This window comes from Taudactylus pleione, unplaced genomic scaffold (genome assembly GCF_031769625.1).
Source record: "Taudactylus pleione unplaced genomic scaffold, aTauple2 ptg000451l, whole genome shotgun sequence".
Lineage (NCBI taxonomy): Eukaryota > Metazoa > Chordata > Amphibia > Anura > Myobatrachidae > Taudactylus > Taudactylus pleione.
In genome coordinates this window covers 1175172-1319350 of record NW_028284853.1, presented here as the reverse complement: position 1 = coordinate 1319350, position 144179 = coordinate 1175172, and the positions used below count along the sequence as shown (strand labels likewise).

General features: G+C 43.5%; 1 protein-coding gene across 1 annotated transcript; it reads right to left on the bottom strand.

Moving 5' to 3' along the window:
* Positions 1 to 49604: 49604 nt before the first annotated feature.
* LOC148505499 (uncharacterized) lies at positions 49605 to 142031 on the bottom strand. The gene is made up of 52 exons (XM_088448111.1): positions 141974 to 142031; positions 140030 to 140049; positions 138066 to 138087; positions 137956 to 137986; positions 137321 to 137402; positions 135191 to 135340; positions 134443 to 134651; positions 133836 to 133927; positions 133217 to 133323; positions 131447 to 131796; positions 128630 to 128733; positions 127942 to 128057; positions 127370 to 127555; positions 125694 to 125908; positions 125060 to 125157; positions 122540 to 122637; positions 121898 to 122080; positions 120570 to 120769; positions 118166 to 118254; positions 117823 to 117941; positions 117285 to 117458; positions 116813 to 117015; positions 115736 to 115836; positions 115182 to 115297; positions 110853 to 111029; positions 110146 to 110342; positions 107544 to 107650; positions 107318 to 107433; positions 98439 to 98606; positions 96341 to 96543; positions 93318 to 93421; positions 90180 to 90298; positions 88497 to 88655; positions 86857 to 87056; positions 86424 to 86530; positions 85886 to 86004; positions 85250 to 85411; positions 84869 to 85074; positions 83332 to 83435; positions 81911 to 82026; positions 79992 to 80159; positions 79693 to 79901; positions 74957 to 75069; positions 74727 to 74845; positions 73874 to 74032; positions 73473 to 73681; positions 73258 to 73343; positions 72695 to 72810; positions 63663 to 63827; positions 62016 to 62218; positions 55884 to 55993; positions 49605 to 52774 (listed from the first exon to the last, which is right to left on the bottom strand). Exons 1-52 carry the CDS (start codon positions 142029 to 142031, stop codon positions 52623 to 52625), a joined length of 7296 nt encoding a protein of 2431 aa, XP_088304237.1. The 3' UTR covers positions 49605 to 52622.
* Between the last annotated feature and the right edge of the window lie 2148 nt (positions 142032 to 144179).

Below are 144179 nucleotides of genomic sequence, written 5' to 3'. Positions count from 1 at the left end.
CAAAACTCCTAACAAACAGGGTGCTTACCTTTCCCCAAACTTATACAAGTATTCGGAATCTTTTAGAAAAATTTAAGTTTACGAGTTTATATATTTTTTTAGATATTTTTTATTTGGGAACATAGATTATGTATCTCTTCTAGATATCTGGTGTGCTGTAAGAAAATGTCGATCAGTTATAAGGATGTATAATGTTACATAGGGAGCTGTTTCTAGGAGTAACAGCACCTAATTGATTAATTGCTTATTTTGTGTCTTTCTGATGTTTTTTATGGCTGTTTTATACATTTTTGTAAACATGAAATATTGTTCTTATAGATTTTATATTTGTTATGGATATGATGTAATTTAAATTGATGCATATATATTATTTTAGATATATCTACTTTGTTTTAATATTGTGAAACGGAATTATCCAATCTTTCAATTATTATGTGGAGGAGATGGGTATATAAGGAGTCACAGTTTTGAGGTTAGCCACACCCCCTACGTCATCCGGTATTCCCAGAACCGGCGGTGGTCCGCTGAATTGCCGTCTGCAGCGTGGCCTGTCGATTACACCGGGATCCGGAGGACCGTCCATGGTGGAGTTTAGTGTTTTAAACTTTGATGTACGTGAGCAAATGTTATAAGTAAAATTGTTATTTTTCACATAATCACGAGTGCGCTCTCCTTTCAACTTACTTCTAGAATATATATATATATATATATATATATATATTAGGGGTGAACGGGTTTGGATTTCTGAAATCCAAACCCCTCTGAGCCCCCCCCGATCCGAGTCTTATCCGAGTCAGGCTCGACTTTTCCCACCTGACTCGGATCTGAAATCGAGGCAAAACGTCGTCATCCCGCCTTCCAGATCTCGCAGGTTTTGGATTCTATAAAAGGTACCCGCGTCAGCACCATTTTCTCACTCGGCTGTGGACAGTGAAGAGGGAGGGTGGGAGTGCTGGCTGGGCTGTGTAGTGTAGTGTAGTGCTGTGCTGTGCTGCGCTGTGCTGCTGTTGTCCATAGGGGCTGTGTCCACTCCTCCAAAGTCCATAGGGGCTGGCTGGACTTTGTTGTGCAGTTTGTTGTCTATAGGGGCTGGCTGGGCTGTGTTGTGCAGTCAGTTGTCCATAGGGGCTGTGTCCACTCCAAAGTCTATAGGGGCTGGCTGGGCTGTGTTGTGCAGTGTCCCAGTCCTAAAGGGGTGCTGTAGTGTTGTCCAGGGGGTGCTCTGTCCATCAGGGGTGCTCCCCCCAAGTGCAAAAAAAAATTATATATTTTTCTGTGTTTGTGAATTGTGTGCGCAGTAGCCGCATGTGCATCAACAAAGTAGCGCCAAGCGTGCGCCTGTGTCATAAGTAAAGAACTGGCTGGCTCATCCATTAAAGGGTGCTGTAACCCCCAAAGTGCACTCCAAAAAATATTTTTTTATTCTGTGTTTGTGAATTGTGTGTGCAGTAGCCGCACATGCATCAACAAAGTAGCGCCAAGTGTGCGCCTGTGTCATAAGTAAAGGGCCGGCTGACTCGTCCGTTAAAGGGTGCTAACCCCCAAAGTGCACTCCAAAAAATATATATTTTTTTCTGTGTTTGTGAATTGTGTGCACTATACGTGCATCCTCAAAGCAGCAGCGCCAAGCGTGCATCTGTCCGTTAAAGGGTGGTGTAACCCCCAAAGTGCACTCCAAAAAAATAAAATATTTTCTTCTGTGTTTGTGAATTGTGTGCACTGTACGTGCATCCTCAAAGCAGCAGCGCCAAGCGTGCGTCTTTCTGTTAAAGGGTGGTGTAACCCCAAAGTGCACTCCAACAAAAATTAAACATTTTTTTCTTTGTTTGTGAATTGTGTGCACTGTACGTACATCCTCAAAGCAGCAGCGCCAAGCGTGCGTCTGTCCGTTAAAGGGTGGTGTAACCCCCAAAGTGCACTCCAACAAAAATAAAACATTTTCTTCTGTTTGTGAATTGTGTGCACTGTACGTGCATCCTCAAAGCAGCAGTGCCAAGCGTGCGTCTGTCTGTTAAAGTGCGCTCCACAAAAAATAAACAATTCTTTTTTTGCTGTGTTTGTGTGCGAAATGTATGCGCAGTAACCGCACGTGCATCAACAAAGGAGCAGCGCCAAGCTTGCGCCTGTGTCCCATAAGTCTGTTAAAGGGTGTTGTAACCCCAAAGTGCTCCAAAAAATAAAAAACTTTTTTTTGTGTGTTTGTGACTTGTGTGCGCTATAGCCGCACGTGCATCAACACAGCAGCAGCGCCAAGCGTGCGCCTGTGTCATAAGTCAAGGGCCGGTTTGGACATCTGGTCCGGACTGAAGGACGTGCCAACAATTTCTGACATGTCTACTGTCACTGCATATGATACTGTCACCACTGACAGAATGGTGGAGGATTACATTGGTGACAGCATCCAAGTAGGCATGTCAGACAGTCCGTACCTGTACTGGCAGGAAAAAGAGGCAATTTGGATGCCCCTGTACAAACTGTCTCTATTTTACCTGAGTTGCCCCCCCTCCAGTGTGTACTCCGAACAGGGGTAGATTGGGATGGTAAACCAGCCCGGGAAATTTTTGAAAGCAGCCCTAATGGGGGCGGGCTCTGTTGTAAGGGCAGGGTCTGTTGATGGAATGGGATACTCCCTCCTTATAAGGCCTGATTCTAAATTGGATGAGGTCGCGGCTACTTCTAACCCCTTGTATGGTGCACAGCTGTGTCAGAATGTGCAAGGACTGAGACGCCTACGTTTAGCGTCTATAGATGCCGCAATACCACTTGATGCGCCTTTAGATGCCACCATCGGTTGTACTAGCAATATACAAGTCGCATTTCAACCATCTGTATGGGGGAAAGATTTCTGGACTGCACACCCTGAATATATATATAATGGGAGGTGCTATCTTATGAGACAAATTGCAGGCACAAAAACAGACAAATCTCAGGTGCACAACTCCAAATTATTAATATAATTATAATTAGAATTATTTATAATATATAAATGCAATACAATTTTGCAATCAATAGAGGTTTTTAGCATAATCTTGGCCAAGGTTATGGGCCTACCCACCATATCCAGGTAACCTCTGTAGGGTAGGTCCTGCGCTCTGGATTTGAATCGTAGTATGTTAGGGACCTACCCTACAGAGGTTACCTAGATATGGTGGGTAGGCCCATAACCTTGGCCAAGATTATGCTAAAAACCTCTATTGATTGCAAAATTGTATTGCATTTATATATTATTAATAATTTGGAGTTGTGCACCTGAGATTTGTCTGTTTTTGTGCCAACCATCTGTATGGCCTGAATGTGTATGCAACTATTTTCAGCAAATACTCGCAACCTTCCAATAACATGCCCATACTACGCTACATCTACGTCTGATCAGTAACCACCTCTAGCCACCCAGGATCGCGCAACACATATAAAATATTGATATTGCTTTGCAGAAATAAAGAATTAAACAGCACCTTATTTTATCATAGGGCCTGATTCTGTGTGGGATGCTGCAGCGTCCGTCTGTGCATCCTTTGTCACAGTTGCATCTGTAACCTTATACTAATGTCGCTGCAAACTTCTTGCATGGTGCATAGCCATGCGTCTGAATGTGCAAGGACTGAGACACCCACTTTTAGCGTATACACATGCAGCATTGCATCTTGGGGTGATTTCAGACGCTACCATAATTCAAATTAAACAGTTTTCCTCTTATTCTCTATCTGTATCACCCTATTTTGATGGGGTGATAGATATACCACTGTTGGGTGTGTGGTCGCTCTCTGACATATGCACGTCTTGGGTGGTTGAACGCACCAAGGCATGCGTATATCTATTACAAATATACAGCAGAGTTTTTTTGTGTGGGAAAATTGCTAAATGTCGCCCCTCAGGGGCAGCTGAAGTAACCCACAGACAAAACATTATGATGCAGCTGCAGAAGTCACATCTCACTCTCTATAAACCATACAGACAGCAGCATAGGGAGCATCGCAGCGACCACCACGTAACACAGGAAACATCACAGCTACCAGCATACAATACAGAGAGCATCACAGCTGCCACCACATAATACAGAGAACATCGCAGCGACCACCAAATACAGAGGACATCGCTGCAACAACCATATAATGCAGAGGGAGACATAGTCACCACCAAATAATGCAGAGAGTATTGCAGTGATGTATATAATACAGATATATATATATTATGTCTATATATATATATATATATATATATACATACACACATATATATATAAATAGATTATATATTACTTTTCATATATATAACATATGTGTATATATATATATATATATATATATAATCAGGGGTGAATTGGGCCTATCCACTTGCTATATACTGTATATATATATATATATATATATATACATATATATATATATGAAAAGTAATATATAATCTATTTATATATATATATATATATATATATATATATGAGATAATATATATCTCTCAGACTCAATATATATCACTGTATCTATATATAGGTATCAATATCATATATAGATATAATATATATAATTTATATATATATATATATATATATATATATATATATATAAATCATAAATCTAAAATATCATAAAAACTTACCTTAGGCTATAAAAGAGATTATTTTTCGTCTGGCAACGCAGGACAATTATTTGCTAGCCCAGCCCAGTCGCCAGCTCCTCGCCTACTTTTGTTAAACAGCTGCGTCGGCTGCCTGTGTCCCTGACTCCCTGTGTAAGAGAGGCTGGAGGCGGGTCGCGGAGGGATGGGAGGCGGGGCCGTCAGTATTGACTGACGTCCCCGGGCTCCGCAAAGGCTTATGGGAGGAGCTGCTGCAGTTGGGCATGCACAGCAGCTCCCACGTCTGCCATTTTTTTTTCTTTTTAAAGCCAGTCACACTGGCTTGAAGACTTCTGCAATCTGCAGCTGCCCGACCGGAGCTAAGCTCCGATCGCGGCAGCGGGACGGACGGGGAAGAGGAGACCGTGCGGGAGGTGGGGCCGGCATTAGAATGTTGAAGGGCGATGTGGGAGAGCCAGAGCAAGGTCATTGCGAGGGTGCGGGTTGGGCAGGGCGGCCGCCAGCCACCAAATGGACCGGCCCAGCGGCAACTAGCCCAGCGTCCCGGCGGCCCAATCCGCCGCTGACTCCGAAAGAGTGTTTAGTGCAGCCGGGAACCTTGTCAGCGAAAGGCGTAGGATGTTGCTTCCACAAAATGTGGAGAAGATGATGTTCATAAAAATTAATTATCAACTCTTCCAGGTAGACCAGCCTCCAGAACGTACAGAGGGACCTGTGGTGGTGGATTCCAGCCGGGACGAATTAATACTCTGTGAGGATGAGGATGTACACAACACTGAAGAGGGTGAGGAATCGTGGATGAGGAGGATGAGGACGACATCTTGTCTCCGTAGAGCCAGTTTGTACAGGGACAGATTAATTGCCAGCTTGTTTTGTGGGGGCCCAAACGAACCAATAATTTCAGCCACAGTTGTGTGGCAGACCCTGGTGCTGAAATGATTGGTTTGTTAAAGTGTGCATGTCCTGTGTATACAACATAAGGGTGGGTGGGAGGGCCAAAGGACAATTCCATCTTGCACCTTTTTTTTCTTTGCATTATGTACTGTTTGGGGCCTAGTTTTTCAAACTGCCATCCTGTCTGCCACTGCAGTGTCACTCCTAGATGGGCCACGTGTTTGTGCCGCCCACTCGTGTCGCTTAGCATAGTCATCCAGCTACCTCGGTGCAACATTTTGGACATAAAAACACTATTGTGAGGTGTGAGGTGTTCAGAATAGACTGGAAATGAGTGGAAATTAAGGTTATTGAGGTTAATAATAGCATAGGAGCATAAAAACTCACAAATTCTGTGATTTTAGCTCTTTTTCTGCTTTTTAAAAAAAAATACAGATCCAAAACACAAAACCCAGAACCCAAAACACGGAAGGGTGATTTTGGCAAAACCAATCCAGATCCAAAACACGAAGAAAGATCCAGATCCAAAACCAAAACACAAAACACAAAAAGTGGCCGGTGCACACCCCATATATATATATTGTGATAGGATCACTGGTAAAGTGGTCTGTGGCAGGGACATTTATCCCAGATTCCTGTCCTGTGTGTTTAAAATCCCCAGGAGAAAGTCTGCAGTGTAGCAGGCTTGAGTTTCGGCTTTTTGAAAAGCCGGTTTGGGACCTGGGGGTTGTGGGTGAGAGGAGAGGGAGGGCTCCACCCACGGCCACTCCAGGTTTTGGTTCTCTTAGCCTGGTAACAGGCTTGTTAGTTTTCCACCTGAGAGTGGCCAATATAAGCCTAGTGTGTTGAGGGCTGATTGTCTCACCTGGGAGAGCAGACAGGGAGTTTGCTCAGAGACACTTGGATACCTAACTGTGAATGTTGTGCTGTGCTTTTGTTGCTGGCGAGGGCATTAGGCCCTGCCAGGTTCTGGTAGTGAGGGAACTACCTGTGAAGTTAGTGCCCTGACAGGGCTAGGATTTATATTTATGTTTTATTTATGTTTCTGACATTGTACAATAAAGACTGGTGCCGACCAGCTTGTACTTGCATCCAGACTGGTGTGTTGCTTCCCTGCTGCTGTGTGTGTGTGTAAGGAAGGAGTCCTCTACCCAGGAGAGGGACCCCCTAACCTAACTGTGTCACAATATGGTGGAGAATGCGGGCATCCACACACACTGAAGTTGCAGCGAGAGGAAAACTTTCCATTTAAAAATTAAAGGGACAGACACCCAATTTGTGAGTGTGGAAATAACACTGTGTCCTTGGAGTCCCATAGAGGAGGCATCAGCCAATGCTTAGAGAGGCAAGGTTCAGCTTCCAACCTACCCCACAGGACAAAATGGAGGAAATTATTAAGGCCTTGCTCCAAACTACAGGAGTTCAGCAGGAGACGAACAAAGCTCAGCAGGAATCTACCAGGGCCCAGCAGGAAGCTACAGCAGCTCAGCAGGAATCTACCAGGGCTCAGCAGGAATCCACCAGGGTGCAACTGTTGGCCTGGGAGACAGCCCAGAGGCAACAACAGGTCGCCATCGAGGAAACCCGCCAGGCCTTAGCGGAAAACAGCCAGGCCATAAAAGAGGTGATACAGCACCTGGTCGCCCGGCCCAGAGATGTTAATACTGGTCCTCCCACCACCACTCACTCCGTACGAGCCAGTCACTTCTTCCAAAAGATGACTTCGGGCGATGATGTGGGGGCCTATCTCGCCGCATTTGAAAGAACGGCCGAAAGGGAGATTTGGCCCCAGGAGCAGTGGGCAAGTCTGGTGGCACCTTTTTTGTCTGTGGAGCCACAAAAAGCATATTTCGACTTATGCCTGGCTGATGCCAAGGACTATAAAAAACTAAAACAGGAGATCCTAACTCGCTTGGGAGTCACCACCTTTGTTCATGCCCAACGGGTCGACCGCTGGGAGCTCCATATGGACAAGCCTCCACATTCACAGATGCATGACCTCGTCCATCTGTCCTCAAAATGGCTACAGCCCGAGACGCTGACGGGACCACAGATCGTGGAAAGGGTCGTGATGGACCGGTACCTGCGATCATTACCCGCGACTCTGCGCAAGTGGGTGAGCCATGCAGACCCTAAGACCGCGGACCAGTTGGTCGAGCTAGTGGAGAGGTACGTGGCGGCTGAGGAGCTGAGGAGTATGCCCCACCAAGCCCCGATAGCGCACCGGCGAACTCCCACAGACACTGGTAAGACTGTTCCAGGGGAGAAGGGTGCTGGGCGGTGGGATGTACCTAAGACTGAGGGTGTAGAACCTGGAGACAGGCCTGCCAGGCCAGGAAGGTTCTTGCCCCGTAAACGACTAGACATTAATATGATTCAGTGTTTCCGGTGTGGTGACTTCGGCCATATTTCCGCTAATTGTTCACTTACAACTGAACCTATGCAATGTGATACTGCTCATGTCTACCGCAGGGGGTCTTTCTTTGCACAGACAGCCTGTATGGCTGACCGGCAGGCTGAGACTGATAAGCACATGTGTGTACTCACTGTAGATGGCAACCGAGTAGAGGCACTGTTAGACTCTGGTAGCTTGGTGACACTTATAAAAGCTGAGCTGGTGAACCCCTCGAGGCATAAGGGGAAAACTGTTGATGTGACCTGCATACATGGGGATAATCGATATTATGTTACTGCTGAGGTGAACATCGAGACACCATGTGGCTCTGCTATAGTTTCTGTGGGTTTGGTGCCTGGTCTGATGTACGATGCAATATTGGGGAGAGACTTTGCTCACTTCTGGAAATTGTGGGAAAGACATTTTGTTCCAGAAGTGAACAACCCCGGTCCACTTGAGAAGGTTGTCGATATAGTGGAGGAGGGAGTTTCTTCTGAGTCAGAGTTATTCCCTTTTCCTACTATGGTTGGCGAACTAGAGAATGCGGAGCGTGACGGTGGCCCGCCAACTGATGTGCCTCTCATTGAGGTGGGAAGTGTTGTTGGGCCAGTGGATCATCTGCCTGATTTAGAGGTCAGAAAAGAGGTCTTTGCCGTGGAGCAGTTGAATGACCCTACTTTGGTAAAAGCCAGGGAGAATGTAAAAGTAGTTGATGGTAAACCCGTAGACCCTGATAGTCCTTTGTCCTATCCCCACATGGCATTGTGTCAGGATTGGTTATATCAGGTGACTAAGAAGGGGGAAGATGTTGTGGAACAACTAATAGTTCCCAAAGCCTACAGAAGAACAGTGTTGGATCTGGCCCATGGTCGTATAACGGCAGGTCATCTAGGGGTAGAGAAAACCACTGAGCGAATAATGTAGAGGTTTTTCTGGCCCGGGCTTCATAAAGAGGTATCTGACTTTTGCGCATCCTGCCCTGAGTGTCAGTATCATGCTCCCAGACCACGTTTTAAGGGACCACTAGTTCCATTGCCTATTATAGAGGTGCCGATAGTGAGAGAGCACCTGAAACAGGCTCAACAGGCACAGCAGAGGGTATACAACCGCAATGCTCGGTTACGCAGCTTTGCTCCTGGGGACAGAGTGTTAGTGTTGGTTCCCACTGTGGAAAATAAACTTTTGGCTAAATGGCATGGGCCCTTTGAAATCTTAGAAAGAGTGGGACAGGTCAATTACAAAGTTTACCAGCCGGGGAAAAGAAAGCCGGAACAGATATAACATATAAATCTGTTAAAGCCCTGGAAAGATAGAACGGTACTGTCGGCCGTCCGAGCCCCTCCAGTAAGTCCAGGGCCCTTAGTTCCCGAAGTGACAGTAGCAAAAATCCTGTCGGCAATTCAACAACGAGAGGTCAAGGAGTTTCTGGTTAGAAATAGGGTGCTGTTCTCTGACGTACCTGGGAAAACCTCGGTCATTAAACATGACATCATCACTGACCCAGGGGTTAAAGTTAATCTAAAGCCCTATAGGTTACCAGAAGCACCAAGAGCATCGGTGTCGAAAGAAATTAAAAATATGCTAGAGTTAGGGGTTATTGAAGTATCACATAGTGAATGGTCAAGTCCCATTGTGTTGATTCCAAAGCCCGACGGGAGTGTGCGTTTCTGCAATGACTTCCGAAAGTTGATCAGTGTTTCAAAATTCGATGCCTACCCGGTGCCACAGTGGAGAAGGAGGCGTTGGCCATAAAGTGGGCGTTACAAACTTTTAAATTTTCGGTGGAACACAGGCCAGGGGGCCTGTTGTTTAAAGCAGACGCGTTGTCACGCGTTCATTGTTTGGGGGCTTCAGTTGTTCCGCCCCATAGGTCGAAACAAAGGGGGGGGATATGTGATAGGATCACTAGTAAAGTGGTCTGTGGCAGGGACATTTATCCCAGACTCCTGTCCTATGTGTTTAAAATCCCCAGGAGAAAGTCTGCAGTGTAGCAGGCTTGAGTTTCGGCTTTTTGAAAAGCCGGTTTGGGACCTGGGGGTTGTTGGTGAGAGGAGAGGGAGGGCTCCACCCACGGCCACTCCAGGTTTTGGTTCTCTTAGCCTGGTAACAGGCTTGATATCAAATCAAAAGAGGAGAAACAATGTGAGTCTATTAAGGTGCACACTAAGACACTAGGAAATCGTATATTAACAAAAAATAATAAAACTTAACTTTTATTCTATGTATAAAAAACACATATATTTATATTGACATTAGGTTGTTTCTTTAGAATAAAAAAATATGAGAAAGAAGTGCTGATAGTATGATAGTGTAAGCTAGTTATTGCTACACTGTTGCTTTTGCTCTTTCTAAATTGCGAATAAGATCATATTGTGCCTCTAAAACATCTACAGTGTTGCCATTGCACATCATTGCCCAATTAACAATAGCTAATATATGCTCATTCTATCTGGTGACCACACAGAATCATTTACACATGAGGGCATATATGAAACAATTATCACATGAATGAAATATAAGAGCTGAAAATATTATCCCACTGTGACTCCATGGAACGATCTGACTGATTTTAAAACACTTTTTCATACTATCAGCACTTCTTTCTCATATTTTTTTATTCTAAAGAAACAACCTAATGTCAATATAAATATATGTGTTTTTTATACATAGAATAAAAGTTAAGTTTTATTATTTTTTGTTAATATACGATTTCCTAGTGTCTTAGTGTGCACCTTAATAGACTCACATTGTTTCTCCTCTTTTGATTTGATATCATATTTACTAAGTGAGCAAGGTGGCACCGTTTCCCCCATATTTAAATATGTGAATAATATTTAGATCACATTATTGATGTAATGATTACAATATATTAATAGGGGACTTAAGACTAAAACATTTGAATTTCTGTGCGGGAATTCATAAAACTCTCTTCGGAACCTGGTAACAGGCTTGTTAGTTTTCCACCTGAGAGTGGCCAATATAAGCCTAGTGTGTTGAGGGCTGATTGTCTCACCTGGGAGAGCAGACAGGGAGTTTGCTCAGAGACACTTGGATACCTAACTGTGAGTGTTGTGCTGTGCTTTTGTTGCTGGCGAGGGCATTAGGCCCTGCCAGGTTCTGGTAGTGAGGGAACTACCTGTGAAGTTAGTGCCCCGACAGGACTAGGATTTATATTTATGTTTTCTTTATGTTTCTGACATTGTACAATAAAGACTGGTGCCGACCAGCTTGTACTTGCATCCAGACTGGTGTGCTGCTTCCCTGCTGCTGTGTGTGTGTGTAAGGAAGGAGTCTTCTACCCAGGAGAGGGACCCCCTAACCTAACTGTGTCACAATATATATATATATAATATATATATATAATATATATATATTTATATATATATATATATATATATATATATATCACAGGGGCTCTGAAATCACCATAATAACTAACAATAATAATAATAATAAAATAATAAACAGTGGGGTATCAGACATAAAACTGATAGGAACAGATCCTACCCCTGCTTTATGGTAATGATAAAGAGCGAATCATATATATTGTATACGCGTACCTGCATACAAGAGCAATAGATGATGATAATATTTTAAAAATAGAACATGAGCAATAGTTAGAGCCATGGAAGGAACTGAGCCAAGACCTTGGTTGCGCCCAGGACAAAATTCACTCCAGACATATATATGTTCTAAAGCAGGGCTTAGTATAAAATACAAACATATATACATACATGTGGCTTACCTCCACGCTGGGAGACTGCTCATGTACTGCATGTGGGCGTCATTCTACTATGGCGTAGAGGGCAGGATATTTTAGCAGCATGCTGTCCCAGACTGGTTTAGGTCCTGGGACCCATCTGTCACTGGTGTACTCGCCTTATCAGGTGAGCCACTTGAGCTCCAGTTGAACCCGCTTTTTCAAAGTGGGAATCAAAACTACGACCTCAGTGATGTGAGGCAGCAAAGCCAACCACTACACCGGCAGTAACTAACTTCTTCATGTATGTGCTGCCGGAGGGAGCACATAAGATTAATCTATATTAGTATATGTGTTGGTACATACAGTGCATCCAGAAAGTATTCACAACGCGTAACTATTTTTGTTATGTTACAGCCTTATTCCAAAATGGAATAAATTCATTTTTGTCCTCAAAATTCTACACACAATACCCCATAATGACAATGTGTAAAACATTTTTTTAAGATTTTTGCAAATTTAATAAAAAAAAACACTAAGAAATCACATGTACATAAGTATTCACGGCCTTTGCCATGAAGCTCAAAATTTCGCTCAGGTATTCCTACAGCTTAATGGGAGTCCACCTCTGGTAAATTCAGTTGATTGGACATGATTTTGAAAGGAATACACCTTTCTACATAAGGTCCCACACTTGACAGTGCATGTCAGAGCACAAACCAAGCATGAAGTCCAAGGAATTGTCTGTAGACCTCCGAGACAGGATTGTCTCGAGGCACAAATCTGGGGAAGGGTACAGAAAAATATCTGCTGCTTTGAAAGTCCCAATGAGCACAGTAAATTGAAGAAGTTTGGAACCGTCAGGACTCTTCCTAGAGTTGGCCGGCCGTCTAAACTGAGCTATCGGGGAAGAAGGACCCTAGTCAGGAAGGTGACCAAGAACCCGATGGTCACTCTGTCAGAGCTACAGCATTCCTCTGTGGAGAGAGGAGAACCTTCCAGAAGGACAACCATCTCTGCAACAATCCACCAATCAGGCCTGTATATTAGAGTGGCCAGACGGAAGCCAATCCTTAGTAAAAAGCACATGGCAGCCAACCTGGAGTTTGCCAAAATGCATCTGAAGGACTCTCTGGTCTGATGAGATAAATACTGAAGTCTTTGGCGTGAATGCCAGGCACTATGTTTGGAGCAAACCAGGCACCGCTCATCACCAGGCCAATACCATCCCTACAGTGAAGAATGGTGGTGGCAGCATCATGCTGTGGGAATGTTTTTCAGCGGCAGGAACAAGGAGTCTAGTCAGGATAGAGGGAAAGATGAATGCAGAGACATCCTGGATGAAAACCTGCTCCAGGGCACTCTTGACCTCAGACTGGGGTGACATTTCATCTTTCAGCAGGACAACGACCCTAAGCACACAGCCAAGATATCAAAGGAGTGGCTTCAGGACAACTCTGTGAATGTCCTTGAGTGGCCCAGTCAGAGCCCAGACTTGAATCCGACTGAACATCTCTGTAGAGATATGAAAATGCCTTACCTTAATCCTAAATGCAGCTTAATGCTTAACCCTAACTGCAGCCTTACCCTAAAACCCTAACTGCAGCCTAACCCTAACCATAGCCTAACCCTAAATACAGCCTAACCCTAAATGCAGCCTAACCCTAACCATAGCTTAACCCTAACTGCAGCCTAGCTCTAACCCTAACTGCAGCCTTACCCTAACACTGCAGCCTAACCCTAACACTGCAGCCTAACTCTAACTGCAGTCTTATCTTAATCCTAAATGCAGCTTAACCCTGACTGAAGCCTTACCCTAAAACCCTAACTTCAGCGTAACCATAGCCTAACCCTAACACTAAATGCTGCCTAACCCTAACTGCAGACTAACCCTAAATGCAGCCTAACCCTAACCCTAACTGCAGGCTAACCCTAACCACAGCTTAACCCTAACCCTAACTACAGCCTAACCCTAACCACAGTTTAACCCTAACCCTAACTTCATCCTAACCCTAACCACATCTTAACCCTAACCCTAACTGATCCTAACCCTAAACCTAACCCGAGCACTAGCCCTTACCCTAACCACAGCCTAACCCTAACCCTAACTGCAGTCTAACCTGAACCATAAACCTAACCCTAGCACTAAACCTAACTGAAGCCTAACCCTAAACCTAACTGCAGCCTAACGCTAATCCTAAAAAAAACTGTTAACATTTTGACCCTGTCTACATTCTGAATGATGACTTAGGGCTCTATGTATTAACATTATTTTTACGAAAATAAAGTGAAAAAGGGTGTGTTCACACCCGTTTCACATTATTTTAGTATCACCTATAGTTATTACAGGGCAATTGGAGTAGAATTCGTAAAATTCTTCTCCAACCCCTAAGTATCACTTATATTTAGTAATCAGATCGCATTTCCCATAATTGTAATGGGAAATGTGATCCAACCAAAGTTACTAAAAATAAATTGTAAAAAAATATCGGGGAAAGCCCTGTGATTATAACGCCACCAAAAGGTGGCGTTATCCAGGGTCTCCCTCGGTTACCGGCCTCCTGCCCTGCTCTAACGGAGAGAGCAGAGCTGGGAGTCGGTCCCAGTAATCAGCTGTGTGGTCTAAACAGACCGCAAGCTGATCACTACAAAAAAAAAAAAATTGGTAAAAAAATTATTTACTTACCTGACTCCAGGGACCGGTGATCGGGCCTCTGGGGATGACTCCCCTCCGGTCAGCTGGTCTCCCATAGTGCACTGCTGCCCGGTCATCAGATGATCGGGTCCCAGTGCAGTATGGGAGATCACCTGACCGGAGGAATGGAGAACATCACCGGAGGCACGGAGCATGCAGGTAAGTGTAATTAAGGGAGGGGGGTCACGGGGGGGTCCGCGATCACGGGGGAGGGGCTTAGTGCCGGGGGGCAGGGCTTAGCGCCGGGGGGTAGCAGCGGCGGACCGGTCGGCGCATGCGTGGGCACTTAGTCATGGTATTTTTTGCGAAAATACAGTGATAGGGCTACGAAGGGGATTCGCAGGGACAGAGCTTTATCGCAAGCTCTGTCCCTGCAAGGGATTTGTAGTAATTCCCTGTGATATTGCCTGAATTCGCAATGCGAATTCAGTTGATAATATCACACTACAATCTGCATTCAATATGCGGATTGTAGTAAATAGAGCCCTAAATGACTGCATACCTCTCCAAGTACAAAGTGAACTGCACTTTGTTACATTTCTCAGGCGGCCAGAAAATCCTGTTTATCTAAAGTAGTTTGGAAGCCAAATACCTGCCGGTGGCATAGAAATATATTTCTGCTTCTGTGATCATTGGAGGGTAAAATAACCCAAATACCAAGTACTATAGATAATAGTTAACAAATTCTTGCTGATAACATTAACAACATATGTGCAAAACATTTACACGGATTGGTAGGAAGTGCAGGAAAAATCTGTAGAAAGCCATGAAATTTGGGTTTTGCTTATTATAGAAACAAAGGTAAGTAGTCATCATACCATTCACCCCAAAGGTGTGTTGGAAAGTATTTAAAGTACGGCTTCAACCTGTCTATGAAAACTGCCAGAATGGTGTCCCGGACATTAGCGTTGGGAAGGACGGTCAGGTTGGCCTATAGGCAAAATAACGCAAGATTAAATTGCTCAATACAGTAGATCAGTAGCGGAACGGAAACAGATACAGCAGTGTGTTTGAGGAAACCTAAGATTATCCCTGGTGTGAACATTTAATTCTAGTCAACTATGCAAAATTTTCTAGGAAATGTAAAACATCCTACAGTACATGGACAAGCAAAAAAGCATAAGCTGATGTGATGAGCTGTTCAGTAACATTAAGAGGATCCATCGTTTTCACAGAATAGTGGGAACCAGCTGCCTTGAAGCCACACTAGGCTCAGTCATCTGCTGTCCTCCTCACTCACATCCAAACTCTCTCAAAACCCTGCTACCTTCGCTTTTGAAAATGTTGATAGCATAGACCATTTTCTTACCTAAAGTGCAATCAAAGCTCATCAATTCTCTCTTCATTTCCCACCTCAACTACTACAACCTCCACCTATTTGACATTCTGCTACCAGTCTGTCCCAGCTCCATCCACTCCTTATGTTGCTGCAAAACTGTTGTTTCTGTCTTCCCTTCAATACCGTTACACCACTCCCACAAATCCCAACACTAGTCCCACATGTCTTCCAAAAGTCAACTCAAATTATTCAGCCTCACCTTAGAAAGCCCATAGCGACATCACCGCCTCATACAGTACATCTAAAAAACTCTTCAATGCCTTCAGTGATTCTTCACATTGTAAGGAGCTTTTCGTTATGGACAAAGGAACTAATTCAGACCCAGTCGCTAAGTTGCGCTCGCTCTGAGCGATTTTTCGCCCATCTGCACATGCGTATAATTCGCAGTGCGCGAGCGCAAGCCAGTTTTTGCAATCTGATTTTGGTTGCTCGTAAGCCACTATCAGGTTGCTACTTTGAGTGACAGATAGCGCCGTTTGTGGGTGGTAACAGGGGAAGGTGCTTGTGAACGAAAAACGCAGTTTAAAGGGCGTGCATAATTAGCAAAGTAGCGTCATTGTACACGTCACCTGCATGTATTTCAGGCCGCACTGATCGCAGTGCTTGCGGCGGGGAAAGGCAACCTCAAGGGCTGCGAGCAACTCCGATGGCTCTCGATGTTACCGATTAATCCTACAAAAATCCCGGAGATGACGTGTGTTGCGAGTGGAAAGGAGGCGTCTTTATACACTAGCGTGCGCTCATTGCAGTTGCTCGCTAAGGCATAGAGGGCGTCCTTACGCGACACAGTGCGAGCGCTTAATTTAAATATCAGACCCCTTTTTGCCAGCGAGCAGCTGCATCTTGCGAACGGGTCTGAATCAGTTCCAAAGTGTAAGGACCACCTTCTTCATTACATTTAAACATTTATGTTTTAAAAGCTTCATGATAAATGAAATGTGATAGGATGAAATCCCTGGATCTGTTTTTTTTACAGTACACATGCCATCACTTTCTGCAATGCAAGTTTTGTTTCTGCATGTAGATAAGGGGACCACTGCAGGGGACACTGTATAAGGGGCACTGCATAGGGGATTACTACTGGGGGCCTGAGTAAGGGGGACCACTACTGGGGGCACTGTATAAGGGGCACTACTGGGGACCTGCATAAGGGGAACCACTACTTGGGGCACTGTATAAGGGGAACTAATGAGGGGCTGCATAAGGGGGACTACTACAGGGGGAACTGTATAAGGGGCACTACTGGGGGCCTGTATAAGAGGGACCACTACTGGGGGCATTGCATACTGAGGGTACTGTATAAGGGGCACTGCATAGGGGGGACTACTACTGGGGGCATTGTATAGGGGGACTACTACTGGAGGCACTATATAAGGGGCTTACTACCAGGGCACAAGGGGCACTGCACAGGGGGGACCACTACTGTGGGCACTGAATAGGGAGAACCACTACAGGGGGTACTGCATAGGGGGATCACTACTGGGGGCCTGTATAGGGGACCACTACTGGGGGCACTGTATAAGGGGCACTACTGGGGGCCTGCATAAGGAGACCACTACAGGGGACACTGTATAAGGGGCACTGCATAGGGGGGATCACTACTGGGGGCCTGAATAAGGGGGCCACTACTGGGGGCACTGTATAAGGGGCACTACTGGGGGCCTGCATATGGGGACCACTACTTGGGGCACCGTATAAGGGGAACTAATGAGGGGCTGCATAAGGGGGACTACTACAGGGGGGACTGTATAAGGGGCACTACTGGGGTCTGCATAAGAGGGACCACTACTGAGGGCATTGTATACTGAGGGTACTGTATAAGGGGCACTGCATAGGGGGGAACACTTCTGGGGGCATTGTATAGGGGGACTACTACTGGGGGCACTATATAAGGGGCTTACTACTGGGGGCACAAAGGGCACTGCACAGGGGGGACCATTACTGGGGGCACTGAATAGGGAGGACCACTACAGGGGGCACTGCATAGGGGGGATCACTACTGGGGGCCTGTATAAGGGGGACCACTACTGGGGGCCTGCATAAGGGGACCACTACAGGGGACACTGTATAAGGGGCACTGAATAGGGGGGATCACTACTGGGGGCACTGTATAAGGGGCATTACTGGGGGCCTGCATATGGGGGACCACTACTTAGGGCACCGTATAAGGGGAACTAATGAGGGGCTGCATAAGGGGGACTACTACAGGGGGAACTGTATAAGGGGCACTACTGGGGACCTGCATAAGAGGGACCACTACTGGGGGCCTGCATAAGGGGACCACTACAGGGGACACTGTATAAGGGGCACTGCATAGGGGGGATCACTACTGGGGGCCTGAATAAGGGGGCCACTACTGGGGGCACTGTATAAGGGGCATTACTGGGGGCCTGCATATGGGGGACCACTACTTAGGGCACCGTATAAGGGGAACTAATGAGGGGCTGCATAAGGGGGACTACTACAGGGGGAACTGTATAAGGGGCACTACTGGGGACCTGCATAAGAGGGACCACTACTGGGGGCCTGCATAAGGGGACCACTACAGGGGACACTGTATAAGGGGCACTGCATAGGGGGGATCACTACTGGGGGCCTGAATAAGGGGGCCACTACTGGGGGCACTGTATAAGGGGCACTACTGGAGGCCTGCATAAGGAGACCACTAGAGGGGACACTGTATAAGGTGCACTGCATTGGGGGGATCACTAATGTGGGCCCGAATAAGGGGGACCACTACTGGGGACACTGTATAAGGGGCTCTACTGGGGGTCTGCATAAGGGGGACCACTACTTGGGGCACTGTATAAGGGGAACTAATGGGGGCCTGCATAAGAGGGACCACTACTGGAGGTATTGCAAACTGGGGGTACTGTATAAGGGGCACTGCATAAGTGGGACTGCATTAAAGTGCATATGGAAAGGAAAGGACTGTTCCCAGAGTGATGAGAAAGGTGTGTGTGTCATGTTGACAAGCCCCATTTTTCAGTGACCACACCCATTTTTGCGGCACGTGCGCACATAGGGGGGTTCTCCTTTTTTAAATTTGCCCTGGGCTCCAAATACCCTAGTTATGCCACTGATTTGAAGTTATATTTGAAGTTCTATTTTAAGTTCTATTTGAAGTTCTAAATGTTCTATTTACCCTTATAAGTACCCAAAATAGACACAAAATGATACAAGAGCATACCTTTCAGCCAAAACTTGTCACATGCACTTTATTCATTATCTATATTTTTAGTATTCAATCCGGTTTTACAACTCATTCAGCCAGTGTCCTCTATTTAGTAATTAAATTGCAAGCCCTGGACATTAATAGAATGGATAGTGTAGCGGTAACAACACGGGCTGTGATAATGGTATTAGAATAGAGTGAGTTAGAATCCGAGATCATCATGCATCTGTTTTATTTATTTATTTATTTTAATTTTTAATCTATATTTTTATACATCTGTAACAAAGTAATTATTATTTTTCTATGTATTATCTGGATGTGATAATTAGAGATATTTTTATGGAGAGCAGAACACCAAATTAAGTATAAATGTTGTATCCTGTGGTTCACAGAAACAAGGGGCATGTGATTAATACACCTGCAGAACCATGTAGAAATTAATTGTTTAATGAAATATCCAATTAGGAAAAAGGAGGACCAATATAAAGGAAGAGACTAGGTCAAAATTCATTACACTGTTTGATAAAACTTCATTTACCGGAAGCGAAACGCGTCAGTGGATTGGAGGATTGTTACTACTTTACATCACCGGACTGCGATATTCACTGGAGTCTGTTGTATTGATTTAGGAGAGCCGTCAGCGCGACTACCAACATGCGCTTATAGGACACATTACACCAGGACTGCTGCAGGAGGAGGTGAGGGTGGGCACAAGCTGACTCAATTACAGCCTTGGATTCATGTGTTCACACACCTCTAAGTGAGAGACGCTGTGTGCCAGCAACCTTCCCCATTGATTCCCGAGTGTCCAAGTTGGTTATCAGGAGGATATTCCTTACAAACGGCCCCTATATACAGTACAGTTCAGTGATCACTACAAGTGTTAATACTTCAAGACCCGGAGGTCGGACCAAATGTATTAAGATTCCCAATTATGGACAATATTGTCTGGTGAGATCAGTCTATTTAATGGACAGAGGCCCTGATTCAGAGCCGGACACTCTGACAGAGCACTTGCTCTGAATCAGGGCCGTCCCTCTTAGTTTTTAGAGCGGCCTCCTGCCCGCTCGCATAGCTGTGGGTGACCACCCACAGCTATAGCGAGTGGCCAAAATGATGGTCGCGATGGTCAAGACCATCACGACCATCGGGCTTGCGACGAGACCCTTGCGGTAGGGTCTTGTTGCCGCAAGCCCCGGAGTGCATTTTGGCTCTATCCCATGGGAACGCCTCCATCTGGGCAGCCACGCCCACCAAAGGGGGCGTGCTGTCACTCACCATCGACAGCACGCCCCCTTTGTTGCGAGACCCATAACGACGGCTTGGCCGTCGTTGTTCGGGTCTCGCGCATGCGCACGACAGAGCCGCCTCCGTCGTGCGCATGCGCACTTGGCCAACATCGACCCGCTTGTGAGCGCTCAGTGCTCGCTAGCGGGTCTGAATTAGGCCCAGAGTTTCCTATTTAAATGGATCCCAAATAAGGAACCTTTTTTCATCGTAGCCGATTTTTTAGATTAGTCTGTACAGACTTCTGATAAAGAACTAGTTCGTATTATTATAATTGTTTCATTGTATTGTATTTTATTGTTGATATTAATCTTATATAAAGAGCTATTTCTTATTACATATTTGGTGCTTTGACTCAGTTTTGTGCCATGTCTAGTTAATATCAAATTTATTCTTTCATTCTCTTTAACCGCAACACCTTCACTATTGATTTTCTTTTTGTGATTACCTTGGTAATCTGCTTTTTTAGGGTGTACACAGGCCCTTTTGGTGGATGCAGCTGGATTTTATACATAATAAATTTTTTATTAGCGCCAGGCTGAACCAAACTTTTGTTGTTGTACATGCACTTTATTACCCACAAACACCTTCTTCCCAGTGCTAATTTGCATATATGTTGCCTTTATTTTTAAAAAGTCATTGTGATGCCTTTAAATGGGCAGCACAGACGGTGTAATGGTAGCATTACTGCCTCACAGCACTGAGGTCGTTGGTTCGATACCCACTACGGCCCTAACTGTGTGGAGTTTGTATATTCTCCCTGTGCTTGCGTGGGTTTCCTCCGGGTACTCCGGTTTCCTCCCACACTCCAAAAATATACTGGTAGGTTAATTGGCTCCTAACAAAATTACCCCTAGTGTGTATGTGTGTGTGCATGTGATAGGGAATATAGATTGTAAGCTCCACTGGGGCAGGGACTGATGTGAATGGCCAAATATTCTCTGTAAAAGCGCTGCGGAATATGTGTGCGCTATATAAATAACTGGTAATAAATAAATAAATAAATGCCTGATTTATACCGGCCTGATTTATACAGCCAAAGTGCCCCACATGCTTCTCTCCCATGTATTTTTTTCCACAATAGAGTGTTTTCAGACAATTCTACATGATTTAACATCAAATAGAACTATTTCTGATGGTTCTATTGAAAACTGTAATTTTGTATCGATTTTTGGTTCTATTTTCAAATGTTAGTAAATAAGTATTTTCTACTGATGGCTATGGGGAAGTACAGATGGTCTATTTGAAGTTCTATTTGTGTGTGAAGTTTTATTTCTGGTTATATTTAAGGGGATTTTGAGTTGGTTTTGCTTTTAGTAAATACTGTATCTGATTGTTAAAATCCCCACCAATTCACCTCAAAAGTTGATGCAGCTGGATGGCCACCGCAGAATCAATATACTCTGGGCACTAGAGTGTGTCCAGAGCCTATTGCGCATGCGCAGATCACCGGGGAAATGGCGCGGACACCATTTTCCCAGCGATTTCCTCACAGCGCGTGCGCAAAACATCGGAAAAATTTCCGCGGCTGCCATTCTCCGGCGTTTGAGGAGCGCTGACACCCAACGCGGGACCTCGGAGAGGTAAGTTTTACATAATATGGGTGCGGGTTGAGCGGTGCGGGCCCCCCCTGGACCCGGGGGCTAGTGTGCAACGCACACATTGCACCCTGACTATGGGTCTGATTTAGCACAGATCGCAACTGTGTAATCGCATGCAATGAATCTGCGAAAATATGCTAATGTCTGCCACCACTACTGCCTTCTCACATCCGTACTACCTCGCAGTCCTGCGTATACATCGGTAACATCAGAAAACATCGGCCTCTTATGCACAATTACAGCAGGTCTGACCTGTTTCAGAATTTGCAAGGCTTGTTGCAGTGAGTACTCAGGCTGCGTAGGCAATCGCAGTGGCTAATTTATGCACGCCCATGCAACGACACTCCCCCATCACCACCACCAAATGCTCACGGCCTGTCACTCATTCTGCGATGGATTCCGCAGTGCATCCGTAATCACAGTGCGATCTCCAAACAGGCACAGTGCGGTGCATACACATGCGCAGTATGCAACAATCGGCCAATCTGCGTACATGGTTGCAATTGTGATCCATGCTGAATCAAGCCCTTTGTCTTTACATACAATGTATAGAGATGAACGGAAAGCATTGAGATGCATTTCAACCGGCAAATCATTTTGCAAAAGTCAAAAAGTTTCACAATTTGTAATTTTTTTTTTAATTTTACCACTAAAACAGTGTCATTTTTTTTCAATTAATGTAGCAAAACAAAACTATAGGCTCAAATATCGCACATTGGGCCTGATTCAGAGCCGGACGCTCTTTGAGAGCGCTCGCTCTGAATCAGGGCGTCCCTGTTTTTTATTTAAAGACGGCCTCCTGGCTGCTCGCTAAGCTGTGGGTGACCACCCACAGCTTTAGCGAGCAGCCAGGTGATGGTCGCGATGGTCACGACCATCGCGGCTTGCAACGAGACCCTTGTGGTAGGGACTCGTTCCTGCAAGCCCCAGTGAGCTTCCGGCTCTAATAGAGCCGGAAGCTCACCCACTGACATCACTCGTGATGTCACTGGGGCCGCCCCCAAATGGCAGGCGTTCCTTCGGGAACACCTCTGTTTGGCCAGCCACCCCCCCTACCCGCTTCCAAAATGGGGCAAGCTGTCAATCACAATCGACAGCTGCCCTGCTTTGGTGCGAGACCCGTAGCGACGGAGCGCCTGTCGCTGCTTTGAACTGCTTTATAGAAAATATGTGAATGAAACCTTTCCACACTGCAGAACATGATGGAGAAATCCCTTGAAGTTCAGCAATCTAGAGCATCTTTTTTCGTGTTCTCTGAGGCCTCTCCTGACTGTGAAGAACGATTCTCCACACTGTAGTCTTCCATTGTGACTTTTTAATGGTGATTTCAATTTTGTCCACTGGCTGAGATCCATCTCATCTGAGGGTTGGGTTTTCCCTATGCAAATGAGACATTTCACAACCAACAGGTGACTCATATGTTTAGCCGTGGTGTCAGTGTCTCTTTTGGCAGAATTAGTTTTTTTTTACAAATATAGGCTTTAGTTTTTTAGAGTATATAACTTTTTAGTTGTTAGGATAACATTTCTGCTATGTTTAAGATGAAAAAAAAAACTTTTTGTAACCCAATAACTTAAAAAAAAAGTTTTCATTGCAATATTCATGCAGCCCCTTGACAGACAGCAGCACAGCACCCCTGTGCAGCTATGCCGATGACAGGTGTGGCTGACACGCACACAAAAAAAATTGTTTATTTATTATTTTGGCCAGCAGCCCCTCGACAGAAAGGAGCACAGCACCCCTGCGCACCTACGCCAATGACAGTGACAGCCAGGTGTGGCTGACACGCACACAATAAAAATTGTTTCTTTATTATTTTGGGCAGCAGCCCCTCGACAGACAGGAGCTCAACAGACAGGAGCACAGCACCCCTGCGCACCTACGCCGATGACAGTGACAGCCAGGTGTGGCTGACACGCACACAAAAAAAATTTGACAAAAAAAAGACAATATATTTTTATTTCTTTTCAGCTCCAGAGCTTGGGCCCAGAGCACAGATTGATCATGACTGGAGTCGGGCAGCACTAGGTTGCAACTTGCATTGCTGGTTGGATCTTGTGCGGTTAAGCCTAACACGTACGCATACACAGAAAAATATTACACTTAAGTGTACACTTAAACACAATGGTCGGCCTGGACCAGGGGCCGGGTGTCATCCCCCCCCCATAATCCAGGACAACTATTCCGCTTTGGGGCCGCATGCTGTCTCCAGGACAAGAGGCAGGCAAATCCTTGACTAGATTAAGCAATTTGACTGAACAACAGGACATTGCTCTCCCGCAGATATCATAGCCATGTTCCAGCATGTATTTAAGTGCAGCATCAGGTTACTTAAATAGCCATTTAATCTGACAAAGCAGAAAATGGCGCCAGAGTCGGCACATGCTTTGGTAATAGAGGGTGGCATGGAGATGGCAAGTGGGCCTCACATGTCTTAAACTGCCCCTGGTGATTACTTCACTTGTGTTTTAGGTGTCTTGGGATGAAATTTATCAAACTTTGGAGAGAGAGAGAAAGTGGAGAAGCTGCCCATAGCAACCAATCAGCTCCTAACTGTATTTTACAGATTGTGCTAGATACTGTAAATAATAGCTAGAACCTGATTGGTTGCTATAGGCAACTCCTCTACTTTATATCTCTCAGAGGTTTGATACATCTCCCCCATGCCTCTTATTGGGTTAACTTCAAATAGTTTTATTATTTTAAAACATACTTGTCTACCCTCCGACTCATCAGGGTGCCTCCCAAAAATCGGGAGCCGCTCCCGGCCCCCCGGAAAGGCACGCAAGCCTCCCGGGCCCCAGAGACCTGTCTATCCCCCCTCCACTTACAGTATAAAATACCGGCAGTGGAGGGGCCGGTGACGTGATTTGTGCGGAATCAGCAGCCCTTGGCTGTAAAATTGATCATAAATTAATTTAAAAACAATTCATTGGGTGCAGCCCCTGGCTGTTAAATTGATCATAAATTAATTTAAAAACAATTCATTGGGTGCAGCCCCTTGCTGTTAAATTGATCATAAATTAATTTAAAAACAATTCATTGGGTACAGCCCCTGTCGGTAAAATTGATAATAAATTAATTTAAAAACAATTCATTGGTTCCTAAACCAACCATAACATTAATTTAAAATGTCAGGCAGCAATGCCCCAACCAGCACATAATGGAAAGGAAAAAGGTGCAAGATGGAATAGTCCTTGGGCCCTCCCACCCACCCTTCTGTTGTATACAAAACAGGACAGTTTAACAAACCAATCATTTCAGCGACAAGGACTGCCAATTGTGGCTGAATGATTGGTTTGTTTGGACCCCCATAAAACAAGCTGCCAATGTGCATTGGACGTGGAAATGAAAATGATCCCATACACAAACTGGCTTTACATTACAAGTTGTCCTCGTCCTTGTCATCCCCATCAGTGTGTACATTATCTCATTCACACAATATTAATTCGTCCCCGCTGGAATCCACCATAGGCGCCTCTGTAATTTTTTTATGCAATTGTTGGTAGAGGTCTTCCTCATGGAATTTGTAATTCATTTTAATGAACATCATCTTTTCCACATTTTGAGGAAGTAAGCTCCTACGCCGATCACTGACAAGGTTGCCAGCTGCACTGAAAACTCTGGAGGGTGGGCAACTTAAGTAATGCAAAGCCAGTTTGTGTATGGGACTCCAAATTGCTTTTTTTCCTGCCAGTACTGAAAGGGACTGTCTGACATGTCTATTAGGATGTTATCTCTGAAATAGTCCTCCACCATTCTGTGAACGGAAACCGTATCACACAGTCACGGTAGAAGACATGTCACTAGTAGTCAGTTCTCTCAGGCCTGACCAGATGTAATTTTTTGGTGAATGATCTGCATGACCAGCAGGCATTCTGTAAGGAAAATTTAGTTTTTTCCTGGCAGCTGTTGAAACTGAAGGAGGAGATAATGGCGTTTCACATGCGGCTGCAGCTGACAATTTTTTTTACCAACAGCTCTTTGCATAGTTTTAGATTTTGGTCTGTTGGAAAAAAAACTCACAAGGTAGGACTTAAACCTAGGATCCAGAATGGTCGCCAAAATATATTTTTCACATTTCAATAGATTGACGACTCTTGGATCCTGGTGAAGTGAATCAAGGGCTTGATCCACCAGTCCAACATACTTTGTGCAATCGCTCCATTTCAGCTCCTCCTTCAGTTTCTCCAGCTGTTTTTGCAAAAGTCTGATGAGGGGAATGACCTGACTCAAGCTGGCAGTGTCTGAACTAACTTCACGTGTGGCAAGTTCAAAGGGTTTGAGAACCTTGCACAACACGGAAGTTATTCTCCACTGCACTTCAGTAAGATGCACTCCCCCTCCACGGCCTATGTCATAGTCCATTGTACAGCCCTGGGTGGCCTTTTGCTGTTCCTCCATCCGCTGAAGCATATAGAGGGTAGAATTCCACCGAGCTACTACCTCTTGCTTCAGCTGATGGAAGGGCAAATTTAACTGAACCTGCTGGTCATGCAAGCTTTGACAAGCAGTCGCCGAATGTCTAAAATGTCCGGATATTTTGCTGGCCACCGAGAGCATCTCCTGCACGACCGTGTCACTTTTTAGAAAACGTTGCACCACCAAATTAATTGTGTGAGCAAAACATGGGACGTGTTGGAACTCGCCCACATGTAATGCTCTCACAATATTGGTGGCATTGTCCGAAATCACAAATCCCGAGGAGAGTCCAAGTGGGGTAAGCCATTTAGCAATAATTTCCCTGAGTTTTTCTAAGAGGTTCTCAGTGGTATGTCTCTTAGTGAAACCAGTTATACAAAGAGTAGCCTGCCTCTGTATCAGCTGTCTTTTGGTAGATGTTGCTGCTGCTGTTGCTGCTGTAATCAATACACCTACCCAGTGGGCTGTCACAGTCATGTAATCCTTAGTTTGCCCTGTCCCACTTGTCAACATATCAGTGGTCAAGTTGACAGTGGGTACAACGGCATTTCTGAGGACATTAATAAGGTTTTTTTTAATGTCCTTGTACAGAATTGCTGTTCTAGCGAAGTGGAATCTAGAAGGGATCTGGTAGCGAGGACACAGGACCTTAATTAACTGTTGAAAACCCACTGCAGTAATGGTGAATACTGGATGCACATCTAATACCAGCATAGCTGTTATGGCGTCAGTAATCTGCTGTGCAAATGGGTGATTGCTGTCATACTTGTGTGCCCTTGCAAATGATTGTTTGACAGTTAATTGTTTTTTGGAGGATACGCAACAAGTAGTCTTCTTCCTGGTCCCCTTCTGGGATGAAGATCCACTCACAGCAACAGCAGCAGCAACAGGCGTAGTTATCAAGGATCCTTCTGAGGAATCACGGATAGGAGAGTAAATCATGCTTCGAATACCAACATTGGATGCAGCAGGACTACTTCCGATGACGAATGAGGATGTTGATGATGCAGGTGTTGGTGTTGGAGATCGAAGACGCTTGGATCTCACAGAGAGGGAGCAGGTAGGTGACACTGGACTTGTTACGTTTTGAGTTTTGGAACTTGATGACGTACACTTTTTTGATATTTGATGAATGCGTTCCAAGTGACGTAACAAGGAGGAGGCTCCTAGGTGGTTTAGGTCCCTCCCTCTACTCACTCTTGCATGGCAATGGTCACATGTGGCTTGACAACTGTTGTCTGGATCGTGATGAAGTAGATTTTTTTGTCTTTTGTCCAGACATGACAACAATGGGCTTTGGCTTTTTCAAACCAGGGGCAACAGCTGTTGCCTTACTTACACAAGGGACATCCTCGGCATCAACATCCTCATCACCAACATCTTCATCATCAACATCCTCATCATCCTTAGCGCCTTCAACTACCAAAATATCCTCCTCCTCCATGTGCCATTCCACAGAAGCATCCTCAATAACTAAGTGTGAAAGATGTTCACTGCCCTTCCCCACATTTACAGAGGGCACACAAAAGTTGGACCTTGGAGGATCCTCCAGTACACTAGTATTTAGGTCGGGCTCACACATGGCAACCGTGGACACACTTGCACTCTCCTCGGGGGATTTGTGATTTCGATTTCTCAGGGCACACAGTTTCTGGAGCTGTCTTAACAACTTTCACATTTTTAATTGGACCACCACCACTACTACTACAAGCAGAAGGGCTATCAGAATCAGCAGTCTTCATAAAGAAAGGCCAAGGCCTTATCCTTTCCTTGCCACTTCGTGTAGTGAATGGCATATTGTTTATCTAAAGGCAAATATCATTTACATTTTTTTTTCTTAACTTCAGTAAAACCTGCTTTACCATATCGATGGCGTGACTTAAGCCCTGGGGCATGGGCCTTCATAGAGGACAAGGAAGTTGACGGCCTTGCACTGCTGGTGGCAGCTACAACATGTTTTCCTTGGCCTTTCTCTCCTGTCATGTGACAGGCCTCCATATTTTCTGCAGTCTTGAAGCAGTGTCACAATCATCAATAGTGTAGCCAAGGTGCGGTTACAAAATTCACACACGTGCAGTCGTGCGCACACACAAAAATAATAGAAAAAAGACAAATGATGATTTTTATTTTTTTTCAGCTCCAGAAGAACTTGGCCCCAGAACAACGATTGATCATGACTGGAGTTGGGCAGCACTACGTTGCGTTGCCGATTTGCTAGATCTTGTGCGGCTAAACCTAACACACACAGACACACAGACGATTATTAGAAAAAAAGACAAATGATGATTTTTATTTTTTTTCAGCTGCAGAACTTGGGCCCAGAGCATCGATTGATCACAACTTGCGTTGCTGGCTGGATCTTGTGCGGTACTGCGGTTAAGCCTAACACGCACGCGCACACAGAAAAATATAAAAGACACTTTTGTTGATTTTTTTTTCTTAGCACAACTTGAGTCGGGCAGCACTAGGTTGCAACTTGCGTTGCTGGATCTTGTGCAGTACTGCGGTTACGCCTAACACGCATGCGCACACATACACAGAAAAATATAAAAGACACTTTGATTTTTTTTTAACTATATATATATTTTTTTTAGTCCAGAACTTGGGCCCAGATGGACACAGCACAAGCCCAGATGTATCTGCAGTTCTGCACCAGCCAAGATGGACCCAGCAGACATGAAAAACACCAGCCCAGAATGGATTAACAGCACCAGCCCAGGTCACAACAGACAGCCCAGATGGATCAGCAGACAGCACAGTGACAGCACCATGACCAGACCAGAATGGATCAGCAGCACCAGCCCAGGACACAGCAGATAGCACCAGCACCTCTCCAAGCCCTATACTACCCACCTTCCCTGTTCAGTCTCCACAGCCGGAGTGAAATGGCGTCCATCGCGTGGTCCCTTATATACTGCATTGATCATAGAGACGAAAGCTGGTCAACTGCGAGATTTCCAACTCTATGGTTTTGCCTCGGGTTTGAGATCCGAGTCAGGCGGGAAACTCTGAGCCTGCTTGGATCTGACTCGGTTCTGCTAAATTCAGGTGGGTTTGTATCTCTGGAAACCGAACCCGCTCATCTCTACTTTTTTTTTGCATTTTTCATTTAATTTGTTTGAGATTAAACGAAAACAGTTTGTTTTTTATAATTTTCTCGCATTTAAAAAAATCCCCCCACAAATCAGCCATTTGACACCATATCAAAACCTACATTACCTTCCTAATGCCCAAAAAACAGCCTTCTAAACGGTCCTGCTAACGTAATTATACATTTTGGGGGGTCCAGGATGGTCTCCCCACATTTTCATTCATTTCTCGCAAATCTCATTTGGCAGTCAATTCGCACCCCTCCGCTGCGAGTAGTGTGAATAGGTATTTTTAATTGGATTGGAGAATTCTCAGGAGCGCGCTTCGCTACGAAGTGTGCGAGTTTCAAGAAACAAACTCGCTACTCGCAATTTGCACCTAATAGAATTGAGCCCTATATGTCCTTTCCATGTTTCCTTGGGTTACCTCCCACAGTGTTAATTTATTGCCTTAAATACTTTTACATTTCCAACAATTTGGCTTTAATAGAAATTGTTACGTATCCCTAAGATAACAGATACAGAATGTATACATTACTCAAGAACTTAAACCACTTTGTTGTTTTCTTAAAGGACACCAGTAAAATTATACTGTTCCTATGAAAACTTTCTTTATTCTATATTGTAACCTATTACGAGGAAAGTGAGGTACAGTATACTACATCAGTGGTAGGACTGGAGAAGAGACGGACATTGCCTAACACAGGTCTCACATTAAACTCTTTGCCCCTTCCTATAAATCACTGCTTTCTCCATGACCATGTACTATACTATAATAGTGGAATAAATGAACCTACTATATAAGCTTTGACTTTGAGAGCCTCATTGTACCTCATTTCAGTCATTTTATGTTGGTTTCGCCATGGAAACCTGATGACTTAATTTTGAGGTTGTTGAGATTCCTCAGGCCTGGGGCAGCCATCAGGGCACAGAAGCACCGATTCAGGTTTTTCTTGTAGCTCGGCAATAATAGATCACTAATAATTTAGTGCTAGCTGGTATATCAGGTCAGTCAGCAATAATTAAATATTAGAAGTTATGTATTGCTGCAGGGATGATTACCATTATCCTCACCTTCCCACCCTTCCCCCAACCAAGCTGTAAAAGTAAAAAAAAAAGCTAAACAAAATACTTTCAAAAATGAAAATGTAAACTTAAAAATAGTAATATCTGGTAGATTAGATGTATGAATTCCCATTCCCATCTCTGCAGAACTGTCTCCCTGCTAGAGGCCTTACCTGCAATAATAATAAAAAAAAGACTTCTTGCAGGTGTTTGCTCAGGAACATACCCTCCATAGAAGACTAACCTAATTTGAAGATCCCTCAAAAATGTAATACTGTTTATCTCAATGTAACCAAGTTCTGCTTTATACTGTTTATGCTTGTCTACCGAAATATACTCTGGCCTTACACTGAGAATTAAATATCATGACACTTAAATATATTCATTAGCTAAAGATCTTAACAATGCAGAAAAACCATAGCTGGAAGTCACCGGCAGAGAGCATGACCCTGAGTTTAGAACTGACATATGGTATTTGCATAGAGATTTGACAGGTGGAGGGGAAACAGGTTGTGAAAATAGCAGTATCCAAACAAACTACTCTTACCCCCTTCTCTGCGGAAGATGGGTGGGGCTCATCCTTCGGAGATACTGTAAGACTGCAGAGGACGAGCCCCACTTGTCCTTTGCAGTGACGAACAAAACAAAAATAAAAACTAATTAAGCTCTCCCCTACTGATCTTAATGACTGATGGGGACCCCCACGAGCCACCGGGTCTGTTCGGGGAGTGATGCTGATGCAAGCATGTGCGCCGTCATCACTTTTAAAATAAAAATCTAACTTACAAACCAACCACCTACAAATATGGATGTACCCTCCTATGAAAGAGGGGAGTGCCCTCTTTCAAACTTTGTGCCCACATATAAGAAAATGTCTGATGAGCATACTGATCACAGACATTAACTCCCTTCACTATAGAAAAATATTGTAGTCCAGGGATGGGGAAAAATCCCTCCCAAACTAGCTCCAAATAATTAAGGGGCACCCATTTTAGAAATAGAGGGGTCATCTCTTTCAAATATTGGTGGCCCTTAATACATATATCTTGGTGATCACTTGTAATCACCGGGCAATGTTACTCTACATTACAGAAGCCAAACATTTTCCGTATATGGGGGTAGAACACTATATGCCCTATCACCCAACATAATGACAGATACAACCGAGTGGGCAACTATATTTGTAAGAGGGGAGTTCCCTCTTTCAAACTATGTGGCCCCTTTAGCAGCTATTGTCTGATGATCATCTGTGATCATCAGACAATATCACCCAGCAGGGGCAGAACAATGGGAGACAATGGAGGCGCCTGCCACCGGGTGCCAGCACTGAAGGGGCACCTGCTCCATTGCCCACAATATATTCACTCCACTTAGGGCTATAAATATGTACCTGGAGTGTACCATCACGGCCGTCCAATACATGGCACCTCTTCCTGGCCTAGATAAATAGATAGATAGATATGCACCATATTTAAGACAAAAAAAAAACCTCACAATTGCTTTTAGTTCCCTTTCTTGAAATTTTAATAAAAAACTATTTTTTGGGGCCATTTTGGGTTAATTTTTTTTAAGTGTTAGAATGAGTTCTGAAAACACAAAATCTTCTGAAAATAAAAAGCTGTGTACGGACCCCCGTGTTTTGGTTTTGGTTCTAATTAGAGATGAGCGGTTCGGTTTTACTCGGATATGTTCGGATTTCAAAAACGACATTATATTGGCTATCCGGCTCTCACGTGTTTTGGATAGCCAATGAGATACACCCGAACTACTCTGAAATTGCGATAATTTGGCGTAAAGAACTTGAAAACCGAACCCGTACATCTCTAGTTCTAATTCATCATCGTGTTTTGGTTTTGGCAAACCATCCTCAAGTGTTTTGGTTCGGATTCGGTCTTGGTTCCGTTTTGAATTCCTTAAAAATCGATTCAAAAATTGCTAAAAACAACTGAAATCATGTCATTTGGACCAGTTTACTTGCAATCCAAACTCCGAGTTCAGTTTTTAAATCTGGGTTACGAACTGAGGGCCTGATTCAGAGCTGGACGCTCTTTGAGAGCGCTCGCTTTGAATCAGGGCGTCCTCTTTTTTTAAAAGTCAGCCTCCTGGCCGCTCGCTAAGCTGTGGGTGACCACCCACAGCTTTTGCGAGCGGCCAGGTGATGGTCGGGCTTGCGATGAGACCCTTGTGGTAGGGTCTCGTCTGCCGCAAGCCCCAGTGAGTTTCCTGCTCTAATAGAGCAGGAAGCTCACCACTGACATCACTGGTGATGTCAGTAGGGCCACTCCCAAACGGCAGGTGTTCCTTCGGAAATGCCTCCGTTTGGCCAGCCACCCCCGACCCGCCTACAAAACGGGGCGAGCTGTTGATCAACATCGACAGCCACCCTCATTTTGCTGCGAGCCCCGAGCGAGTGAAGTTCTCGCTCGCTGATGCGTGCGCACTGCCCGGCCATCGACCCGCTTGCGAGCACTATGAACTCGTGAGCGGGTCTGAATCAGGCCCTCAGAGCAGACCCGAGCCGGAACTTTGTTTCACACAGAACCCCAAAGTGATTCCGCACTGGGACTCGGAAACCCCTAAATTTGGGTGTATTCGTATTTCAGGAAAACCGAACCGGACATCTCTATTTCCCCCCTGCTGGATTAGTTTCCATTTGTATCATATCAGTGTTAAAAACAGTAATAAATGAAACCAGAATTATAACTAAAGATTACTATTACAAATAGCAATACTTCTCTGGTGGACTGGAAACCAAATAAATGACAGCTACAGTATCATGTGTTTTATTTTCGCTATTAAAATATGGTCCATATATTTTCCAGTGCATTTAGTCACCATATTTTTAGTAGAGATGAGCAGTTTGGTTTTGGTTCGGATTTTCCCACAAAGTTCAGATCTCAGAGTGGGGCAAAATATCATTTTTTATGGACATGACTCAGATTTGGTTATAGAGAGGCTAATTCAGCATTGCACGCAAGTGCAATGCTGAACGCAGATTCCCATTTATCGGAAAATTATGTAACCGCAAGGTTAATTGAGGTAAACCTTGTGGTTACCATCAAAGAATGCAATGTAGCGGTTCCCACCATAGACTTCAATGGCGGTTTCCCACCATTGATTTCTATAGGAGAGACAGGCTGACTGTGCATAGCCAAACAGCGAGCAGCTCCTATAGAGGCGCCCGCTGATTGGCTGGCGGCTCCTGCAATGGCTGGGCACACGTGGGTCCCGGTCATTCACCCGGATATACTGGATATACTGGATCAGGACTTTTCATTTTTTTTTAACCACCTGCATGCCTACATGGACCAAAGAGGACGTGAACTACGCATAGGAACTAGGAAGAGGTGTGTATGGATATTTTTATTACAGGTATCCGTGGATGCTACATGGACAAGTGGACGCGAATGGCTACAGGGATACTAGGTGAGTATGTGTGATAGTAAGTGTGAATGTGTATGTGAGTGTATGTTTAAATAAAATTGTACTATCACGGTGTGTGTCTTTACATGTTTTTTATTTTCTTTTGTAGTAGAACTACAGGTACCAGTGGGCCTGTAATGCCCTGCATGCTGGTACTTGTGGTTCTCCAAGTACCAGCATGCGGGGGAGGCTTGCTGGGAGCTGTAGTTCACCTGCAAAAGACAATATTATCTCATCTATGTTTTATTCCACACTGCCCAGGGATGTCGGGGATAGCCCCAGGCTATCAGCCAAGGCCAGAGGTGCCCTGGAGAGGGCGACCCCTTTATTGGGGGGGTGCCCACCTCCCCAGGGATCCCCAGTCTGGGCTGACTAGCGGTCAGGGGTAATGCTTTGGCCGGGGAACCCGGTGAAAGGGTTCCCCTGGCTGTGGCATTACTCCCCCCGCTAGAAAGAGCTCAGTGCTGGTTATGGATAATACCGGGGACCCCTACTCATTTTGTCCTCTGTATTTCCACAACCAGGATCGGCTCTGCAAAGCCCTGTGCTGGTTCTTAAAGTAAAGGGGACCCCTACAAATGTTTGCCCTGGATTTTAAGAACCAGGAAAGGCTGTAGAGAGCCCGGGGCTTTTTTTTATTTGAAAGTAACTTTTTTTTTTTACACACAAAAGCCTTCACGGATCTCACTTAACAGTGGAGGCTTCTGTATAACTCGCACCTTTTAATGCTAGTCGCATTAAAAAGTGTGAGTTTACATAGGAAATACTCGCACACATTCGCATAGCGTTGTAGCCTCAAACTCAAAAGTTTGCAGGCTATTACATTTGCAAGTCCTGGCACCAGCTCTCCCCTTCAAAAAACGCGAGAAGGGGTGAGCTGGTTTTTGCTTGAACACTCGCACCCTATAACATTTGCCCCTTGGTCTTTTTTACTCTATTCTCAAATCTGAATCAGGCTCATTGTCAATAGAGAAGAGAAATATTGTTGGCCAAATAAAGATAGCAGATTAGCTAGGCATAAAGCAGGGCCGGTTCTAGACATTGCGGAGCTCAGGACGAAAGTTTCCAGTGGCGCACCCCCCCCCCCCAAAAAAAAAAAAAAATTTAGATGGCGTTCCTCTGTGCGCATGCTTCCGGAGAGAGGGCGTGTCCTTGCGGAACACCCCCAATTCATCACACTGTGGGGCATGCCCAGCACTTACGAAGGTGCTGGGCTTCCCCCAAGCTCTCCCCTCGCGGCGAATAATTACCATGTGCAGTAATGCTCCTTACACAGTAACGCCCTGTATAACACATTATGCCACACGCAGTAATGCCCAGTATAACACATTATGCCACACGCAGTAATGCCCTTTATAACACATTACGCCACAAGCAGTAATGCCCTTTATAACACATTATGCCACATGCAGTAATGCCCTTTATAACACATTATGCCACATGCAGTAATGCCCTTTATAACACATTATGCCACACGCAGTAATGGCCTTTATAACACATTATGCCACATGCAGTAATTCCCTGTATAATACATTATGCCATATGCAGTAATGTCCTGTATAATACATTATGCCACACACAGTAATGCCCTGTATAATACATTATGCCACACACAGTAATGCCCTGTATAATTCATTGTGCCACACACAGTAATTCCCTTTATAATACATTATCCTCAATTCAAGTTACGCCACACAGTAGTCCCTTATTCATGTTATGACACACAGTGGTGCCCCTTTTACACAATGCCCAAATTAGTGACCCTTATACACAGGGCCCACAGTAGTAGTGCCCCTAATACAATGCCCATGGTAGTAGTGCCCCTTATACAATGCCCACAGCAGTGGTGCCCCTTACACAATGGCCCAACAAGTGGTGCCCCCCATACAGTGCCCTCATTAGTAGTGCCAGCAATGGTAATGCCCCCAGTGTTAAGGCCCCCAGTAGTAGTGCCCCCATTGGTAATGTCCCCTATAGTAGTGCTCCCAGTGGTAATGCCCCCAATAGTAGTGCCCACAGTAGTAATGCCTCTATAATAGTGCCCACAGTTGTAATGCCCACATTAGTAGTGCCCCCAGTAGTAATGCCACCCTATAGTAGTGCCCACAGTAGTAATACCTCCATAATAGTGCCCACAGTTGTAATGCCCACATTAGTAGTGCCCCCAGTAATGCCCCCTATAGTAGTGGCCACAGTAAGAATGCCCCCTATAGTAGAGCCCAAAGTAGTAATGCCCACAGTTGTAATGCCCCCATTAGTATTGTCCACTGTAGTTATGACCCCTATAGTAGTGCCTCCAGTAGTAATGCCCCTAATATGAATGCCCCCATTAGTAGTGTCCCCTGTAGTAATGCCCCCTATTGTAGTGCCTCCAGTAGTAATGCCCCCTATATGAATGCCCCCATTAGTAGTGTCCACTGTAGTAATGCCCACTATTGTAGTGCCTCCAGTAGTAATGCCCCCTATATTAATGCCCCCATTTGTAGTGGAGGCGCCCGCTGATTGGCTGGCGGCTCCTGCAATGACTGGGCACACGTGGGTCCCGGCCATTGTTGTAATGCCCCCCTATAGTCGTGCCCCTAGTAGTAATGCCCCCCTATAGCCATGCCCCCAGTAGTAATGCCCCCTATAGAAATCCCCCCTATAGCCATGCCCCCAGTGCTGGTGCTTCTGAAAAAAATAAAAAAATTAAAAAACAAACACAATACTTACCTTAAGCCCTGCTCCTCCGTCCACTGCCGTCCGGTCTGACGGCGGCTCCACCACGGAACTATGGGAGGGACGTCATGACGTCACGACGTCCCTCCCATAGTGCTCTCTGCCGGAAGCCGGAGCTCAGGAGTGAGCTCCGTCTTTCGGCTGCCACTGCAGGGAGGGAGCCGGGTGCCCGCTGATAACAAATATCAGCGGGCGCTCGACAAATGAAGCGGCGGCTAGCGGTGGGGGGGGGGACCAGCACGTTTTTTTTTCTGGAATTTTTTTTCTCTTTCTCCTGGGGACTCAGTGGCGCCCTCAAGGGGCCGGCGCTCCGGGCGACTGCCCTATTAACCTGCCCCTAGAACCGCCACTGGCATAAAGTAATGTCACTGGTTGCTAGGGTACTGATAGGCTGCATTCTCATAAATATTGATAAAAAATGCCTCCACTGGTATAATGGTGTTTTGACAATACTAACTTTTACCACCATTTTAATATGTATTGATTGTTGTTTTTTTTCTCCCAGTGGCTCTGTCTATGCCTGTAAATGCCAGTTTTTCTATGTTGCTTTATATTATTGCTTTGAAGTATTCCTTTTTGTAATGCTTTTGTGATGATACCATATATTTATTTTTTAGATTGCAAGTTTGAATTCAGAATAGCTGTGTTGATATTCAGATATTTCTCTTTCCATGCAAGTCAGGTACAGTAGTATGGTAATTCTATAAAGCAAGGTTTTTTTTGTATAATGTAGTTATGTTTTTGCCTTTTCATATTATATTTTGTTTCATATTATATCCTCTCCTGTGTGTTTTGTTACATCAATTACACAGAAATACAATTTCCTTCATATAAACTATGATAATGATGATAAAAATATATACAAAACTTTCAGGAATTTTTCAGTACTAAATACATCTGAAATAAGAATGTGATTCTATGTAGAATTTATTTTTATTTTTCTATTTGAACAGCAGAGTTCCTCTGTGGACTATTAGAAAATTAGATGATTTTACTACAGTATATTGAAGTTTGTATTTAATATAGAATTATATCTCTTTAGATTTCTGCTCTCCTGTCTGTGGGGGATGCCATAGATGGAAATAATAGATCAAATAAGATTTCCATGAACTAGTGGGTTGCGAACCACCGTGAAACTGACGTGGCCTTTCCATAAATGGGTGCAGCGTCATTAGACCTGGGTATGGTTTTGAGCGGACTTTTCTAAGATGGTGCATTGAGGTGGGGTTACAGCGGATGAAGTAAAAAATTAAGGTATCTGTGTCCTCAATAAACCTATCGGCATGTGATGCAGGCACCTATAGGATGAATGCAACATTTTAGGTACCCAGTCCTAGGTTAGATTACTGGACAATCACGGCAGGGGTGAACTTGGTGACTGACTTGGAGGTCTATGTACTAAGCTTTGGAGATAAATAAAGTGGACGGAGATAAAGTACCAACCAATCAGCTCCTAACTGTCATTTTTCAAACACAGCCTGTAAAATGACAGATAGGAGCTGATTGGTTAGTACTTTATCTCCCTCCACTTTATCTCTGTCTGGGGCAGATGTGAAAAGTGATAAATTGGAAAGTGATAAACTACCAACCAATCAGCTCCTAACTGTCATTTTTTTAAACACAGCCTGTAACATGACAGTTAGGAGCGGATGTGGCTGGTAGTTTATCACTTCTCAGAGCTTAGTACATCTCCCCTGCTGCAAGTCTTAGTAAATAGACCCCTTGAGGATGAAGGTCAGTATAGAAAGAATTCTCTCACTCTCATTCATATATATATATATATATATATATATATATTTTTTTTTTAAATGTTACTATGAGGGCCGGCTACAGGGGCGCCGGGGTCCAGCTGCAGAAGATCCCCGCCCTCCACCCACCTGCTGCCGTTAATATTTTATACCCAAGGGGAGGGCGCAGTGAGGGAAGGGGTGGTGTAACAGCCAAGAAATAATGAGAATAAACAGCTTAAAGCATTGGTCAAACTGATGTTTTAGTACAGGTGCAGTGTCGTATCTATAATGGGTGAGGTGTTGTGCGCTGCACACAGGTCCCTTGGGTCCAGCAGTACAACACTCCTACACCTGCTGCCAGAGGAGATACATTTGGAAAGCTGGCACATGCGCAGGAGATGGTAAGAGCCTGGCACTGTGCCACAGTTTTTTGCGATCTTCTTGCGCCATCTTTTGATAATATAATTCAAAGGATTGCCACTGGCAGCAGGAATAGGGGGGCGGGGCATTGCACAGAGGGCGGAAGGGACCCCTCCAGGCATTTAATACACCTGTGAGCAGATGGCTTTCAGACAGTTAAATATAACAGCATTTACCTTGTGCTCTATAGTGCCGTGGATATAAGTGGAGGTAAGTGAGTAACATTATAAAAGAGACTGGATACAGGTGGGACTTTTAGTATATTGTCTAACTGGATGTATATACTGTTTATCAGAATTGTGTATATACTTCACACAGTGCAAATCTTGACATACTACAGTTTGGCACTTGAGTAAGTGGGAACTAAGGGAAACGTAGTATTATTTATCTCTCTATAAAACAAGTGTATAAATCATACTTGCCTACCCTCCCGATTTGGTGGGGACCCGAAATCGGGTGCCGCTCCCGACCTCCCGGGAAGGCAGGCAATCCTCCCGGCTGCTGCCCACCCCTCTTATCACACCTCGCACTTACCTTAAAAACCCCCGCAGCATCATTTTGGCTCCGCCCCCTGCTTCACAATGCCTGTAATTTCGGCATTGTGTAGGGGGGGTGGGACCAAAATTACGCGATCGAGTAGGCCCCCCCGCTCCGCCCACAAAAATACACATCGTCTGGCTGGCCCCGCCTCCTCACAATGGCCACACACCCCTGTAATGCTCTAATGCTGATCTGGCTGCTCCCTCCCGAAAGGGGCAGCCAGGAAGTCGGCAAGCCTGGTATATAGATGTAGATGAGCAGAGTTGGCAGGGAGTTTTCCATGAATGGAATTTTCACTGGCACAGCTGTAGTCAGGGGTGCAGAGTCCTGGGCATAGCAATCTTTGAGTTCAGATTATCAGGTCTATTTACTAAGCAGTGTTAGGAGACAGAGTGAAAAGTGATAAGGTGCCAGCCAATCAGCTCCCAACTGTCATTTTTCAAACACAGCCGGTGAGATGACAGTTAGGAGCTGATTGGCTGGCACCTTATCACTTTTCACTCTGTCTCCTAACACTGCTTAGTAAATAGACCCCTATGTTTCTAAGTTGTGTTTCGAATGTCCATGGGCTCTATTTACTACAATCCGCATATTGAATGCGGATTGTAGTGTGATATTACCGAGTGAATTCGCATTGCGAATTCAGGTAATATCACAGGGATTTACTATAAATCCCTTGCAGGGACAGAGCTTGCGATAAAGCTCTGTCCCTGCGGATCCCATCCGCACTCTAGTCGCAGTATTTTCGGAAAAAATACCGCGACTAAGAGCCCCCGCATGCGCCGACCGACCACCGCTACTACCCCCCCACCGACACTAAGCCCCGCCCCCCAGCGCTAAGCCCTGCGCCCGCGATCGCGGACCCCCGCGACCCCCCCTTCCTTCATTACACTTACCTGTATCCTCCTGGCCTCCGGTGGTCTTCTCCGGGCTCCCCGATCAGGTGATCTCCCATACTGCACTGGGGCCCGATCACCTGATGACCGGGCCCCAGTGCACTGTGGGAGACCAGCTGACCGGAGAGGAGCCATCACCGGAGGCCCGATCACCGGTCCCTGGATTCAGGTAAGTGAAAAAAAAAATGTTTAATTTTTTTTTTCTTTTTTTTACAGCAATCAGCTTGCTGTCTATTTAGACCACATAGCTGATTACTGGTACCGGCTCCCGCCTCTGCTCTCCCTGTTAGAGCAGAGTGGGAGCCCGGTAACCGGGGAAGACCCTGGATAACGCCACCTCCAGGTGGCGTTATTATCACAGGGCTTCCCCCGGTATTTTTTTACAATTTATTTTTAGTAACTTGCACACAGATCACATTTCCCATTACAATTATGGGAAATGCGATCTGCTTTACTAAAAATAAGTGATACTGGGGGTTGGAGTAGAATTTTACTAATTCTACTCCAATTGCCCTGTAATAAATACAGGTGAAACTAAAATAATGTGAAAAGGGTGTGAAAACACCCTTTTTCACTTTATTTTAGTAAAAATAATGTTAATAAATAGAGCCCTAAGTCTTGTATGGGTCCTAAACTATCCTTCCAAACTACAGCTTAAAAATAAGATGTTTTTGTGTACACATGTATCTCTATAACTGTATTATAGTACCAGTACATTGGATCCTAATTCCCACTGGAAATTACTGACACCCAAATTAAGAGGACTGGCATGACTTTTATGGTATATTTATTTACTAAAGGTTGATTTTAATCAAGTTCACATACTGTAAATCTAAATTGATCAACATCGATGTTCTGTTTCTGGGGCTAAAAAAAACTAATCAAATATTTACTTTTAGTAAATGTGTAATTTAGCCCCAGGAACACAAATATTGATGTTGATCGATTTAGATCAATTTGGAATCGATTAAAATCCATTAAAATTGACCTCTAGTAAATCTTCCCCTTTATCTTTAAATGCTACATACAGGGTGGGATGTACTAAACCCCAAAATGCAGCAAAACCCCCGAAATGCAGTTTTTGGTGGGTTTCACCGCATACCCCATATGTACAAAGCACCAGAATGCATCACATTCGTCCTGGTTGGTAACGCCATCTTCAGGTGGAGTTACCCAATAGTAGCCTATGGGCTTCTTTTCGGGTCGCTCCCTCTGAAAGGGATCCCATCACCCCCCACGGCCAGAGTGACACCAGGGTGTTAAACCCGGATGTCCCTCTATCCTGGGGCATCACAAAGGATGGCTCTTATCGGGAGAGCTGTCCTTTGCGATATTCTAAGTACATACCGCGGTAATCAACCGCAGTATGTACCCGATGAGAGGCGGGATGTACCCCATGGTGGATGCGATGCTTAGTCCATCCCGTCCTATATGTGACGCCTCCTTTAGATGGATGTCTCTCGGTGATGTTGTGTGTATAGAACCACTTCTAGTTTGAGCTAGTAATAGGGTGGCGGGTCCACAGCCTTTAAGTATCCTCTCTGGTGCAGCTCTGGATAAAGCTATCTCAGAAGAAAACTTCCTTTGAGTAAAGAGCCTAATTCAGAGACTTTTACACAGATCGAGCGATTGTTAGCCATTGCGCATACGTGATAGCCACCTTGCGCACAAGCAGAGATTGGTTTGCGATTAGCGCGCACAGAGGATTCACTCGCAAAGTGAATGACATGTAGTCAGCGTTTGGGAGAGGTAATGGGAGGTGGCTAGGTAAACGCAGACGCGTTGGGACTGTTTAAACGCCATTTCATGGGTGTGCGTAAATTAGCCATTGTGACCTCCTACGCAGCATGAGAGCTCTCAGCGTGTCAGGAGAGATGCAGTGTTTGAGACAGGTCAGACTTCACTCAGAAGCTGCGTGGCTGCCCGATCTGCGGCGATGATCCCGATGTTTACCCTTAGGCACGTCATCGGACGGATATGAGAAGGCCGCAATGGGCGTCCCTATGCTCGGCTACGCTTTGGAAGGCATTAGCATATTTTCGCTAATGCAATCCGTAGTTACAATTGCATTAGCGTAAGTCTCGGAATCAGGCCCAAAGACTTTACAGTAAATGTGTATCTAAACCCTTGCATTCAGGACTGCGGGACATACTGTAGCTGTAGTGAGTGATGGATTCGAGAGAGAAAGTCAAAGTTTCCAGGCTCCAGAATGCAACGACCAGCCCACAGGAGCCGGTAATACAGGTACTTCTATCAGTGAGAGCTCGGAGGAGCAGAGAGGTCAGTTGCTGTCAGCATAACTGGTCAGTGAGCTGAAAGTGCTGGAGCCTGGGGGGATATGTATCAAACCTTGGAGAGAGATAAAGTGAAGAGATATAAAGTACCAACTGATCAGCGTCTAAATGTGCGTACACACTGGGCGATTAAAGTGGACGACTGAACAATAACGATATTGTTCAGTCGCCCACTTTATCGTCCATTTTTAACACCAAAACGATGAATGATAATGACGATGCGCGTTCCCGCAGGTCATTCGTCATTATCGTTCATCAGATAAACATGCATGCCAACCTGACGATATTGTCAGGTTGCTGCATGTTGGAGAATGGGGGAGAGAGCCCGGTGCTGAATGATATCGTTCAGCGTGTGTGCTCAATGTCATGAACGACATTGAGCACAGCCTGCCGGGGACAACACTACACGATATTGCTCACGGAGCATATCGTGTAGTGTGTACGCTTCTTAACTGCCATGTTACAGGCTGTGTTTGAAAAATGACAGTTAGGAGCTGATCGGTTGGTGTTTTATCTCTTTCCACTTTATCTCTCTCCAAGCTTTGATACATCACCCCTGAGTGTCTACTACGCGCCGCCACGCCCTACACCGCGCACCATTGCCGCCGCCATGTCCCCTGCAGGGGGCAGCCAGAAAGTTGACATGTATGGGCATCCTGAGAGAGTTAGTATATCAGAAATGAACATTTGACAGAACTGAATGGGGCAAAATACAGAGTATCTGAAGGGGAGAGATATCCTGTAGTAAGGAGAGATCAGAGACCCTGACAGCGATGAAGATGAAAGTGAGCTGCAGAGTGATAATCTCAGGATGAGAGATGTGACAACTTGTGAGTTCCCTTTTCAGGGTGAGATGTATCAAACAGGAGGACAAGTGGAGAAGCTTCACATAGCAATCAGTCACATTCTCCCTATCATTTTATGATATGTACTTGATAAGTGATAGCTAGAAGCTGGTTGCTATGGTCAACTTCCCACTTGTCCTCTTTAGACAGTTTGATACATCTCCCCCTTTAAGCCTGCATATGTGGAGTCACCTTAGCGGTTTCCTAACCCCTGTATATTGTGAGGAGAGGACAGACCTGGCTGACAAGAATGAAGCTCTCTCTCCAAAGGAAGCTGCCTGAGAGTTTATATAACCACAGATGGATCGGGGGCTACTACATATAGTTACTTTACAGTCTGTTGAACATTTTATACATTGTAACATTTATATTAAGGATAACAGCACAGTACAATTTCCCTTCACGCTGGATGTAATTTTCAGTACCAATTCTTATTCCACCTGCATGGAAAAGTCACAGTGCCACTTTCATGTTCTATATACTTTCATGTTCTATATGCTTAATACAGGTCTAGGTCTAGGTTAGGGGCTGATTCACTATGTATTCCTATTGCGATCGCAGCTGCGATTAAGCACACAGTTCTGCAGCGAAAACATGCTCGCCCACTATGCGCTATCTGACATCCGTAACACCTGGCAGACCTGAGTATACATCGGGAACATGGGGTAACATCGGTCCCTCACGCACAATTACATCAGGTCAGACCATACTCAGATATTGCTAACCTCGTCGCACGCAGTAAGTACTCCGTATGCCGTTACAGTCACTAATTTATGCACGCCCATGCAACGGCGTTCAAATGGACAGGCGCGATTGCGTTTCTCTGACCACTCCCCTGTCACCACCCCCAAACGCTCACAGCCTGTCACTCACTCTGCGATGGATTCCTATCTGCATAGGTGATCGCAGTGCCATCACAATGGTAACTCAGGCACGCGCACTGCGATGCAAGTGCCATCGGCTGATCTGAGTACGCTGTTGCAGTTGCGATCAATAATGAATCAGGCCCTTAGTCTGAATGAACGTATGGACAGCTGCATGGTACCACTTCTGTTTTTTTTATAATCCCACCTAGACGTCAGTTTCTGTAATATTCTGTGTACACGAGCAGAAGCACATTGACAATGCTCTTGGCATTACAGTCAGTCTGAGTTGGTAAGCATGGAAACTATAGTGTACTAGTCAAGATACTTGGGGTATATTTACTAAAGAGCGGGTTTTTAGAAGTGGAGATGTTACCCATAGCAACCAATCAGAATTTATTATCTTCTGTGCTAGATAAATAAGTAGAATCTGATTGGTTGCTATGGGCAACAACTCCACTTCTAAAAACCCGCAGTTAAGTATATATATCCCTTTGCTACTTATATGTTTGATCCAAATTTTTCATATCCACATATGCCATTAAGAATAAAATAATGATCAACGCTCACCCTAAAATGAATTTAAGTCACTATCTCAACTCAAGTCATGCTTGCGAGCAGGGCCCTCTGACTGTACCTCTTTGTTTGCCTTTTATTACCTAGCCTTGCTTTATTACAGGTTTATACACAGTTGTAAAGTGCGACAGAATATTTCCTGCGCTATATAAATAATGTTAATAAATAAGTGTGAGAGTATTGAGAGTTTTGACCCTGCTAATTCCCTCTATGATGATCTGCATGAGAGGTTTGAAACTGAATATTGTTAGATTGTACACCCTCTGCGACAGGCAGAAGACGAGCGCCAAACTCATTGCAGTCTGTGATGCTGCCAGCTGCAGATCCTCCATGTCAGTGACAGACCGCGTCTGGGTGCGGTGATGTCATAGCACAGCACCTCCCTATCCAGCCTGTGACTGACAGGGAGGAGCAAGCGGAGTGCACAGGGCACACTCATATCAATTAAAATGATTAAGCTCACTCAATTCAGTGATTTAGGTGCCCCAACCATCTTAGGGCCTGATTCACTCCGGAGCGCTCTGACGATCACAGCTGTGATTACGCACACAAGTCTGCTGTGAAAATATGCTAATGAATGCAATCGCAATGCTGTCGCACAGCCAGCATAGAGACGCCCACTACCGCTATCTCACATCTGTAACACCTTGCAGTGCTGCGTATACATAGGGAACATTGAGTAACATCGGTCCCCCACGCACAATTACAACAGGTCTGACCTTACTCAGAAATTACTAACCTCGTCGCAGTGGCATTATAGAGGGTGCAAGGGATGCGCTTGCTATGGGGCCCTGTGGCTTAGAGGGCCCGCCGGCCCAGCAAGAATCCCCCTGCACCCATCGGCGAAACTACAGGGTGGTCCTGGTTTGCACCGGACCACCCATTAGAATCGCCGTCGCTGCATTTGTTGTTGTTGTAAATCTGCGTGGCTAGGTGCTCAGCCTCAGACATTTAGGCTGCTCAGCGCCATCAGCGGGAATGTGCACAGCGTGACGTAACATCATCGCACCCGCCTACTCTAGTATGAAGAGGAGCTGAGGATGGAACAGCTGCTGGAGGAGACAAGTGGCCCCGGCATATGATTTTGCAGGAATCCAAATAATAGGTGGGTTGACCTCTCACTAATACCTCTTTTCCACCCAAAACCCAGGTCCGACCTGGGTTTTTGGACATGGTTCCAACCCTGGTCAGACCCAGGTCAAACCCATTTACACTGCACCTTTGATCTGGGTTACTCCCAGGTCAGCCCTGTTCACACTGAACTCAGGTCTGCCCTGCTAAACCTGTGAGGTCATAAAAAGTGGGAGGTGAATGCTCGACAACCACCAATCCGCTCATTTTAGGCATGATCCAGGTCAGATAACCCGGGTTGCACCGTTTACACTGCATCATTACCTGGGTTCATCCTGGGTCCAACCCTGGTAGCTACCTGGGTTGAATTGCTGGGTCACTTGACCCAGGTTATTTTTCAGGGACCTTTTTACACTGAGCTGCGACCTGGGTAGACCCAGCAAAAACCCAGGTTTTTGCTCTACTGTAAAAGGGGTATTACTAGTAACCCCACAATAACTAGTTGACCACAATACTAGTTACAATATCATGTGGTGATTTTATGATTCCCTCTGAATCAGCCACTTAGGAGTGCCCCGATCACTGGACTATATATTGATTTGTATATATATATATATATATATATATATATATATATATATATATATACTGTATGTATACACTCAGGTTTAGACTTGAGTTGGGGGGGCCCTTAAAAATTTTGCTACGGGGCCCACAAAGTTCTAGTTACACCCCTGCCTTGTCGCACGCAGTGAGTATACAATCTGTGTATGCCTTTGCAGTGGCTAATTTATGCACACCCTTGCAACGGCGTTTAAACAGACAGGCATGCCTGCATGTCTCCAACCGCCCCCCCGTCACCACTCAAAAACACTGAAGTCCCGTCCCTTGGTATGCGATGGCTTTGTACATGTGTAGTTGATCACAGTGCGATTGCAATACTAACTCACGCATGCGCAGTATGCCCCATCTGCGAACGCTGTTGCGATCCATGATGAATCAGACCCTTAGTTGGTAATGTTTGCACTGGTCCTGTGCGTGTTTGTTTTGCTCTAGAATAAAAGGATCTTTTTTTTTAACTTCAGCATGCCTGGACAGCATTGTCACTTATTGCTGCTAACCGAAACAAGGACACTAGGGGGTCAATCCAATTAGGTGCGAGTTTTGAGTTTGTTTCATGAGACTCGCAGACTTCGCACCAATGAGCGTACCCGAGAATTCTCCAATCCAAAAAATAATGTCTACTGGAGATACTCGCAGCGGAGGATTGCGAATTGTCTGCCAAATGCGATGTGAGAGACGTGGACCCGGAAACAAAAGTAACAATTTAGTTTGCAGAATCATATAGAAGGCTGCTGGTGGGCATAAGGAAAGTCCTGGAGCTTTTTAAATGGTGTTAAATGGCTGAATTGTGCCTTTTTAAAAAAAAAAAAAAAAGTTAAAAAATGATAAAGAGCAAACTTTTTCATTTACTTTAATACAAAAAAAGGAAAAGTGCAAAAAAAAGTAATAAAAAAGATGCTTTTGGGGATGCTTTTCTTTTAAAAAAACAATTATTTTTCCCAAAAAAATAAATACTCTAATGATATTTGGGGCGCATAAAGCAATGAAAAAGTAGATTGTTTTTTTTTAAAACCCCCAAAAATGACATCTAATTATTGGACTAATTAAGCTCATTCGACACTTACAATTGCTTAATTAGTCATTAGGAGGTTCTCCTAAGGGTTCTGCATAGTGTCCTGACATCTTAACCTTAAAATAAAGATTTTTCCCTATCATCTCTCACCGCCAAGGAGGTGCGAATGGAAAAATGCGAGTTTACTCTGCCTGGTTCTATGCGAGCTTCTAATTGAATTGCAAAATGAATTTGCAATGCACAATTGCTGAGAATTCATAGGGGGAGGGGCCCTAGATTGCACACCCTAAGCACAATGTGAGGTGCTACTTGCTGAGACTTGTAGTGCTGCAAGCAGAAGAAGAGACAGATGCAAGTGCACACTCTAACTATGCTGAGCCTAATAATAATAATACTGCTAAATTGCATAAGAGGTTCTTAGCATAATAATGGCCATAATTATGGGCCTGCCACCGCGTCCAAGTGACCTCTATCAGGCAGGTCCCTAACACTCCTATGGAACAAATACAGGGCACGGGACCCCCCAGGCCAACCCAGCAGAACCACCCCATGGGATCACAATAGTGTGAGATTTAAAGTGAGGGTTAAAGAATAATAAAGAAGAAAGCCTGGGTGTTAAGTCCTACATAAGTAGGAGGTTATAATAAAAAGTGTATAAAGTGCTACATATGCAAAAAACAAACTAAAGAAGTGAAAAAGTGTACATTATGATGCCATGAAGCAGTCCAGCCACACCAGCCCAGAGAGCCCCGCACCCCAATACCAGTCCCAAAACTGACACAGCATATATATATATAATAGGTCTTACCCACAGTGTGCCTCATTAGATGTGCAGTCTTGGAGTGCAAGGACTCCTTGCTAATTAAAAACACCCTGGGACAGGTGGGAGAGGTGCTAATCAAGGTGGAAAGAGTCTCGTCCTTCCAGTGTACATACATACACACAGTACAGAACACATAGGGGGAGGGGCCCTAGATTGCACACCCTAATCACAATGCGAGGTGCTACTTGCTGAGACTTGTAGTGCTGTAAGCAGAAGAAGAGACAGGTGCAGGTGCACACTCTAACCATGCTGAACCTAATAATAATAATACTGCTAAATTGCATCCAAGAGGTTCTTAGCATAATGATGGCTATAATTATGGGCCTGCCCACCGCGTCCAGGTGACCTCTGAGAAAACAGCAACTGGCACCTAAATGGATTGAGCCCTAGGTTTTCTCCTCTGTAATGTCCAGTTCTACTGTATCTATCTGTGCATCATGGATGGCTGGGCATCGCAGTTGTGGGAATATGCGAATCTCAGCCTTCCTTTTGTGCGGGACGGCGCAATGAGGTGTACTAGCGATGAGACGCCCACTTTCAGGCTGCATGGTCTGTGCATTTGCGATGGAGATTGTAAATACATCTACATCGATGCAAGATCGGTCGCACCATCGACATTCGAGGCAGCCTAGGGTCTACTCTAGCTACTTTACTCTCCTTTAATCCGACTAAACATGGCCTCTGAAGCTGTGGATTTGCGATTTGGCCCCTTTTTACGATTACTCTAGGTCACCTCCCAGTCTCCACCCTGATACGCCCAGCGATCACAAACCCCTTCTCAAGTGTAAGTTTCATGACTTTGCAACCATGCACTCCACGGTAATCTAGCATGGATCTCAGGTGCTGGCACTCTGGACACTCATTAGATTTGCGCTGAGAATAGTGAGTTACACTAATTTCAGTCAAGGTGAACCCCCCTAATCTTATTGGCTGTGCAAAGTTGACCATCGATCTATTTGTCTGCGTGGTACAGTCTTATCCTTTAGTCCAGTGACCTGCAAGTGCCCCTGTCAGTGCAGCTGTCTGTCCTGTCAGGGTCCTCGCTTCTGTCTGCAGGCAGATACTTTCTATGCTGGAGGTATTTATTATCATGCAAAGTCCCTATGGTACCATCATGCAGTCAGCAGCTCCCCACATACTTCCGTCCAGCTATCAGTTTGTTTATAAGTACAAATAAATTAAATGTAAATAAAAGCAGTAAAAACAAACAAACATTAGTTTCCACCACCTGGACAGGGCAGTCTCAGGAATCTGCCAGATTAACAGCGAGTTTGCGGTTCTAAAATAGGCTCTAATGTTGTGTTCTTTGGTGAACCTGTGTTGTGATTCTCAGGTTATAAGCACCCATCCCATACCAGGTTAGTTTGTGTATACACCCTACACCTAATTATCACTCTGTACTCAGAGTTTACTTTAACCAGTAGCAACCGGGTTAGTATAGTAGTCGTACCTACCTTAACACAGAAAGCAGTAGCAAAGCAATACTATGCAAAAAAACACCATGAAGAATATACCAAGGCATTTTTTCTTTTCAATGAACATTTATTATAAGCAAGTAGACAAGACACGAACAAGGCAAAGGTGAAAAGAGTTGCTGGTAATGCACAACTGTACAATAACTGGTTCATCTTCACAATTACACTTACAAATGATAATATATAGTGATACAACACGGTGTAGTTGTACAAACATTATTACAGTTTATGGCTATTATTTACTTAACAAAACAGTTTTTGGGGAATATATATTAAAAGTTTAACTCCAAGTTTCCAGTTACCCTTAATTCCACTGGTCAATTTATTTTATTTACATTGAGAAAATAGAAAATGTTAGTGGAGTCGGCCCAAAAATGACCATTTATTATAATAACCCTTAGGCCAGCAGTAGTAATAGATGTCACTAGAGATCATAGCACTATATAATATGCATGCAGCACATGCATATAACCTCCATCTTGGGGCAGTATTCAATTTCAGGCGAAAACCCGTTATCGGCGATCATTTCTTGCCTGTTTTAATTATCCCCGTATTCAATTTCAAAGACAATTCTTTGTTAAAAAATAGGGATAAGTTTCACCATGTTTTACATGGCGAAAAAAAGTGCAGAATTGGAGTTTAGGGGTGCAGGCTTAAAAAAAAAAAATAGCCTGCAGCCTTTGTATTGTCCCCTAATAAAAATCTGTGTAAAAAAAAAAAGGTAAAAAGTTTTTAAGGACACCCCCCGAAAAAGGACTTTAATTTTGGGGTAAAAAAAATAAAATAATGGGGAACAAAGTTTTAAACTAGTGCAATTAATTCAGGGGGGTTCCCAAATATGCGGCAGGTGTATTCTTCAATGCGGGTAGTGGCGGCAGGTGTTTTTTTGAAGAATTTTTAAAAGTGACTTTAGGGACTTAAAAATATGCTTGCACCCATTTTCGTGTACCCCAAATTTGATGGGACAACTTATTTAAAAAAAACCCAAAAAAACCATTTCACCATTTCTGCAAAGCCGCATTTATGCACCTGCCGCGGCTATTTAAAAACCCGACTTCCCTTCAGCAGGCAAAAACGGGGGTACCCATAGTGATCCCCCATGTCAGGACATCTTTAAGGGGGTGCAAGGATGATTTCCCGAAAATTGACAGGACTTTTCGCCTGTTCCAGTTTCGGAGGGTCCCATTTACGTTTCCTAAGAGATTGAATACGGGGATAAGCGGGCACGCGCGCGATACTTTTTCGCCTGGAAAACAGGCGAAGGAGGCGAAAAGTCTGGCAGGCGAAAAGTCCGGACTTTTTGCCTCAAATTGAATACAGGCCTAGGTTGGGAGGCAAGGAGAGACAGTAGAGGTTACATTCAGTTGGAGGGAGAGGAGAGTAGCAGGAAAAGTTGACTCTAACAGGAGATTGCATTGTTAGTTACTGATCAAACTAAACAACAGAGAAACAGCATAACGGGGCAGATTGGTTCAAAGCCTTTATTAACAGTGCCCCTATACACCCAATAGATATGGAGTTCCTTTGGGACGGAATCAAAGTGCCACTGCCTCAACTAAAAAAAAATGTTACGCTCGATTATACTGACATTACTTATACGAGTCTCACAATCCCTGGACAGTTTTACTTTTGTTTCTTATATATGTAAAAACTTAACACAAAGGGGTCTATGTACTAAGCGAAAGGTAAAGTGGAGGGAGATAAAGTACCAACCAATCAGCTCCTAACTGTCACTTTACAGGCTGTGTTTAAAAAATGGCAGTTAGAAGCTGATTGGCTGGTACTTTATCTCGGTCCACTTTCTCTTTCTCCAAGGCGGAGACCCCAAAGCTGTGAATTTAATGTAACAATATACTCCAAAGCAGTAGTTCTGAATGTTAAACTCCAGAGAGAATATTTGATTTATCCTGTGATTGTGTCATGCTCTAATTAAACATCACTGGAACTACTGTAGTTAGATGGGCTACGAAATTGAGTATGTATTGATTGGAGAGAAGCAAGTTCTACTGTAGTTTTGATCCCGTGTAAATAATTGCACAGGTCCAAACAAACTCGTTTTGATTGGTCAGAAGCGTCAAATAAAATAGAGGAATGCTGGAGAGAGCAGGGGCTGAAGAAGACCCCATGGGGCACTAGGGAAGACAGCGGTTTGGGCTCCATTCTCCTTACGCCATTTGTCATATAAAGACAAATAAAAATAAGTTGCAGTGACCCAGGTCAATCAGAGCGCAATGGGCCCTAGGCTGGGGCCTAGGTTGTTTAATGGACGATCCAGCTCTGAATGAGAGTCATCTAATACAGAATGCTGCAGTAGCTTTCAATTTGCTGTCTGTTTTAAAGGGCTGAAGAAATAAGAACCAAAGTATCAGGAAAATACAGACAATTTATAAAATGGAATCAGCTTTGTTTATTTCCTAAACCTAAGTTCACCTGCTGCTGTGTTTTGCACCCTTACAGCATTATATAAAGTTGATACCTAGGGGTATATTTACTAAAGTGAGAGTTTGTAGAAGTGGAGATGTTGCCCATAGCAACCAATCAGATTCTACTGTAGCTATTCTCTTTTAGAAGGTGCTAGTTAAATGTTAAGTAGAATCTGATTGGTTGCTTTGCTATGGACAACATCTCCACTTCTAAAAACTCTCACTTTAGTAAGAGTTGTTTTACTTTAAGATTATATATTGGCTGTTTTCAATGCTATCTGCTATGTACTAAAAGTTCAAAGAATTCTGTTTAGCATAAAGTTTTAGCTCACATATGGAAGTTAATATACGGTATAAAATAGGGTATATTTAATAGTTGCAATCAGGTTTCCTTAAATCTCTCCAAGAGGTTGGTTCCATACCCAGTAGCGGCAGAATCTCCTGTTCTTTTTAAAGCTACTGAATCGGTAAACACAAACCGGCACTGTTTAATTACCAACAAAGCAATAGAAAATCCAGGAATATAGGCATGAATTCCAGTACATCATAGAAGACTCTTACAGTATTGGTGGGAAGGACACATGGAATTATAAGAGAGCTGATACACAGTCTTCCAGTCACGACCTTTCATCTGTGTTCATGTCTGGCCTCAGCTCAGGTTGCAAAATGCTGTAAAACTTTCTTTATTTAAAGATGGGTAAAACAATGCGACATCATCAGCCAACATGAGGGAACAAAATGATCCAAAATTCGCCATTACGTATTGAGCTGTACTACTGAGGCCAGCTGAACATGGGTCTCCTGGTAATAGAAAGATATAGCATATTAGGACCATATTAGGACGAGGCAGATGGACAGATTGCAAACTTAGATAAGAACACTGCAGGGATCTCCAACTGTACTTAAAGCCCATTAACGCCAAATGACAGCAAAAACTGGCAATGGGCACCTCAGAGACACTCTTGCCTGTACAAATGAAGGCACAGACAGCTGGGCAGGGAGTTTCTTTGCTACAACCTATACAATCAGCAGTGCTGTTATTGCGAATAGTCCTTATACTATGATTTCAGGACTGGATATAATTATACCCATTGTCATCCTGTCTGGGGATATAGTTGCTGTCTAATGAGTTGCAACCCCTGCATTCCTCCGTAAAATAGCCAGTGAGAAACATAAGGTATGTTACTACCATGAGGGATGTTCAGCTCCGGCGGAAGTTCCCGCTGGCCACTCGTTCATTTTGAGCTTTGATCTGGAAGAGATCTTGCAAGGATCTCCGGCTTCACAAGCCCCCCACAGATAAGTAGAGGATGATCTTGAGATGGCGTTACAAACCATTGAATAAATGCTTACTAATTTGCGGTAAACACAGACCTCAGGGCAGGGGCATTTCTAGAGTGGAGGGGGCCCATGTGCGGTCTCCATCACGGGCCCCCTTCTCTCTGTTCGGCGGCCGGCAGCGCTCTGAGCGGTGCGCGGCCAGCACCGCACTTATAGAATCTGGGCACTAGAGTGTGCCCAGAGTCTATAGCGCATGCGCAGGTCACCGGGAAAATGGCTGCGGCGGCCATTTTCCCTGTACCGCGCATGCACAAACAACGGAAAAATGGCTGCGGCGGCCATTTTCCAGCCATTTTTTACAGGCACAGACACCGTAGCCGCCGTGAGACTCCGGAGAGGTAAGTATAATATGGGTGCAGGGCAGGTCCCCCTGGACCCAGGGGCCTGTGTGCACCGCACACCCTGCACCCATTATAAATTATTCAGATTTGGGAATAGAGAAAGAAAGAGCAGGTAACTGTGCATCTTGGTAATACCATGCTGCACTGCAGGTGGGGCAGATGTAACGTGCAGAGAGAGGTAGATGTCGGAGGGACTGTGTCCAAACTCAAATTTAAATTGCAGTGTAAAAATAAAGTTGTCCAGCATTTGTGGGCTACATGCAAAAGCAGCCAGTATTTACCCTGCATGCAAAACAAATGTATGTATTTGCAACCCTGCATTGCAATGTGGTTTGTCCAAGTCCACAGGGGTCTATTTATAGGGGTATATTTACTAAAGTGAGAGTTTTTAGAAGTAGAGATGTTGCCTATAGCAACAAATCAGATTCTAGCTGTTATCTTCTAGAAGGTGCTAGTTAAATGTTAAGTAGAATCTGATTGGTTGCTATGGGCGACATCTCAATTTCTAAAAACTCTCACTTTAGTAAATATACCCCATAGAGAAGTGAAGAGTCCTGTTTAGTTGAAAATAAGGCTTTTCACTGCTTTCGGCAATTCATACAGTGGGTTACCGTGAAGAAGGTTATTCCTTCTCCAGCGGCACATCCACTTCATGTATGATCCGCATGACCATACGTTTGTATAGTGAGTGTGATTCATAGAACGGAAAGCTCAGCTTTCCGTTCCTCTGCTGTGTACAGATTCGCCATTTCAGGATGGTGTAGTCTGTACATGCGAAACAAAAGAGCAGGGAAGTTGCGTACTTTCCCGCTCTCTGCCCGGGACACCCGGTGCTGGCCCTGCCCCCTTTTGCCCAGCGTCCTTTGCAGTAGGTCTGACGTAACCTGTTGGTCTCAGACGCATCGGGCTCCTGATATGTCTGTCTTCTCACTGCTTCCCGGGATTGTGGAGGGGCCGGATAGGAAAGTCTATGGCTACTAAACATCACTATATATTGCATCGATGTGATATTTTTCAGCAGCAAGGTCATGTTCTTCATGAAAAGACCCCACAATTACTTACTCTATCTTACTCTATTCCCAAATCTGAATCAGGCCTTTAGTGATCACCGGATGAATCTCTGAACTGTTCATAAATTGAGAAAAGTTTAAAAAAATCCCCTTTCTCTGGTTAAAACACAGAAGAATGGGCCCTTTTTACCCTATATCTCCAGTCTGCACCTCCTTTGTCTACCTCAAATGAACCTGTTATGTTATTTTGTTCAACTTGTGTTTGCATGATTTTTATATTTAATTTGCACAGTAATTTTGTAGTTTGTACTTGTATATTTGCTCCTACTAACTGCATACTTGCCGACAATCAGCTCCAACCTTCCGGGAGGGAGCTGATTGTCAGCTAACAGCGGGGGGCGGGGCCGGCCATTGATGTGACATTGGGGGCGGAGCCGACCAGTGCTGTCACATTGGGGGCGAAGCCGCGGACGGTCAACGTGGCCACGCCCCCTCTTCACAAAGTGATATGGGGCGGGGCCACGATGACGCGATTCAGCGCGAATCGCGTCACCGGCCCCCCCTGCTGCGGGGGTTTCTAGTTTTTTCAGGGGCGAGGTAGGGAGGGTCGCAGACTTCCGGGAGGTTTTCCTGCCTTTCCTGGGGGCCCGGAGCAGCACCCGAAAATCGGGAGGCTCCCGGCCAAATCGGGAGAGTAGGCAAGCCTAACTAACTGTACTGGTATGACTCAAACGTGATATTTTTGTTGTTGTTGTTTTATATGCATTTGTGACATTTGTGCGCTGAATGTGTGTTGCGGAATTTGCGGGTACCATACAAATAAATGAAAATGATAATATATTTTGTGATCAGATAAAATCCAAGGGGACATCTAATACACGAGTTTCGCTTTGAGCAAAACAATATGCTTCGGTGGGGCTGATACTAAAATCTACGAGTGTTTTGCCTTCGCTTATTGGCAAGATTCCCTTCATAGATCATAACAAGTCATGTGACACAAGTGACATCATTTGCTCATCAATTATAAGGTTATATTTTAAGAGTGACATCACTACTCTCCAAATATAAATGGGTTTTTGTTTATATTCATGTCGCATATGCCTTATAAAGTAAGTTTGGGAAGAATTCCTTAGTCATTTTGAAATGTTATCATCGTAAACAGGCTATATAACGTTAGTTTACACAGTACATTAGTTCAATAGAATGGAATATTGTTACCGTCTGCTGATGATTGTGCTTTGTAAGTCAAGAATGCCTGCTCAAATGCTGCTATATCTTTTTGCTTCTGAATTACGAGGCTCTGGAAAAGTTCTTCCAGGGAGCTGACACTGAAAAAATAAGAAGTGACATTTTAGTATACATGTTGCCTATATACAGTGGAATCAGCCATTTTTGGGGCTGATGCGCTTTTTAGCTTTTGTACTTAAAACACCTCACAAGTTTCTAATGGGATGATAGGCTGTCTTCGGATAAGCACTGGTTCAGCCAAGTAAATGGTTGTTGACATTGTGACTACTGCAGGTGATGGCAGCTTCAGTAAATACCTCAGGAATGAAGTACTTGGCTGGTAGTCCCTTAGCGCCGGTTCCAGGGGTCGGAGCACCCTGTGCCAGCCCTCTCCAGTGCGCCCTATCTTTGCTAAGCCGCATGCAACCGAAAATGGGAGTGTGGTCTAACTATAGGCCACGACCCCTACGTGACGTTATTAGGAGGCGTGCCCGCCTCCAAATAACGTCAGGCTGGGGGGAGCCTCACTAGCTGGGCTTCCCCCAGCCCCTCTCCCATCACTGAATGGATGTCGCACGCATGCGCGCAGCATCCATTCAGAGTCTCTGGGATCCGGCACCGCCGCACAGCTGCGGCGGTGGGGGTCCCCAACCTCCAGATTTGACCACACGTGGGCCACTTCGGCCCACGGGTGGAACATGGGGACAGTACTGTCCCGGTGAAATCGGGATGTTGGGGAGGGGTGCACCCTCTATGGATGGCGCCCCTATGCGACCGCACCGGTCTAACACCCCTAGAGCCGGCCCTGGCCCTATCGCTATACCTTACAGGGATTTGTTGGTCTATAAGGCAATAAATATATTCGATGCCTATAAATAGCTTGGATTTTTGGTGGGACCGCTCCACTGACTGTAAGAAAGTAGTTGCAGCCTCATCAGATTGTGGGTGTAGCTGGGAGGATTGAGCGTGGTTTGAATTAAATATGTGAGGAACTTAATCATGGCCGTAACTAGGGTAGTGCGACCAGTGCCAGGGCACAGGGCACTGCAGGGCAGGGGGCGCTGTTTGGGCCTTTTAATTTTCCTGCTCATTACCATTCTCACTTGTAGCTTCCTCTTCTTTTATTCCCAGCATCTCCTGGCCTCCCCCATCTCTTCCCTGGCCCTTCCCCATGAGGCAATGGCCCTTTTTCAGGTGCACTATCTTATGTCCCTATTTAAAAAAATGGGGGAAGGGGGAGCGCCAATGCTCTCTCTGGCACAGGGCACCACAAAGTCTAGTTACGGCTCTGGACTTAATTGTCCCTTTTTTGCTGTTTCAAAAGTTAGGAAGTAAGTATAGAGCATTGCCTGTATCTTTATTGCAATATTCTAAAATGACAAAGAAGACAACTAAAAGTATCATAATAAGAGATAATTGTGCTTCTAGGTCAGTCGCAATTGTTCAGGGAATCACAGAAATAGCATTACTCTATATGGTTACATATGAGGACACACTGGCTTTGGGATGAACCGCTTGGTGGAAATGTTGACCTCCTACGGCTTCTTAAAAGGCAGCAAAATAACAAATACGGGAAGGGATACAGCATCTTTTTCACCCCAAAACAACCCATTTACTGGACAAGAGCTTCCATGGCCCAAACTGAACGGATTATGCACAGTCCCTGGGTATTAGTGGCAAGAGATAACTTGTTATGATAACAAAGCGGTCACAAATGCAATGTTGATATTTTCTCATTATTGAAAAGATAATACAAGAAGGATATCCATTCTCTGGCACCATCTAGAGCAGGCTTGGACAAACTGGGAATTCACCATGATTAGCTGTTGTGGAACAATGACTTCTACAACAGGTCAACAGATTGTACAAGGCTGCTGTATGTATTGCAGAGTAAGCTAAATGTTCAGGTAGTTTGAAACAGCTTGAAAGTCAATTGGGTGCCTTGAACTTCCTTGAGGTATAATCGGCTGGTACGATAAGGAACTGTTCCTACAGCCACCCATCCTTCAAATGACAAATCTCAAACTGACCCCTGCAAGTTCAAAGCTCACACTTGTAGTTTGATATATTTCCATTCAAGGTTTCAATATTATCAGTACAAAATGTGCAATTTGAAATGCTATGTGTCATTTGCATTTGTGGTTCTTAAAACCATTAAAATAACGATGAAATATGAAAATATTGCCTGTATTTTTTTTTTTAGATCGAAGAGAGAATATTAAAGTGTTCGCACATTTGCATGGAATAAAATACTATGCAATGTAGACATTAGGAAGAAGCTAGCTGGGACTTGTTTGAACTTGCTTGAATTTCATTCAAATTTTTATTCTAATCCTAAAGTTTGAGAATTTATGGCAACTTTAAAGCCATCTGCAGCATCTCTAATAGTGATTAAATGGTTGCCTATAAAGCAATGGTGTGCAGCCTGTTGGTTGAGGCACCAACTGGGGCCCCATAATTTGTTTTTAAGACTTTGAGGCCCGTATTCTATTTGAGCCGAGCCGCGTTAACTTAACGTGGCCCGGACTTAACGCCGTCTTTGCCTGTTTTGTAGGCATTAAAGTGTCATGCGCGTGCACGCTTTACCCCATATTCAATTTGAAAGTACGTGTAAACGGCACCCGGCGATACTGTAACAAGCAGAAAGTACTGTCATTTTTGCTGAAATCAGTCTGTCACCCCCCAAATGATGCTCTGACATGGGGGTTCACTATGGTTCCCCCTGATTTGGCTTGCTGAAGGTATTTGGTGTGTTTAAATGGGCTCAATAGCTGATAAATAGCGTTTTTCTATATGTAATGCAGAATAGTATTCAGGAGTATTTTTTCCAGAAAATAACGTATCCCAGCAAATTTGGGGTACTTGAAAATGGGGGTCAGCATATTTAAAGTTGCTAAAGTGAAGTTGAGAAATCATGAAAAATCCACCTGCCGCAAACACCTGCAATCAAAAAAACACTTGGGGACCCCTCCAGAGTCAAGTTCGCTAGTTTTTAACTTTGTACCCCAACATTTATTTTTTTTCGCCTCCTTTTTCAAAGTAAATTTTTGGGGAGTCCTTAAGTTTTTTTTTTACATTTTTTTGTCATAGATTACCTTTGGGGGGCTGTCTCAAGGCTGCAGGGGGTTCTCGCAACGTTGCACCCCAAAACCCCAATTCTGCACTTTTTTCCGCCTGCCATTCATAGGCGATACTTTACCTCCTATTACATTGCATTGCCTTTCCGCCTACGCAGAACGTCTTTCAAATTGAATACGGAGGAAAACCAAAACAGGCGATAATGACATCATCGGCGTTAACTTAACGCGAATCCGGACTTAACGCTTCAAATTGAATACGTGCCTTAGAGTCCTAGAACAATGGTACACTGACAAATGGGGTCCTAGAACAATGGTACACTGACATATGGGACCCTAGAACAATGGTACACTGACATATGGGACCCTAGAACAATGGTACACTGCCACTTGGGGACCCAGAACAATAGTACACTGACATATGGAGTCCCAGTACAATGATACCCTGACAAATGGGGTCCTAGAACAATAGTACACTGACATAATGGATCTTAGAACAATGGTACACTGACATAATGGATCCTAGAACAATGGTACACTGACATAATGGATCCTAGAACAATGGTACACTGACATATTGGATCCTAGGACAATGGTACACTGACATACTGGTTCCTAGAACAATAGTACACTGACATATTGGATCTTAGAACAATGGTACACTGACATATTGGATACTAGAACAATAGTACACTGACATATTGGATCTTAGAACAATGGTACACTGACATATTGGATACTAGAACAATAGTACACTGACATATTGGATCTTAGAACAATGGTACACTGACATATTGGATACTAGAACAATAGTACACTGACATATTGGATCTTAGAACAATGGTACACTGACATATTGGATCCTAGAACAATGGTACACTGACATATTGGATCCTAGAACAAAGGCACACTGACATATTGGATCCTAGAACAATGGTACACTGACATATTGGATCCTAGAACAATAGTACACTGACAGATTGGATCCTATAACAATAGTACACTGACATATTGGATCCTAGAACAATAGTACACTGACAGATTGGATCCTATAACAATAGTACACTGACATATTGGATCCTAGAACAATGGTACACTGACATATTGGATCCTAGAACAATGGTACACTGACATATTGGATCCTAGAACAATGGTACACTGACATATTGGATCCTAGGACAATGGTACACTGACATATTGGATCCTAGAACAAAGGTACACTGACATTTTGGATCCTAGAACAATGGTACACTGACATATTGGATCCTTGAACAATGGTACACTGACATATTGGATCCTAGAACAATGGTACACTGACATATTGGATCCTAGAACAATGGTACACTGACATATTGGATCCTAGAACAATGGTTTGACATATTGGATCCTAGAACAATGGTACACTGACATATTGGATCCTAGAACAATGGTACACTGACATATTGGATCCTAGAACAATGGCACACTGACAGATTGGATCCTAGAACAATGGTACACTGACATATTGGATCCTAGAACAATAGTACACTGACATACTGGTTCCTAGAACAATAGTACATTGACAGATTGGATCCTAGAACAATGGTACACTGACATATTGGATCCTAGAACAATGGTACACTCAGTGACGTGCAGTGATGTAAATGGCTGGGGAGACACTGGCTAGTATCAGAGCCAGATTTACAGATACATATATGAACCTGAGGGCTCATGTGAGCATTATATAAAGGTGCAGCAGTATATAGTGCTGGAAATTTGGTGTGTTTTGATCAGGGATGTGCGGAAACGGTAGACAGGGGAGGCAGTGCCTCACCTGTCATACATTTTTTACTCGAGAGTTTTGACTATACAAATGATTAGAATAATAAAAATAAAATATTTATAATATTTTCTTTACATTTTTCTTATAATTTTTATAGTCAAAACTCTGGAGTATGACAGGAAAGGCTATGCCTCATCTGCCTCACCTGCCCGCACATGACTGGATACACTGACATATGGGGTCTTAGAAAAAGAGTATACTAACAAATAGGATCCTGGTACAATGTCACTTGGAGACCCAGAACAATGGTATTGTGATAGTTGTGGTCCCATAACAACAGTACACTGACATATGGAGCCCCAGTATTATGGTACACTGACATTCTGAGTCCTAGGACAGTGGTACACTGGCATTCGGGGTCCTAGGACAATGGTACACTATCACTTGGGGACCCAGAACAATAGCACTCTGATACATGGAGACCTAGAACAATGGTACACTGACATTTGGGGTCCCAGAACATCAGTATACTCACATATGGAGTTCCCAATACATGTTCAGAAAATGTCTTCTCTGATAAACGTATTGGTTTTATTCTGTCTTATGACACAAAGTTTCTATTGCGCATTAGATTTACCAGACTGAAGGTACCTCCTGAATCTAGAACCTGCTACTGGGATTTCAACCTTCACTAGTTCAGAATCTAAGACAGTGGTCTCCAACTTTAATTGAGGTGTGAGCTACTTTAGAAAAATGAAACCTCCTGAAGAGCTATTAAAATTGTAGAAAACAAAAAAAAAGCTGGCTAATAACCGAACAATTGAAGGTAATTTAATGAAAATAAAAAGCTTCATAGAAAATAACTGCATTTAATTATTACAGTGATGTTGTTGTAGTTTGTAAATACAATTTTACACACAGGCACATTTCACTGTTAATCACCGGCTCCAAAGAGGTACGTGCAGTAGATTTTCCGGCAGGGCTGGGCGAGAGTCACTCGCTCCGCCGTAGCGTAGACGCTGTAGGTGGAATCACGGGGATTCATGTCAGGTGATTGCTGTAGAGGCTGCGGAAATCACCTGACGTGCTCCCCCTGTGGCATCAGCGCCATGGGTGGAGCCACAGGGGGAGCACTCATCACTTCCTCCTAGTTGACTCGGCAGTACTGCAGCTAGGTGAGCTGCAAAAATTTAAACCGCGAGCTACCGGTAGCTCGCCAGCTACAGGTTCGAGACCACTGATCTAAGATATGTAGCATTCTCTTTGTGAAGTTAGTTTACTCACATTATCTGATACCGTGAGCACGAAAGGTCCATTGGAATGAAATTCAAGATGATGGAATTGATGCTGGGAAGGAGGAATGCAATTTGTGTTATCCAGTTCTGGAATTGGTCATCCGAGAAGAAAGTGAATTGGGGGAACAGGATTTGTGCAGTGCTCATTAACAAGCTGTCTCTCATTTTTGTGCTGGACAACAAAGTTGGGTCCTGAAATTAGATATACAAAAGATAGTGTCAAAATGAGATTCACTGAAGAGAAGGAAAGTCACATACTGTGTGCATATACCGTCTTGGGAGTTCCAGAGAATTGTTACGGAAAAGCAAAGCATATGAAATAATGTAAAGCCAAGACCCATATGTTACTATTAGGCTGCCATAGCCGAGGCTGCTCTAGCAACAGTGCTTGGATTTCAAGTGATTAGTTTAAACTAAAGTGTAAATAGAATATTTAAATTGAAGCTGGAGTTATTCAGGAGTTAAACAGGAGGAGAACAGAAGAAGAAATTAACAAATCAGCACTTTCTGCTATTAAGGACGCTTTTATCTACCACCACATTTCCATCATGCCTATGGATTGTGCCTACACCTGCATTCCCAACGCTGCCCGCATCCCTCCTGATCTCCCCATGCAACCTGCTTATCCACTCCAACTATGCCTTACCGAACGATGCAGCAAGATGACCCCTCTCAAATGGACCTTGGTTGACGCCCCCAAATCATGAGGCTTGGTGCAGTTTCCTCAACTCATTGTATCTTCGTATTAAGGGCCTGATTCAGAGCCGGACGCTATTTGCGCTCGCTCGTCCAGAAAAAGGGGCGTACGCATGCGCAGTTGTGTGAACATTGGTCGGAACGAATGAGCGGCCGCTTACTAGCGGCTGTGAATCAGGCCCTAAGTTTAGACTAACCTTTCCATAGATGTTATATTATATTATATTATATTATATTACTGTGACCCTTGTATCCAGCCCATCTCTGTCTCCCCTGTCTGTCTGCCCCCTCCCCTTGAGAATGTAATTCTCACGAGCAGGGCCCTCTTCACTCATGTGCTTCTCCTTCACTTAATTATACTTTAATTTACAAGAGCACCTAACCCTTGGTTGCTGATACCATGCTGCTTATTTTAGTGTTGTGCAACAATGTATAAATCCTGTATTTGTTCTGCATTGTTTGTACTGTTAATAACTGTTTTCTTGTGTGCTCATTTGTTTATGTACTGTGTAATGGTGCGTTCACACGGTCAGATTTTTCTTCAGATCTGAACGATAACGATTTCAAAAATCGTTCAATCGTTCATATCTGAAGGGAAATCTGACATGTCTGAACGATGGACGATGCGCAATCCCGATGGTCAGATAACGATATCTGACATCTGATGTGTTTGAAGTCAGATTTGGACGATTTCAGTAAATTTAATGCAGTCAAAATCGTTCATAGTTCAAATCGTTGAGTCAAATCGTTCATCAAATCGTTCAATCGTTCATCTGACACATCTGACAAATCTGACCGTGTGTATGCACCTTAAGGCGCTGCAGAACCCTTGTGGCGCCATATAAATAAAGGATGATAATAATAATAATAATATATTTCTATGAACTTTTTTTTTTTTTTTTTTTTTTAAGATAATCTTGTTAGTGTTTTATATTCTGACCTGTAATGCACTGATTCTGAGTGAGCTCATGTAGTTGTAAAAAGCCTCCATGTCCCCGCTGAAGCTGAACACCAGGGTAGTGATTGCTGTGGAATTGTGGATAACGGTAGAGCTTGTGGACGCACTGGCCAGCTGGACAGTGGTCAACATGTCTGAAATTTCCATCTAGAATATAAAAACATAGAGAAGGACATTGTATTGCACATCAATAATATTTCTTGTGATTGAATGCTGTATATATATATATATTAGGGGTGTGCACCGGCCACTTTTCGTTTTTTTGTGTTTTGGTTTTGGATCTGGATCTTTCTTCGTGTTTTGGATCTGGATTGGTTTTGCCAAAACCACCCTTCCGTGTTTTGGGTTCTGGGTTTTGTGTTTTGGATCTGTATTTTTTTGAAAAAAAGCATAAAAACAGCTAAAATCACAGAATTTGTAGGTTTTTCTGCTCCTATGCTATTATTAACCTCAATAACCTTAATTTCCACTCATTTCCAGTCTATTCTGAACACCTCACACCTCACAATAGTGTTTTTATGTCCAAAAGGTTGCACCGAGGTAGCTGGATGACTATGCTAAGCGACACGAGTGGACGGCACAAACACGTGACCCATCTAGGAGTGACACTGCAGTGGCAGACAGGATGGCAGTTAGAAAAACTAGGCCCCAAACTGTACATAATGCAAAGAAAAAAAAAGAGGTGCAAGATGGAATTGTCCTTGGGCCCTCCCACCCACCCTTATGTTGTATAAACAGGACATGCACACTTTAACAAATCAATCATTTCAGCGCCAGGGTCTGCCACACAACTGTGGCTGAAATGATTGGTTCGTTTGGGCCCCCACAAAACAAGCTGGCAATTAATGTGTCCCTGCACAAACTGGCTCTACGGAGGCAAGATGTCATCCTCATCCTCCTCATCCACCGATTCCTCACCCTCTTCAGTGTGTACATCCTCATCCTCACAAAGTATTAACTCGTCCCCACTTGAATCCACCACCACAGGTCCCTCTGTACCTTCTGGAGGCTGGTCTCCCTGGAAGAGCTGATAATTCATTTTGATGAACATCATCTTCTCCACATTCTGTGGAAGCAACCTCCTACGCCTTTTGCTGACAAGGTTCCCGGCTGCACTAAACACTCTTTCGGAATACACACTGGAGGGGGGGCAACTCAGGTAAAATAGAGCCAGTTTGTACAGGGGCCTCCAAATTGCCTCTTTTTCCTGCCAGTACAGGTATGGACTGTCTGACATGACTACTTGGATGCTGTCACCGATGTAATCCTCCACCATTCTGTCAATGGTGACAGTATCATATGCAGTGACAGTAGACATGTCAGAAATTGTTGCCAGGTCCTTCAGTCCAGACCAGATGTCCAAACTTGGTCCTGCCTGCCCTGCATCACCGCCAGCGGGTTGCTTAGGATACCTAAGTTTTTTCCTGGCAGCCCCAGTTGCGGGAGAAAATGAAGAAGGAGCCGTTGACGTGTCACGTTTTGCTTCAGCTGAGAGTGTGTTCACCAGCAGGTCTTTGCACCTCTGCAGGCTTGTGTTGGCCAGAAAGAGAGACACCACATAGGCTTTAAACCTAGGATCGAGCACGGCGCCAAAATGTAGTGGTCTGATTTCAACAGATTGACCACCCAGGAATCCTGGCAAAGCGAATGAAGGGCTTCATCCACAAGTCCCACATGCCAAGCGGAATCGCTCCGTCTTAGCTCCTCCTTCACTTTCTCCAGCTGCTTCTGCAAAAGCCTGATGAGGGGAATGACCTGACTCAAGCTGGCAGTGTCTGAACTGACTTCACGTGTGGCAAGTTCGAAGGGCTGGAGAACCTTGCACAACACGGAAATCATTCTCCACTGCGCTTGAGTCAGGTGCATACCCCCTCCTTTGCCTATGTCATAGGTGGATGTATAGGCTTGTATGGCCTTTTGCTGCTCCTCCATCCTCTGAAGCATATAGAGGGTTGAGTTCCACCGCGTCACAACCTCTTGCTTCAGGTGATGGCGGGGCAGGTTCAAGAGTGTTTGCTGGCGCTCCAGTCTTCGGCACGCAGTCGCTGAATGGCGAAAGTGGGCAGAAATTTTTCGGGCCACCCAAAGCGTCTCCTGCACGCCCCTGTCGCTTTTCAGAAAATTCTGCACCACCAAGTTTATTGTGTGAGCAAAACATGGGACGTGCTGGAATTTGCCCAGATGTAATGCCCGCACAATATTGGTGGCGTTGTCAGATATCACAAATCCCCAGGAGAGTCTAAGTGGGGTAAGCCACTGGGCGATGATTTCCCTCAGTTTCTCTAAGAGGTTGTCGGCGGTGTGCCTCTTACTGAAACCGGTGATACACAGCGTAGCCTGCCTTGTAACGAGCTGGCGTTTCTGAGATGCTGCTACTGGTGACGCTGCTGCTGTTGCTGCGTAAGGTGATACATCTACCCAGTGGGCTGTCACAGTCATATAGTCCTTAGTCTGCCCTGTTCCACTTGTCCACATGTCCGTGGTTAAGTGGACATTGTGTACAACGGCATTTTTCAGGACACTGAGGACACTTTTTCTGACGTTTCTGTACAGTCTCGGTATCGCCTGCCTAGTGAAGTGGAATCTAGACGGGATTTGGAACCGGGGACACACTACCTCCATCAATTGTCTAAATCCCACTGCACTAATGGCGGATACCGGACGCACGTCTAACACCAACATAGCAGTCAAGGCCTCAGTTATACGTTTTGCTTCAGGATGACTGCTGTCGTACTTCATCCTCCTCGCTAAGGACTGTTGGAGGGTCAATTGTTTAGTAAAAGTAGTGGTGTTCCTACTTCCTCTCTGGGATGATGAACGACTCCCAGCAGCAGCAACAGCAGCAGCGGCAGCAGTAGGCGTAGCAATGCAGGATCCTCCAGAGGAATCCCGGATAGGAGAGTCAGCCATGCCAGTGACATGGCCTGCAGGACTACTTCCGATCCTGACTAAGGAGGAAATTGACGAGGAGGGAGTTGACGGTGTGGTTTGCAGGCGCTTGGATACAACAGGACAACGGGATTTAGGTGTCCCTGGACTGCTTACGGTCTTAGCCAAAGTTTCTGAACTTGACAGTAACTTTTTATGAACGCGCTGCAGGTGCCGTATAAGGGAGGATGTTCCTAGGTGGTTGACGTCCCTACCCCTACTTATTTCACCTTTACATATGGTACATATGGCAAGACAGTTGTTGTCCGGATTTGGATAGAAATATTGCCAGACCAAAGAGGTGGAATGTTTGGTCTTCTGCCCAGGCATGACCGTGATGGGCTTTTTCATCCCACGGACAACAACTGTCTCCCCCGGAGCCTGATTTAAACAAACCACATCACCATCAGAATCCTCCTCGCCAACTTCCTCCTCAGCGCCAGCTACACCAGTATCCTCATCCTGTTGTACTTCAACAGTGACATCTTCAATTTGCATATCAGCAAGTGGACTGTGGGTGCTCCTTTCAGCACTTGCAGGGGGCGTGCAAAAGGTGGAAAGAGCCACCTCTTCCCGTCCAGTGCTGGGAAGGTCAGGCATCGCAACCACCACCACACTTGGACTCTCCTTGGGGATTTGTGATATCTTCTTAGAACGCACAGTTCTTTGCTGTGCTTTTGCCAGCTTAACTCGTTTGATTTTTTTAGTGGGAGGAGGGCTTCCATCGTCATGTGAAGCTGAACCACTAGTCATGAACATAGGGAAAGACCTTAGCCATTCCTTGCCACTCCGTGTCGTAAATGGCATATTGGCAAGTTTACATTTCTCTTCAGCTGATTTAAATGTCTTTTTCAAGGTCATTTTCCTGAACTTTGCCATTTGGGATTGTATGTGCCCTCTACTATGACATTGGGCATCGGCCTTGGCAGACGACGTTGATGGCATGTTATCGTCTATGTCATGACTAGTGGCAGCAGCTTCAGCACTAGGAGGAAGTGGTTCTTGATCTTTCTCTATTTTATTTTTATCGGAGAAAGTTTGGTCCTCCATTTATGTTATATCGATTTGATATATACGTGCGGCTAAACACAGAAAATAATTTTTTTTTTGGTTTGGACTGGAGTGTACTTTCGGGGGTTACAGCACCCTTAATGGTCAAGCCAGCCGGCCCTTTACTTATGCACAGGCGCACGCTTGGCACTACTTTGTTGATGCACGTGCGGCTACTGCGCACACAATTCACAAACACAGAAAATAATTTTTTTTTTGGTTTGGACTGGAGTGTACTTTCGGGGGTTACAGCACCCTTAACGGTCAAGCCAGCCGGCCCTTTACTTATGACACAGGCGCACGCTTGGTATTACTTTGTTGATGCACGTGCGGCTACTGCGCACACAATTCACAAACACAGAAAATATATAATTTTTTTAGCACTTGGGGGGAGCACCCCTGATGGACAGAGCACCCCCTGGACAACACTACAGCACCTCTTTAGGACTGGGACACTGCACAGGACTTTGGAGTGGACACAGCCCCTATGGAGAACTGACTGCACAACACAGTCCAGCCAGCCCCTATGGACTTTGAAGTAGTGGACACAGCCCCTATTAACAGCAGCACAGCACAACACAGCCAGCCCCTATGGACTTTGAAGTAGTGGACAACAGCAGCACTACACTACACTACACAGCCCTAACTCCCACCCTCCCTCTTCACTGTCCACAGCCGAGTGAGAAAATGGAGCCGACGCGGGTACCTTATATAGGATCCAAAACCCGCGAGACTCGGAAGGCGGGATGATGACGTTTTGCCTCGATTTCAGATCCGATTCAGGCGGGAAAAGTCGAGCCTGACTCGGATCGGGGGGGTTCGGATTTCAGAAATCCGAACCCGCTCACCCCTAATTAATATATATATATATCTCCTTTAAAGAAAGGGGTGCACTCACCAGTCTTCTAAAAAAGTCCTTTATTCCAACATTTAAAAGTAAATATAGGATCAACGTTTCGGTCCCAACGATGGACCTTTGTCAAAGGTCCATCGTTGGGACCGAAACGTTGATCCTGTATTTACTTTTAAATGTTGGAATAAAGGACTTTTTTTTAGAAGACTGGTGAGTGCACCCCTTTCTTTAAAGGTTATACAAAGGACCTGAAGGTCCCTTTTGGGCAGCTACCCCAGCATTTTTCGACTACAAAAACGTGAGTGTGGACATATTTTGACTATATATATATATATATATATATATATATATTATATATATATATATTATATATATATATATATAACCACTTTCCCTGTGTCTCACATTTTAAATGTTTGTATTCACCTACTGTATGTACAGCGGCGGCTCCTACCCTCTTGGATAAGGGGGGCTGCCCGTGCTGGAGTCCACATTCCCGACACCTGCACAATGGATCTGGCAGGCGCACAAGCACCGGTGGGACCGATGTGTGCGCACAAACAACGGCTTCTAGGGACTGCATTAGCTGCAGCCTGATGGAGAGGCAGAGGAGCGGCTTCCTATTGTAAGTGCCCTCTGTATTAATCTCGGCCCGGGCAGCCCTTGGGGGAGAAAACACCTCCCCCTGGCACTGCCTGTCTTGTGTGTGATTGGCCGGTAGCGCTTCCAAAGGGATGGCACTGCCAGTGAAGCTAGTGCATGGACTCACGGGCTCAATGAAGATGGTAGATTTTACTGAGCCCCTAGGTAAAATCCGACACTGCCTATGTAGGACTTTGGGGTCTATGCACTAAGCCTTGGAGAGAGATAAAGTGGACACAGACCCCTTTACTCCTATAGCATGCGTACACATTACTGCAATTTAAAGTAAAAGAAAAAAACAAAAACACACACATCGAGTCTGATTTAGAGATGGACCATGACGCAAACACGGTTTCTGTCGGCGTCTTTTGCCGCAGTTGCATCTGCAGCAATATACTAATGCCACATCCTAATTTTAAGCAACTGAGATGCCCAACTGCAACCTCTTAAGCCAGGTGCATTTCGTCAATTGCGTAATTAGACGCACCATCGGTCGCAACATCAAGAACTCGCACCACCCCTGTGGCAGATGCAGTTTCTCCAGCTTCTTGTGTGTGCGGCAGTGCGCCTTTGAACGCAGCTGCTTTCAGTGGCATGCCGGCGGCCCGCCACCTCGGCTTAGCCACCCCGAATCTGTTAAATCCCTAAAATCCTCTGCATCCGATTCTGTGCTGCATCTCTGTGCGCAGGCAATCGTTCGGATGCATGCTCAGTACAAGTAAATATCGTGTCAACTGCGCACATATCGGCACTGTGTACGCCTCTGAATCAGGGCCCGTGATTTGTCTTTCTGCCTTTCTCCTGTGTTTTTGCATTGGCCTCATTGTACAAAGCATAGGGAAGCCTTTTTACTCATTTCTGCCCAGGACATAGTCAGTGTTTTCCCCAGAAATTTTTTCCAGCCAGGTGGCATCCAAAAGTAGCCGGGTGGGGGCCTTCGCAATTATGCGCACGGAGGGAAAAGGGGCATCTCCCTTACCAATCCAGCCCGACAGGTCTCAGGCTACTCCCCCACTGGCTCTCAGTCAAAAGTGCCCATTATGCAGTGCCCCCCGTATTTGTGCCCTTTATACAGTGCCTCCTGTAGTTTTCCCCTTTTATGCATTGCCCGCTGTAGTTTAGCTTTGCCCTTATGCAGTGCCCCCTGGCTGAAGTAGTGCCCCTATGTAGTGTCCCCAGACTGGTCCCTTATGTAGAGCCCCCAGGATTAAATAGTGCCCCCAGACAGGCCCCTTATGCAGTGCCCCCAGGCTTAGTGTCCCTTATGCAGTGCCCCCAGGCTGGCCCCTTATGCAGTGCCCCCAGGCTTAGTGTCCCTTATGCAGTGCCCCCAGACTGGCCCCTTATGCAGTGCCCCCAGGTTTAAATAGTGTCCCTTATCCCGTGCCCCCAGGCTGGTCCCTTATGCAGTGCCCCCAGGTTTAAATAGTGTCCCTTGTGCAGTGCCCCCGGGCTGGCCCCTTATGCAGTGCCCCCAGACTGGTACTGGCCCCAGCCCCAGCCCAGCACTTACCTTTACCTGCTGGCTGCTCGCCTCTCGCGCTCCCACTCCCGTTGCCTCGCGCTGACTAGATCTAACTAGATCCAGCAGGCGCGCGGGGCAGCTCCTCACGTTGCGGGTGACGTCATGACATCACCCGCGCAGTGCATCACTGGAAACGCTTGCCTCTGAAGCGATCGGAGGCTTCTTTAGCCTCCGGTCACTTCAGAGGCCAGCGTTCCACAGCGGGGGTCGGCAAGGGAAAGTACCTGGCGGTAGGCTGTTTCTGCCGGGCGATGCGCCCGCAGAAAACAGCCTGGGGAGAACACTGATATTTTCAATTTTAAAATGGAGTATGCACCAGGAAGCCAGAGACTCGGTCATATACAGTATACGGACAAAGGAACCTGACTGGCCTCACTACTGCAATCCAATTTTTTTTTCTGGATATAGGCCCAGAAAATATTGTCTATCTCAGCAATAAAGCAGTCCCTTAAAGGCCTTAGTGTAATTATGTCCTTTTTTGGTAAATTTTTTATTAATTTTGAGCAATGTCATCGTATGTGCCTGAAAGTATCCTGCACATTCCTCAGTCTAATATATATAATTAAATAATATATAGCGGCTCCAGTTGGCAGGTATAGTGCAGGCTTACGCCCTGTAGAATCTTCATAATGGTTCATACCAATTTTACTACAAGGGGTATATTTACTAAAGTGCGGGTTTTTAGAAGTGGAGTTGTTGCCCATAGCAACCAATCAGATTCTACTTATAATTTCTCTAGCACCTTCTAGAAGGATAATAGCTATGATTGGTTGCTATGGGCAACATATCCACTTCTATAAACTGCCACTTTAGTAAATATACCCCCAGGCCTCCATTACTCTGCATGGGATCCTGTCTCGGTGCTATCCTCTGTGATGCTCTGAATGGACAGTGCACAAAGCATCCACTCAAAAGGCTCCATATATATGTAACTGGTCTGCGCTCTAGATCTGCATATACCTCCCTGTTAAATTGCTTTAAAATCACTCTGAGATTATTAACAAAGTTGCAAAAAGGCATGCCAACTGTGCAACCACTGTTTTGTGGCATCATGGGCCAATTGTTTTGCAATTGAGCTCATACGCAGAGGTGTAACTTTGCATGTCAAGCTGGGCTCATCTACAAGGATGCAACTTTTTGCTCCTTATGATGGGGGGGAGCTGGGTATGCACAGATAAAATGGGGTGGTACAGTGTGGTAAATTATATTTTAATGAGTTTAATAGTGTGAATACTGTACATTTAATTTGGTATTTATGGCTTAGTAGATGGCCACGGAAGCCAATTCTATCCTGATGTTTATAGGTTGCCAAAAAAATAACTTTAAAGTCGTTGGAATGCATGGGATATTGTGATTGGATGTGAGTGTCACATGACTGCCTTACATCCAATTACACGACAACCTTTTTTGGCCCCAAATTCCTGCAGCTTCAGTCTCCCCCCAGTTGTTGGGGTTAAAACATTGTGTTAGGTGGTTGGGATCCCTATAATAATTCAAATGTGACACATGAAATGTAGGCAGCCCGGGTATTTCCTTACATTAATGTTTTATTTAGCGCATGAATAAATCTCCAACCAGCAGTGATTAAGGGTAAAAATGTTAAAGTTGTAATTAATGAAGGTGGAGGTCCAAAAGGTGAGCAGCAAGACAGTGTAGGGACACTTTTAGCCCCATCTGGATCTCGAGCCCATTAATAGTCCCTCAAAGCATTTGTACTTTTCAAAAACAAAAAGCGGACAATCGCTCGCATATAGGCAAAACTGAATGTACTGCAGGGAGCGAATGAGTTTCCCTGACTGCTTCCGTTGTTCCAACTTCCACCAATGATGTTGCTTCTTTAAATTCTCCCAAAACTTTCTTGTTAAATAAAGGTGCATAAACTTAAGGGACTTTCCTGCCATATGCCTCTCTCACCGATTGTTTGGCACTCTTCCTAATTGCCCGATGATGAAACGCAATAATTTTCACATCAGAGAAGGTTGTAACACAGAGATTAAAGATTTCAACACCACTCACCACTTTGATAGTTGGGTTAAACTGGATAATTTCACTCCATGATGCGAAAGCAATGTATCGACTGAAATATTTTGTTACCCATCCTCTAGAGTCCAGTCCACCACCGGTGCAGGCACCTAGACATACATGTTATAGTCATTTTCAGTGAATTTCAATGGATGGGATAACAGAAAATAGAAGCATTATGGATAAAATTAATGGACCTATGTATCAGCTGAAGCATGACTGAGACCCTATTCTCCTTCAAGAATATTGTCTAATAACACAAGGTTTCCCAAAGAGGGATTCCTGGGATCCCTCTCCGATAGTAGCACTATCGGAGTCCAACTGACGGGACAGGAAACTGGAAGTGAAGTTTTGCCAGGACATTAATTTACTAGAGGAACTGCACCAGCCAGAATATATTGCTAAATTCTGTCAGAGTGTTTACTGGTAAGTTGATGATCATGGGCAGAATTATCGTATTTTACAGTATATGCTAAATTTTATACATCTCGCCCTTGGCCTCAGGTACTTCTATGAAAAACTCTTTATTAAGCATTCCCACCTTACAGTACCTGTACCTGGTTTCTGGTTCCGTAGGACTGATTTTATGAAGCTGTACACATCACCAGGGTTCTCAGGATTTTGAACGCTTAGACCCTCCACACTGTTGAATACAGAAGAAGTGTTAAGAGTGAATCCGCCTAGACTTGTGCATGGAACAGCTACCATTGCTACAGTAGTTATGGCACCAGAAGGCGCTATATATTATACAGAATTAAAACGTTTATCTTACATGGCAGCAAGAGAGTCGCAGCTTATATCCACTGGTAAGAAGCCCAGGACCTTAGCATTGACTGAATCGACAAAAAATTTCAGTTTTCCTTGGAACCAGTTGTTGTAATCACTAACAGTGAATGACGAGAAGGCGGATGAGAGCTTGCAGAAGATTTCTCCCAGAAAAAGGTTTTTAACCTGTGCATTGGTTATTTCCGTGATCCCTTTCTGGAAAAGGAAACCAAAGATCACACATTACCTACACTGTCATCAATGCAGAATATGGTGTGTACATTATGGAGTGTGGACATAACATGCTATATATTTTAGGCATGCTTAAGGAGTGTTAGCGTCTGCTTTCAATCAGAGGTTAAACATAAAAGATGGTTTCACAAGCTGCTTCATGAATATAGTGCTTACCTGGTTACAGGCTACATTAAATGTCTCCAAAAAGTTGCCAATATTTAGACTGCTTATTCCACTCAAGACTGTAGTGATCTTATCCGTGTCTGACAAGATAGCGAGGTTTGCTGCATATGAGCCCAGCTGACTGGCTGTGAGGTGTTGTACTGCAGAAAGCTGCCAATCAAAGAAAGTAAGATCACCATAAATAGGTTAACATGGCACAACTCATATGGCTTTGCTATGACTAAGATTTGGACTTCTTCTGACATCTAATTTATATCGTCTATCTATCTATCTATTGTGTATAATCTATCGATGTTTCTGATAGAGTTAAACTCTGAATATTGGTTTGTTCAAATTTATGCTGACATGGATAAACAGGAATGTGCACCTGTTGATAAAGTGTTCCATGTGCCTATTGTGAGAAGTAGCGGAGATGTACCAACAAGTGTTGGAATGCAAGGTCCTTGTCTTCATTCTCAGAAATAATGAGCAGAACCTCCTAATTATGTGTAAAGAAATATTTAACGTTAGTGCTTGCTTATTTATAGTACAATGCTGCCCCCTGCTAACACAAGTAATAGCTACCAGTGTATAAGTGACTATTATTCAAATTGTTTACGCATGCTCGGAACTGATAAGATATGGAATGAAGAAGCTATATAAATGCTTGACACGCATAATAACACTATGGTGTTCATTTACTCTCCGGACGTGAAATTAATCGTTTCCTTTCCAGATAGTGTGGTATCTATTTATCTATCTATCTATCTATCTATCTATCTATCTCATAGCTATCTATTTAAGCGATCTATTGCTATAGATAGACAACACTCAGTGCTGTTTGCTAATACCACTGTATACTTACAACTTGAAACTCAGGGTATACCGCTGTAATGTCCTCAATGCTGGCACGTGAACTGAATGCCCCCAGGTTGGCAGTAAGCCAGTCACTGCTGTCTCCTGTGCCTGTGGGGCATGCGGGTCCTGTAACAAATATAAATGGAAAATAAGAAATAACAAATAGCCCATCCCACCTACCATTCAAACATGTTTGTAATCACTAAGCAATGGGAACATGAATATAAGCTTGCTTACCATCAGTAGGAGAGAGCTTGCTTTGAATCTCAAGGTATGACTTTGCTTTGGTAAAGATGGCTTGTTGTATGTCTTCTGAGAATGCTTTATAGATCCTGCTCATGGCTGACATTCTGTATGTTTAGAATAGAAAAATAAGTCAATTAGCAGATGGTCTGGAAGACATTTTTGTGCTGCATATAAATTACTTGGAATGTACAAGTTTAACAACCAATCAAATATAAGATTGTTCATTATCAATGGTATCACGTAATACAGGGGCGTATCTATAATGGATGCAGGGTGTGTGGTGCACATAGGCCCCAGGGCCCAGTGGGACCCACATCGCACTCCCTGCACCCATACATTATACTCACCTCTCCGGAGTCCCACATTTGTACTGCACAAATCACCAGGAAAATGGCCACAGCTCCATTTTCCCAAAGATTTGAACATGCACAGTAGAGAAATCACTGTGAACATGTTGCAGACGCCATGTTTCCGGAGACCTGCACATGCACAGTAGACTCTGACACAGTGCTAGAGTATATGCACGGCTGTGCTGAGAGAAAGAAGGGGACCCACACAGAGACCCCTCCTCTCTTAAGCCGTCCGTGTGTTCTGCACAGAACAATTTTTTTTCTACCTAGACTTATATGTCCCAAACACACCTCTGCACACCTCCCTCTCACCTAATGTCCCTTCAATCTATTCTTAACATTGTTACTCATCTCCTTTTCCTCTCCCGCCACGTGGCATCTGCTCAGAACCCAGGTTAGACTCCTCTTCCTCTCACTTACACAGTCTTAAACCACTTCTACCTATGGGGGTGACCCAGAGATGGCCACTCTTCCAGTAGCGACATCGTCTTTTATCACAGCCGCTACTGTGTCTTTGAGCTAATGCTGTGGGGGCGATGGGCGCCGTATTGCACCTGCCCTGTGGCAGGCATAGAATGTCCCACTGGACATGGCCACCAGTGTCAATGCATCTGCGTCTTTAGATGCAGTTGCTGACACCTACATGTCCGCAAAACGCCTTTATCTGGTAGCCACCCCACCCGGTTACCACTCAGAAACGCCTATTGAATTTGCATGGATCTGCATGCAATTTTGATCTGCGCCTCCGTGCGGTAATCATCGGGGCGTATGCACAATGCGGCTTCACCGCATCCGCAGAGGGAAACCATTGGCCACTTGCACCCGATGGCTTCCTTGTGTCCATGTCTCAATCACCCTCTATGGGCCGTATTCAATTTGGGGCGAAAAGTCCGAGGTCGGACTTTTCACCCTCATCACTGTTTTTCCTGAGATAAAGTATCGGGCGCATGCCCGCTTTATCCCAGTATTCAATTAGGACCTGGCGGAAAGGTAAGTATCGAAAAGTCCAGGGAATTTTTAGGAATTCATCCAGGCACCCCACTAAAGATGTTCAGACATGGGGGATCACTATGGATTTGGCTGCAGAAGGAATTCGGGGTTTTTAATAGCCGCGGCAGGTGCATAAATGCGGCTTTAGAAGAAGGGGTGAAGAATAGCACTTCGATTTAAAAAACAAACAAAAAACTTGTCCCATCAAATTTGGGGTACGTGAAAATGGGTACAAGCATATCTTTAAGTCTCTAAAATGAAATTCTTCAAAAATGCACCTTCCGCAACCACCCAAAATGAAGAAAACACCTGCCGCATACTTGGAAACCCACCCTGAATCAATTTTGCTAGTTTAAAACTTTGTTCTCCAATATTTTTTTTTCTCCCCAAAATTGAAGTAAATTTTTTTGGGTGTCCTTATAAACTTTTTAAACTTTTTTTGACACAGATTTATTTTAGGAGACATTACAAAGGCTGCAGGCTATTTTTTTAAGCCTGCACCCCTAAACCCCAATTCTGCACTTTTTTTCGCCATGTATTACATGGTGAAAACTTATCCCCGATTTCTAACAAAGGGCTTTTCGCACCTGCGAAAAGTATTTGAAATTGAATACAGTAAATTATCGCTGATAACGGGATTTTGCAGCCTAATTGAATACGGCCCTATATCTAACCTCGTCTCTATACACAATCCCTACACTCCTCCTATGACCGGCGCCTATCCTCCACTTAGTTACCACAGGGGGTACCACTTCTGCACTTTCCCTTGATCAGGTTACAGACTATCCGTCCCCCCTTCCTCTGGGAAATACACGATTTACCTGGACCCACCTGGACTCCCGGGTGAGTAGTGCATGTTCCAGTGGGAGGGACGGGGTAGTCCATCAGCCGCGGAGGGAGAAGTGCCAGAGCAACACCACCTGTGCCAGCTGCTGCGCACGCCTATGACTACAATACATGGAGACGCCGCAGATGCAGAATTAGACAATTGTTTCTCAAAAACTTTACATCGTCGGGAAATGGGCGATTCCGCCACAAAATACGATTAGCCAAAAATTGCATCACTAACTTTACTCATCTCTCATAGAAATATATATAATACTTGAATACGTGATTAGCAGCACTGTTCTTTTACCTGTATTTTGAACATCTAACAAGATTTATCCACACCGTCCCTACATCACACAGCCTCCATATCACACTGTCCCTACATCACACTGTCCCTACATCACACTGTCCCTACATCACACTGTCCCTACATCACACTGTCCCTACATCACACTGTCCCTACATCACACTGTCCCTACATCACACTGTCCCTACATCACACTGTCCCTACATCACACTGTCCCTACATCACACTGTCCCTACATCACACTGTCCCTACATCACACTGTCCCTACATCACACTGTCCCTACATCACACTGTCCCTACATCACACTGTCCCTACATCACACTGTCCCTACATCACACTGTCCCTACATCACACTGTCCCTACATCACACTGTCCCTACATCACACTGTCCCTACATCACACTGTCCCTACATCACACTGTCCCTACATCACACTGTCCCTACATCACACTGTCCCTACATCACACTGTCCCTACATCACACTGTCCCTACATCACACTGTCCCTACATCACACTGTCCCTACATCACACTGTCCCTACATCACACTGTCCCTACATCACACTGCCTCTACATCACACTGTCCCTACATCACACTGTCCCTACATCACACTGCCTCCATATCACACTGTCCTTACATCACACAGCCTCCACATCACACAGCCTCCATATCACACCGTCCCTACATCACACAGCCTCCATATCACACTGTCCCTACATCACACAGCCTCCACATCACACAGCCTCCATATCACACCGTCCCTACATCACACAGCCTCCACTCCAGTTTTCACCTCACTTATTACCACAGCATGAACACCTTTACTTCAATCACCCCCCTTATTCAGTATCTACATAATCCTCTGCTTTACCTACTTCTTCCACCACTATCCTCTCCCTCTAGTCTCCTCCACTTGCTGATCCACCTTTTTTCTCTCACCAGTCTCCCTTACAACCCTCTACTTCTCTCAACCATCCTTCCTGTTCCTCCACTCAACTACCTCCCTCGCTCCATGGACTTGCTACCCCACCACTAAGCCCTATTCCCTACTGTCTCTGCTGGTCCCCTCTAGGGCTGCCATGAGAAATCCTGGACCAGAGTATAGCAACATCCCGGGGATGCCCCCCTGGAGGGGGCATGGCCACTGCATGTTGGGCATGGCTGCACCTCTCTGTGGGTGGGCCTAGCATGTAAGAAGTACCCACTCACAGGAGCATGGCAGAGCATCCAGCAGCCGGTACTCACTGTTAGGATGGCGGGACAGTCCCATAATAGCCACATTTTAGCTGGATGTATTTTGATGCTAAAATTTAACAGACAAAAATTAAAGGGCAAACTACTTTAATTTTGTACATTTCTTATGTAAATAACACATAAATAAAATCTATTTTTGTCATATAGATGAATGAAGGACTTCATTTTGACATAACACAGGGTCATCTTATACACATTCCGCGGCATACATCCTAACCCACTGCTCCATGCTCCTTCCTCACTATCGACCCCTTCTGTGTTGCCTCTGTCTGCCCCCCCCTTTAGAATGTAAGCTCTCAAGAGCAGGGCCCTTTTACCTCATGTATTTTTCATCCTTTACTTACATCGTTATCTACTCTATACTCCAAATGTTTATATACCATGTACTTGTCCTGCAATGTCTTGTACTGTATGTCACTGTTTTCTTGTTTTGTTCAAATGTTTATGTACTGTTTATGTACTTTGTTTATGTACATTGTAAGGCGCTGCGGAACCCTTGTGGCGCCATAAAAATAAAAGATATTATTATTATTATTATTATTATTATTATTAATAATAAATAACCAAAACATTTCCTTATCTTTTTGGAATAAGAATAGTCTACATATAATATTACGGGCTCAATTTATCAAGAGCTGAAGAGTTATTTTGCCGGCATAAACACCGGCAATAGATCCACTTTCTGATATTTTTCAAAAGGTTAATCGCGGAGAAATCAGCCTTACTATAGTTTGTGCAGTTTATCACTGCTATCTCCTATGAGTATGGGGACGTTGGCCAAACTATATTTATCGGGCTGCAATACACTTAGCTTTTCGCTGCTAGCTAACGCCTTGAGATAAACCACTATGCACATGGACGGACGATACTTCACATTAGAGAACGAGAGGTACTGCCAGTTAAAGTTGGCTTTCATAAAGCCCTATAACTCACAGTGCTTAATACAAAGTACAGTACAATTACGTATACAAATACACCGTCTCATTTTCATTTTCTTACATGGTATGGAAGGCGTCGCAGGTACCGTTAGTTGGTATCCTCTCAATTTGATCAGCATTGAGGCTTGTCACAAAGAGTCTGAATCTGCCCTGGCAATAGTCCGCCCACTGGGTAGTGGTGAACATAGCAAATTGGGGTGAGATCTTCTCAAAAATGGCATTGAACAGAGAACTTTGGATGCTGAAGTTTGGCAAGGATAGTATGCTTCCCTGTAGGAAACAAAAATAATGGAGACAACTGAACATCTCATACAACAGCCAACATTTTGCTTATGTTGCAGAATCTGGACTGGCCCTTACCTTCTCCGCCATGGTCTGGAAGCTGAACAGGAAGTTGTCCACTTGGTCGAAAGACATTCCAGACACACTGTTTATTAGGATTTGGGCACTTTCTTGGTTGTTGAGTGCATCTCCACTGAAAGCCAACTCTCCTATTTGGCTCGCACTCAGGGAACCAATAGCAGAAAGCTGCAAATGGATAAAATTGTACATCATCGATGACTCTATGATGTGTCTTTAGATAAGGCACTGGTAACGCCAAAGACTATACTGGAACTAAGGAATATAGTGAGAGAGGCCACTATGGGCATGGGAGATGTCGATTAGGAGGAAACATTGGGGGAGATGGAAAGAGATAAAGTGGAGATAGATAAAGTGCCAACCAATCAGCTTCTAGATGTCATTTTACAGGCTGTTTTTGCCTTTAAAATGAATGACATTTTAAAGATAGGGGAAGACTGGCAGGAGTTCCCGCAGCGGCAGCAGGTCGCAACCTGTTAGATAAGATCCCCCAGGATTAGTACATCTACCCCTTTTCTCTCTCTCCGCTTTATCTCTTTCCAAGGTTTGATACAACTCCCCCATTGTTAGGTTCATGTATATATAACAGAAGGAATGTTGGAAGGTAGACATGATCTCTGTGTAAAATTACATTCGTGGGCCTTCACAGAGGGTAAATAGTCACCCTCTATGATGGAAAGAAGATCGATTTAATCTACGGCTGAGAGAAGAGTTAGACAATGAGATGTGCACTCACACAAGAATCGGTATTTGCAGACACTGCAGATAGATCCTAGAAAGGTTTGGAACTCTTACAAGGAAAATATAAAAGGGTCTATTTACTAAGCCTTGGATGGAGATAAAGTGAAAGAAGATAAATTACTAACCAACCAGCTCCTGTCATTTTTCAAACACAGCCTGTGACATGGCAGCTAGGAGCTGATTGGCTGGTACTTTATTTCCTTTCACTTTATCTCCATCCAAGACTTAATAAATAGACCCCAAAGTTTATGACCACACGAACTTTAGAGTGTGGATCCACAGAATTATTTGATGAGCAGTATGGGGTCAGGAATACTGTATATTTTGATCTCCTAAGATAAATTGGACTATGCTGTTTTGGGTGTTTTTTGCCCACGGCTGACTGTTAATCAAGTTCAACCCTGAATATCTACAAACGTCTGCATAGCGCTGTCATTAGGCGTATACAATGTTTTTCCCACACATGTTTGGCTAGGAATGTCTGTTCTGGGGAAATTTAAATAGTGCATCATTTTTCTTCATGAACTTATTATAACATATTTACTTAACCCCTAACCTGCTAAGGACGAGTGATACTTGCCCTCTACAAGAAGCTTAAAACTGTCCAGCAGTTAAAATGTGGCAAGAAAACCCGCCTATCACTGGCCGCTGTTTGCGGGATAGGACATTCCAAAGCCTTAATCTCCTTGTTCCTGACTGAAAACAATTTAAGGGCAGCCTAAGGGGAGGGGTAAAGTCCCCTGTTTCAAAATAGGGAGCAACTGTTTAATAATTGTCTACTGATCTTTTGAAAAAAGTTACTATGAGTGGGAGAGGCTCTATAAACACTCCATCTACAAAATAACCCTGAGCACGCTCATTTTAACTAGGACAATTCCCTATTTTATATTTGGTCCTCCTGTTTAATTATTCACAGTTGATTTTTTTTATATGTATATAAATATCATTCCTCTTTTTTTCTCTGAAGTAAATTATGGTGACTTCATTTTAAAAAGTGTGTCCCCTTAGATACCAATGCAGATAGTTTTTTAGCTTTTTTCGCTAACTCCTGGAAACTACTGTGCATTTTGGTCTCTGTGGAACATGTATCAAGTCTTGGGGGTAAATTTACTAAAGTGCGAGTTTTTAGAAGTGAGTTTTAAAAGTGATGTTGCCCATAGCAACCATAGTGAACTTACCCCATTGAAACTAGGTATGTAGTGACTGAAGTCTGCATAACCAAAAAACACACAGAATTTGCCGAAAAGTCTTTTAACTGTAGCACTGCTCTCTTCACCGCTCACAGGGCAGACACCTGTATTTAGTAGATGTGGATAAATGGGTCAGCACAGGTTTATAATTATTTATTTCATTTATTTATTTATTTATTTAGTATTATTGTGGGTGAACAATGGGAAGTGCAGAAGCTGCACAAAATCAGGGAGTTCTTATTTTCTGTAACACTGCACTGACTGAGGGGCTGATTCAGCCGTGGACGGAACTGTAAAGCTGCGGGCAGGCTATAGATATATGATGTATGCACGCAGGCTATAGATATATGATGTATGCACGCAGGCTATAGATATATTATGAATGCACGCAGGCTATAGATATTTGATGTATGCACGCAGGCTATAGATATTTGATGTATGCACGCAGGCTATAGATATTTGATGTATGCATGCAGGCTATAGATATATGATGTATGTACGTACGCAGGCTATAGATATATGATGTATGTACGCAGGCTATAGATATATGATGTATGCACACAGGCTATAGATATATGATGTATGCACACAGGCTATAGATATTTGATGTATGCACGCAGGCTATAGATATATGATGTATGTACGCAGGCTATAGATATATGATATATGCATGCAGGCAGCTTTGCAATTCCGTCCTTGCAACTATGGTAAAGCAGCAGGAGGCGTCACGCCCCTTGCATGCTTTACTTATCCGAGCTGCTTCCAAGGATGCAGCATTTGATAATCTAAGTTGCCATCGGCCTGCTGATGGAGATCCTGGCCTCTTCCCTCCCTCCCAATGGCGGCGACATGCCTCTGTTTCGGGAAATGGAGGCCGTCGCCGTCCCCTCCCCACCCACAAACGGCAGCAGACTGGTGTGAGGAAAAGCTGAGGCCACTACTTCAGAGCTTTTTTAACACAGATAAAGGGGTCTATTACTAAGCCATGGATGGAGATAAAGTGAAGGGAGATAAAGTACCAGCCAGTCAGCTCCTAACTGTCATGTCACAGGCTGTATATGAAAAATGGCAGTTAGGAGCTGGTTGACTGGTATCTCCGCCCACTGGTTTTCCGTCTGAAGCCGTCTACAGCTGACTCCCACCCCATGTCTGTCAACAGACGGATCAATCCATCTGCACTTGCAAACCCCAACCGTCCGTGGGCGTGGTACGACACCTGCGCAGTCAGCGATCACTGCGCACGAGCGGTTTGCGGATATCCAAGAGATCCGTTAGCATTTCCATTTGTGTCCCAATCAGCATAAGGCCTTAAAAATCTAAGTTGCAAATAAGTTTTAATCTGTCAAGATTGGTCAACCGATAAATAGAGATGTCCTTCTTTAGGTGTACGGTTTTCACATGACCCTTACCTGAGCTTCCCACATGGGCGTCAGCGTAATCACGTATGGCTTCATAAAGGTTGGTTTGGACGTCGTGGCTGAAGTCATCGAAAATGTTGCTTAGTTGCTCTATACTGGATAGCACAAAATATAAATCAGGATTATAATGTGGTGATCTCGGGTTAAATACAAACTCCATAAACCAATACAGATTAGGGTGAGATTTATTAATGCTTAGAGATAAAGTGGACAGAAATAATTTTCTAGCACAACCTGTAATCTGACAGCTAAAAGCGGATTAGTTAGTACTTTATCTCTCTTCACTGTATCTCTCTCCAATTGATACATCTCCCTCTGAGAGACAAATACAATACACTGTATAGTAAAGCTGCTACATTACTGGTCTATATGTTATACTTAAAATAACGGACTCTTTCTTTCAATTTGCAGAAAGTAGACATGTTTCTTTTTCTTACTGTGGAGGTGGGGCATTTACATCATTCCAGGAAGTGCAGAGGGAAAAGGGTGCTTTTTGAGGAGCACTCTGAGCCTAGGTGATTGGCTTACAGTCTCATAGGTAACAAAAAATGCTCTGTGGAATTGCACACAGTGGCATTAGAGTGATTTCACAGCAATGGGAAAAGCCCTGTTTTCGGGTCTTTGCCTAATAGCTATGGATTGGGAGTTCTGTCGCTGTTGGTGGTGCTGCTAGTGGTACCAGGAAGTCAAATAAAACAGTTGAAACTAAGACAGTGGACAATTAGCCAGAGGACAATTGAAGAGAGATGCCCTTGGGGCTGACAGGTGAATTATGAAATAGAACAGTCTGACTTGGGTTTGACTACATGCCAATCTTTCCCTTCTGCTCGTCAATATTCTGAATGACGAGAAGGGAAGCCATACCGAACCCAGGCAGAGACTTCTTGTTACTGTAATGAGGTGAACTCCATGACTTCTGTGTTTGGGACACTTTATACATATACAATTTGTAATAGAGCAACAGGGCAAATATGGGGGCAAGAGTGTTGTTTGCCTGATGGGCTTTATCTGAAAATCTGAATTGTTGGGTTTAATTCGGCTTTGAGTTATGGATCATATTGTATCATATTGGGCAGCACAGATGGTGTAATGGTTAGCATTACTGCCTCACAGCGCTGAGGTCATGGGATCGATTCCCACCACGGCCCTACCTGTGTGGAGTTTGTATATTCTCCCTGTGCTTGCGTGGGTTTCCTCCGGGTACTCCGGGTTTCCTCCCACACTCCAACAATATACTGGTAGGTTAATTAGCTCAGAACACAAAATTAACCCTAGTGTGTATGTGTGTGCGCATGTGATAGGGAATATAGAGTGTAAGCTCCACTGGGGCAGGGACTGATGTGAATGGGCAAATACTCTCTATAAAGCGCTGCGGAATATGTGTGCGCCATATAAATAACTGGTAATAAATAAAATTGTTTTATCAATGATAGCAGAATAATTGTCATTCAATAGCCAATGGAAAAACAGTCGAGACGATCAATGGTGTCTTTCTAGTTTCTCCACCAGCGGATACAGATTTACTTACATGATGGCGTAGCCATCGCAATCAGCAGAGCCCAAGAGGACGGAGAGTTGTTCCTTATCTATGCTGGAAAGGAACGGCTGTAATCTGACAGACAGGAGGTTACTCCAGTCACTGGCGGAATAGGAGGACAGTTTAATCTTGATAGCGGAAATGGACAAAGACAGGAACTTAAGGCTGATTTTAGCGTCTGTAATCTTTATGTTCAGCTGCAAAACATAATAAACATGGCGTGTAATAACTTAGAGGTGTTTTATATCGTCGTGCAGAATTACGTTTGCAGTAGGGGAAATATGACTAGGATGGATAGATAAGATAAAGAATAGGATTTAACAGAAGCAGGTTTGAATTTCTACAGAGTTACTTTTATAAGAGACCTCGTACCTCCTGGAGCGATGAAGAGAATATATCAAGGAAAGAGTACACATCATCAATCTCAAACTGCTCCACTCTTCCGGCTATTTGATAAGCGACCTCTTCCTTGTTGATTTGCTGTACAGCCACGGTTGCCAGCTGGGTAGCGCTTACAGTGTTGATGACGTCGGTCTGAAAAAAATGAAGAGCAACTTTTTGCAACCAGTTTCTGATGGGAAATAGAGAAGTGTCATTTGGAATGGACGGGAAGATGTATTTAAAAGGCTCAGGGCAAAATTTACTAAGCGGAGGTTTGACGGCGGTTTGAGTTTCTATTCTATTCTAAACCCCGGTGGTTTGGTGGCAGTTTCGCAGCGGTTTCTAAATGACAGTCCTGTTCTATTCTATTCTAAAATGTGTTTTGATGGCAGTTTTGCAGCGGTTTTGGCCTTAGTAAATCTGCAGAAAGCAAACCACAGTCAAAACACATTTTAGAATAGAATAGAACAGGGCTGTCATTCAGAAACTGCTGCAAAACTGCCACCAAACCCCAGGGTTTAGAATAGAATAGAAACCGCCACCAAACCGCGGGGTTTAGAATAGAATAGAAACTGCAGTCAAACCGCCACTTATTTAATTTTGCCCTCAGACTTCATTTTCACTCACAGCCTGGAATTTCACGGACCACTGTGAGAGATCACTAATAGAGGCATATTCCGCAAAGCTTCCAAGATTGCTATCCAGCCAGGCTTGGGTTCTGTCGGTTGTTTCCCCACAGCGAACTCCTACAACACAGAATTTTTTTACTTTTAGATTGTGTTTATATATCTGTTGTTTATTATCAAAGGCACTTTTTACTTAATTGTATTTGTCAATCTACACATTCTTAATTTAAATGATCAAATAGAATTAGTCCACTAGTAATGTGCACAACCTGTTGGTCAGGTTCCCAAGTGGGATCCCAGAATGTGTTTTTGGGATCCCCAGATTCTCAGCTATTCAATTATTTTATTGGCAATCATCTGTTTGAACAATGGCACATTGACGTTTGGGGGCACAAATAGTTAAAAAAAAAAAAAAGTTTTAGCATGATCAAATTATATACAACAGAGTTTACAATATTGTAAGATGCCATTATATTAAGAAATTGAAAGGACACAATAGGACGGTATTTAGGATACACTGTCACTGTTACATAACTTACCATTGTTACTGCCAATAGAGTCAAGCTGATGTTTGATGCATTTGTTGAATACAGACTTTTTGGTTACCTCTTTCATTGAATGAAAGGATTTATCAAAGCCTTTTACACTGTAAAACAAAAATTGTTCTGTGCTGTCACCTAATGTCATATAAATGCCATAGCAATCTACTGCATAAGGGTAAAGTTATTGATATTATTGAGATAATAAGGATTAAGCTATTGCCAATAAACAGAGAAATATAACTATATTATTAACAGACCACATAAGCTAAGTTTAGCCTCAATTGGTGCATACAAATCAAATATAATGTTGCACCCCTTTTATAGGAGCACAGCAAAGCATTAGTCTGATTCTGCTGCGATCATGTAAAAACATCATTCATACATTTGTGCCAAAGGACCATTTCTGCTATTTGAATAGATAGTTACTCACACTTCGTGATAAGAGTCACAGTTCAGAGGAATAGGGAAGGTCTCTAGTTCTGTTTCATCTACAGCAAACAGGATGTTCTCCAGGGTCACTTGTGTCAGCTGTTTCCAGTCTTCTGATTGGTAACCTCCAAAGTCAACTTTGATTATGTCAAAGACTTTAGATACGATCAATTCCACCTCTGAGCTCTCTCGCAGTTTCTCCTAGAATAAATGAATTATGAATTAATCTGTAATATAAATGATATAATGGGCCACTTTCTAATCATACAATGCAGCGACGTAGTAAACCTCTCTGACAGTGCCAGATTATGGGGCACATTTATCAAAATGTTCCTCTGATATCATTGATAAAAAGTAACTTTTAGCACACAGAATATGTCCGAGGCAGCTGATCTATATTTTATAACCAGGGCTGTTGCTCCAGTTGTCCTCATGCATGAGCCCATTTTCCGCAATTTTTGTTTAATAGGCTTCCCTATGCAATGGCACAGGGAAGCTTCCTTATGCAAAAGCGATGTAACCCCTTCCTGTGTTGCGCAAAGCAACAGAAAGCTATTAGGCCAGCGCAGGCTCTGATTTCCATTGGAAATAGATGTTTGCCATTTTTCAATATGCCCTTAAGGGTTATATGTACTAAACTTTGGAGAGAGATAAACTGGAGAGAGAAAAAGCACCAACCAATCCGCTCCTGTCACTTTACAGTGTTTGAAAAATGACAGTTAGGAGCTGATTGGTTGGTACTTTTTCTCTCTCCAAGGCTTAGTACATCTCTTGAGCATTAAAAACCGATATTACCCAAGTGGTGCTGATACAGTGATGTGTGATCATTTTCTGTATAAACAGTGAGTTCTGATGTCATTGTTTATAATTTGATCAGCTCTGATGTCATCTAGTCATTAGGAAGTCTTGTGCATTATATAAGGATAATTATAAACGCTACTGCCTCTTGCTTTTGATTGGTCTAGAAAACTCCACATGGTATTTCAATAATGTACAGGAAGGATTTCATTATGCCAAATATAATGGATCTATTGTAAGTCCTGGAGGGGAGGAAGTCAGCATGTCGGCAAACGGGATGCCGACGGTCAAAATACCAGCGCCGAAACCCCGACAGCAGCTGGGATCCCGGCTCCAGAATCCCGACTGCTGGCATCCCGAAGGTAAGTAACGGGGGTATGGGGAGGGTTAGGTTTAGGGTTAGGCACTAGGGGGAGGGTTAGGTACTAAGGGGGAGGGTTATTTTTAGGGTGCGGGGAGGGGAGGCTAGGTTTAGGCACTAGAGGGGGAGGTTATTCTGACAGCCATCATCCCAACTGCCGGGATCCCATACCCAACCCCTCTGGAGTACTTTGATTGGTCTGACTTTACCCATGCTATATATATGCAAGAAATTAAATTTGATATACACCACTTCTCTCCCCACAATAAAATAGAATTTCCTTACTGCATTGTACATCTCCTGTTTAGGGGCTATAAAGGTAGATCCCCAGAAAATTAAGGATTTTTTTGCCCAAATTTTGGAGGCTATATGTGAATTCCGTCTGTCGGCTTCCTGAATGCTGCCCATGTTGAGGGTATCCTAGAGCTGCAGCCTTATGAGCCCAGTTTCTCTGGGCCAAGTTTCAAATTCAGAAAACCTACCGGAGCCTCAGAGTTACACTGTTGTAGGAATTCTGTCACTTTCTCAGTGGTGGTTATACTGTCAAACACGGTAATGATGACGCTCTCATCCTGAAGTCCTCCATTACCAATCACATAGTCAGCAACCTGGGCACCAGATAAGACCGACAGTGCTTCACCCTAGTGGGAAGAGTGAATAATCAATATATTACCTGAGTATGCTTAGTAATTGTAACAAAGGGATAAAAAACTGTATAACATTCATATATAACACATGGGCAAATTAACAAACGGGCCTATTCATCAACACTAAAATAATGTTTTTAAGGACATTTTCCTTAAATAACGTTATTTTGGTATTCATGAACAGACTTAGCACAGGAGATATCACAGATATCTCCTTGCTAAGTTCCCCTGCGTTAATTTCCACACTCCCCATACATTAGTACATTAGTATGGGGATGTGGAAATTGTGGTATTCATCAAATTCCGAAAATTATGAATTTTCGGAATTTGATGCAGTTACTATTCGCCACTGTGAGGAGGAGAATAGCAGAACCGACTTACCTATATCCGCGTGTGCAGGTCCCCCGACGAGTCCCTCCGGCGCTCTGCTCCGTCCTCAGGCTCCGGAGGCTGGTCGGACATGTGTGCTCCCCAGCAGAGCACAAGAAAGTTTAGAAGAAAAAAAAATTTTTTTTGTCTGCTGAGAAACCACATGACAGACCAGCAGGATGGAGCCGGAGGCTGCTGCGCGGACAAGTAAGTCGGGGGGGGGGGGGGGGGGTTGATTCAGGTGAGCGGAGGGGGGAGGGGGGTCGGGGGGGGGTACACAAACTTACCGCATCTGTAGGCAGTGCTGCTCATGCGCTGGTTTTGCAGATGTAACAGCGCATGCGCAGCACTGTTTCCAGATGTGATAAGGTAGTGTAGGCAGGGAAAAGTATCTATTTCCCGAAAAGCTGTCATTGCAAAAATGACTGCTTTTTGGAATAGATACTTATGGAGAGGTGGAATGATGAATTCCACCTATAATTAGCTAGAACTCCATGCGAGTTCTAAACCTAATTATCTCTAGAGAATTTTTAGGTTTAATGAATAGGCCCCACAGATAGATATACAGTAGATAGATACTGTATAGATAGAGATATAGAAAGATAGATGGATACAGTATAGATAGAGAGATAGATACTCTATAGATAGAAGGAGATATAGATAGATAGATATATACTGTATAGATAGAGAGATACTATATAGATAGATAGATACTGTATAGATAGATATGAGATAGATAGATATGAGATAGATAGATATGAGATAGATAGATACTGTATAGATAGATATGAGATAGATAGATATGAGATAGATAGATAGATACTGTATAGATAGATAGATACTGTATAGATAGATAGATACTGTATAGATAGATATGGGATAGATACTGTATAGATAGATATGGGATAGATACTGGATAGATAGATAGATAGATAGATAGATAGATAGATAGATAGAAACCAGTGTGCAGATAGAGATTGCTAAACCAGCATTAAATCGTGAGACTTTTCAGTTTATTAACTTTCTTAAGTGAATAAAGTTAATAAACTGAGACATTGGATGACCTAATGCTGATTTAGCATTCTACTTTAGAAGTCCCTGGTCCCTAACAAATGAACATGCAAACAGAATATGGGAAATGGCCCCTACCTCGTTGAAGTCGCTGTTTTCGCTCTTGAGTTCTTCGAGTGAAGAATATTTGATGAAAGGTCCATAGTACATCTCAGCCCAATCGCTGCTGCTGCCAGAATCTGTCTTACAAGCATGTCCTGCAAATATATATTTTGGGAATTTACAGAGGCAGGATATCTTGAAATGTCACAATTACTGTAAAACATGAACTGTGGTTATGAAAAGTTTAATTAGCTGGTTTTAAAACACTGAAAAGTTACAGGATAAGCTACAGCTGTGTGTGTCCCTGTGTCCCTCTTAGATATATTTTTTCTACATTTTGCCACATACGTCTGATAACATCTCTACAATATGAGGACATTTACAGTAATTGTATTTTTTTTTGTTATCCTGAGTGACCATTACAGTGAATCCTATAGTTGTAGGAACATTTTAACGAACCACTATTTAGTAATCAAGTGCCCCATGATTATCCTACTTGAGTGGGCCATCCATGATGTGTGCCATGTGATCTGTAGGAGGAACACTGGCAAAGGTCTGTCTTCTGGGAGCTGTGAGCTATCATTTGAGCTAACTTTAGGGAGTTGCATCAAGCGGGCCAGGCAAACCCCTGTCCCGATTTACATATCACAAATGTTGTGAGGTAGGAGGGAGTTGTGGGCAAACAGTATGTATGCCTCTGAGCAAATGTCATCTCTCTTTCATTACTTTAAACTAGGGATGTGCGCCGGACCATTTTTGCCGGATTTGGATTTGGTTCTAATTCGTCATCCGGCTTTGGATTTGGATTTGGATTTGCCAAACTGTGGTGACTGGCTTTGGATCTGGATTTGGATTTTTTTACAAAAATGTACAAAAAAAAGCTAAAATCACATAAATTGGTCTTTTTTTTCTTCCTAGAGTATTATTAACCTCAATAACATTAATTTCCAGTCAATTTAGAACACCTCACAGCTTATAATATTGTTTTCAACATCATTGGCCAAAGGTTGCAGTGAGCTGACTGGTTACTAAGCGACAAAGCAGCGGCACAGACACCACAGTATAAAGCACATCTATGACACATTGCCACACAGCAGTGGCAGAAATGAAAAGTAGTGCACCCACCCAGTGGGGTACGGCCAGCAGAATCAGAGTACTTGTTTACAAAGTGGGTTACGACCCAAAGAGTCACAGTGCACAATCTTATTCACATTACACCGCACATAGTGCCCCTGATTCACATTACACCATAAAGTAGTGTCTCTTATTTATGTTACGACACACAGTAGTGCCCCTTTTACACAATACCCACAGTAGTGACCCTTTTACACAATGCCCACAGTAGTGACCCTTTTACACAATGTACACAGTAGTGACCCTTTTACACAATGCCCACAGTAGTGACCCTTTTATACAATGCCCACAGTAGTGATCCTTATACACAAAGCCCACAGTAGTAATGCCCCTTATACAATGCCCACAGTAGTAGTGCCACTTATACAATGCCCACAGCAATAGTGTCCCTTACACAATGCCCCCAGCAGTGGTGTCCCTTACACAATGCCCCCAGTAGTGGTGCCCCCTATGCAGTCCCCTTAGTAGTAGTAGGGCCCCCTATGCAGTGCCTCCAGTAGTAGTATGCCCCCCAGTAGTATGCCCCACATTTGCAGGCCCCCCCAGTAGTATGCCCCCCCAGTAGTATGCCCCCCCAGTAGTAGGTCCCCAGTAGTGTGCCCCCCCTGTAGTATGCCCCCATAAGCAGGCCCCCAGTAGTAGGCCCCCCAGTAGTAGGCCCCCCCAGTAGTAGGCCCCCATACACAAAAAAACCAAACAAAAAAACCACCTGTATCCCCGCTCCAGCCGCCATCCGCTCTGCTGCCACGCGACGAGGAGGGAGCCGGAAAGCGGAGCTCCTGAGTGAGCTCCAACCGGCTCCCTCCGTGCAGCAGCCAATGAGAGTCTGTGTGACTCTCATTGGCTGCTGTAACAAACACACAGCTGCCGCTGGCGGCTGTGTGTTTGTTTTGTGTAGAGCAGACCACTATCACAGCGGTCTGTCCTAGACTCGAGGAGCCCTGATGTCGGATTCTCTAGCGATGGACTCGGATCCCCTATGTTCGGAGCGGTTCGGATTCCACAGAATCCAAACCGCTCATCTCTACTTTGAACTCCAATGAGTCTTTGAGAGTGTGGGCGCTGCCAGTGACTGACATGGGATCTATTGATTATTAATAAGGAGCAGCTTAAAATGGATCCATCCCACACAGTGGTAGCAGTCATTTGTAAAGGGGGCTCAGGGCTTCAGATTACTAGGAAGTGATGGCATCATAGAGGGTTAAGGCACAAAATAATGTCATTGTCGTACGTAGATTGACTGAGGCAAATACTTGTGCTCTGTAAAGTGATTCCTGACACCACAGTGTACCTTCAGAAATGTTTGTAGGAGTGCAATCTATGCAATTAATTTTCCATAGGTAATTGATGAATGCAGTGTGAACACCACTCCTAGGGGGAGATGTACTAAGCCTTGGAGAGAGATAAAGTGGAGATATATAAAGTACTGACTAATCAGCTCCTGTCACATTACAGACTGTGGGTCTGATTCAGGCCCGCTCGCAAGCGCTTGCAAGCAGGTCGATGGTGTGCCCCCTTTGGCTCACTACATGTTGATCGACAGCTCACCCTGTTTTGTAGGCGTGGCGGGGGGGTGGCTTCACAAACGGAGGCGTTCCCATGCGAACGCCTGCCATTTGTGGGCGGCCCCACTGACATCACCAGTGATGTCAGTGGGAGAGCTTCTGGCTCTATTAGAGCCAGAAGCTCTCTGGGGCTTGCGGCCAAGAGACCCTACCACAAGGGTCTCGTCGCAAGCCCCGATGGTCGTGATGGTCTTGACCATCGCGGCCATCATCCTGGCCGCTCACAATAGCTGTGGGTGGTCACCCACAGCTATGCGAGCGGCCAGGAGGCCGCACCAAAAAAATAAAAATGAAACGCCCTGATTCAGAGCGTACGGCTCTGAATCAGGGCCTGTGTTTAAAAAATGACAGTTAGGAGCTGATTGGGCGGTACTTTATCTCTTTTGAAGGCTTAGTACATCTCCCCCCCTACAGCTTGCATACAGTAACAGGGGATATTCATCACATTCACAATATTTTTTTGAGATCACAGTACCTGTTGTATCCTTAACGTGTTTATTGTAGTCTTTTATATTCCCATACACAAATGATTTTTCATCATCGTCCAGATTATCAAATGCGTTGTTGAAACATTTGACCCTGCATCCGGAAAAGAAGAACACACATTAAGGGGTACATTTACTAACAATTGTGTACTGCCCATGTCTGTCCATTTCTAAACACGGGTAGGAACGAGTTGGGAGTTTTATTTTTTTAAAGAATTTACCAAGCTCCTGTGTTTGTCAGGATAGTGTTTCCCGATGGTGTATGTGATCGTTCCTTCCCGTGTTTAATACACGTTTCCTGCCCGTGTTTCCCTCCCGAACAATCAGTCTGCACATATCAGTGAGATACGTGCAGGCTGCTTGTGTGTTTGCAAGTGATTAAATCATTGAAATTTTTTTTTATATAAAGGTCTCCCCCCAAAGCATAACCAGCCCCGGGCTCCTGAGCCAGTCCTGGTTTTAAAAATAGGGGAAATAAATGGCATGTGGTTCCCCCTATTTTTAAACCCAGCACTGGATTCAAACCTTGCCAGGGTGTAATGCCACAGCTAGGGGACCCTTTCACCGGGTCTCCCTGGCCAAAGCATTAACACCCCAAGCTAGTCAGTCCAAGCTGGGGATCTCAGGGGAGGTGACCCCCCCCCCCTTAAAGGACCCACCTATGGTAGACATGCTGCTCAGGACAGGGTCTATTTGTAAGTTTTATTCTAACACTGTGGTTGGTTCTATTACTCCCGTGATTATATTCACGATTTTTGGTAAACTCTTGTGTTGTACTCCTGCCTATGGAAAGTACTGCCGTGTTCAGACGATGGTGTATTCATTTCTAGTTGTATTTACGGGTGAGTTTTAACTTCAAAATCGTCCGTGTTCACCTCTAAATATGCATAGAAAAAAATCCTGTTTTTTTTTCTAAGTATATTCCCGTGTTTGTAAAAAATGGCAAAATACTCCCGTGAGTGCAAATTCAGGAAAACACGGAGCTTAGCATTTTTACCCCTAAGAAACAAGCACAACTTCCCAAACTATGGGGGAGATGTATCAAGTAGTGAAAAGAGTGCAGGAGTGAACAAGTTGAGAAGGTGCCCATAGCAACCAATCAGCTTTGAGGTAGCATTTATTCCATAAAATGAGAGGTAGAAGCTGATTGGTTGCTATGAATAAATTATTAAGTTTTCCACTGTTTTCACCTCTTGATACACCTCCCCTATGTTTTGAAATTAACAGCAAGCAGAAAAGTTTATATATATACTCTGCAGCACATTGCGGATAACTGAATCAACCCTTTATATTATAAAGGGTTGATTCACTTATCCGCAATGTGCTGGCTGCAGAGTTTCTTTGGAACGGTCGTTAAGGCACCCCACAGTCATTGCGTCCCATAGAGGATCTGAATAAAAGGATCCAAAATCCCTTACCATAAGTAGAGGGTACGGTAATGTGCGTAGCCAAACACAGCAGTGATGTCTGACAGCACAACACAATTCATTTAATACCAGCATAAATTGTAAATATCCTTCTGAATAAATATCTGTCAATATATGAGGTGAGGTAGAAGTTATTGTACATATTTTGTAGAATCTATGTCTTGCTTAAAGAGGACATTTCAACTGAGCACCGGAGGCCGCCATTTTATGGGCTACAATACGGTACAGCCTATCAATTTGCCAGGTACCATTCAGATCACTGAAACCCAAGTGAATAATATACTGTACATGAGGTCTTGGTCCCTTGCGTTTTGATTGGCGGCATTCTCGTGACGATTAGATCACAGATTAGTTCAGTGTATATAAGTAACAGATATGCTTCAATCTCCAATTTTGCACTAGAATATCTTATTAACCAGTTTCTTTGAACACGATACGCTACTATCTTATTTATCGGTTTCCTTACACCTGCTTGTCATTTTTTTTAATTAAATTAACTGTGTTATGAAAAATGTTTGCTGAACATAATTGTCTCACTTGTCTAATAATCAAGAAAACTAGTTAATTGACTCAAATATTTCACTTTGTTTAATTGTGTCTAATAAAGTCAAGCGAGGAATCAATCTTACTCTGAGGCTGATTTATTGATGGACAATAATGCCGGTGCAGCTGCAAAATTGTACGCAGCGGCACTGCGAAAATATGCTGATGTCACAGCTGCTGGGATTTATAATTAGACGCCCACCGGAGGCTTCGCAAATCCAAAGACATAGCTCGGTCGCAGGTCCGATGATTATTGGCCACCAGGGTAATCCTTTGGACTTGCAGAATGACCACGGGAACTGAGTCGCCAAAGTAATTTTTACTGCATACGTTATCGCAGTCGCAGGCAGAGACACGCCCCCAAAAACGGTCAGGAGGCACTTTTGTTTGAGAAGCCACATCCCTGTTACCACCTACAAACAGTCACTGCCTATCGATAACTTTGCAAATAAAGAGGTCTATTTACTAATTAGTGTTAGGAGAAAGAGTGAAAAGTGATAAGTCTGTGATAAGGTGCCAGCCAATCAGCTCCCAACTGTCATCTCACAGCCTGTGTTACAAAAATGACAGTTGGGAGCTGATTGGCTGGCACCTTATCACAGACTTATCACTTTTCACTCTCTCCTAACACTGCTTAATAAATAGACCCCAAAACCTCACTACAAGCGACACAGATAATGAGATTGAGGCGTGCGCAATGCAACTCATTCCCATGAGCAGACCACCGATAATTGCTCGACTACGTAAACATCGGCATTGCATGCATCTGCGAATCAGGCCCTATGTAAACAATATTTTGATTAGTATTTCCACTCATTCTAAGGGCCTCATTTATCAACAAATTTTATCATTCACAACGAGTGATAAAACTCATTGCATATTGATAATGGTGCTCCAGCCAATCAGCCCCAAACTGCCAGCTGTTTGAAAAGTGACAGTTGGGAGCTGGTTGGTTGGCACCATGTCTCCATCAACTTTATCTCCATCCAAGTCTTAGTAATTAGACCCCTTCAGCCCTTAATTTCAGGTCTGCATGGACTTACACATGGCTTTGAGAGGTGCAGTCAATTTCCTTTGAAATGGAGGAGATTTCTCTGGTGGTAATGCCGCCAGCAACCAGACTGAGGCTGCCTTCGAACCAAAACTTAAAGTCTTCTTCAGTTTTTAGGTGTTCAGATATTGTGGGCCAAATAGCTCTGACCAACAAGGACTCAACGTTGGCATCTGGCAGACTTTCCAATCCCTTCTAAAAATGGGAAGACAGAAAAGTGAAGAATGGTATAATAAAATGTCTTGCACAATCACCAGTATTTATTGACCGCACGGGGGTAACTAGGTGCATGCCTTGCAGACAATGGAAAATGTTTTTGAATATCACAAGGACAAAGATGAATTTTAACTATCATTATTTATGTATATTACATATGGAATGGTTTACATACTTAAGAAAACATACTGTCATTACTGTATACCAAGGAACAACTGTGCGGGCGTATTTATTAAAGCTATGTTGAGGGACATGCCCTGTAAAGTTAAATTCTCCTAGATCTAACAAGGAGGAACAGCAGCAGATATCTCCAATATCTAACCCAGTCCCTCTGTATCTGACTGTAAAAGCAGCCCCCATAGGTTTCTATAGGGTCTGCTATGCAGGCGGATTTACCAAGCAATGGAAGGCGAAGCTTACGGATCCTGGCCTCGGCCTGCTAACACCATCTGATAATAGAATATTCATTGGATGAATAGCGCTTCTAAACTGTGGTGGGGGGATGGCGAGAGGAGGGGTAAGAATGGGACGTTGCGTATAGATAGGTGTGGTGTTGAGGGAGGAAGGGGGTAAAAAAATAATGGGGGGTGCAGAGGTGGGAAAAAAAAGGGGGGGAGGGGGGCTTTGTAGGGGGGGAATTAGAGTGCTGCACTGTCTGCAGGAGTACCTAATCCTGTGTGAAACAGAACTGAATAAGGAATCAGGTGGGCTCTCTAGTAGATGTGGGTGTGATGACAAGGAGGGTGATCGAGTATAGGACTGGGAAGGAAAAATGCAAAGAAGGGGAGTACAACAGAGTACATGGCCAAACAGTTTATTGAGTAGACACACTGCTGCTCTGGAGTGGCGGTATAGGTAATGTGATGAAAGAAGGATTGTTGCGTGTAGTCAGTATGCCGATAAGCTAAATGCCGGTGAAAAGGTGTGTGACTGACTTGGGGGGAGGTGGGTGGACCCTTTCAGGGGGGCTTCTTGACTTGCGGTTCCTGACCAGCATGTTTCCCCTGCTGGACCTATGCTCTACAGTCTTTAATGAGCAGTCAGAGGTCTCTACAACCTCTACAATATATGTATACCTGGGTACCCGGTTGTTGGGGGCGTCCTGCACTGGTGGGGGTAAAAGTTCTTTATCTACCAGTAGGAGTGCTTATATATTGTCACAGTCTGTGAAGTTGAAGGTGCACCTTCTGGAGTATATGCTCACCTCGTCCTACCATGGACAGGTCTTCCTGTCTTTGGGAGTGGTGTCCACCTTCCAGGGAAGGTCCACCCACCCCCGCCAAATTAGTTATAGTTTCGGAAGCTCTGTCTCATTGCCAAGGCTTTGCCAAATGCAAGCGGTCATTTTCATGACTGCAGTGTGAGTTGGGACAAAATTTGCATACCACCAATGCATCTTATATACGGTTGTTGATAAATATGCCCCTTAGGGTATAATTGGTGACCTGTTACCGTAAGTTGTGATTTTCTTAGTAAATGGTACACTTATTTTTCCCTTACAGATTATGGGGATATATTAATCTTTACTCACATTTTAGCCCCGGTCATTATAATTTCCTATTGCTGCATATAAATGTCTAGCAAGAACATGGCCTTAGATATGAGCTTACGCTATCACTACACTTACAGGTTCGGACCCGGCAGAGTTACTGCGCAAGCATATGTGATTGGCAGCTAATGGAGAGCTCTCTCCTGTGGGCATGTAAGTTTCTTATTCAATCAAAAAATTTATATGAAAAATGAAAAACATATTTATTATAAATGGGCAACGTTTTGGAGACAAATTCCCTATTCTATTATAACGGATATAAAACATAACCATTATCACCAGCAGACTATACAGAGACGTTGGTGTATGATGTAAGAACTCTCACCTCCTTGGCCACCAAGTTAATCTCAGACATGAATGAAGTGACCTCTTCATAGTCACGTTTTTCCAACTCTACCAGGATCTGGACGGCTTCCATTAGATCTGTGATGGCCGAGGTGGTTATGAAGAGTTCTCCCAGTTGTTCACCAGAAAATTCCCCCAGAACTTCATACTGATAGATAGAAGAGTTAGGATATAGCATTCAGTACATGCACAATTCCATCTGCCCTGGTTTAGACTATGATTTTATACATACATACATATATATCATATATACAGTATATGGGATAGTTTCAGTATCCGGACAGTTGGGATACCGGCGCTTAGAATACTGGCATCAGAATCCCGACACCTGTCAGAATCTCATCGCCGGCATCCTGAAGGTAAGTAGTGGGGTTAGGGGGAGAGTTAGGGTTATGGGTTAGACACTAGGGGGAGAATTAGGGATAGGCACTAAAGGTGGAGGGTTAGGGTGCGGGGAGGGGGGAGGATAGGATTAAGCACTAGGGGGAGGTTAGGTTTAAGCACCGGGAAGAGAGGGTAAGGGTTAGGGGGTAGGGAGATGGGGAGGGTCAGGATAACGACCAACAGGTGTCTGTATCCTAACCCTGTCGGGATACCGGTGTCAGGATCCTGTACATATAATATATATACAGGTTGAGTATCCCATATCCAAATATTCCGAAATACGGAATATTCCGAAATACGGAATATTTTTAGCATGACTGAGATAGTGAAAACTTTGATTTTTGATGGTTCAATGCACACAAACTTTGTTTAAGGCACACAATTATTAAAAATAAAGTATAAATTGACCTATAGGCTGTGTGCATAAGGTGTATATGACACATAAATAAATTTCATGTATGTACACAAACATTGTTTGAGCCACAAAATTGTTGAAAATATTGTATAAAATTACCTTCAGGCTGTGTGTATAAGGTGTATATAAAATGATAAATACATTCTGTGTTTAGATTTGGGCCCTATACCTAAGACATTATAATATGGTATGCAATTATTCCAAAATACGGTATATATTCCGATATCCAAAATACCCCTGGTCCCAAGCATTTTGGATATGGGAGACTCAACCTGTATATATATATATATATATATATATATATATATATATATATATATATATATATATATATACACACACACACACATATATATATATATATATATATTAGGGGTGTGCACCGGCCACTTTTCGTGTTTTGGTTTTGGATCTGGATCTTTCTTCGTGTTTTGGATCTGGATTGGTTTTGCCAAAACCACCCTTCCGTGTTTTGGGTTCTGGGTTTTGTGTTTTGGATCTGTATTTTTTTTTAAAAAAGCATAAAAACAGCTAAAATCACAGAATTTGGAGGTTTTTCTGCTCCTATGCTATTATTAACCTCAATAACCTTAATTTCCACTCATTTCCAGTCTATTCTGAACACCTCACACCTCACAATAGTGTTTTTATGTCCAAAACGTTGCACCGAGGTAGCTGGATGACTATGCTAAGCGACACGAGTGGGCGGCACAAACACGTGACCCATCTAGGCGTGAAACTGCAGTGGCAGACAGGATGGCAGTTTGAAAAACTAGGCCCCAAACTGTACATAATGCAAAGAAAAAAAAGAGGTGCAAGATGGAATTGTCCTTGGGCCCTCCCACCCACCCTTATGTTGTATAAACAGGACATGCACACTTTAACAAACCAATCATTTCAGCGCCAGGGTCTGCCACACAACTGTGGCTGAAATGATTGGTTCGTTTGGGCCCCCACAAAACAAGCTGGCAATTAATCTGTCCCTGCACAAACTGGCTCTACGGAGGCAAGATGTCGTCCTCATCCTCCGATTCCTCACCCTCTTCAGTGTGTACATCCTCATCCTCACAAAGTATTAACTCGTCCCCACTTGAATCCACCACCACAGGTCCCTCTGTACCTTCTGGAGGCTGGTCTCCCTGGAAGAGCTGATAATTCATTTTGATGAACATCATCTTCTCCACATTCTGTGGAAGCAACCTCCTACGCCTTTCGCTGACAAGGTTCCCGGCTGCACTAAACACTCTTTCGGAGTACACACTGGAGGGGGGGCAACTCAGGTAAAATAGAGCCAGTTTGTACAGGGGCCTCCAAATTGCCTCTTTTTCCTGCCAGTACAGGTATGGACTGTCTGACATGCCTACTTGGATGCTGTCACCGATGTAATCCTCCACCATTCTGTCAATGGTGACAGTATCATATGCAGTGACAGTAGACATGTCAGAAATTGTTGCCAGGTCCTTCAGTCCGGACCAGATGTCCAAACTTGGTCCTGCCTGCCCTGCATCACCGCCAGCGGGTTGCTTAGGATACCTAAGTTTTTTCCTGGCAGCCCCAGTTGCAGGAGAAAATGAAGAAGGAGCCGTTGACGTGTCACGTTCCGCTTCAGCTGACAGTGTGTTCACCAGCAGGTCTTTGCACCTCTGCAGGCTTGTGTCGGCCGGAAAGAGACACCACATAGGCTTTAAACCTAGGATCGAGCACGGTGGCCAAAACGTAGTGGTCTGATTTCAACAGATTGACCACCCTGGAATCCTGGCAAAGCGAATGAAGGGCTTCATCCACAAGTCCCACATGCCGAGCGGAATCGCTCCGTCTTAGCTCCTCCTTCACTTTCTCCAGCTGCTTCTGCAAAAGCCTGATGAGGGGAATGACCTGACTCAAGCTGGCAGTGTCTGAACTGACTTCACGTGTGGCAAGTTCGAAGGGCTGGAGAACCTTGCACAACACGGAAATCATTCTCCACTGCGCTTGAGTCAGGTGCATACCCCCTCCTTTGCCTATGTCATAGGTGGATGTATAGGCTTGTATGGCCTTTTGCTGCTCCTCCATCCTCTGAAGCATATAGAGGGTTGAGTTCCACCGCGTCACAACCTCTTGCTTCAGGTGATGGCGGGGCAGGTTCAAGAGTGTTTGCTGGCGCTCCAGTCTTCGGCACGCAGTCGCTGAATGGCGAAAGTGGCCAGAAATTTTTCGGGCCACCCAAAGCATCTCCTGCACGCCCCTGTCGCTTTTCAGAAAATTCTGCACCACCAAGTTTATTGTGTGAGCAAAACATGGGACGTGCTGGAATTTGCCCAGATGTAATGCCCGCACAATATTGGTGGCGTTGTCAGATATCACAAATCCCCAGGAGAGTAAGTGGGGTAAGCCACTGGGCGATGATTTCCCTCAGTTTCTCTAAGAGGTTGTCGGCGGTGTGCCTCTTACTGAAACCGGTGATACACAGCGTAGCCTGCCTTGTAACGAGCTGGCGTTTCTGAGATGCTGCTACTGGTGATGCTGCTGCTGTTGCTGCGTAAGGTGATACATCTACCCAGTGGGCTGTCACAGTCATATAGTCCTTAGTCTGCCCTGTTCCACTTGTCCACATGTCCGTGGTTAAGTGGACATTGTGTACAACGGCATTTTTCAGGACACTGAGGACACTTTTTCTGACGTTTCTGTACAGTCTCGGTATCGCCTGCCTAGTGAAGTGGAATCTAGACGGGATTTGGAACCGGGGACACACTACCTCCATCAATTGTCTAAATCCCACTGCACTAATGGCGGATACCGGACGCACGTCTAACACCAACATAGCAGTCAAGGCCTCAGTTATACGTTTTGCTTCAGGATGACTGCTGTCGTACTTCATCCTCCTCGCTAAGGACTGTTGGAGGGTCAATTGTTTAGTAAAAGTAGTGGTGTTCCTACTTCCTCTCTGGGATGATGAACGACTCCCAGCAGCAGCAACAGCAGCAGCGGCAGCAGTAGGCGTAGCAATGCAGGATCCTCCAGAGGAATCCCGGATAGGAGAGTCAGTCATGCCAGTGACATGGCCTGCAGGACTACTTCCGATCCTGACTAAGGAGGAAATTGACGAGGAGGGAGTTGACGGTGTGGTTTGCAGGCGCTTGGATACAACAGGACAACGGGATTTAGGTGTCCCTGGACTGCTTACGGTCTTAGCCAAAGTTTCTGAACTTGACAGTAACTTTTTATGAACGCGCTGCAGGTGCCGTATAAGGGAGGATGTTCCTAGGTGGTTGACGTCCCTACCCCTACTTATTTCACCTTTACATATGGTACATATGGCAAGACAGTTGTTGTCCGGATTTGGATAGAAATATTGCCAGACCAAAGAGGTGGAATGTTTGGTCTTCTGCCCAGGCATGACCGTGATGGGCTTTTTCATCCCACGGACAACAACTGTCTCCCCCGGAGCCTGATTTAAACAAACCACATCACCATCAGAATCCTCCTCGCCAACTTCCTCCTCAGCGCCAGCTACACCAGTATCCTCATCCTGTTGTACTTCAACAGTGACATCTTCAATTTGCATATCAGCAAGTGGACTGTGGGTGCTCCTTTCAGCACTTGCAGGGGGCATGCAAATGGTGGAAAGAGCCACCTCTTCCCGTCCAGTGCTGGGAAGGTCAGGCATCGCAACCACCACCACACTTGGACTCTCCTTGGGGATTTGTGATATCTTCTTAGAAAGCACAGTTCTTCGCTGTGCTTTTGCCAGCTTAACTCGTTTGATTTTTTTAGTGGGAGGAGGGCTTCCATCGTCATGTGAAGCTGAACCACTAGTCATGAACATACTAGGGATCGACCTTAGCCGTTCCTTGCCACTCCGTGTCGTAAATGGCATATTGGCAAGTTTACGTTTCTCTTCAGCTGATTTAAATGTCTTTTTCAAGGTCATTTTCCTGAACTTTGCCATTTGGGATTGTATGTGCCCTCTACTATGACATTGGGCATCGGCCTTGGCAGACGACGTTGATGGCATGTTATCGTCTATGTCATGACTAGTGGCAGCAGCTTCAGCACTAGGAGGAAGTGGTTCTTGATCTTTCTCTATTTTATTTTTATCGGAGAAAGTTTGGTCCTCCATTTATGTTATATCGATTTGATATATACGTGCGGCTAAACACAGAAAATAATTTTTTTTTTGGTTCGGACTGGAGTGTACTTTCGGGGGTTACAGCACCCTTTAACGGTCAAGCCAGCCGGCCCTTTACTTATGACACAGGCGCACGCTTGGCACTACTTTGTTGATGCACGTGCGGCTACTGCGCACACAATTCACAAACACAGAAAATAATTTTTTTTTGGTTTGGACTGGAGTGTACTTTCGGGGGTTACAGCACCCTTAACGGTCAAGCCAGCCGGCCCTTTACTTATGACACAGGCGCACGCTTGGCACTACTTTGTTGATGCACGTGCGGCTACTGCGCACACAATTCACAAACACAGAAAATAATTTTTTTTTGGTTTGGACTGGAGTGTACTTTCGGGGGTTACAGCACCCTTAACGGTCAAGCCAGCCGGCCCTTTACTTATGACACAGGCGCACGCTTGGCACTACTTTGTTGATGCACGTGCGGCTACTGCGCACACAATTCACAAACACAGAAAATAATTTTTTTTTTGGTTTGGACTGGAGTGTACTTTCGGGGGTTACAGCACCCTTAACGGTCAAGCCAGCCGGCCCTTTACTTATGACACAGGCGCACGCTTGGCACTACTTTGTTGATGCACATGCGGCTACTGCGCACACAATTCACAAACACAGAAAATATATTATTTTTTTAGCACTTGGGGGGAGCACCCCTGATGGACAGAGCACCCCCTGGACAACACTACAGCACTCCTTTAGGACTGGGACACTGCACAGGACTTTGGAGTGGACACAGCCCCTATGGAGAACTGACTGCACAACACAGTCCAGCCAGCCCCTATGGACTTTGAAGTAGTGGACACAGCCCCTATTAACAACAGCAGCACAGCACAACACAGCCAGCCCCTATGGACTTTGAAGTAGTGGACAACAGCAGCACTACACTACACTACACTACACAGCCCTAACTCCCACCCTCCCTCTTCACTGTCCACAGCCGAGTGAGAAAATGGCGCCGACGTGTGTACCTTATATAGGATCCAAAACCCGCGAGACTCGGAAGGCGGGAAGATGACGTTTTGCCTCGATTTCAGATCCGAGTCAGGCGGGAAAAGTCGAGCCTGACTCGGATCGGACTCGGATCGGGGGGGCTCGGATTTCAGAAATCCGAACCCGCTCACCCCTAATATATATATATATATATATATATATATATATATATACACACACATATATATATATATATATATATACATACATACACACACACATTATATATATATATATATATATATATATATATATATATATATATTTATTAGGGGTGTGCGCCGGCCACTTTTCGTGTTTTGTGTTTTGGTTTTGGATCTGGATTGGTTTTGCCAAAACCACCCCTCCGGGTTTTGGGTTCTGGGTTTTGTGTTTTGGATCTGTATTTTTTTGGAAAAAAGCATAGAAACAGCTAAAATCACAGAATTTGTGGGTCTTTCTGCTCCTATGCTATTATTAACCTCAATAACATTAATTTCCACTCATTTCCAGTCTATTCTGAACACCTCACACCTCACAATATTGTTTTTAGTCCAAAAGGTTGCACCGAGGTAGCTGGATGACTATGCTAAGCGACACGAGTGGGCGGCACAAACACGTGGCCCATCTAGGAGTGACACTGCAGTGGCAGACAGGATGGCAGTTTGAAAAACTAGGCCCCAAACTGTACATAATGCAAAGAAAAAAAAAGAGGCCCAAGATGGAATTGCCCGTGGGCCCTCCCACCCACCCTTATGTTGTATAAAAACAGGACATGCACACTTTAACAAACCAATCATTTCAGCGCCAGTGTCTGCAACACGACTGTGGCTGAAATGATTGGTTCGTTTGGGCCCCCACAAAACAAGCTGGCAATTAATCTGTCCCTGCACAAACTGGCTCTACGGAGGCAAGATGTCGTCCTCATCCTCCTCATCCGCCGATTCCTCACCCTCTTCAGTGTTGTGTACATCCTCATCCTCACAGAGTATTAATTCATCCCCGCTGGAATCCACCTGGAGGCTGGTCTTCCTGGAAGAATTGTTAATTCAATTTGATGAACATCATCTTCTCCACATTTTGTGGAAGCAGCCTCCTATGCCTTTTGCTGACAAGGTTCCCAGCTGCACTAAAAAATCACTGGAGGAGGGGGCAACTTAGGTAAAAAGAGCCAGTTTGTACAGGGGCCTCCAAATTGCCTCTTTTTCCTGCCAGTACAGGTCCAGACTGTCTGACATGCCTATTGGATGCTGTCACCGATGTAATCCTCCACCATTCTGTCAATGGTGACAGTATCATATGCAGTGACAGTAGACATGTCAGAAATTGTTTGCAGGTCCTTCAGTCCGGACCAGATGTCCAAACTTATTCCTGTCTGCCCTGCATCCTCCTTGTATGTGATATACGTTCGAGTAAGGCGCACACAAACACATAAAAATATATCTATTTTTTTTAAGGCACTTTGGGGGCTACACCACCCTTCAACAGATGAGCCAGCCGACCCTTTACTTATGACACAGGCACATGCTTGGAGCTGCTACTTTGTTGATGCACGTGCGGCTACAGCGCACACAAACAGAAAATAAAGAATTGTTTTTTTTTGGCACTGGGGGGGGGGAGCACCCCTGATGGACAGAGGACAACACTTCAGCACCCCTTTAGGACTACATCCTTTATGGGACACTGCACAACACAGCCCAGCCAGCCCCTATGGACTTTGGAGTGGACACAGCCCCTATGGACAACAGCAGCACAACACAGCCCGGCCAGCCCCTATGACAGCAGCACAACACAGCCCAGCCAGCCCCTATGGACTTTGGAGTGGACACAGCCCCTATGGACAACAGCAGCACAACTCCCACCCTCCCTCTTCACTGTCCACAGCTGGAGTAAAAAATGGTGCCGACGCGGGGACCTTTTATAGAATCCAAAACCTGCAAGATCCGACAGCAGGATGATGATGTTTTGCCTCGATTTCAGGTCCGAGTCAGGCGGGAAAACCCGAGCCTGACTCGGTTCCTGGCTTGGATCGGGGGGGGCTCGGGGGTGTTCGGATTTAAGAAATTCGAACCCGCTCATTCCATATATATATATATATATATATATATATATATATATATATATATATTTTTTTTTTTTACAGGATAAAAGTTTTAGGACCTCATTCAGAGTCGGTCGCTGCGGCCTCACGGTCGTAGGGGAAAGGGGCCGGATATGCAAATGAAGCGATCACAAGTTGCGGTCCTAAGATGAGATCGTTAGCTGGACGACCGAGGGTAAGAAGCGGTCTTAAGACTAAAGCACGCCCCCTTCTCGATCACATCACACGTCATCTCCTGGGATATAAGGATTAATCACGACCATCGGGAACCATCGGAGCTGGTCATAGAGCTAAAGGTTGACCATACCCTCTCTTAAGCACTACGATCAAGTCAGTGTACAACCCTCCCATGTCACATGTGCCATGACACTACTTTGTTAATTATGCACTCCCATTAAACGCTGTTCGCATAATTAGGCACGCCTGCGTTCGGATCTCCACTCCCCCGTTTTCAAGCACCTTCCCCTGTTACCACCCACAAACGGTTCGTTCTGTCACTCAAACTAACGACCTGGCTGTGTTCAAGGAGAGAGAAATTTCTGATCGTAACAACTAGTTTGCGCACGCGCATTGCGAACTTTACGCATGCGCAGTTTAGCAAACATCGACTGCGTACGACCGTGCGGCTGCAACGACCGACTCTGAATGAGGTCCTTAGTCTCCACTGACCATCATTAAGCTGCTGTGAGTCACCACTGAACATCATCAAACTTCAAGCATCATCATTAAAAGGCTTTGCTGGTGGATTCCTCTGTAATGTTAATGCCCACCCAAGCCAGAGGTCACATGACATAAAGCTGCTGCAGCACAGATACAGTGACCTACCGCATCGAATTTGGAGTAGTACTCGTACAACACAGAGATTGATGCAAAACTGGAGAAACTGAAGTAAATGTTGTTGATGTAGCTTTTACTGTCAGTATATAAGCTGCCGCAGGCATCTATGGGGAACGTGATAGAAGAGGATTAGGCTATGTATTATTATATCATAAAATGATCATTTTTAGGTTAGTAATATAAGGTCCAAATATCAGTAGGTATAACGTGTTACCTGAGGACCCCTTAGAGTTCGTGCTTAGGTAACCCAGGATTTTGTCATACGCAGAAGAGGCAACCGGCTCAGGCAATTGGCCGAACACGCTGCTGAATGCGTCGAATCTGTGGAGGAGGCCAAATATCAATTGTGTTATCTCTTTTGTGCTTACCCTCATTGGTTTGTACATTTTAATTATATTAGCTTATCTAGGTAGGTGTTGAAGTTTTGAAACCACATGGGGGAGATGCATCAAGCCCTGGAGAGAGATAAGTCGGAGACGTTGCACAATGCAACCAATCAGATTTTATCTGTCATTAATCTAGCACAGTCTTTGAAATGACAGCTAGGAGCTGATTGGTGGCCTTGGGCAGCTTCTCCACCGTAGTTCTCTCTACGGTGTCTATTCATCATCCCTTATATTCTACAAAAGTGGGTGAAAATTTAAATTTTCTCCATCTTTTGTAAAAATTTCAGTGCCATTCATCATTCCTGTAATGCAGGAGATGTCACTGGTATCTCCTGGTTAAAATTCTCCCCCAATAATTTCCACAGTCCCCATACACAGAAATTGGGTTCCGTACTATTGATAGACAGTTAAAAGGTAGACAGTGACTAGATAGACACCTCTGGAAAGAGCCTACCGTAACTCTAACCCTAACCCTAAAAAAACAAAAAAATGTGTCAGACTTTTTTTGTGTTGACCATTTTATGTCGACCTTTTGACTTTGTCAACCATTTGTACCTGTCGACCTTCTACCATTTTGACCTTTAGTGTGTTTACCTTTTGACCATGTTAACCTATTGCCTGTCTAACATCTGGTGTCTGTCTAGACATAGTTAAAAGGTTGACAATCTTTTATCGGACACTGGCTGCCGCGTGGGGTATGGGAGGCCATATGTGACACTGGAGGCCGAGGGGGGCCGGAGCGGACACCGGCGGCCGCAGGGGGGGGGGGGGTGGTGTGTCTGGGGTGAAAGAGAGGGGGTAGTAGAGAGAGGTGGAATAGAGACAGTGGGCTCTATTTATTAACATTATTTTTACTAAAATAAAGTGAAACAGGGTGTTTTCACACCCTTTTCACATTATTTTAGTTTCACCTGTATTTATTACAGGGCAATTGGAGTAGAATTAGTAAAATTCTACTCCAACCCCCAGTATCACTTATTTTTAGTAAAGCAGATCGCATTTCCCATAATTGTAATGGGAAATGTGATCTGTGTGCAAGTTACTAAAAATAAATTGTAAAAAAATACCGGGGGAAGCCCTGTGATAATAACGCCACCTGGAGGTGGCGTTATCCAGGGTCTCCCCCGGTTACCGGGCTCCCACTCTGCTCTAACGGGGAGAGCAGAGGCGGGAGCCGGTACCAGTAATCAGCTATGTGGTCTAAAGAGCCCGCAAGCTGATTGCTGTAAAAAAAAGAAAAAAAAAATTAAACATTTTTTTTTTCACTTACCTGAATGCAGGGACCGGTGATCGGGCCTCCGGTGATGGCTCCTCTCCGGTCAGCTGGTCTCCCACAGTGCACTGGGGCCCGGTCATCAGCTGATCGGGCCCCAGTGCAGTATGGGAGATCACCTGATCGGGAAGCCGGGAGAAGACCATCGGAGGCCAGGAGGATGCAGGTAAGTGTAATGAAGGGAGGGGGGGTCGCGGGGGTCCGCGATCGTGGGGGGCGGGGCTTAGCGCCGGGGGACGGGGCTTAGCGTCGGTGGGGGGGTAGTAGCGGTGGTCGGTCGGCGCATGCGCGGGCTCTTAGTCGCGGTATTTTTTCCGAAAATACCGCGACTAGAGTGCGGATGGGATCCGCAGGGACAGAGCTTTATCGCAAGCTCTGTCCCTGCAAGGGATTTATAGTAAATCCCTGTGATATTGCCTGAATTCGCAATGCGAATTCACTCGGTAATATCACACTACAATCCGCATTCAATATGCGGATTGTAGTAAATAGAGCCCAGTGTGAGGAAATGTTTATGGATACCTCAGCTGCAAGGGAAAAGTATCACTGTTCTCCGCAAAAAGAGCAGCTTAACGGAAGTGATACTTTTGTTAGTGAGGCATAATGCCTCTAAAAGGTTTTTTAAACTTGCAGCAACTTGAATAGGCCCCTAAAAAATTACAGCTAGGAGCTGATTGGTTGGTACTTTATCTCTCTCAAAGGTTTGCTACGTCTCCCCCCCAAAGCTTGATACATCCTGTCCCGCACGTGAAAAATAGGAGGCTGTTTAAGAACCTGAAATTGTATTACTGGACACTCCTTCAAGATGAAGTTTGCTTACTGGGAGTCCATTTATCACCAGAGGATAAAGTGCACACGCACAGTTTCAGTTATATTAGTAAATTCCCCACCATGAGAATTATTATATATTGCGTTCATCTAAAACATTTACACAATGAAACCTTTGGAGTTCAATGAATTAAAAAGATGTTTTGAGTGGATTTAAAACTGGATGTTGGGCTGTAGTAATTCTGGAGGATGTGAGCAGCTGAAGACACATCGGAGGGAATTGAATTCCTCTGCAAGAGTAGGACGCTCTTGAGATGCAACATGTTAAGGTGACAGGGGTTCTGTAGACACAGGATCTCCTTTATATACAAGGCGGGGTTCATACTTACATTGTTTCGAAGTTGTCACAGCTAATGTCTGTTGGAATTTTATCCAGGACAGTTTCACCAACACCAGAAAGGAAGACGGAGAACGTTTCCTTAATTTCTGATTTCTGCACTTCCGTCATAGAACTTAAATTTTCCAGCACGCCTGAAAACAGGTAAGTCATGGTTTCTTGCTTCACTTCAGTCGACATGGTCTCTCCCTGCAAAAGGAAACTATCAGCGTTACCCCAGGGCTGGCTTTCCCAAACACGGTCCTCAAGACATCCTAGCAGTCCAGGATTTAAGGATATCCTTAATCACAGATGGTTAACCAAACTGACTGAGGAACTAACTAAAGGGTCTATTTACTAAGCAGTGTTAGGAGACAGAGTGAAAAGTGATAAGGTGCCAGCCAATCAGCTCCTAACTGTCATTTTTCATACACAGCCTGTGAGATGGCAGTTAGGAGCTGATTGGCTGGCACCTTATCATTTTTCACTCTGTCTCCTAACACTGCTTAGTAAATAGACCCCTAAGTCACCTGTGCTTATGCATGGATAGCCGTACATCCTGGACTGTTAGGGTGCCTTGAGGACCGATTTTAGAAAACACTGCCCTAGGAGGAATTAAGAATTTTTAATTCTTTTCTTTACACGAAAGCCTGCAGACTTTTAAAGACAGTGCTGTAAGTATTTAACTTTCCTAATGAATGACAAAAATATAACTGTTACCTCGTAAACGCTGTTGAATTCTCCCAAAAATCCGTATACTTCGTCCACAGACAGCAAATTATCCTCACCCTTCAGAGATTCTAGCACTGTTGTAGTCACCTCAACGTCGCTCAACGCATTAGAGGTAACAAGATATTCGACTTTCTGCGAGATACTGGCCACACTGATGACTGAAAGCTAGAATATGTCAATTGAAACTTATTATTCTTGTTGTATTTTGTGTATATTCTATTCATGGTTTGTGTTGCTTATAGTCATTTGTTTATTTCGTTTTTTTTTGCTAAATTGTTTCCAGAGTTCTGCCAAGGAGTGATAGAAAGCTATCCAAAGTCCCCTAGCATTACCAGTCCCTATTCGCTGCAGGGCCGACCCAATATATGTCTGTGAAAGTCGTCGTCATTCACAAACATATCAGAACGGCCCTGCAGCGAATAGGGACTGTTTGCTGATTGATATATCAAAAAAGTATGTGGAGTCCAGTCGCACAGGATTAGATAATAAATACTTGTAATAGCATAAGCCCCCTGTATATACTATTAGGTCAAAATTGTATAGCGGGGTGCTACCACTAACACTTGAATATAAGCAAACAATGAAAGAACAAGATTGGAAGTGTCAACTGTGCTGCACTAATAGCTAAAATATAACTTTTATTAACAACATTTTAATATGTATATGTAAATAAAAAAGCGAAAATTTAGGTGAAATTTAGAAAGTGAATTGAAAGCATTAAATATTAGATCATTTAAAATACGCTGTGTTTGATGCCTTTACTCAATGTCTAAATATAGGATTAAACGATCTTTAGAAAAAGTATATATATGTTATCTTGTGTCTTTCAATATTAACCCTTGTTCAATCTAAATCACACTATTTATAAATATATACAGATATAATGGTGGAAATATTCGGTAGTATTTAAATAATCGGAGTGTAATTCCACATGTAGGATGCCTGTTAGTCAAAGTCACATGGCAGTGCACGGTGTATTCTTGAGTTAAACGGCAATCTCTCTTAATATTGAAATAATTGTGGTATAATTCCACATATACGGTGCCTATTACTCAAAGATTTACATGACATAGTATGTTCTTAATTTGAGATCCAATGCGGGTGTGAGACACGCACTGGCCCAATGTTAATGGAATTAGGGCCGAATTCGATTAGGCTGCGAAAATCGGTTATCTGTGATAATTTATCGCAGATGACGTCATTTTCGCCTGTTTCAATTAGCCCCGTATTCAATTTCAAAGGCTTTTCGCAGGTGCGAAAAGTCTTTGTTAAAAAACGGGGATAAGTTTTCACCATGTTATACATGGCGAAAAAAAAGTGCAGACTTGGGGTTTAGGGGTGCAGGCTTAAAAAAAAAAATAGCCTGCAGCCCTGGGACGGTCCTTTAAAAGTAATTTGTGTATAAAAAAAATGTAACAAAGTCCTCAGGACCCCCCAAAAAATGTACTTTAATTTTGGGGGCGAAAAAAAAATATTTGGGAACAAAGTTTTAAACTACCGAAATTAATTTGGGGGGTTTCCAAGTATGCGGCAGGTGTTTTCTTCATTGTGGGTGATAGCGGCAGGTGTATTTTGAAGAATTTTTAAAAATTACTTTAGGGACTTAAAAATATGCTTGCACCCATTTTCATGTACCCCAAATTTGATGGGCATAGTTATTTTTCCTCCCCAAAAAACCTAAGTGCTATTCTTCACCCCTTCTTCTAAAGCCTCATTTATGCACCTGCCACGGCTATTAAAATCCCTGACTTCCTTCTGCAGCCCAAATCGGGGGTACCCATAGTGATCCCCATGTCTGGGCATCTTTAGGGGGGTGCCTGGATGAATTCACGAAAATTCCCTGGACTTTTTGATACTTACCTTTCCGCCGGGTCCCGTTTTAGCCGGATCCTAATTGAATATGGGGATAAAGCGGGCATGCGTCCAATACTTTATCCCAGGAAAAACGGCAATGAGGGCGAAAAGTCCAACCTCCGACTTTTCGCCCCAAATTGAATACCGCCCTCAGTGTGTATCCAAAATAATATAGTTAGTAAGGAGGTTGGTATTCAATTTTATATTTAGAAAGGGAGTTCAATTGGGTCAGTCAGTGAACCAGAGTGCTTTAAGAAAATGTATAAACATAAGTTGATATTACAGGTATATACCTGAAAAATATATATTCTCTTCCAGCTTTATCAAAAAGCATGCACAGATCATTAGGAACAAGGCTGCCGCACACCGGGATCCTGCGGAGAGGTAAGTATACTATAATTGGGTGCGATGTGGGCCCCTCTGGACCCAGGGGCCCGTGTGCTCCGCACACCCTGCACCCATTATAAGGACGCCTATGGTGTGTACCCAGTATAAGACAAAAGACTTCTCTAAATTGGGAAATATATTTAATACTATGCTACTATATGTATCTTTTGAAAAGGATGTGCATAAAATTAGCACTGGATTACCTCACCTACCGTTTGTGTAACTTATAACAGCAAACACAGCCTTGCTGTGTGTCACTCAGAAATGCACTACAGTACTTTCCAATCCAATGCAAGAAAATGAGGCAGCATAGCAGACTCCAAGGAACTGCACATCCTTTTCAGTAATGGTTAGCTGCACTATACTGAATCATATTCCCTTTTCTTCCTCCATGTTTATTGCAATTCTTATAATTTATAACTTCATATTTATTACTTAGGAGTATTTTACATGCAATAAAATATTGTACTATAACAGAGGAAGGTGTGTGGCCCTTAAGTAATGGGACCCTCCAGGGATTTTCCCTGTACCCCTGTGGGACAGTCCGACCCTGAGCTGCAGTATTTGTTAACTGTGATGGGTCCATTATTTAAAATAGTTCTGTTGGTAACTTTTGTAGAATGGAGATGTTGCCCAAAGTTGGGCAACAGTTAGCCCTAGGGCCACATGTGGCCCTACCAGCCTTCACCAGTGCCCCCTGCTTTATTATCAGATTCTCCAGCCTTGTGAATGGAGATCTCCCCCGGATGGTATGCAGTCGGGAAGCCGGCGGACCTAATCCCGACAGCCGGCTTCCCGACTGTCATATCCCGGCAAGGGTCTAAAGACAGGCGTCGATATGCCAATGCCTGTCATTAGGCATACGCCGGGAGCCCAACGCCCGGCATCCCGATCGAAGGGATGGTGGGCGCCGAGCGCGGATAGCTGTGTTTAGGTTTATGTTTCCCGGGGGGGACTTAGGGCTAGGCACCCCCCCGGGAGGTTAGGTTTAGGCAGTGGGGAAGGGGGGGTTCGGTTTAGTCACCTAGAGGGGGGGATTAGGGTTAGGTACTGGAGGGAGGTTAGGGTTAGCCACCCCTAAGGAAGGGTTAGGGTTAGGGGGTAGAATAGGTTAGTAAGTTCTTACCTGGGGACGATCAGGATTTCCACTGCTGCCGGGATGCTGGTGTCGGGATTCCAACCGCCGGACACTGGAGTCAGTGTATCAAGCAGTGAAAAAAGAGAAGTGGACCAGTGGAGAAGTTGCCCATAGCAACTTATCAGCTTCAAGATATCAGGTACATCCTATACAATGATAGGTAGAAGCTGATTGTTTTGCTAGGGACAACTCCTTCACTCTTTTCACTGCTTGATACAAAACCCCCATTTTTGGAGGCGTTCCGATTACTGGGCCATAGCACTACCTTCCGCCCCGTCCGCCAGGTCGTCTGCACTAATCATGCAGTCTATTTCAAGTTTAAAGGTAATGTTTTGCCTTTTTGAAGACTAGAGGGCCATCCTCGTGGCCCTTGAAGAGTGTCAGGTGTGTTGTTTTCCTGTACAGCTTGGAAAATGAAAACAAATATTGCCTTTGGTTCCTAGGTACAACAAACCCTTCTGTTCAGATACCTGGAGCTCTGCTCAGTGGCGTCCCTCCCCGCGGTGACACACGGTCAAAAGGGGTCGTGGCCCCACTGCTTGAACCCCGTCCCGTGGTTATCATTGGGGTGGTGGGGGGTGCCGGATGTACGGAGTGCCGGCTCCCACACTGTGCCAGGAGCAGAGTGCTGTACTTAATGCTACAGTGCAGCACCTGGCTCCTGTCACTATGAAGGAGCCTGCACCTTGATGTCACCCCTCGGTAAGTGACACCCGGGTGTGGCCTGCACCCCCCTTCTGATGCCACTGGCACTGCTTACATGAACTACGTCCCATGAGTTCCAGCAGTTCTCCCTGGGTGTGCAGCACAGCAAAATAATCACTACAGGATCAATACAATTATCATTATAGTATAGGACATCGGAAGGATTTGTTCTTCCGATGCTGAGCTCATAATAAATGATAAAACCTTCAGCAAATGTTGCGTTACTGACTTACCACATCAAAGTCGGTGTACACTTCTTGCACCTCCTTCAGGCTAGTGAACTGGAAGAAACCTTTCATTACAGTCTGCGACCACGATGATGAAGTAGTCACAGAACTGCTCTTGCATGCTGAAGAGTAATAATAAAACAAATATGAATCAGCAATGACAAGCACCGAGGAGCTATATTTACTGCCAAGCGGGTTATTATCAACCTATAGTTTTAGAACAACAATTGAAATTAATGCTAAACCGGGCTTGATTTGAGAACCCATCTGGTTAGTAAATACACCCATAGGTGTTTCAGGTCTTTGCCATAATGTATATAACTCTGCTTCTACACAAATGTCTATTTTGCATATAACCAAGTGGCATATTTTTTTTTTTAAAACAAAGACCGCAGACTAGTGGGCCTGACCAGTTGCCGGAGTACCTATTGTCAGACAGATTGACCATATCAGCACATTATGTCTGTTGTTCCTTGACTACTCCCGCGACAAGGTGGCAGCTTTATATATACGCACTGCTAACATAACTTGGAGTTTCTATGCATAATTGGAACATTTACCATTTTGATTTAAGCTCTTGAGAATGCCAATAATCCATGCGGCAATACTATTCTTGGTAGCAACAGACATGCTATTAATTCCTTGGTCCATATATAATACACTGAAAAATAAAAAATATTATAATTACTATATGGAATACACTCTATAAACTATTATTATTATTATTATTACTGTTTATAGCCTTTAATAATTCCACAAGACATTTCCCATTTTTAGGTGTATTACACTAGAGGTATGTATGTTGTAATCAGGTCAATGGTGTCTTTGTGTACGTATTTTTGACATATACACGAGTCAACGTGTCTGTGTATTTTATTCTGATTTACAATGAATAAGGTACTTTCATGTGTTCATGCTCAATAGAAGCTCAGGATGAAAATCACCTACAATAGAGAAGAATATATATATATATATATATATATATATATATATATATAAATATAACAAGGGTACTGTTAATAGCTCTACACCAAGAATTATCTGTGTTTAAGTCCTTTAAAATGAGTTCTTCCAAAAATACACTCCCCGTGTGACAGGTGGCCGCCAATTTTCTCCTGAGAGACTGTTGCTGTATCGTCTCAAATAGTAGTAGAGTATCTAAAAAAGGAGGTGAGAAAAGGCGCTCTCTGGTGTAGTATTTTAGAAATATTAGAATTTTCAAGATAAGTATTTCAAGTACCTTCATCAATTTTTTGGATGCAGCAGCGGCAGGGCGAGAGGAGGTGTGAGGAGGGAGGAGCGGAACCAAAGTGATTGTTTCAGAATTCCGAGGGCACACTTGATAAAGTTATCTGTCGATTCTGGGATTCTTTTTGAGAACGAGTACACGCTGGCTCCACACTAAGACCCCTGATGTGCCTGTTTTTTAATTGATGAAGGTACTTGAAATACTTATCTTGAAAATTCAAATATTTCTAAAATACTACACCAGAGAGCGCCTTTTCTCACCTCCTTTTTTAGATACTCTACTACATATTATATATATATATATACACACACATACACAATTACACACAGAGAAAGAGAGAAAGAGATCTGACCAGTGAGCATATGGTCCTTTGCAATAAGGCACTTACATAGTGATGAGGGTATCACAGTCCTTTATGATGATTATAACCAGAGTTTCTGCTGTAAAGAACTTGATAAGTTTAGTGAGTCGCAATTCAAATAGTTGCGTCAGATACTCCTGGCCTTCACTTTGGATCTTTGATTGTATGATCGTCAAATAACTTTTCAGCATGTGTTGTCCCACTACTTCATTTGTCATTTCAATTTTTTTCTGGGGAAGACAAAAGATTATCAATAATGCATTAACATTATTCTTCCTATAAATTGTGTTTGGATAGGTGTAGTGAAGAGCACACCACCACCAATATTTTGAGAAGTAGAAAATACAAAAGAAGTAATAAAGTTACTAGGTGCCTAAAATGTATGTAACTGGCTGATTGCCACTTAAGATTAAGCTGAATACTAGTAACAGCAAAATATAATATTTTATTTTACGTTATTTATTTATCATTATTATTTTTTTTTTTTTGAAGAACCTACCATGATTGCTGTTTCGGTGAACTTGGTCATACAGGCATCAACACTCTCAACTGAGAGGGTGCTCAGGTACTCAAACAGTTGGGTGGTGGTCTCTATACTTTCATAAATGTTGGCTTCCACAATCATGTCTCCAATCTGAGTAACAGTCATCTTTTCAAGTACCCCACTTTCAAACTGAGCCGGGAGAAGAAAATGGTCAAAGCGAGAACAATATTTCTTAGCTCTGATGCATATTTTAACTTACACGTGAAATTGCACTTAAAACAAAAATGAGGATATATGTATTTTTTCATATTTTAGGACATCTTAGTGTTTACTTGAGGAAGAGAAGATAAGAATGAAGCCTTGACTTTCCCCTAGGTTAAATTTAAACAGGTTATACCTGTATACCTATTTGAGACTCTGGTCTCGAAGAATTTTTTTTTTCCTCCCACCAGTTTTACAGAGGTTGCATATTATTTTTGTCTTTACTGAGCTCTGTTAATGATAACATGCAGTTAGGACATATCATAACTTGCCATTTGAAGTGAACACTTACAGCATTAAATTCAGAATAGTAGGTAATTATTTCTTCATAAGATACCATGTCAAAGTAGTTCCCAAAAGAGGACTCTATGAAGCTCATGGAGGTGGTTTCAGTGCTTGTGCAATCTGTGCCTAGGATCAACAAAACAGTAAAAATATTCATGACGTTGAGGTTTTCTCTCACTCATTAGCACTATTTGAAAGTAAATGAGAAAATGATGGTTCTTCCCCCTTGGCAACATCAGCTTAAAACACAGGACAAAACTAGTGTTAAAAATTGTGCAGTGTTATAATGGAGGTGATATAAAAAGGAATTCATATATTTTAGCGATCATCGATGAACCTGTTGAGTTTACCGTTTGCCAGGGAATTAAAAAAGTAATCCAAGACGTCCTGCTTGTTTGAGTCATCAGTTCCTTCATAAGCGGAGCTCAGTGCGTGCACACTATAAGACAGAAGGATTGCTCAAATTACGTGTGGGCCACTCACATTTCAGAAGAAGTTTTTGAATATTAAAGGCAGATGCATTCAACTTTCTGAAGAGGACAAATGGAGAAACTTCCAAAAGCAACCAATCATCTTATAGCTATCATTTATCTAGTACATTCTATAAAATGATATTCAGAAGCTGATTGGTTGCTATGGGAATCTTCTCTGCCTGTCCTCTTTAGGTTTGATATCTCCCCATATATTTCATATAGCAGAATGATGGGCCCACTGACAAAATTTGATCCACCTCCTTGAGAGATAAGTTGAAAAATGCAGTTTTTCAAACTCTAAAGTATAAAATGACATTTCCAACAATAATTTTATTGCGTCTTGGTGTGGATAAAGCCAACAAATACAAGACAACAGCCATTTCAGCTGGGTATACCCAATTACTACAGGTCAGGAGGTCTGCTGTAAACTATAGATTGTTCTGTAACTTTTACTGCACTGTACAAACTGAATATATTACTAGTATATTAAGCAGCAGAACTGTGTAATGGTGGTGGGTTGATCCATTGTTCTTAGTTTTTGAAAAATGATGGCACTACAAAGCATGCTGGCTGCTGTGTGACTCACTATCACATGATTGGCACCAAGACAACGCATTGGGCTTTGGTAGCAATGCTGTGCATTATAAATTTTCTAGGCCCCCAATAGATTACAATTATAGCCATGTATTTTCCCTCAAGCTCCCCCCCCCGACATTACAGACTTCTTTACCTGAGTCTCTGCCCCCTGCCCCCCTTGGCACTACCCTCGCTCAGGCTGGTCAATTTCCCTCTCTTCTACGCTCTCCCCCCATGCTCTGCTGCTCCATCCCAACCCCTCCCTCCCACTCTGTTACAGCTCTGTTACCACCCTCCAAATCCCATACTGTCCTCAGCAACAGTTCTTCAGCTTTGAAGTCTGTCCCATATTTCTCGCAGTGGGAGTGGTTTGGGCATGTGCCCAGGTTTCCACTGCATGCACCTTGAGGAGGTGGGACAGACCTTACACAATTATTATGTAGATGCAGCTGTGAACATTTTGATTATCTGATTGGCTACAGGAAATCCTGTTATGTTTGTTAGGATCTGTAGTTTCCAGCCTGAGGCACAGCACTAATTACTGTCTGTCTATGTGTGCAGCATCAGGTGCACATTGATTGATTCTTCTGTCTGAACACAGCCCAGGTGCTTGATAATCTGTGATTAAGGGAGACTTGCTTTGATTGGACTCTGTCTCTGTTAAATTCCAGCCAGCCCAGCACTCCATGACGGTGATAGAAGTTTCTTTGTACTTCCGGTTCCTGTCTCCTGCTTGTTAGTCGAGTTCCTGTGTCAGTCTAGCTGTGTTTCGTCAGTGCCGTTTATTCCATCCAGGCGGCTCCACCTGCATCTCATCCACATGTGCTGCTTGTTTCATCTGGGCACCACGGAGCGCTTCCTACCCCAGAAGCGTCTGTCACCATCCGGTGGTTTGTGTCAAACCGGCGGCACCAGTCGCAGTTTAGCATTCCAGGTGCACAATCTAGCACACCGTTGCCAGTGTCATTCCAGCGACATAGGTAGCAGCTCTGTGTTCCAGGTGCGCAATCCAGCACACCAACACCAGTGTCATCCTGGCAACACTGGTTGCTATCTGCATTCCAGGTGCACAATCTAGCAAACCGTCGCCAGTGTCATCCCAATGACATCGGTAGCAGCTCTGCGTTCCAGGTGCGCAATCCAGCACACCGACGCCAGTGTCATCCCAGCGGCACTGGTAGCAGCCCCACGTTCTCTGTTGCTTACCTCACCTCAGCCTCATCAGCCCAAAGGTTGCAACAGTCCTGGGGCCACAGGTAACTATTAGCTCTCAAGGCTGCTGCAACAGCCCAAAGGCTACTTCACTCCATTCGTCCCTTGGCCACGACTATAAAGGCCATAATCAGCCCCCAAGGCTGCTCCAACAGTCTAAAGGCTGCTTCACACCATTTGTCCCTTGGCCACGACTATAAAGGCCACAATCAGCCCCAAAGGCTGCTTCACATCACCAGTCCCTTGGCCACGACTATAAAGGTTACTACCAGCCCTCAATGCTGTCATCAGTTGGCTCTACATTTACCATCGATTCCCTCCAGGAATCATAACAATGTGATCTTGTACAACCAGCAAAAAAAAAAGTTTTTTGTCCTCAATCAAATGCACATTAAGCAGAGCTTGGAAGATGACAGAAGAGAATGAAGACAGTTGCAACAAGCAGTCACTTTCATTGGCACAATTTGGCAGAATGGACATGGTCAGCACTTACAAGGATTTAGAAGAGCCACATCCAACATTTACTGAGAATCCACTCAGAATATTGCTGTCAATCACAGTTATCACAGTTGAAAGCCTCTCCTCAAACCAAACGGTGATTTCCTCTGATGACACGCTTGTGAATTGACTTGACAATACACTCGTTGTCGATTGTAACATTTCATATTTCACTTCTTCTGTTACTGTGTAACCCTAAAGTAAAAAAACAACAACGATATTTAGAAAAAGAAGTCTGACATTGTTACGTAAAGCTTGAACTCAGTAATATATCTCTGGTCAGCTAAGAAATGGGCTGGTTGGTGTCTCCCACAAAGATAATTTGCTTGGCCATGTAAATTGTTTACAAATGAAACAGCATAGCGTATGTCGCTAAGGTGTAATTGTTCGACTTTAAAGAAAATTAAACAGTTGCCGTTCAGTGTGAATTGTCTGTAGACACACTCATCACGTCTGGGCTTGGTCATGCCTATTAATTGTTAGTGCACTTTTGTGTTAATGATTTCTTATGAGTCTATTCTCACTCCCTAAAATGTTTATGCCATGTTTACAATTTCAGAACACAGCACAGCCTCCTTTTTATGCCTTTAATTCGGGCTAACAGTACACAAGATTGTATTTCTAATTGCATCTTTAAAATGCGTCAAATCAGCACCTTAGTTTTCACGCGTTTCAACCATTTTGCTGGCACATGTGTTTGAATGAGACCTTAGAATTTAAAGTACATTTCCAGTTTGATAAAAAAAAAAAGGTATTTGTAAATACGCTTATAAGCTACGGTCACATGTTTGAATTTATCACCTGCTATTTCTCATTGGTTAGCTACACTGGAGTAGGGAAATCCCCTGCATTCTTTTGCAAACGTATCACTCTTCTGTGCTGTTTGTCAGTCACTGCCGTTATTGTTATAGATTGGTGTGGATTGCCCAGTAATGATGGGTACACACTTAGTGATGTGTACCCAGCACGATCTCGCTAACGAAGTGACCCAGCGGGGGTCCCGGCATTGGCAAGTGCATACACACTTGCCGATGCCGGGAGTGATGGCGGGGACCATGCTGCCGCTGACGGTATCGCCTGCCAGACCTGCATGCAGGTCCGGCAGGCGAGGTCGCTGATGACGCACGGGAGCGCGTATCGTCAGTGACATAGCAAGTACACACTCGCCGATGTGGACAATATGGACAATATGTCGTCTGATCCAGCGCGGATTGGACGACATATCATTAAGTGTGTACCCGGCTTAATACCATCATTTTTCACTGTAACTATAACATAGCTATTGCTAGGTATCTGACCAGCACATTAGAATCTCGCCATTACCTCATCATAGGCCTCATTATAGCTGTCCCAGAAAGAGCCCAAATTCTCAATGTTTTCTTCTTCCGAACCACTGATAATCAGGCTGAAGATTTCTTTCACAAGTGTCACGTTAGTGCGTGCCTCCTCATTAGTTACTGCTACATACCCTATCTGGGTTGCGCTTAGATCTCTCAAGTTTTCAAGCTAAAACAAAGTTATGACATAGCATAGAAAATAAGGTGGGTTTCGCACTAGTACATGGAAAACCAATCAGCTAGAGTCTGACACTTTCTGACATCGGGAGATTAAAAAGAAAAATGTAACACAACAAAACATAAATTCCATGTTATTATACAGTCTGTGCACATTATTAAAATAAAAACAAACAAACAGATGTGTTATGTGTGGCCTTTTCTGTACACAAGGAATAAGCATTGTAAACCCACGCCTTGCATGTTTGGCCACGCCTACTCTATATTTGGATACACCTCCTTGTAAAGCTGATTGGCATTTGAAATTCTCGTTTTCTGTTTGTCAGAGAGTGAGGAATGACATGGTGAGTAGGATGCGAAATCCAGAGGGCATTTAAGCAAATTTATCATTGTTTTGGTTGCTAATTTCATCCCCTATATGATTTAATAAATATATTACAAATCTGCTTACCAGATTGTAGTTAGAATTTAATTCCTTAAGCACACTGATGTAAACATATTGCCCAAAATGTTTAAAGTTATCGTTCAGCCAGTTGTCGGTTATGCAGCCTAGAATTAAACACAATGACAGGTTTCGAGTTAAGTATTCCAAACAAAGATAAGTGTTTTGCCAACAGTAATATCCAAACTTTTATATGTGTGGTGTATTTACAGTGTATAGAAGTATTGTTATACAAGTAGACTTTAAATATGTAGATTATATTTATATATACATATATGTATACAGCTGACCCAGGCTCTCTGGTGTTTTGGATACATATCTATGAGGACTGGGTACCTTTTTCAAAGATAAGCACAACTTTTTACTTTTTGTATGTTTTATCTGATGTCTCCCCATACCGTGTAACCCTATAAAAAAACCCTATGTTCAAATGTACTGACGAGGGATCATCTATATTTAGCTCTCATATACTGAACATATACGCTCCATAGAGGGACGGAAAGAGGGTACTAGGAGTTAGGAGTTACGTGGTGGATGACATACTACAGGCTATCAAATTAGCACTATCTGGTACGCAGCCTCTATATGTAATTACACTACTATTAATTCAAAGGAAATACTACACTATATATACTTTCCTTTTCTTATGAGCCCGTCTAAGCTCTTTATAAGGTGATCCAGCAGACAACATCCCACCTAACCCGTCCAGTGTGGACCACTTATCCTCTGGATTCACAGATAAGCCTAAAATATTTTCTTTTTGGTACGCACAATTATTTTTATAAGCACGAGTTACCACTATTTTAAATACTACACTATTAGGCGCATGTCCTCTTAAACCCTGTTTTTCAGAATCACTCCATCCGTCAGCCAGAACGGACCCCAAGATGACTGCTGCCACCTTTCAATTAAGGATCAGTGACTATACAAACAAATATATCCACTATCACACTATTAATTACTTTTATCACTTCAGTCTGAGGGAATATAACAGTTACTGTGCGCTGTCCCTATACATCTTTCACATATATATGTATATCTATATATTAAGCAAGAAAGCGTGCCTGTCTGTCTTTTTGTCTTTTATGCATGGCCAGAGTTTTTGGACCTAGCTCCACCAAATTTGGCATGGTGGTGTAGTATGAACAGGATTGGATTTTTGCCTAGGTTTCAACTTTGTCAGGGCCACGCACTGTCACGCAGTTCCTAAAAATTGGGACACTCTTAAATCACACAGGTTCTGGGGTTGGCTCCAGTGGAAATTGGCAGTCTGACAAAAACCTGTGAGAAAGCTACAGAAATAACCTTTAAACCTCAGAAAACTTGATGACTCTAGCAAATTCATATTAAATCCAAAGCCTCTATTTTTGCATGTAAGGCCGTAACCAGCACTTTGTGGGCCACATAGCAAGATCTTTAAAGGTTCCCCTGGAGGTTAAAAAAAAAAACATACATTTTCCCCCACACTGCCCATTCATGTAATGCCAGACAGTAGTACCCCTTATACACATTATACCAAGAAGTAGTAGTGCCCTTTATACATTATGCCACAAAGTAATACCCCTTACACTACACAGTAATGCCCCTTACATATTATACCACACAGTAATACCATTTGCAGATCATGCCACATAGTAGTAGTGCCCCATTTAAAACATTATTCCACACAATAGTAGTGTCCCTTACAGATTATGCAACTCACCTCCCTGTATCCCTCCAGCAGCCTCTCATCTCCCACTGTGTGTCCAGGCCACCAGCTAATTACAGCTGGTGTACTGGCAGGCAGTGGCCAACATGGACAGACAGCTCTGGTGCAATTTGAATGTGGCCTGGTCCTTAGCCAATTAGAGCTCACGGACCAGCAGCCAACCAGGAGCCACCACTGCTGATTGGGTGCCATTCCATGAGCTCTGACTGCCTTGCAACCGGTGGCGCTGTCTCTCCATGACTGCCTGCCAGTACGCCAGCTGTAATCAGCTGGTGGGCTGGCACCAAATCAATATCGCTGACAACTGGGCCCCCTCTCAATGGCCCTGACTGGACTGGCCATGAATCGTGCACGTGACTAGGTGTGGGGGAGCGGTGGACCACAGAGGCAGCTTTGGCACCATAGCAGCCACACCCCTTGTATCCACACCAGTTACGGCACTGTTTACATGCATGTTAGCAAACAGTGGGGTCCTTTTCAGGATCAATGGGATGGGGTTATAGGCAAGGACAATGTAAACAAATAAAGGCTGCAGGTGTACTTCAGGGTCCAGTCTTCAACCCAGGCAACACTGGGTATCCCAGCGTTATCTGTTTATCTATCTATCTAGAGATATGTGTTTATGTGTGTATGTGTGTAATTATACAGGTTGTGCAAACAAACTTATTTATGGAAATGCAAAGTACATTTATTTAACATCTGTGTTCCAAACATATTGTATCTAGCGCAAACACTTTTGATTAATTATCTTTCACGCAAAATCTGATTCCACTCTAATGCATGTCTACAAAGTATCTATTCAAATCCACAAATACACTTACTATCGCTCGTGCTCCGATAGGTGTCAACGATCCAGTTAGCTACATCATATATTGTGTCTTGGCTCATGTAATTAAACACGTTGTCCAAGCCCTGAACGCTAAAAGAAAATTGCAAGAAAACATTCAAAACTGTTCAGAAAACTGTATTAAACAAGCTATAAAACTTCCTCTAAAATTAATTAGTTTGCTCACGGATTGCTACAATATATAAGGCACATTCTGAAGTCTGTTACTCTGGTACATATTAATTCCCTCCGCTGCAGGACTTCTCTAGAGCTGCACCTCTTCTCTGGAACTCTCTGCTTCTTTTACCTTTAAGCAGATTAATCTGTGTTTTTTCAGAGAACCTTAACCTGACTCGTCCTACAGTATCTTCCTGGTTTCCCAAACAATGCTCTTTTAAACCTGTCTCTTACAAAGCCCATAACAGCATCTCACTTGACTCCTTCGTTTATTAAGCACTCATGAGCATAACTTTGATCTCCTTAGTTTTGATCTGTACTTGGAAGTCTATGCAACTTTTGTGAATTAGGCAGCTGAGCTCTGTATAAAATGCTGGAGCCCTATAATGACCAGATGTTCATTATGATACAACACCTACTACTGCCAGTCAACTCGCCCCATTGCTACTTACACTGATTGGCTGCTTGAGCAACCCCCAACCACATTGCCAGACATGTATGAAAGCTCTTCACTGGTAATGGATGCCACATATATTGACAAGTATTCATTGAACCAGATATACCAATCATTTTGTGTGAACCCAGATAACTGTTCCACCAGAATAGACCAGAAACCCTTCAGAAGCAGGCTGCGGACTTGCACGTTTACAATGAAATTTATTTGCAGCTGTGAAAAAATAAACACGTACATAATATTATTATATTATTATAGAAAGCATTCCTCAACCCCATCTGGGATGCTGCTCCATTTAAAACTTTAGCACCAGCTGGGCTCCTGTCCCATACAGACCTCACAACTTTCATGCCCATACAGTACATGCCCATACAGCTCTGTTAAGTTATCCTGGCCCTTACACCAAGTAATGACAAGGCCGTCACCTTGCAATCCTATGCCTCCACACAATTGAGCCCTCTGTACCTCTCAAGTCTCAGCTCCATCTAGATCCCACACCATCATTTGCATATTTTATGTAGGTCTCCTGACCATCAACATATTTACATTATCTAGGACCACTATTCCACTTCGGTAACCACTATGATATGCCCAAGATAGCTGCTTCCCCGTCAGATGTTTGTTTATATCACTGTTCTGTAATTTCCCACTGTATGTACTGCGTCTATGAATTGCTCATTCGGCCCACTGTAACCTATGTAATGCGCCCAAGATGGGTGTCTCATCTGATACTTTGGCAAAACGAACAATCCATAGATTCTAGTGATTCCATGAGTAATCTGTCTCCCAGTCTTCTATTACATATGTACACAATTTGCTTCACATATCCATGTATTGTCCTCATTGCCCACTGTAATTTATGTACTGCGCCCAAAATGGCTGCTTTACCTAGTTACTTGTGGATAGGATTCTAATGCTTGGTCCTGTTGATTTGGTACGGATCTTGTATCATATATCTAACTTTAATATTCTCTGGCTCCCACCATTATGTGTCATCTCTTCCAGACATTGCCTACTCCACCCAGTATAACCTATGCTGTGTGCCCAAGATGGCTGCCTTGCCTGGTATTTTTTGAGTAGGATAAACAATTAATGTAACTGATGACAGAAAATGGCTACGACGCCTCTGTATATTCATCATGGTTCTGTATTTTTTGCATAACATTTTTTTTTCTGCTAATACAAACCTCTGTTTTGTGTTCATAGTTTTTTTGTATTTTCTGCAAATGTTAAGCACCTCTGCAAATGTTAAGCAGCACCTCTTATTGGAGAAAAGCACTATATTTAATAAAATGATTATTATTTTATACAGAGGTGAGTTTGACAATACAGTCATCCCACAGGGGCATCAAATCACAAACCTGCCTAGGTTGTCTAGTCCCTCCTACTTCAAAGTCTAGTCTATGTACTGTATAAATATGCAAGGATTTGTAGTGCTTAACTGCTCTGTACTGATGATCTGATCAACTTCAGGTTACTCTACAACTGTATGCTTCAAAGCTGGAAACACACATATGCAAAAAATCAACATAGATGTTGGCAAAAAGATTATTCGGCAAATGCATCTTAAAATCAAAGCATTAGATTTCATTTTAACACTGCAGTACATTATAGAGCCTAATTTAGTTAAGTACAGCTAGTCATTGCCTGAATTACTTTACATGCACCACCCACCTCGGTCAGACGGAAATTCAGTTGGATCAGAAATCCTTGTAAAGATTGAATATTCTTGTATTTGAAGAAATTGGTTATACTTGAAACACGTGACTCATAGTGTATTGGGTTTTCATCAGTTAGTATGTGCGTCTCTATAATCAGATCCACGATCTGGTTAATGTTCAAATAGGAAATTGCTTCATACTACAGGGAGGAAAAAGGAAAGTGTCAATGCAGTATCCATTTTCTGCACAAAACTAGGAATGCATGTTTCACTTATAAGTTTACAATTTTTAAAATTCTGCTGTAAAATGAAAAAGTATCTATGATGATATCTGTGAAATGTTTAGCCAAGTACACGGCCAGTAGGAGAATTATTCCCCTCCCCCCTTCCCGTTACTAGGGGCGTGGCTAAACATGTGAGGGCATTTATACACCCCATTGGGAATACAAGACCCCACTTTACTTTATGTTTTAAGTGGGCGTGGCCATGACATCTTGTGTTCATGTCTGTGCCTTATTGGTAGCTGGTGCCCGAGTAACTCCCCCTCTTCTTAGCACCCCTGAACAAGTACATAAGAGCATCTTACCCCATCAAAGTTATTGTTGAGTTCGACCAAGCTACTATAAGACGCATATTCGACAGACTTCCCAAAGTTCTCGTCTACCCACTGTTCACTGGAAAGGCCATAGGTGCATCCGGAACCTAAAATGAATATAACACAATCGTGAAGAGAATAGCGTTTTAATATTATACAACCAGTTACATTTTTTAGTAAGAAGAGCAATCAAGCATACAGTAAGTGAACAATTATGGGGGGGGGGGGAGGGGGTGCATAATGACATGCCCTTAAGAAAAGGCCAGTGGGCCTTAAAACGTCGACTTATATGTGATGTTTTAATACAGTATAACCTTTATTCACTATTATTGGAGTGCCGCCTATTTTTTCATCTGGTGTGCTACATAGCAAACACCGGATAGATCTTAGGTATACATTACCTAATGGGAATGTGATGGCGCCTGTACTTCATCTTTCTTTGATTTAAAGTGACAAACTAAAAATGCTATATATTTATATCAGTTTGTTATGGATCTTATATGACAAACTTATAGGAGAAGCAACACCAGCAATGGTAGCCATGGTCAGTATTCGTGTTTTTGCGTATACAGTACACATGCCCAACATTTACAATGGCATCCACTCCTATAATGAGATTTCCACCAGAGACCTACAGTATTAGTTTTCTGTTTCCTGTACTGAAAATTATATCTCTTACCCGATTTTGTTGCCTCTTCTTTCAAATAATCCCGTCTGTGTCTGTACAGTGACTCTTTGATGTCATCAGACAATTTGTCATAAGCAATGTCCACTGCTTGGTACCTGCAGGGAGCATAACATGATAGAACAGTTATATGATCGATGATGACATTGGTGTATGTTGCAGGGTTGCAATCAGCATTGTTTGTGGAAATTTTTTGTTGATTCTTTACTTTATAAACAAGATGACCGGCTGACATGTGTATGCCACACTTGTCGGTGTGATGGCCTCTATGCCAAAACACACAGTAGTCTGTCAATGGAAGCAGTGTTACCCAGTTGGGGGATGAGTGCAAACATCTCACCAGAGTCATGTCTAACTGGCTATATCCTGTTTGCGCACAACCCCCCCCTTGTTTTATTAAATGCACTTTAGCATAATAGAGACACAAATCACTACATTCTCACTATAATACGTAACAGATCATGAAACATGGGTGTATCAAAGGTTCATTCTAATGTTTTACTTTGGCCACATCTGCAAATAAGACTATTTCAAAATAGCACAGCAGGAGTTGCATAAAAAAAATATCATCTGTGATACTGGTAAGAAAGGTTACTGTTCCTCAAGTGTACACAGGATAAGGTGTTTCCTCTACACATTTCCCCTGACAGACTTTAAAAATCAAATAGGCCACCCTGTGGGCCTCATTCAGAGGCGGCCGTTAGATGCAAGCGGTCGCTCTGAATCAGGGTGGCCACTTGCATCCTGAACGGCCGCCTCCTTGTCGATCATTAAGCTGTGGGTTACCACCCACAGCTCTAACGACCGACATGGATGATGGTCGCGATGGTCAAGACCATCGCGACCATCGGGGCTTACGACCAGACCCTAGGGTAGGGCCTGGGCACTCGTAAGCCCCAGGGAGCTTCCTGCTCTGTTTGAGCAGGAAGTTCCCTGACTGGAATGCCTCTGTTTGGCCAGGCACGCCCCCCGGCCCACCCAGCAAATGGGGCGAGCTGTCACTCAACATCGACAGCTCGCCCCGTCTGCTACGAGATCCCTAACGACGGAGTGCCCGTCGTTAGCCGGGTCTCCCGCATGCGCACGACGGAGCCGGCTCCGTCGTGCGCATGCGCTGTGGGGCAACATCGGGTCGGTCGCGAGTGCTCAGCGCTCACGACCGACTCTGAATAAGCTCCTGAGTCTGTGTGGCATCATCACGACGCTCAAAGCAAGTGCTTTACTGATGTTGTCCACCCAAATTACCGAAAACATACAATCTATACTTTAGACTGTAGTATTTGAACACGGTGGTCCTGCCTTCCACCCACTTATTATCTATGATTGTTTATTGGCCTGAAGGAATTGAGATTGGATTTAAATTACTCACTAAAGCAGGGATGGTGGCATTTCTTCAAGACATTTGCATTACCACTTCTTCAGCTCCTAAATTTGCACTTGACTAGCATGTGTTCAAGACATATAAGTAACCACTTCTTCAGCTTTTATTAGCTGCACCTCCACTAGAGCAGGGTTGGTGGCATGTCTTGAAGTCATCAATGTAACCACTTTAGCTTTTATTAAATTTGCACTTGATTTGAGTTGGGTTGGTGGCATGTCTTGAAAACATCTAAATAACCACTTTTTCAGCTTTTATTAACTTTGCACTTGACTAGAGCAGGGTTGGTGGCATATCTTGAAGTCATCAATGTAACCCCTTATTTAGCTCTTATTAACTGCACTTGACTACAGTTGGGTTGGTGGCATGTCCTCAAGACATTTGTAACCACTTCTTTAGCTCTTATTAACTACACTTGACTAGAGCAAGGTTGGTGGCATATTTTCAAGACATTTACATAACCACTTCTTCTGCTCTTATTAACTTTGCACTTGACTAGAGCAGGGTTGGTGGCATGTCTTGAAGACTTCTATGTAAGCACTTCTTCATCTCTAATTAAGTTTGCACTTGACTAGAGTTGGGTTGGTGGCATGTCTTCAAGATATCTATGTAATCACTTCTTTGGTTCTTAACATTGCATCTGACTAGAGCAAGGTTGGTGGCATGTCATCAGGACATCTACTTGGTCACTTCTTCTGCTCTTATTACAATACAGTAAGAAGCTCATATAAAATAGTCTTATTATTGAACAACAAAACATACACTTCCTCTTTGATCAAATATATTTCTACAGTGTTTTCAAAAATATATAGCTAGCAGTACTCTATGTAACCACTTCTTCATCTCTAATTAAGTTTGCACTTGACTAGAATTGGTTTGGTGGCATGTCTTCAAGATATCTATGTAAACACTTTTTTGGTTCTTAACATTGCATCTGACTAGAGCAAGGTTGGTGGCATGTCATCAGGACATCTACTTGGTCACTTCTTCTGCTCTTATTACAATACAGTAAGAAGCTCATATAAAATAGTCTTATTATTGAACAACAAAACATACACTTCCTCTTTGATCAAATATATTTCTACAGTGTTTTCAAAAATATATAGCTAGCAGTACTCTATGTAACCATTTCTTCATCTCTAATTAAGTTTGCACTTGACTAGAATTGGTTTGGTGGCATGTCTTCAAGATATCTATGTAAACACTTTTTTGGTTCTTAACATTGCATCTGACTAGAGCAAGTTTGGTGGCATGTCATCAGGACATTTACTTCTTCTGCTCTTATTACAATACAGTAAGAAGCTCATATAAAATAGTCTTATTATTGAACAACAAAACAAACTTCCTCTTTGATCAAATATATTTCTACAGTGACTACTACAGTCTATAGCTAGAAGTATTCAACAGAGCATTTCATGTATTTTTTTACTTACAGGTTTTGGAATTCTGAGCAGGACTGGGGGGCAAACAGTTCCAGGATGGTCTCATTAACAGAAGCATAAACAAAGACACTTATTCCTTGGAAGATTATTTTTAGTGATGGCTTGCAAACAGAATCATCAGCACTGTTTACTTTTACCATTGTGCTCTGCAATAATTTAAACATAACCTCGGTGTTGTACGAGTTGGCAGATAACTGGCTCAGGAAAGTGGTTAAGAAAGTCAAGTTCTTGGTATCGAGTATGTTTAGCACATCTGAGGACAGTTCAAGGCTATTGAATGCACCAGTTTTATCAGCGTATTGTGCCAATTGGAAGTAAGTGAACACAGAAAGTGCCGAGCTCTGCGAAGTAAACAAATGGGTCATAAATTATATTAAAATCGGAAAACATGAGGAATGTGCTTAAATATTTTGCGTGATGTATCAGTTGGAAATTGCTTCAAAGTCTGATAACGACTATGAAATATTTTATTATACTGTATCATACCATGGGGGGAGATGTACTAAGCCTTGGAGGGATATAAGGTGGACAGAGATAATGGGCCTCATTTAGACCCGCTCGCAAGCGGTTCGATTGCGGGGCACTGCGCATGTGAGGCGCGCACAGTGCATGTGCGCAAGCCTCATAGTGAGTGAGAAATTCACTCGCTCCGGGGCTCGTTACAAATGGCGCGGCTGTCGATGTTGATCAACAGCTCGCCCCGTTTTGTAGGCAGGGAGGGGGGTGGCTGGACAAACGGAGGCGTTCCTGAAGGAACACCTGCCGTTTGTAGGCGGCCCTACTGACAACACAAGTGATGTCAGTAGTGAGCTTCCTGCTCTATTAGAGTAGGAAGCTCACTGGGGCTTGAGGCAGATGAGACCCTACCGCAAGGGTCTCATCACAAACCCGATGGTTGCGACCATCACCTGGCCGCTCGCTAAAGCTGTGGGTGCCAGGAGGCCGGCTTTTAAAAAAAAAAGTGGCCGCCCTCATTCAGAGTGAGCGCTTGCTTTTTGCGAGCGGCTCTGAATGAGGTCCAAGGTACCAACCAATCAGCTTATAACAACAGTCTGTAAAGTGACAGAATCTGACTGGTTGGCACTTTGGACCTTATTCAGAGGTGGCCGTACGGTCTACGACCGCACGGCCGCCTCGATGTTTGGCCAGTGCGCATGCGCACGAGGGAGCCGGCTCCCTCGTGCGCATGCGTGAGACCCGCTACGACCGACAGTGCCGGTCGTAGCGGGTCTCCTTCCAAAGGGGGTGAGCTGTCGATGTTGATTGACAGCTCGCCCCGTTTGGAAGGCGGGCCGGGGGGGTGGCAGCCCAAACGGAAGCATTCCCATGGGAACGCCTACCATTTGGGGGAGGCCCCACTGACATCACTAGTGATCACTAGTGATGTCAGTGTAGAGCTTCCGGCTCTGACAGAGCCAGAAGCTCTCCGGGGCTTACGACAAGGTAGACCCTACCCTAGGGTCTCGTCGTAAGACCCGATGGTCGCGATGGTCTCTGACCATCGCGACCATCACCCGAGCGGTTGTTAGAGCTGTGGGTGTAAACCCACAGCCTAACGACCGAAACAGAGGCAGGCGGTCAGGATGCAAGCGGCCGCCCAGTTTCTGAGCGACCGCTTGCATCCTCCGACCGCCTCTGAATGAGGGCCTTTATCTTTGTCCACCTTATCTCCAAGGTTTAGTACATCTACCCTCATATATTATTTCAAAAAATAGTAGAAGAGAATGATTTAGATTTAATAACTGATTATTGGAAGCTTACCCATTGTTGTTCACCGAAAGCAGTGACAAGATCATCATAGTTTACATTATCTATGAAGCTCTTATAGAAGAATGTGATTGATGTTGCTAGTGATCCTTTATAGCAGGCTAAAGAGACAAAAGAAGAACAATTAATCTGATGATTTGATGGTGTTAATAAATAATTTAAATCAGTATTATAAGTTATAAAATGTCATCTTACTATATTTAACCTTAGCTCTAAATTTTTGAGTTTACATTTCATCTATATTAAAAGGTTCTTCCAGTCAAATTCACATATACTGCATGCAAATTAAAAGCAAATTAAGAGCAATGAAATCCAAATATGAATAATGTAATATATTTGTTGATTACATTTTATGCATTGTGAACATTTTAATGACCTTGGTCTAATCTGTTTTGCTTACAATATTTTTTTTATACACATTGGTCCTGTTCATCTCTGGATACGGGAGCCCAGGCAAGGTGGATCTGGGCAGACTGGGTGCATAAACTGTGCCGGTATTTGGTATAGAACTGTTTTAGGCATAAATGTAAGGATCTAACTGTAGTTCCTTCTTACATGACATGACTGGGTTGGAAGAACAGTGACTAGATGGAAACTTTTTGCTATTACTCACAACGTGTCTGGATGAACTGAGTAATTCCCTTTCCAATCTCTTCACTTGTGGCATTGTCTAATGTGGCTCTGGCCACATCCAGTGCTCCAACGCTAGAAGAAAGAAGGACCATTAGATATATGATTAGTCTACAAACATTGGAGCAGTGGTGTTGCATTAAGAGTAGCATAAAACCAAAAACCTCACTAGAACCCAAAAGTGCTACACAGATTGGGTACTAAATAGTCCCCCTCTCATCTTTCTTTACCAACACAGAAGTACCAGCGCAATCTATTAAACAATCAGTGGAAGCTTTTTAATGAGGAGGATAATGTCATGACATCTCTGAAAATTGATGGTCTCTAGTATTTAATATACAGGCACTGATGTTCTATATATCCAAGGGACCCATCTTAGATTTTGCACTGGGGCCCAGGGTTCTTTAAATGTTTCACTGGAGGTTGCCATGCTGGGACCAATGTCAATGAAAATGCAATCCAAAAACTAACTTGTTCCTCCAGACCGTTTGGACCTAGTGGACACTAAGGTGTATGTGTGTGTTTGTGTGCACGCTAATGTATAGGGAATAGACACACTTTTAAAGCCAGTTTACAAGGCATAAACTTACACTGCCTCTAATGCTTCACATGTAATATTGAGGCTGAGAATGCAATCCATGATGTCAGAGTTGAACGCAGACAGAAGGAAGTACAATCTATCCTGGAACCAGGTAGCCAAGACACAAGCTGCTAAATTTTCTTCATCTTGTTGGAGTCTTTCCCACACTGCGTTTAAGAGGTACAATTTCACTTGAGGTGTAATAGAAGAAGCAGGAATCTGAAAAACACAGGTGCATATAAATGAGAATATAAACTCTACTGTACATATGTGAGTCACATCACACATATGACACATATGTTTAAAATGAAAAAAATTATGTAAGATGTGACTAATACGTGGCTGGGCAGTCCCTTTTATTGCTGAAATATTACTCTTAAGTGTACAAGTGGGGGTGTGGCCCACACAAGACAATCAGGTTATTGCTATCATTTCTCCATTACATTCTATAAAATTATATTTAGAATCTGATTAGTTGCTATGGGGAACACCTCAACTTTTCCTGGTTAGAAGGTTTGATAAACCTCTTCCTTAGTGCAGCATGAGTATTCAATCACAGATGTTGCTTGCCCAATGATCTGTGCCATCAACCGGCATCTGCAACTGTTTTTATTCTTGCACCAGGCTGAGAACCCTAGAGGAGCTTCTGGCATGGGTGATTTCAGTTTGGACCAAGGTTATCTATGGTGGTAGGAACCACACGCCAAAAATAAAAAAATTAAAAAGGTTTGAAATATAGAAGTAAGTGTGCAACTTACCATAATACTAATTTTGTTTATGGTTGCCCCAAGTATATCTATACTGATTTGAGAGATGAACAGAGAAAAAGTTTCTTGTGAAGTGACAGCTTCTGGTTGGAGGTAACATCTCAAGACTGCAAAAGCGATGTCAGATGTGATATTCTCAAGCTAAGGGTGGAAGAGAGGTAAAAAGTCCCACATTACTTCAGAGTTTATCTAGCATGATTTACAATAGCTACTATGCTTAATCGCAGTCACAAATCTGCAATGGTCACAGACACAGCCTGCACAGATTGCCAATAAGTCTGCTCTTTAACCCATGAACCACCTAATTCAAGATGTTTTGATGTAGGCGCGTCTGTTGATTAAAACTATGCTGCATTCTAGTATTCGCTAGCATTTTAAATGGCCCCTTGTAAGTAGCGATGGGCATCGATTTCTGATATTTCTGAATATTCTATATGCCAGCCCGATATGGTGTGAAATTTTAGTCGTATGGGCTCACTCAATAAATCATGTGGATTGTTACAATATATTGTTCCTATCCCAGCTCTGTCTCAGAGCAGCAACCCCCACGCCTCGGGTCTGCTATAGACAGCAATTGCATATGTGCAATCAAAAATATTGTTTCATAGAAATATCGATATTATTCATAATAATTAATATTTTTATGCATCACTTTGGATATCCGGTATCAATCCAGAATATGCATACGGGACCACTGACTGGCCATCCCTACATCGTCTCTGCTTTCCAACAGGTTCAATTCATCACACATCCCCGGTAAGTCATAACACATCCATTTTATTAGAGCACGCATCTTCAATTTTATATTTCCCAGTGTTTCCTCCATGGTAGATGGAGAGTGATGACATCATCACTATGTTGAATCCACCTGGCCCGGCTTCAGGGAGATTGCTAGACTCTGCAAGGAATCAGGAAGGTCTCATTGTTTCAGAGAGTCTCCCCAGCAATTCATGGAAAGTCAGCAAGTGTGCCTTGAAGTGAGTGTTTATTTTTGCAGCTATACCCACTTATGCCTGGGCTAATAATTCTATGAACAGGTTTTTTTGCTCCAAAGCAGGATATGGGTATGTAATGTATACGATATATTATGCCATTTAATATAGGTATTTTAAATTAATAGTCATATGTTTGTTCTATTCTCTTTTATTATTCGAATCGTAGCCACATCTACTATCCAGATTAGGTACGGGATCCTGGTGGTCGGGTTCCCTGTTGTCAGAATACCGACAACAGCATCCCGACAGTTAGAATCCCAAAGGAAACAAGGAAAGTACTCTAAACCTATCCCTAACCCATATTTCCCACAGCCTAACCCTAAAATGCAGCCTAACCCTAACTCTCCCCCAGGTGCCTTACCCTAACCCCTAACTCTAGGCCTAACCCTCCCCTAATATTTACTGTTCAGGATGTCAGCGGTCAGGATTCTGGAGCCGGGATTCTGGCTGCGGTCAGGATTCTGGCACAAGGATGTCGACTACATCCCTTACTATCCTACTAAACTATTGCACAGCCTGTAAAATACACTACACCCAATACCCTTTTATCATGATAGTTCATTTATAGAAATATTTTTTAAAAATTTGTTATTGAACAGAAGTTGGAAACAATCCAGTAAGGTTATGGAAGCAGAAGTAAATCACATATAGATTCTTTAACTTTGAACTGTAAAATAAACAGAAGTGAGCATAACAAACATCAAATATATAAACATCAAATATACAACAGAAAGTTCAAAGTGCAGTAATGCAGGGGAGGGGGTTTTAAGGGTCTTCTCAAAAAGATCATAAGCATGGGCATTGGATAGGTTGAGGGGATATAGAAATATTTTTAATTTATCTGCTGCCTAATGCTGTCATTGAGGCAGTCATTGTTTTTATTAAATGTCACACCCCAGATGGCTTGCATAGACTACTTAAAGAAAACAAAAGTAAAATTGCACTTAAATTAAAATTTGCACTTATCTGCTGGTTCTGAGCTTTCAAAAAAAAAAAATGGCAAGCTTGAAAGGGGTAAAGCATCTCAAAACATAGAAAGGATTTTGGTGGATCAATGGTAGGCCTATGTTTTAAATCGGAGAAACCTTTAGTAAAAATGGAATATAACAGTCTTAACTGAACTCACTTTAGCGCAGCCATACTGTAACAGAGAGTACTTGCAAAAATCCTCCAGTTCACCAGTTGACAAAAGAACAGTTAAATCAATGCTGTAATGAAAAGTAAAAAACAAAAAAATAGTCACATCAGGGTTTTAAAATAATAATTTAAAATAAAATATACAATATAACATTACATGCACCCAAGGGACTTAGCCATTTGTGGGATGAAATAATATAAGAATATAGCCATACATACCAATTTACTAGATAATAATGACATTCATGAGGCATAAGACCCTTTCGAGCATATTGGCTCAACCAACAAAATGGTGCATCCACTCTGTCAGTGATATCAGTGATATCTCCTAGATATTTGATAGTCTGAATTCTCATGGTTATTGCTTCAGCACACAAAATGGCCACCTCCATTGTGTGTATATAACCGGATCTCTTTAAGGGGGAGATTTATCAAATTGCCGAGAGATATAGCAACCAATCAGCTTCTAAATGTCATTTTCTATCACAGTCTGTAAAATAACAATTAGAAGCTGATTGATTGGTATGAGCAACCTCTCCACTTATTTCAGGCAGTTTTGCTGACCATGAATGTGCATTGTCAATGAGTAGTATGGAAAATATTTAATTTAAATAGAACACTCACTTTCCATGCACTGATGAACATAGAGCTTCACCTGTGAAAAACAATAAAACATATTAATTTGTTTTTAGTGTATCTGTGTACTGTACAATATCAATATTAGACATACTTACCATCTTTGGCATGGGAAGGGCACTAAAACAGAAAAAAAAGAAAATAGATGATAATTATTAAATTGAAGGCAAAATTAGAATTGAAAACTAGTTTATTTTTCAAGCATTAAACATTTAATTGTTTGTAATATGTTATCCTTAATCTTTAGCAATATCAAAGTTATAAAACAATTTAAAAAGTCATCAAAAATTAAGAAAATAATATAATTTTTATAAAGACACCTTCATGTTTTAGATAGTAATATGTATTACTTTAGGTCAATAATAAAAAAAATGTTAGATAATTATTATTTTGTATTTTAAGACATTAGTTTGTAATCTCCATCATCAACTCTTTTTCTTTCCCTCTGTACCCTCTGTATTCAATCAAACCAAATGTGAACTGAAATAATCGTTCAAGAGCAATGTGTTGAAATGAGCTCACTCCTACGTAAAAAAATTCGTAAGATTGAAGTAAAACAATCATGAAAGTATATTGGTGGAATGAGATTGACCTGCTATCTATGGGGTAAAATAAAATATTGACTTTTCATTTATAGACAAAAGACAGCATTTGCAGCAAAGTAATTTACTGAAAATAGTAATATGAGGTGTGGTACAATGGGATAAAGGTTTTCTCAATGCAAGTTTTTTTTTCAGAATTTTGTGTAATATATATTCCCCATGGTTCTAAGGGAAATAATAATAATAATAATAATACAGAAAGAAAATATAAAGCTTCTTACAGCATCAACATTATTTGAGAGTACAATGCCAGCTTCTACTGTTGTTGTCATTGACATCTATAAAGCAGAATTCAATAGTATAAAGGTTAGAAAATGATGAGTTTTAAACAGTTGTACTGTAAGTTAGATCAAAATCTCCAAAGGTGTTAAACAATATTATATTTTTTTGCTACTATTCCTAATCTGTTAATACAGAACAGCAGAGGCCTACATTATAAAAAAAAAAGAAAAATAAAAGAAAAGAAATCAGTCAGTGGGTCAAGTATTTGAAAAATAGTAAACTTTTATTTTAATTTGATATCATTTAATTGTCTATTGTGGCACTTTACAACTATTCAAAGAACAATACAAATTCAGTAGATGAGTGAAGAAGTGTAGGGCTAAAATTAGAGATGTGCGCGGACCCCCATGTTTTGGATTTGGCACAACCACCCTCAAATGTTAGTGTTTTGGTTTGGATTCGGTTTTGGATCGCTTTAAAATTTATAAAAACAGCTACAATCATGCAAATTGGACCTGTTTGCATACAATCCAAAACCAAGATTTGTTTTTTCAATCTGAGTTCCGAACTTACAGCAGACCAGAGCTGGGACTCGGTTCTACTCTGAACCTCAAAGTGATCCAAGCTGGAACTCAATTCGACTTAGAACTCTTAAGTTCAGGTGTGTTCGCTTTTAGAAAAATCGAACATATCTAGCTAAATGGAGTCACATTATTTTTTATAATGAACTATTATTACCAAAAACATTCTAAATTCTAAAATATAACCTGTGAAAGTTTAGCAGTTATGATAGAATAATAATATCTTCAAAGTTATGTATGAGATCTGTACATTTTGCCACTTTGGTTATTGATGTGTGGTTATTAGGTGTTTTTTAATAGCAGAAAAAAAGTAAAAAGACAACATTTAAAGTAGAGTTTTTATTTACCAAATGAATACATTCTATCTGCAGGTTTTGTAGACTAGGTAGATCATTTCATGCGGAATGATAACACTATTTACTTATTCTAGAAAACTGAACTAAAGGTTACTTAAGATGTGTAGGCCATATTTTGTAAACAAGTTACACTATGTTAAAGTGATTTTAAAATGGGTTGTTGCCATTTAAATTTCTTAATATAATGTTACAGCCATGAGGGGGGGTTTGAATATTTATTATAAGTTACTTTCTTCTTTTACATATTTTTATGAAAGTATGAATAGATAGAAGGGAACAAATATGTTTTCTTGATACTTACATCCCCATTTACACTGAAACCTAAATAAGATAAAACAAGTAAACCTCAATTAATGTCCATTCTAAACAAAATAAACTTACAGACAAGACACAAACAAAAACAAAAAACAAAAAAAACAAGACACATAGCCTAAAGTATTAACTGGCAGGCTTGCTACTCACATAACACCTATTTACCTTTATTCGCTTGGCCATAGCCTCATCTACAGTAGGATGAAGTGTGGAATGACCCAATCTCAAGCACATTGAGGACCCAGAATAACTACTTGTAACTCAATGGACAGTAAAACCTTAGAGGGGTGGATGTAATAGCCTCTGAATTTGTGCAATGCCAACAAGTTACAAATCATCAGATGTTATATATTGCGATCTGACACAAAATTGCCAGACACCTGCCATGAGCCAGGCCTCATCTCAAGACACCATCCCAATTTTTATAATGCTGAAGCTACAACTAGCCAGCTATAACAATCAGTAATTTTGAATCTGACCTAAAATGTGCCAAAAAAGTTGCTCATGTGCAACTATCTCTTCCGACACTGTGTCAAAATAACAACATTTTAAACCAACTAGCCCTGTCGGCCTATGCTGGGGGTGTAAAAAGCATAGTGTTCCCCCACCATGAATTTTCCATGAACAGAACTAGAGTTTATCTGCATGGGGTAATGGCGCTATAGTAAGGGGATGGGTTCCTGCTGGCCCAACCAGACTCAGGCCGAGTGGGCTTTGTTCCCTAGGGAAATTGTGCATGCAAAAACAATGCAGCTCCCCACACCACACTTTCAGGAGAAGTCAGTCCGATGTTGATAGCACTTGGGCTTTTCCCACTTTCTAGGCTGGTAGGCGTTGGATAATATTTGGTTTAATATTAGATTAAGTATATTTAGTTACTTGTGCACTATAACTCCCAGCAAGTTTAATAACTTCCAGGGCATGCTGGCACTTTGAGAACCACAAATGCCAGCATGCCATGGCTTCCAGGGCCCCTGCTATGCGTTTCCCTGCCCTAGTGCCACCAGCCCAGGCTGATGAAGCCTAGCACTGGTAATGGAAAATTATTTATTTATTAAGGATGACTCGCTGATAACACACCAGAACGTGTGGGTCTTTAACCCAATGTGCATCACTGGCAATTTGGCTCCACTGCCTCCATGTGACTTATAATTGGCGATCTGGCAACAACAGTTGTTGAAATCTCGGTTATAAATGCACACCCTACTGCATCCCATCCTTAGCCACTAGAAGCTGCCGTTAACAAGGTACATTCACCACATCCCATATTTTAACTATGATCACTTTAAATATCAATATGTAAATATCTCACAAGCGAGGAGATTTATCAAGACTTGAAAAGAGATGTGGAGAAGTTGCTCATAGCAACCAATCAGCTTTTGTCATTTTTCTAGCGCAGCCTATTAAAGGACAGACGCTGATTGGTTGGTACTTTATCTCTCTCCACTTTATCACTCTCCCCTTTATCTCTCTTCAAGAACAGTAAATGCCTTTTACAGACGACAAACAAGGTGCTTCCCTACGGCAGTTACTGTTCAGAGGGGGAAGCATGATCCTTTCATTTGCTATTTTCCCTTTAGGGTAAATCGTTATTGTTTTAAAATTCGGCCTGACGGTTGCTGGGGGAAAAGTAAATCCGCCCCATATTTTGGCCACCTCCTCCATGCAGCGCAAACCTCTGCTGTCTATATGGACAGCATAGACATCCCTTTATTTTCTCTTTTATTGCACTATTTGTCATCTGCCTGTTTTCCCCAATAAACCTAATGGTAGAGGGGGTATTGGGTAGAGAGTTATGAGTGTATGGGTCACACATCAAGTATTTTGTGGAATATTCACCTCAATAGTTGAGGGCAATGACAAGAAGGCCTCATATTTTTTTTTTCTAAAAAGTTCTGTAAAGTAAGACTGAAAAACCCACAAAACAACATACCTGAAAGCAGGAACCCTGCTATAAAAACCAGAACAGCTGACGCCTCCTTCGCCCTCATCGTTCCAGGCACCCGACCGTCTGGTCAATTCTTTTGTTCCACTCTGTGGATTAAACATAATTACATTCAATTTAAAGAGCTTGGTTTACAGCTATACTATTACGCTGACCATATGTTAGGATCTGGGTTTGTTGTGGCCCCGGGGTGGTAATAGGAGAAGACACCTGAACAGATTTAAATTGAAAAGTGTGTTTTTTAATGGGTGAACTTGCAGACATGTACACAGATAAAATAAAGTACAGAATATTAAGAGGATGGTGATGATTGGAAACTGTAGTGAAGTAAGAATAAATAATGTCCGGGTAGTGGGAGAACTAATAAAAGTCTTTTGTAATCCAAAAGGTCACTGCAAGGCTGCAGACAGGATAACAGTTACTGATTGATACTGGTGAGATGAAATCCAGAGAGGTTATAGAGTAATTGGATTAGCAGCAGCTGATGAATTGAGTGGAGAGTTGTACTGAGACGGCTCAGTATAGAATCAGAGAGCTAGGTAAATGGAGGCAGTGTAGGTACAGGGTTAACTGCACACTCAGGTTCTTTGGCAGGGAAAGGGTAGATAGAAGTTGTAGGATGGTTCCAGCAGGAGCAGGCAGGGCGATGTAGGCTGCTGGGATTCAGCAAGAGCACAGGTGAGCACTCAAACAAACAGGTTTCCAGGAGCACAGGAACTCTCTCACAGCATGCGCTGTGAAACACATTGCACTGGCAACTATGGGAAGCTCTGAACTCCCTTAAGTACCCAGTGCAGAATTGTGATAGGTCAGAGAGAGCATGTGACACACCAGGACTGGAGCAGCTAAGTCACATGACCAGAGGCAAGATGGCGGTGCCCATACCAGAGCGGAATAGAAACACCACCAGGCTTACCCTGGCCAGAATAACACAGTGCCCATGGAACACTTCGCACAGCCAACGCCCACTGCCAGACACCAGCCCCTCCACTGGAAGGACTACGCCACAGCGCCCTCACAGGTAATACCCGTCATCCCCTATGCCAAGAAACCCTGTTCATCACAGTACCCCCTTCCTTATGGGTGGCTTTAGGACACTTACCAGGCTTCTCTGGATGGGCAGAGTGAAATTTCGGATGAGTGTAGGAGCGTGAATGTCTTGGGCATTAGTCCAGCAGCATTCTTCCAAGCCATAGCCTCTCCAATCCAGAAGATACTGTAACTGGCCCCTTCAGACATGGGAATCCAAGACTTGGAACACTTCAAACTCCATACCTCTCTCAGTTTGGACACAGGAAAGAACTGGAAGAACTTTGAGAAACTTTTTGAAAATCAATGGCTTGAGTAGGGATATGTGGAAGGAATTAGGAATTCTTAGATAGGAAGGAAGTTGGAGACGGTAGGAAACTGGATTAATTACTTCAGTAATGGAGAAGGGTCAATGAATCATGGGGTGAACTTCATTGATGGAACTCTGAGGTGCAAATTATGGATGGAAAGCCAAACTTGATCCCCAATTTGCATTTGAGGCACTTTCCTTTGCTTCCTGTCCGCTTGAATTTTGTAACGTGAAGAGATCTTCTCCAAATTCATGCATACTTGAGCCCACATTGAGGCGAACCTCTGTACAGTGTCATCCACAGCCGGTACATCAAAGACAGGCAGACTCCAGAATTCAGGGATTTGAGGGAGAAGGCCATACACAATAAAAAATGGAGTTTGATTGATGGAAGAATGGTAAGAAGCATTGTGCGCAAACTCAACCCAGGGAAGAAATTCAACCCAAATTATTCTGGGAAGAGGACATGAAGATTCTTAAAAAGGTTTCAAGATCCTGGTTTACACTCTCAGTAGATCCATTACTTTGCAGGTGATAGGCCATAGAGAAATTCAAACTCACTTGTAAAACAGAACAGAGCTCTCTCCAAAACTTCACTACAAATTGGACACCGCGATCTGAGACAATCTCGGCAGTAAATCCATGGAGATGAAATATGTGTTGAACTAAAAGATGAGCCAGATCCAATGCAGAAGGTAATTTCTTCAGTGGTACATAGTGAACCATTTTTGAAAATCAGTCTATCACAACCCAGATGGTAGTATAGCCATCAGAATTTGGTAAATCTGTTATAAAATCCATGGAGAGGTGTGTCCACGGGTGAGATGGAATGGGCAGCGTTAAAAGTTCACCAGC

Excerpts from the sequence above, each read along its gene's own strand:
- LOC148505499 (XM_088448111.1), bottom strand. The coding sequence starts at position 142,031 with ATGAGGGCGAAGGAGGCGTCAGCTGTTCTGGTTTTTATAGCAGGGTTC. Across the intron at positions 133,324-133,835 it reads TCAGTTCATCCAGACACGTT|CCTGCTATAAAGGATCACTA; the intron begins GTGAGTAATAGC and ends TTGTCTCTTTAG. Across the intron at positions 96,544-98,438 it reads TTAACTTGGTGGCCAAGGAG|AAGGGATTGGAAAGTCTGCC; the intron begins GTGAGAGTTCTT and ends TCCCATTTTTAG.